Consider the following 144179-nt stretch of genomic DNA (forward strand, 5'->3'; position numbering starts at 1 on the left):
AATCTGTTTATCCGAAGTCATCGTCCACAGCGCCAACCTCCAAAATAGTGCATGTGTCCCGTCTGAAGCTCTATTATGCACGTTCTATTTAGCAAAGGTAGAACGCACTGGGACTGTGCTTTTCACGAGGGGGGTAGTGTTACGTAGCGGTATTCGCTGCTGGTGCTGAAGATGATGAAGTGAGACAGACTCGAAGACGACGACGCTGACGGAGGTGAGATTGGTGCTGCCTTTAACATTAGTTGGGTGGACAGCTATCAGGCTGAATATCTTCCCGTAACAATATGTTCCATAAAACCTGACCCGCTTATGATGGAACACTATGCAATCGGCGATGCTATGGAGGCCATAAATAAAATAAATTCCATAACAGGAGCCCACATCTATAGAGACTCTTAGCCGCCATAAAAAACCTGAAGAAAGTGACAAAGACACTATGTGTAACACAGGAAACCAACGCATTCAATAGAAAAAAATTGGCTGGGGCTTAGCTCGGTTAAGCCCGGATATCAGAAGCGAAAAGCTTCGGCGATGCCATGTTACGCGCATGGCATTACTTACCGGTCTTAAATCTTGTAGATGCCACAGTCCTTCGCAGACGTCACATACATGACCGAACGGATTGTCCTCAAACTCAGTCTTAAACATCTTTGTAGTACCAGCGCTTTCACACACTTTCAATGTGTAGTCTCTACACCGGCGCCTGTTCAGTTCGTCGTCGGTCACTTTCACTCTGCTCGCTGCTAAAACTGGTGGTAGTTGAAAGCCGTCTTTGAGCATCTTGTGGTCGTCGTTTCGCCAGGCGCTCGCCTCTTTGCTTAGGGGTCTCCACTGCTCGTTTGTCTCGACGCCTCTCATTATATTGTCACGTGGTGGTGACCAGGGTCGATGGCACAAATGAAGAGTCGGTGATGGCACTGAAGAAAGTCTTTATTGTGCTGCCTTGCGCCCGCAAAAGAACTAAGCAACTCGGCGGCGGCGATAGCAACAAACGTGCTCGTCGATCGTCGAAAAAAGAATGCCCGTGACACTCGTCAACGCTCAATTTAAAGGCTGCTCAGAACAATCTAGATAACGTCGCAAACAGCTACCAGCACAGGCTGGAACATTGTAGAAAGACACACGAGTGGCCGGAATCTTCGGGATAGATCTCGGTGCATCTTGCGCTACAACGAAAACTGATAAAGATGTGACACGCGACATTGAGCCTTAACAAACAAAGGATACGAAACTGCTACGTGATCCAGAATCAGAGTGATCAGGCCGTGTGCCGGCGGCTGTTAAAAACAACAAATACAGTTTTGAAGGTTTCGCGGCAACATCGTTCTTTTCTGCGTTCGGAATTTTCGTTAGTTGTCGTGCTCGCCACACTCAAACGAAGCTCAGCGTCTCTTTGTCTCCGTGTAACAAGGCGAGTCTCCCGCTCTTCCGGCGTTTCAGCAGGTTATTGAGCCCTACGTCTGGCATTTCTCCGCTCCTTCTCGGCCAATTTCCACGCCACCACTTCAGCATCGTCTTCCTCCATGGCAGCCTATGCTCCCCTTAGAAAGCTCCTACATATATATCGACCGCTCCGATCATAGCTGCGAATCTGCAGCAGCTTAAGGTTAACCGGCACAGCCAGCATGCGCCTCTCATCTGACGTTACGCGGTTCTCGAAAAGCTGCAGCAATGGCGGCTCAACCACGTGCGCCTGTCATGTGACGTCACGCAGTTTCGCGCATGCGCAGCTGTGGCTTTTTCTGACGACGATGCCACGCTTACCCCGGCGTTGACTAGTCTAGTGAAGCTTTTTGCTTCAAAACTAAGATATGCAGCCAGGTACATTGCACATATGAACACCGACACTGAGAACGCTGAGCAGAGAAAAGTTGAACACCTCACACACGATGTTACAAACACTAATGCGCCCCCCACCAGGCTCCTTTTTGATGCCCGCTCCGCTTTTCCTACCTTAGCATCCTCTTAAAAGAAAAGTACGCGTGCCTCCATTCCCCCGTGTACTTTCCCCCTCCCTAATACCTTAACGAGATCGGAGAAGGTTTCCCTTAGACGAATAAGGGCTGCAGAGACCCTTACCCCGTCGGTAACATGCCGATGGCAATCTCAAGCAGACATTGAACCAACCACGTGCCCGAAGTGTTCCAGTGGATATTCGCCACCTGCTGTGAACTTGTGCAGGGACAAAGGCATCAAGGACAGATTCTGTGGGAGGTGGGACTAACCACAACAAGGGAAGAGGACTTGTCCAAATGGCTCACCGACAACGAGAAGAGCTGGAGCCTGCTCCGGTTCCTTAGGGAAAATAATTGACATGAGCTTTTTAATATGCTCTATGGCAAGCTTGTGTAATAATAAATGCTTAGGCGTGAGCAGCAGCGTCATGTATTCAAGAATTGAATTCATCTTTCACTTGTTAAACGAAATCTAGTAGTAGACTACCACTGACAGAGATAAATCTTTGTCGCCGTAGTTAACACAGGCTATTCGTCGAGCGGCCGCTTGAAAGCTTTTGATGCCTGTTAATTTCAAAAAATGTTTTATCAGAGAATACTTACCAGGCCCTATGCCATTCTTCAAACTTTCTTAATGAACTTGACTGCCTAAAGAAACAAAATATATTTAGTGAATCCAATTATTACCTTTATCCTCTCATTCCACATTTCTGCCCATCAGTTTCAGTGCCTCTGTGAAATGGTCGAGCTTGTAGCTTAAGGTCATACATGGTTCCATCAAGCCGCCACACCTTTCCCAGCCAGCGCCGCTGTGCACACCAATATCTGTGCCTGCATTAAAACCAGCGCTTGTAGCAGCTCAACGATAACCAGCGTCGCGAATGACGTGTTCTTTGGCGCGTCAATACCTGATGGCAGCCCGGTGACTATGGCAGCCCGGTGACTATGGCAGCCCTGTTGTCTTCTGGGCTGCATTCTGCGTCGCGTCGTCGCAAGTTGTATTGTCGGGCGTCGGTGCATTGCTGGTCTTTGATGCGCAGCCTCGCAGCTGCAGGCATACGGCGATGCCGAGGTTGTTTTCTGTCACGTGCGGCAGCATTACGACGAGCGTTGTCGTCGGCTCTCTGCCGTACATAAGGCTGAACAGGGTCACTCTGGTTGTCACCGACTGCCGTGTCATACGCAAAATCCTGCAAGGCAAGAAGGCGTCCCAGGTCTTGTGTTAAGCGTTGACGTACATGGCGATCATGTCCGCGATCGTTTTGTTTAAGTGCGTTGGTATGGGAATGGTACACAGTGGTTTGTCGATGGCCTGTATGACTCTGTCCTGCGCAGGTAGTTGTTGATTTCTGGCGATCGTTCAGTTCTTCCGGGAGATTCGAGGGGCGTCGATGGTGAAGCCGCGTAGGCCGGTTCGTCTATACGGGTAGTGGCGTAGAAGTGGCCGCCCTCACCGGCGTGGAGGCATGATGGGCTTTTCTTTGCGGTGCGCCAGACTTCGCACTTCCGGGGGCTTGGGCATCGTTCGTAAGCTTGGCGGGCGGGGGCCAAGGGCGAATCAAGGGGCGTTTTGAAGAAGGCAGCAGCCCCGAACGCCGCTGATTGGAAAGCCGTCAACAGCCTGGACGATGCTCTGAAGTTCCTGAACACCCTCTTCGCGCTTTATGGTACCAGCCGTACTAGTCTTCCCTAACACGGGAAACATTCCAGAAGGCGCTGTTGAAGGAAATCGGGAGCGTCGTGAGGAGGGAATGAGCATAACTCCTCCTTCAGCCAACGCTCCAGCTGCCTAATGAATCCGTCCTGGCATACGTTGAAGAAATGTCGCGCCTTTTTCGTCGGGCCGATCCGGAGATGAGCTTTCCGGAGGTGAGATTTAGGATGCGAGGTGTAAAAGTCTCTTTTTTTCCTGCCTCGTTAGGAACCCGCCGAAAACCTTTGACGAATTCGTCACAGAAGCTTTCAACATCGATGCGACCCTCGACACCCGCACTCGGCAAAACAACCCTCCTGTGCAAGCCTGCGCACTTTGCCCGCACACTAAGTCCAATCTGATAACGACTGACGGGAGCTTATTCGTGAAGTGACCAGGGAGGAACTGCGGCGGCTCCTGCCGTCACCCATGCAACCCGGATTAGCGTTGCTCGCGGACGTTGTCCGTGAAGGAGTTGAGCGATCAACGTCCCCGACGGCTGCAACGCATGAAGTCACTACAATGAACTATGCGAGCGCGTTACGCCATCCTGCAATCTGACGAGACCAACCAGCACCCCTCCCCCTCGTCACGAACAAATCGCTACCAAACGACATCCCTTGGCCCCCGCCCGCCAAGCTTACGAACGACGCCCAAGTACCCGGAAGTGCGACGCCTGGGGGTAAGGAAGTTTTGAAGGTCGGAAAAAACAAGGAAAAAAAACAGTTGTTTTCCTAAAAAATTTGAAAACTTTGAAATATATCGATCATTTTTATTAATCAGTAGGTGTAGCTAGATTAAAAAAGCAAACATTCATTTTTTTTCCAGCAAAGTGGTGCTCGTGCAAATGTCGCGCAGCTTTTATGTGGTTATAAAGAGTCAAGTGACACCTTGGTTGGTTGTAAAATATTACTGCCATGTGTGTTGCAGCCTCCACTATTTCGTGTTAGAAGAAGTGGTCAAATTAGTCTGTGTGCACATCTAGTGCTAGTGCGGGAAGCTGGTTCCATTCTTGATTTGCAGCTGGCAGAAAAGACTTAATAAAGACATTAGTAGATCCATGTAAGCGCTGGATACTCATGAAGTTGAACAGACGAGATGATGTGCGCAATGGTGGAACTAGTAGAGAATCACGCAGATGGTGAAAGGTGTTGTACAGGTTATGCCATGCGTAAATCAGTATCGGACATTTTTGCATTTTAAGCTATACTCTACTCCTTTAGTAACAACGGCTTCTTCTTTCCTTTATCATATCTTGGTAATTTAACATTTACCGCATTTCTCGTTAGTACAGTAAGCCATCTGACAAAAAAATGCTGTTTTGCGAGTGTTCTCAGTTTGTTCTATTGAATACAATACAAGCACGTGAACTGTAAGCTCTACTCACTTTCTTATACTGTTTGGTAGACATATTAAAGTTCATCGGATATTTTATTAGATCACTGGCATACCAAGGCGCTCAAATACTGGCTATGTGTTTGTGCTCGCTTCTTCCTAGATTGTTCTAATCTCTTCATGTTGAGTCTCAGACCTTTTTCTTACAGTTAATTTTATGCATAAAACTTTATCATATTGCTCTTAAAGGGGTTCGGACACAACGTTTTGAGGATATATAAGCATATTATAGGATTTCTCTGCATGTGAAGTCACCAACAGCCAAAGCTTTGACACAACAAACCTTTTACTATATCTTAATTCAGCCCCAAAAAGCTCTTAAATGTTCTTTGGCCCGATCGAGACGTATCGTCAGCACCATTTAATTTAACTTATTTGAGTATGAAGCTCATAAGTGTGTTAGTGAATACTAATGACGTCACATCACAGCAACGTGACGTAGTATCGACGGCGAACGACTGCGACAAATACCGGCCTCTGTATTGGTGATCCATGGGCTGATCGGCAGACGTCTCCGCTGGTGGATCGGCATCGGCGCCCGAACGAAACCTTCTCACCCATGAGACTATACCCGGACTAGATTTTATTTGCAATTGACTGGAAATACAAATAACCAAATCAAGACTACATTTTATATGGTCGTGTTTCGACACTGAGCGGAAGAGGAAAAAACAGAAAAATGCTGCAATTCGGCATCTGAAATTGTTTACAGTAGGCTAAGCATTTATCACGAACGTTCTGAAATAAGCCTAATTTGTTTACAGCCAAAATTAAATTACAGCAAATATATTCTTTCTGTAGCATTTTCATTGCTGCAGAAAGAATACTTCCTACTTAGAAGCAGCCATCTATAAATTAGCACAAATTTTATTGTTTCCTGAAGGGAACCATACTTTATGTGGTTTTGTTTTTTGGTTTTTCCATGCATCGGAAAAAAAACGAGAAAAAATGTTCTTTTTTTTCCAATTTTTTTTTGTTCCGAGCCCTCCTATCCAATGACGGCTCATGTTAGCAAGTAATCCGCACGAGTGACCCCGCAAATCGCTTTAACAGTCCAAAGGGTGCAAAGACGACCTTGACTATATCGAAGTTTTATGGTTTAGTGATTGCCAACGCGCTAGATCCGGCTCTTGCTTTCAAGCAAGAAAAATGCGTGTGTCACTGACATGATGCGAGTGATCATGAAATACGTCAGCGCAGAACTTTATAAAAGCAATTAGATAGACAAAAAGCTATTTTGCGTATATAAAACTATTCCTCTACCGAGAAATATTGCCGCGAAAACAGTATTTGTTGTTTTTTAACAGCCGCCGGCATACAGGCTTATCACTCTGATTCTGGACCGCTTGCGATGTTATCTAGATTGTTCTGTGCAGCCTTTAAATTGAGCGTTGCCGAGTGTGACGGGCATTCTTTGTTCGACGATCGACGAGCACGTTTGTTTCTTTCGCCGCCGCCGAGTTGCTTATTTCTTTTGCGGGCGCAAGTCAGCCCAAATAAAGAGTTTCTTTAGTGCAATCATCGACCCCTTCATCTGTTTCGTCGACCTCGTCACCACTACGTGACATCTGGTGGAGGTGCTGCCTTTGATCCTTCAAGCGAAGACCCAAGCCGTGTTCCTGTAGCCCTGGAAGACCAGCCTACAGATCACCACGCCAGCCGCCGACTTCAAGGCCTACAACCCGAACACGGTCTGCTGCCTGACCCCATTCGATCTCGGAAGGCATCGACGCTGACAATGGCCCAGCCTACAGCACCGGTTGTTTTCGTCCAACCCCGTGAGCCCCCTGCTTCCATGGACTACCAGATGAAGATGCAGGAGATTGGATGGACCTTTTCGACCGTGTGGCAGATTTCAACGGCTGGAACGACGCTGCGAAACTCAGGCAGGTCTACTTTGTTCTTCAAGGACATGCCCGAATTTGGTTTGAAAATCACGAGACTTCTTTCAAGGATTGGGAGACATTCAAAGCACAGTTCTTGACGGCCTTTACAAGTTCTGTCCGAAAAGAAAGAGCTCAGGTCCTCCTCCAATCAAGAATTCAACTACCAAACGAGCCCGTCCTGGTCTACGTAGAGGAGAGGAAACACCTGTTTCGCCGCGCCGACCCTAGCATGACCGAAGGTGAGAGAGTGAAATTCCTAATGCGAGGAGTTAAAGAGTCGCTTTTTGCGGGGCTTGTCCGGAACCCGCCGAAAACTGTGGAAGAATTTGAAAGTGAAGCATCGACCATCGAGAAGACAATGGACACCCAGATGCGCCACTTCGAGCGACCACTTCAACCAGACTACTCATGCCACTACCCCAGCGCATCTGCAAGCAGAGACAACCTTCGGGACATAATCCGGGAGATCGTGCGAGAGGAGCTCCGCCGAATGCTGCCATCATCGCAACAACCCCAGGTAGCGACGCTCGCGGAGGTCGTCCGTGAAGAAGTTCAGCAGGCGCTGGGCGTTCCTCAAGCGACGGCTGCTACTGTTCCAGCTCAAGAGGCATCAGCAATAAACTACGCTGGTGCATTACGTAGCCCTCCGCCCCGACGTGATGACTTTCCCAGCCCTCGCCGCTACCGTCCTGTTCCTGAAAACCGCCCCTTGGCCCCCGCCCGCCAAGCCTACCAACGACCCCCAAGCCCCAGAAAGTGCGATGCCTGGAGGACAGCAAACAACCGACCGCTCTGCTTTCATTGTGGTGAGGCAGGACACATCCTCCGCCACTGCCCGTACAGGCGGATCGGCCTCCGTGGTTTCGCTGTCGACGCCCCACGTCCCCGTCTTGGCGAGCGACCACAGGAAATCAACGACTTCCTGCGCAACGGAGAGCACTCGTCGCCAAGGCGTCTATCACGCTCCCCATCGCCGTACAATGCCCGCTTTGCGTCGCCAGGCCGTAACTATGATGAGAGTATGCGCGGAAGGTCCCCAAGCCCGCGCAGGGGAAACTAAAGGCAGCAACCTTTGGAGGTGAGGTTGCTCAACGGCGAAAAGACGAAGATCCTCCGCCGCCGACGACCACTAACGACGACGCAATCATTTCATCGCCGCTCCACACGACGACATCGACAACACGACCAGAGTTCACGCAGACACCGCCGCCCAGCGAAGTAACAACGGTATGCCCCGGCCATGACCTGAAGAAACGACGGAGCCGAGATCGGACACTAAGGCCAACGTGCAATGCGAGGACGCGAACAAGTGACCTTGAAGTTGATATCGACGGTCGCAGAGTCACTGCCCTAGTAGACACCGGAGCTTACTATTCAGTCATTAGTGGACCGTTAGCCTCTCAGCTCAGAAAAGTCACCACCGCTTGGGATGGCCCGCTGATTCGCACCGCAGGTGGCAATCTGATTACTCCATCGGGACGATGCACTGCAAGAATAACCGTAAATGGGCGTACTTTCCCCACCAGCTTTGTGGTCTTGCAGCAATGCTCCCGCGACGTGATTTTAGGCATGGACTTCCTAAATGAACATAGGGCTATCATCGACCTGCGATCCAAGCTCATCAAGCTCTCTGCAGACAAAGCCATTAATGCTACGACGACGTCGATGCAATACATCCCTCTAAACGTCCTCGACGAAGAATTGAACGTCCCGCCCCGATCAGTATCGCGGTCTGCGTAGGTAGCGCCAACATCGAAACCGCTGAAGGCATCGTCGAAGGAAATATCCAATTGCTCTTAGAACGAGGTGTCGGCATTGCAAGAGGCATCACGAAATTCCGGAGAGGTCAAGCTCAGGTTCTGGTAACAAACTTCACCGAAGAATACCGGCATCTCAACAAGGGCATGACGATCGCCTTTCTCGACGAATTAGTGGACCTCAGAGATGTATTCACCCTCCACAACCAAACGCTGAAAGACGCACAGGACCTATTCCGTCAGCCCACATTTGACAAACACGACTGGCCAAGCATCGCATAATAACGGACGAACACGCCCGACCTCTGCGCCAAAGCCCTTATCGTGTATCACCGCGAGAACGCCAGGCCATTCGCGATCAAGTTGAGGAAATGCTCCGTGATGACGTAATACAGCCATCGAACAGCCCCTGGGCAGCACCAGTCGTTTTGTTCAAGAAGAAAGACAGCACACTTCGCTTCTGCGTTGATTACTGCCGCTTGAATAGCATAACGAAGAAGGATGTCTACCCGCTTCCCCGCATCGACGACACTCTCGACAGGCTTTGCAATGCAAGGTACTTCTCATCGATGGACCTGAAGAGCGGATATTGGCAAATTGAGGTCGACGAAAGAGATCGCGAGAAGACCGCATTCATCACACCGGATGGCCTTTATGAATTTAAGGTGATGCCATTTGGCCTCTGCTCCGCACCAGCCACGTTTCAACGAGTAATGGACACAGTCCTGGCAGGCTTGAAGTGGCAAATTTGTTCGGTATATTTGGACGACGTTGTTGTCTTCTCGTCAAACTTTGAAGACCACCTAAAACGACTACAGACAGTGCTGGAAGCAATCAAGTCATCGGGGCTAACGCTAAAAGCAGAGAAGTGTCACTTCGCCTACGAAGAACTCCGATTCCTAGGTCACATCGTTAGCAAGGACGGTATTCGCCCAGGCCCGGAGAAAACAGCTGCAATCGCACAATTCCCACCGCCTGCCGGCAAGAAAGCTGTGCGCTGATTCCTTGGGCTGTGCGCTTATTATCGACGATTTGTCAGAAACCTTTCGCGGATCGCCGAACCGTTGACGCAGCTTACAAAGGCTGACGTACCTTTTAAATGGGAAGCGCCGCAAGGAGAAGCCTTCGACGAACTGAAGCGCCGCCTGCAATGCCCTCCTGTACGTGGCCACTTTGATGAAAACGCCGACACCGAAATTCACACCGACGCGAGCAGTGTAGGCCTAGGAGCCGTTCTCGTCCAGACTGCCAGACAGGAAAAAGTAATCGCCTACGCTAGCAGGTCTCTCACAAAAGCCGAAGTCAATTACTCGACGACCGAGAAGGAGTGCCTTGCGATCATCTGGGCTACTTCTAATTTTCGTCCATACCTATACGGCCGACCATTCAAGGTGGTAAGCGACCATCACGCGCTCTGCTGGCTGGCTAATTTGAAAGATCTCTCCGGCCGCCTTGCCAGATGGAACCTACGACTTCAAGAATTTGACATGACTGTAGTGTATAAGTCGGGCCGAAAGCATTCCGACGCTGACTGCTTATCCCGCGCTCCCGTCGATTCTACCCCGAAGGACGATGACGATGACGCCTTTTTGGGACCGGTAAGCGCCAGCCGATTACTTGGAAGGAAAGACCGCTTCCCCTCCTGGTGTGTTCAGGCGACAGTTATCATCCTTCACGTTAAACAATGGCCTCCTCGTGAAGAAGAACTTCGCACCCAACAAGGCCGCGCAGCTTCTCATAGTGCCTAAAACCCTTCGGCAAGAAATTCTGCAGGCGTTGCACGTTGAGCCCACAGCAGGCCACCTCGGATTTGCGCGCACGTTGCGTCGAATCCAGGAGAAGTATTACTGGCCGCGACTGCCTGCCGAAGTTGCCCACTACGTGAAGACGTGTCGTAAGTGCCAACGACGCAAGACGCCGCCGATCAAACCAGCAGGACTACTAAACCCGATTCCGCCCCCAATCCTGCCCTTTCAAGAAATTGGGATGGATCTCCTCGGCCCCTTTCCGTCTTCGTCTATGGGTAACAAGTGGATCATCGTGGCCACTGACTATCTTACCCGTTACGCCGAAGCAAGAGCACTACCAAATGGTACCGCGGCAGAAGTCGCCAAATTTTTTGTCGAACAAATTCTCTTGCGACACGGCGCCCCAGAAGTGCTCATCCCGGACAGGGGAACGGCGTTTACTGCCGAGTTGACGCAAGCCATCCTGGAATACAGTCACACAAGCCATCGACGAACAACTGCGTACCATCCCCAGACCAATGGCCTTACGGAGCGCCTGAACAAAACGATCACTGACATGATCGCTATGTACGTCGACGCTGAACACAAGACCTGGGACGCCATCTTGCCGTACGTAATCTTCGCGTATAACACGGCAGTCCAGAAGACGACCAGAGCGACTCCGTTCAAGCTTGTGTACGGTAGGGAGCCCACGACGACGCTCGACGCAATGCTACCGCACGTAACCAACGAGGACAACCTCGACGTCGCCGCCTACCTGCAGCGTATAGAGGAAGCCCGACGACTCGCACGGCTGCGTATTAAAGGCAACAAGCGCACCGACAGCCGACGCTACAACTTACGACGACACCACGCAGAGTACAATCCAGGAGACCAAGTGTGGGTTTGGACACCTGTTCGCCGTCGCGGAATAATTGAAAAGTTGTTGCGTCGATACTTTGGGCCATACAAAATCATTCGCCGCGTCGGCCCACTAGACTATGAAGTCATTCCCGACGGAATGTCAGCATCACAACGGCAACGCGCACGCCCAGAAACTACATGTTGTACGAATGAAGCCATATTACGCGCGTTAAAGAATGTGTGGTGTTTAAAATTTGCAGTGCTTATGTTTAAGTTCCTTTGTTTTGGAACATCGAGGCGATGTTTTTTTTAAGGGGGGAGTAATGCCGCGAAAACAGTATTTGTTGTTTTTTAACAGCCGCCGGCATACAGGCTTATCACTCTGATTCTGGACCGCTTGCGATGTTATCTAGATTGTTCTGTGCAGCCTTTAAATTGAGCGTTGCCGAGTGTGACGGGCATTCTTTGTTCGACGATCGACGAGCACGTTTGTTTCTTTCGCCGCCGCCGAGTTGCTTATTTCTTTTGCGGGCGCAAGTCAGCCCAAATAAAGAGTTTCTTTAGTGCAATCATCGACCCCTTCATCTGTTTCGTCGACCTCGTCACCACTACGTGACAATATCTTCGGACATGCGAGTAGTGCACGTTGAACTATAGTGTTAATTTTACATGTCATCCCCATTTAGCGCCAGCTCAACGAAAGAAAAGTTGTATCTGTCATATGCTGCGCATTCGGAAGGCTCAATCTCTTCGCGGCATCAGCCAAGAGTGCACGTCTGTGGACTTTATTTGTCACATTTTTGGGGTTGTCAACAAATCCTGTTGATTCTCACGCAAGAATGTTTTCACTAAGGATTTGAGTTTTAAAAAACATTCTTCTATGGGATTGAAACATGGGCTGTTGGAGGCAGCATTCTCATAGCATGGCATTCTAAGGCGAGGATTGCGCTTTCGGCGCAGCTATGGCTGCCGCGATGTCAAATGTGAAACTGCTTGCTAATCAAGGTCTTGTTCCCATATTTTCTGTGAAGCTTCAGTAAAGAATTCATTAAATACGGCGCAGTGAATTTTTTCAACTACCCTGTAGTCAAGCAGTCCATCTAGGGAGATACAGGCCAATATGTTCACATTTGCACTTTTCGTGCTAGGCAAGAGTCAAACCTCTGGCCCACCGCGCCTAGATCTGGCGAAGCTTCGAGAACATCACACACTGTAGTTTGGTTCGTCCATGTAGTAGCGGGCTACAGTGGTTCCGTAGTCCTCCAGCCATTGGGCGTATCCTCGGTGGTAGCGCTTCACATCACAACGGTTCCTTTCCATTGGCATTGGCGTGGCAAGCTTGAGAGTGCAGCCATGCCCGTCGAGAAGGCGGTCGATAGTGGATTTACTGATCTCAATTTCCGGAAACGGTTTTATGAGACCACTCCGGATTTCAACCAGGGTTGATGACGGATTACTGCCAACAATATCACACAATGCACCGTTGATGTTTAGGCCAAACGCCTGGACCGAGCCACCGCACTTCTTTGTTTGTTTTCTATCAGTGGCTGCAATAGACCAAACAGTCTTTATGTTTATGCCAAATGCAGCAGCAAGCTGATTCAGGTCTCCACCGCGCCTAGCTACACCGATCATTCTTTTGCAGTCGGCTGGGGACACATGCCGGTAAGTTTTTTTGCTCGTTCCAGGTAATTTTCCTGGCCGCCCTCATTTCTTGGAGTTCTCCATCTTTGTCAGCTGTTCAATACGTGCCATTATTCACTCCCGAAAAAGCATAATCGCCGATACATTTCACGAAAGAAGAAGGAAGGACCGAACAGACGTTGTGTGCCGCGCGCGATGCTTAATGCTTTCGGACGTCTGCTCTCTCGGCTGGGAAACGCTCGTGCTGCCGTCTGCATCTACTGAAAAAAAAAAAAAAAAACGCTCTTCGAAATATACGTACATTAAGTAAAAACATTTATTTCTCTGTCTCCACATGATAGCTCTACGTAAACACATTTTGCTTTCGCTGTCTCATTCATGCTGTGCCTTGGCGGCAACCACTCCGCGCTAGAGTACCTCGTCTCTAAGCGAGAAAGCAACAAAGCATTTTGCAGACACCCTTAGCAGACGGTAATATTATTGTGTACAGGCAGTATTGTATACACTTCTCTTCTTTTTATTTCAGAAACTTCAGAAAATTTTGGCGTTTCTCTACTGAAATAATATATGAATATATTGGCTTCAGCATGATTGCAAGCAGACGACAGTATAGGGTCGTCTGCTAACCCCATATTCTTTCCCAGCAGCAGCTGGCTGATAGGGTGGCTCCATGGTGGTAGCTAAGGTGTCTTTATTTTTTATTCAGGCTTAAGAGTCCATTTTTGGCATCGTGCAGCGGTAGCCACACGTACAACACAACTTCAGAAGCCTGCTTGTGAACACGAAGAAATAATTCCTCTTAGTATCCCAATATCGCCATTTAGGAACACGCATGTGTGCATCTTCCGCAGGAGTAGAAGTGTGATAGAATCCCACAGATTCATTTTTACAATAGTTCCGCTATATTTCACCAGGTTACGCGGCTCAGAGGATCCTAAAGGCCAGTTGCCAGCCGTGTAGCGTGGACGCGTATTCCATCGCTCCTCCGATTGCACGTGGCTACCGGAAACGGACGGACTGGCGGCAGCGGGAGCTTCCGAAGCGTCAAACAGATGAGTTCTTTCTTTTATTAACTTTATTTCTCTTTCAGCTAGTTAGGTTAGGTGCAGCCTAAAGAATAGATTCTAGCTCTTTGTCCTAGCAGCCTGGTTTTTCGTGCCGGCAGCTAGGTTTTCTCGGCGTTCATGTTTTAACTATTGTGTTTAGATAAATTATTTTTTTGCTGGGCTATTGGCTTTCGCAGAATTGATTTTGACGTGTGTTTGCTAGTCGTTTATAGTGTCTTCGTTTGGCAATTTGTATATTCTGAGAATTCGTAATACATATAGTTCAGTCGATATATGCTTAAGATGTGCAATCAAAAGAAGGTAAAGTGTGCTCAGTGTGAGGCGCAGGTTAATCTCAAGGAAACGCGTTTTGACTGTAGGTGAAGCGGAAGGCAGCGACTTTTTGTGTCGGTGTTTCGTGGTGAGTGCGCGCTTAGATAGATTTGATCAAGAAACGGGCAATTTAGTGTTTCGTGTGGATGATTTAGAAAATGAAGTACGTTTGTTAAGGGCACAAAATCAGAAACTGCTTGGACAACTTCCTCAAATGAAAAAAAAAAGGCCGACTTTATTCTTGGAACCAACGAGGACGAACATTCAAGTGCGGGCCACGTGGCTGGGACCAGCACTGGCATTGAAGGCGTAAGCAAAGTAGGTCAGGCAGATTTTGTCCTTGGAAACAACGAGGACGAACATTCCAGTGCGGGCCGCGTGGATGGGACCAGCACTGGCATGGAAGGCATAAACAAAGTAGGTCAGGCGGATCCGAACCGACAGAGCTATATAGAAGCAGCTACTAAGAAGCCGGAAAAAAAGAAAGAAGTAAGGAAGAATGAAAATCCCAGAGAGAAGGACACAGATAACCGAAAGCAGGAGCCAACAGTTAGGAGAGGGAGAGAGAAGGCCCAGGTGCTTATCGCCGGAGATTCTAACATGAGCAGGTGCAAGCGAGATATCTTGGAACGTGTAAAGGGTGATAAGCGAGTGTTAGTTGGAGCCTTCCCAGGGAGCACAATGAGGGCAGTGCTGAAACAGAGTAACAATAGGCTGTTGAAAAATTCCGCAGAGCGCAGTATGGTGATAGTAGCCGCGGGGCTAAACGATGTCCTAAATGGTGACGCTGCAGCAGTGGTGGAAAGTTTAGCTGAGGGAGTTGATGATTTCAGGGAGATAGCACAGCAAGCGCAGATAGGTGTATGCACATTACCGGAGGTGCTGGGATCGAACGGAAAGCTGGAAAAGGACGTGGTGACAGTCAATCAGGACATAAGGAAGTTAAGCCTGGAGAAGCGTTTCGAAGTGGTTGAGGTAAACAGGGAGGTGCTTAAAGCTGGTTTTGGTAGGGCTTTTCAGCGAGACGGCATTCATTTTAACAGAAGGGTGGGAGCAGAGATCGGCTGGCACCTGGCAGGTAGGGCTGTAGCTTTTTTAGGAGGTCCGCGAGGACTCCGTGCACAAAGGTACTTAGAAGTGAAGCAGAAAAAAGTATAATAACGGAAGCTGAGCCCCCAAAAATGGCAAGGAGGAGGTCGAGAAAGAAAAGTACAAAAAAGAAATTTAACACTAGGATTAGCTACATAAACATGTAAGGAGGTAGAAAAAGACCGAAATGGCTAGATAGAACAGCAGTTGAAGGATGACAAAATAGGTGTGTATGCTCTTTGCGAGACTCATCTCAGGATCCGCCGCTTATAGAAGGCTACATCTGGGAAAGGTGCAACAGAACGAGAACGGAAAAAAAAGAGTAGAGGGGTAGATATGTTGATACACCAGGGAACAAATTGGCAAAGAAATTAATCATCTTATAAAGAACATATCTGGGTATCAGGAACAATTTCCGGCATAAGGACATGGCTAGGGGTAGTTTATTTAGGAACAGGACACCAATGCAGGCAAGAAAACAAGGATCTTGTTGAATGTCCCAGTGACGATATAACCCAGTTTGGAGACGGGGCCAATGTTATTCTTCTGAGGGACATGAACGGCCACATCGACGATCTGGATGGATACACGGATTGTAACGGGAAGCTAATGCTAGATTTCTGTGAGCGACACGATCTAGTTATAGTAAATAGAGAAACAAAATGTGAAGGCCAAATCACGTGGGAATTCCGCAACAGGCAGACGACCATTGACTATTGTCTAATGTCGCAGAAAATTTATAGCAAGGTCACAAAAATGGAAATAGACGAAGAAGGGGAGTGTAGTCTGGGAAGTCATCATAAACGTATTAGTTTGCAGATGGGACCCTTGATGAAAAGAGAAATGAAACTTAGACAAAAAGTAAACGCAAAATTAAACAACGATCAAATAGCGCAGATAGCAGTAGACATAGAGAAAGCAATAGAGAAAAGCCCCATGAAAGACTGGGATTATGAACAGGTAGAACTACTCATAAGGAGGGAAATTCAGGAGGTTAAAGTAGCAAACCGCTGGAATGGAAAGAGGAAGCCACGGAGCTGGTGGAATAAGGAAATCAGGGAAGCTATTGAACAACGACGGCCTGCTTCAAGGGAACACCGAGTGGCAAAGAAAGCGCAGGTATCTCCGGAGGAAATCGACCAAAAATGGGAATCATATGGACGAAAGAAACTTGAGGTATAGGTCCTCGTCCAAAGTAAAATAAAACCGTCTACTGATCGCTGGATGGCTGACATACACGATGCCTCTAGAGGCGGAGCAAGAAAATTCTGGAACCTTATAAGCTCTCTAGGGAAAAAGAATCAAAGAAAGCGGGATCGGATTCAAGATAACGAGGGAAATTGTTATAAGGGAGACAACGCAGTGAACTACATTACATCAGTTATAGCCGAGTCATTTAAGAGCGACGATAGGGTAATCTCCGCAAATCAGAAAGCAACACAAGGTAGCAGAATACAAAGCAGCTTAGAACTGACCAATCTAAACTGGAAAAGGGCAGAAAAAAAATATTCCTAAAAACACATCTACAGGGATAGTTGGACTTCCGATCAAGCTGATTAATGAACTTTCTCCAAAAAGTAAGGAAACGTTGCTAAAAGCTCTGGAAAGAGTCATAACGAATAAGCAGATTCCGGACAGCTGGCGGCAGAGTAAAATGAATTCGATTTATAAAGGAAAAGGAGAAACGATGCACATAAAATCCTAGAGGCCGATTACCATAACTTCTGTTATGTACAGGTTGGCCATGCAGGCGGTGTAATTAAAGGCGCAAGCATGGGTAGAAAGTACCAAGATACTCGGAGAACTTCAGAACGGCTTTAGAAATGGCAGGCGCTTAGAGGATAGCCTGTTCGTGCTTACCCAGTGCATCGAAATATCTAGAGTGGAAAATAGACCTTTATATTTGGCCTTCATGGACATAAACGGGGCGTACGACAATGTAACCAGGGAACTCCTGTGGAACATATTAAAAGAAGAAGGTATCGGATATGAGATAATAGAGTTCCTACAGGAAATATACCGGGATATAACATAGTAGAAATTACATGGGAACGGATAAAAAGTACGGAAGGTGTCAAAGTATGCAAAGGATTAAGACAAGGTTGTCCTCTATCAGCGCTGCTTTTCATGCTTTATATGATAAACCTGGAACGGAGGATACAAGAGAGTAACCTAGGTTTTAACCTGTCATATAGAATAGCTGGAAAGGCGGTAGACCAGCGCCTGCCCGGTTTGATGTATGCAGACGATATTGTGCTGCTAGCTGAGAATCTGGAAGAATTGCAAACTCTCGTTAAGTATTGCGGAGACAAAGGGGACGCTCTAGGCTTCAGTTTTAGCGAAGTTAGGTCGGGTCTGACGATTTTCAACGACTTAACTGATCAGGGTCTTAAAATACAAGGCCATGAAATACCCAGAGTAGCAGAATATAAATATCTGCGGGTATGTGTAAACGAAGGATTGGCATACATTGGAAAGCATGAGCAATCACTTAAGGCCAAAGGGCGAAGGAATGCCGGGATAATAAAGCATAGGGAATTGTGGAGATACAACAGGTATGAGGTTTTGAGGGGTATTTGGAAAGGAATTACGGTGCCCAGACGTACTTTCGGAAATGCGGTTTTGTGCCTAAAGTCAGAGCTACAGTCGACATTAGAAATAAATCAGAGAGCCGTTTGACGATTACCACTAGGTGCCCACGGCAAAACCACAAATGAGGCTGTACAGGGAGATATGGGCTGGGCATCTGTCGAAGTACGGGAAGCTCAGAGTAAAATATTATATGAGGAAACCTTAGGAAATTGGACAGTAACAGATTGACAGCTAAAGTAATTAAATACTTGTACTTAAAAAGCGTTTACTCACAATGGAGGAAAAGAACTAGGAAACTAACTAGTAAGTATGCTAGTCACAAGGACGGAGAAATAAAGAGCATTAAGCAACAGGTGAAAAACACACAAGGTGAAAATTGGATAAATTCGATGGAGAAGAAACAGAGTGTGGAATTATACCGAAACTGGAAAATGCAGATCAGGAAGGAAGCTTTCATTGATAACTCAACAGGCAGTGTCCTACTTTGTGAAGCTAGATCAGGGTGCCTTAGAGCACGTAGCTACAAAAAGAGATTTAACAATGAAGATGACGCATGTGCTGTATGTGGTAACTCCAGTGAAACTATTGACCATATTATACTCGAATGTAATGGTATCCATGCGGAAGTTGATGCAGGCGCAATCACTGTTCCTGAAGTTCTGGGGATTAGAGATACCAGTGGCCGGGTGAATAAACCGGCGGTGGAAGCTAGCAAAAAACGGCTGGAAGATTGGTGGCTTAAAAGCAGAGAAGTGACATAATGTTAGTAATGTAGAAACAAAAATTTTATAAATAAAATGATGGTATAGTTAAACAACCTAAAACAATAATTAAGATATAGGGAGAAAAATGAGCATGATAGCTACTGCTGCCACCCCGTTTCAAAGGGGACGCTCCTATATTCCATCCATCCCATACATACTGTTGAGAGAACGGAATCACGTGGAGTAGGATATGGGCGTTCGAAATAGCGGAGGGGAGCGCGTGGTTTGGAAACATTTGCACCTTCAGACGCTCGTTTGTGCACACGTAACAGCTTTGCTGTCGCTTACTAACCAACTATCTTGTTGACCTAGCGCGTTGAACGTGACAAAAAAGAGCGCGTAGCAAAGAGAGAAGACACGCTGAACGCGCCGTCTGCCAGAAAAGCCTGCGCGCCCTACTCTTGTTTTTTTTTTTTTTTTTTTTTTTTTTACGAAAGCTTGCCATAACGCATATTATAGAATGTCTGCTTGATATTCCCACCGGCATGTTACCGACCGCCCCAGCTCTTATCCTTCTAGGGGAAAAAAAAAACTGATTTATTTACAGGAAGGGAAAGGCGCAGTAACTGTCTCACTTGTTTTCTGTGGACACCTCAACCGCGCCGTAAGGGAAGGGAGGAAGATGGGAGTGAAAGTGGATAGAGAGAAAGAGGAGCCGTAGTGGAGGACTACGGAGTAATTTCGACCACCTGGGGATCTTTAACGTGCGCTGACATCGCACAGCACACGACGCCTCTTCGTTTCGCCTCCATCGAAACGCAGCCGCCGAGGTCGGGTTCGAACCCGGGTACTCCGGCACAGTAGTCGGGCGTCTTACCACTGCACCACCCCGGCGGGGCACCTTCTAGGGGAAACCTTCTCCAATCTCGCTAAGTTATGAGGGAGGGGGAATGCAAACGGGGGAATGAGGGCACGTGTACTTTTCCTTAAAGAAGATGCTAAGATGGGAACTGCAGAGCGGGCATCAAAAGGGCTCGAGCCTGGTGCGGGGCGCATTAGTGTTTGGAACTTCGTGTGTGAGGTGGACAACTTTTCTCTGCTCAGCGTTCTCAGCATCGTCTTGTGTCCAATGTATCTGGAGGTGTATCTTTGTTTTTTTTTATTGGGTGCGTCGATTTCCTAGGTTACACCTAGCGTCTTCGTCACTTTCTTCAGTTGTTCTATGGCGCTAAGGAGTCTGTATAGATGTGGGCTTCTGTTATGGAACCTAATTTATTTATGGCCTCCATAGCATCGCGGATTTCATAGAGTTCCATCACAAGCGGGTCTGGGTATTCTGAAACATATTCTTTATGTACCTTTAGTTCACTGTGTGTTGGACTAGTAGCTGCTGTTCTGCCGCCATTTTCTATAATTGATGCGTTCGTATATGCAATGCAGGTGCCTGGAAGTGCATCAACCAGAGGTCTAGATGTCAGCTTTTCTTTGTGACGAAGCCGAGTGGTCTTGTTTGTCGTAATAGCTGTGAATTCCCACGGAGGGTGGTCAGCCACTGGTGGTGTTTGAACGGCCACTTCGTTGTACATGAATGGCATGGGCATAACGTACTTTCGCTTCATATCCCTTGTTGCCTCTCGTTGTTTAATTCTGTCAACGTATTTATCTGTGAAAACTCTTGGAGAATAGGGATAGGAGTAAGTTTTGGTAAGGCCGTGATAGTGCGCATAGCGTTTCTATTTATTGTTTCCAATTTCGTCCACTGCCGCCTCGTGAGGCTTTAGTTGTTGTGGCTGCAGGAAGAAGGAACAGGAAATGCACGGGCCTGCTACTGGCTCTGTAGCTGAGCCACCTCCGCTGCCTCGTGCGGACAGAAGAGAAACTAGAGAAGAAATAAAAAGAAGAGGGAGAGAAAGACGCGCGCCGCAACAGCCGTCGTCCACCACCTAAGCGGTGGCGGGTGCGATGACGGTCTACAACAGATAAAAATTCGGTGGCAGGCTAGCCCCCGCCGCAAGCGACGCTGACCTACCTACACTCTAACAGAAACACTGGCTCATATGAGGAGTAACTCACAATTTGGTCCTCAAATCCGGCCGTTAGTCCGAAAAAGGACCAAGTGCGGCGACCTGAGTGCCGTAGAGGCGAAAGTTGAGTACTGGCTTGAAAACAGGAGAAACGGGAAGACGAACGGCTCACTTTATCCCCGTTTGCTTTCTCGCGTGTGCACATGCAGCATCAAGCGAAGTCTCGCGGCACAAAAATAAATTTCGCGAAACTGGGCATGGCCGCCCTGAATGCAGCGGCACGCGCTGGTGCGCGCCTGTCTTGCGACCGGCCGTGAACTGTGCTCCTATCGTTATATTCAGTGGCCTTATCATGCATACCACATATGCCGCGCTTGGCGAAGCGTCCGTGAAGCGTACGGGAAGCTTGTGGTCGAACAGAAACAGCTCGGCAGTCGATCTTGTGTTCCATGCATGGTTAGTACATACATGAAGGCAGCTACGTCCAACGTATCCATTCGGTTCTCGTAAAGATACGGCGGAGATGTATAGGATAATGGCTATATACACGTCGAACATAGTACTTATATCCACATTCCACTTGCTACGCGTGAATGAATCATGATATTAGCTAGACTTGACGACTCTCGATTAGATTCTATGAAGGGTTTGCCCATTCTAACATAGTTGCAGATCCCGGCCTTCCTTCAGGGTTTTGTGTGACGAGCACACACAGCCAAAGGCGACGCGACGTACTGCAACAGCTAGCATCGAGATACGCACATTCACGAGCTGCTTTCGCTTCGCACTAATCTATCACCTCGATCAACCCGTAATGTAAGCGAGCTATTCCTAGTATTTACGCCTGCAACTTTCTCTCGTCATTTAATTTTGCGCAAATAGAGTTCAAACCCCCGCACGCTCGAGGTTAGCGTGAACCGATAGAATTGGCTCCGCTTTCACATGAGCGGAATATTTGCAACGCCGGCCTTCGATAGGCGGTAGAAAATGTGCGCTGCACATTTAGTTGCAGAATCTGACTCTTGGGATTTTGCAGAGGGTGCCACGCAGCGATCGTTGCTACAACCACCCATTAATATGTTCCCACGGCTGTCCTACTCTGTGGCGCATGAATGCAGTCGAGTACGCTCCCTCCTCAGTGCGTTGACCGGCAGTTCGGAGCTCGCAATACCGCCCCCGATCGCATTGTCGTTTTATTTTCTTGCCTATTGGGCGCTTCCATATCGAGTTTTGATGTGTGCAAAATAAACGTGAGTTGTCGCCAAGCACTTGCCCTGTGAATATCGTTCCTTTCGCGTTTTTATGCATATATATGCAGCGTCGAACGTACTACGTCCGCGGGCTCTAGAATAAAACATGCAGTTTCACGATATTGTCACGCTACTTTCGCTTCGAGGGGCTGCAAGCATTTGTACAGCAGTACGGGAAGGAGAAGTTTCATCATTTCTCCTTGATCATGCACAACTCAGTGTTTCAGGTGTGGAGAGTAGCTAGTTCGAACAGTTCGCCTTTCAAGTCCGCGGCCAGCGCTGGACCGGCGGAGAGATTTTTTATGCTACACCGCTGTCTTGATAGAAAACAAACTTAGGTGGCGTTTGATGTTCAGCTGGTTTTTCTGTGCCCCGTAATGAAAAATAGCGCCTTCAAAAACGCGCTAAATGTTCAAAAATATTCAAAAAATGTTTTAGAAAATCAAGCAGGCATCAAAACACAGCATAGAGGATATTTTAGATCACCGTCGCCGAATACACACTCACACTTCACACAGAGCTTCACACTTATGAAAGAGGATAAACTAATATGCAAAGAGTGGAGATGAACTAGCAATAAACCATTTGGGAGGAATTCTTTATTTAGCACTTTCACTCCAGGTTGTCTTTAACAAAAAAAAAAAAGCGGCTGACGCTGACAAACAGTTCAGCACTGCAGTCGAAACCAAACACCTGCACGTCTTTAGAGATCGGTAGAATTGCCTTCACTGTTTTCAAATTTATGCTAGAATTTAGAAAAGGTCTATTTCTGATTGCTAGGACATTAGAGCCCTATGACAGTGCTCTCATGTGAATAAGGACCACACCAGACCAAAGGCTTCTCTTATAGTATCGCTAAGCAAGGAGATGCTCCATGAAATTAGGAGACGCCTGCTTTTGGGAAAGAGAGCCATGGCTAGCCTAGACCACCTAGTAAAGAGCAGAGATATCAGACTGCCAACCAAGATCCGTATAACTCGTGCTATGGTCTTTCCAGTTGCGATGTACGGATGCGAGAGTTGGACTATGAAGAAGGCTGAACGCCGAAAAACTGACGCTTTTGAATTGTGCTGCTGGCAGATACTCTTGAGAGTACCTTGGACGGCCAGAAGATCAACTCAGTCGATATTGTCGGCCATAAACCCTGACCACTCATTGGAGGGTCAAATTCCAAAGTTAAAGCTCAGCTACTTTGGTCATCTGATGAGACGAGAGGAGTCGCTGGAGAAAACTTTGATGCCGGGAAAGATTGAGGGTCAAAGGAGAAAGGGTAGGCAGCGAACGCGATGGTTAGATGGCATCTTTGAGGCGCTGCAGATGAAGCTATGTATTATTAGGAAGACAGTGGGGGACCGGAAAGCTTGGCGTGATATGATCCATAGGGTCACGAAGAGTCGGACACGGCTTAACGACTTAAATGAACTGAACCAAGGTATACCTAACAGTGTTGTGTTGATTTTTATGGATCATAAGTGACTAATGCTGCCATGCGCCAAGAACAAGGTAATGTTTTAGAGCGCAGCTCTTTGGCATCCGTTCCTGGGTTTCGCGGCGGCGTCGTCGGCCTCGTAACCAGTTCCGCCCCCCTTTCAGCCCCCCAGTTCAAGCCGGCGCTTCGGCTACCTGAGCCTCGCAGGAAGAGGGGCGAGGGGGATACACTCAGCGGCGAACGATGGGGACAGGAGCGAACGCAGTAACCAGAGAACACGAGGAAAGAAGGGAAGGGGGGTCGCCGGAGGCAGCGCTAGCAACGACTGACTGATGCCGCCGCTAGCGAGTCCAAGGTGTATATACTCCGCCATGGCGAGTCAAGACAACGTGCTGCGTAGAACACCGTCGCCGCCATGCAGAAAGAGGAGCCCCCCCCTCTCTCCTAAGTGGCAGCGAGAGTGCTCTCCGGTTACCGAAACGCCGGCTCGCGGATCACGGTGTGTGCATCCCGTTCTCACTCGCTTCACTCGCTAGCGCCGTCAGCTAATCGGCATTAGACAGTCGCTGCTATCTGTTCGTCGCGCAAGTTCCTACGGAACCACGCGCTGCTTCCCGCAGCCTCCCGATAGCTCAATTGCTCTCTTCATTTCTCCGACCACAAAGCTTCTTTCATGGCAGCCAGTAACTGTTAGTTGAGTGCTTCGTGAAGGAATGCGTGTGAAAAATAAAAAAAAAAGTTGTCTGTAATTATACATACGTGTCTTGTTCGAAATCTTTGCATAAATTTGTCGAAAAAATGAAACAGCTCATGAGCTGCGCTCCAATTTCGCATTAGGAAGTAACGTAATCGTGGGCAATTTTTTGTTTTGCATAATGACTAAAATGTTCTTTAGGATGCAGCTTGTTTAGGAACATTGCTTCCTTTAGGAAACCAAAAATGCAGGGAATTTGGACTAGTGCAGTCTGTCCTAGGATCATGCTGGGATGGAAGGGGATCTTTTGCGAAATTGTACAAAATGTTTTCATCTTATTTTCTCGCGTCTGGTACATATGAAAGTACGATATGATTACTGCTAGTTGACCTCCCCTCTTTGCATATCGGTTTGTCATTTTTCATACCTATGCTCTGTGTCTCTGTGTGAAGCTCTGTGTCAGGTGTGGGCGTGTCTTTTGCGAAGACTGTATAAAATGTCCTCCATGATGTGTTTTTGATGACTGCATGATTTCCATTCCTCAATGACAAGTTTGAGAAACTGCAGTTTTTTGTTTATTTCAATCTTCCAAGCATTCTGCACTTTCATTCTCAAATTTCTTTCAGGAAGCTTCTTGGTATCTTTATGCAGTATATTCACCCTCTATAATTTACCTTTGCGGCTAGGTAGCCTGGTTATTTTTCTTCAGCACCTTTCAAGACAGCTGTCCCACGTTCATAAGTGTAGGGCTTCTGACGACTGGAACTCCTTGCAAGTCATAGAAATAAGACTCACAATCATGAGCTATCTAAGGTATGCATATACATGTGCATCGCTCAGTGGAATGGTGTTAGCACACTGTTAGACCAGGTCTTGTAACAACAACCGCTGCCAGAGGTGGTTCTTTAATGGGGTGTCATGTAACTGCAGGCACTGACAGAACTCATGATCATAATATGTGATGATGCTGCCCTTGCATAAATGTAGGAATACATTTCAGAATATCCAGTACACCACTTGACCATTTGCCACCAATGTTTGTGCGAAAATGTCTTTTTCGTGCATGTTAACCAGCATGATTAACAGACGGACCCTGTGCACAAGCCAAAAGTGCCACGAGTCAAATGTCATGAGGCCATAGGACATGGCAGGAGCTGCTAACTCAAACTTGCAAAGTTACATTTTGAAATATGTTCTGGGACGTTTCAGCTCCAAGTACGAAAGGTTAATTATAGGTCATATAGGCACATTTGTACAGTTCGGTTAACACAAGCCTTACAGAGGTATACGTCAAGTTGTCTTTGACATAACACGGCAGCCTATGACTGCATGCTAATGAGTATGTGTGAGATAACAGATGAATTAAGGAATTAGTGATTAAGTGTGTAGCAAAGGACATGTGCAGACATGAGAAAAAGTGGTAAACTCCACGCGCAGCAAGAAAACGCCCTCCAGATTTTTCTGACAAAGGAGTTATTTCTGAGATATGCATTACGTGTCCTCCGCGATATAGTTGCAATCTTGGTCAAGCAGTTTTGTGTGGCACATTCTTTTATACTGAAAAAAAATGCAATCGTTGCGGTTCACGTGGAGTATACCACTTTTGCTCACGGGTGTACATTTACGGGAATCTACACTGGTACCCGCAGACAAGAGCCGTTAGCACTGGCACATCATACTCTTACAGGCGGAGGTTAGGTGTCTCCTTAGTTTTTGTCTACTCAAGGCTTAGGTCATTTTATTCGTTCTTCCAGATGAGGAGGATAGAATATGATAGCATCAAGAATGCCCAAGACCATCTTTAACGAGGATGCTGGTCTCAACAGCATAAAAAATATTTCACAGAATATGGGTGACTAGCAGTGCTAGAAAACGTTGAAGATAAGCGGAAAGGCATGAAATCGAAATGCAATGAATGCAGAGATGTGTTGCGAGGCGATAAATTTTCATGTGCGACATCTGTCTCCATTAGTTTGATCAAGTGATTGGCCAAAGTAAATGAGCCTTGTGGTTTTGTGAGAAGTGCAGTGTAGTAGCATAAATGCAACCTTGCCCATTAACATCTTGAGTGCAGTAAGTGCATCGTTTTGCTTTTGTAAGATGTTCATGGTTTCCATGCAAACATTGTGAGGACTTTCTTTCTGGTGAATGCTGAAATGTGAATATAATGTGCAATAAAACTAGTGTTTTTTGCTATTCACTTTTTCTTACATGAACTCTGTCATGGACTCCACAGGCCAGAAGGAAATTTAATGGCATGCTTTTTGTTACTTGACCCCATCTTGTTGGCTCAGTAAAGAGTGCCCGGCTGCAGCAGAGGCATTTCAATAGAAACAAAACAATAGACTGTCATGCACCGTGCGGTGCCAGTGCTTGTAAATGAACCCAGATGGTTCAAATTATGCCGGAACCCTCAAATATTGCGTCCTCCATAGCCATAGTTGCTTTGGGATTCTAAACCATATATTATTTATCACATCATAGTCTGAGTAATACCCTTGTTACACGGGCAGAGTTAACCGCGGTTAGCGTAAGCGCGGTTACGCGAAACCGTGGTTAGCCCATGTTACACGGCGGACCATATATATGGTCACGCTTGGCAGTAGCGGTGGCGGCAACAGCGATCAACCGGCACCTGTATAAACCTACGTTCATGTTACAGTGTCACCGGAGAGCCAGGCTTCTCGAGGGCTGCTGACGTCACCGGACAATCTGTGGAAATCATCTTCGTTGAGGCAGCTAGTAAACAACACCCCCTGTCCAAGCGGACTACGCCCCCTGTTCTATCTACAAAAGCCTGATGCATCGCAGCAGTTCTTCACACGCTTGGCAGTAGCGGTGGCGGCAACAGCGATCAACCGGCACCTGTATAAACCTACGTTCATGTTACAGGTTAGTCTCGCTCTAGTTACTGCATTATTTTCACGTAATTGCCGCTGCCGTTGCTGCCACTGCGTCGCGGAAGCCTCTGTGTGTTCTCTTTCTTATAGCCATGACAGCCTTGCCTGATGATACATGCCTTGCTTGCTATCAGTTTTTTCAAGATGGAGATGAGATGATGGAATGTGCAAAGTGCCGTCAGTACTACCACCTAGGGAAGTGTGCGGGCATCAGTGAGCATGCGTATAAAAAGAAAAACATTGAAGCAAGACAAACCTTGAGATGCCCAACATGTCGTTTATCGCAAACCCGCACTGATGAAGGACAGCACTCAAGTCCTCACTCTCCTGTCCTAACTCAGCAACTTGCTGAGATAAGTAAAGCCCTTGCTGCTCTCACAGTAAAGGTGGATGACCTCTCATCCTTAAAACAAAGTGTAACTAGCATTGAAATCTCTGTCAAATACATGTCGGACACATATGATCAGCTACTTTAAACATCAGAGAGGCATGAAAAAGAGATCGATGCTATTCGCAATAGGGTCGATGAAATTGAAAAGGATCACAGCACAGAAGAAATCGGAAAGTTGAAGCTTGAACTGAACGATATGGAACGGTACAGTCGCTGCCAGAACACGGAAATTCGCGGATTACCCCTATCAGTAAGTGAAAACCTGTTCGTAAAAGTGAATGAAATTGCGAATCAGCTCGATGTACCATGCCTCACAGAGAACGACATCGAAGGCCTACATCGTCTGCCCGCTCGATCAGACACGGTTCCAGCTGTGCTTATCAGGTTTGCGAAGCGGGCGACGAAAACAAATTGGATGGCTAAGCGTTCAGACCTTAGGGACGGTATCTACTTTGTTGACAACTTGACTGCTTTAAATAAGAAGCTTTTGTGGCTTGCGAAATCCGCAGCCAAAGAAAAGGGATATGAATTTGTCTGGACAAAGGAAGGGAAAGTGTTTGTTCGAAAGGAAGCAGGTGCCAGTGTCATCAGGATTGGGCGTGAAGAAGATTTGAACAAGCTTGTGTAGTCCGGCCTCGTATAAAAGTTTCATACGAGGATCCCCCCCTTTTTTTTCTTACCATGTCTTATTTCAATACCACAACATTTAACGACTTCCTCAGAAATTCTAGCTGCTCTTTAGACAAGTCTTTACCTATTTATCATTTAAATGCTCAAAGTTTGAAAAATAAAATCGAGCGCATTGAAGGCGAAATTAAATCACTGGTGCACGAATTTGATTTTTTGGCATTTACGGAAACTTGGTTCAGCTGTCCGGAAGATGTTATGCCAATCGTAGGATATGAAGAGGTATCACAGTTCGGGGCAAACAAACGCGGAGGGGGAGTATCTCTTTTCATAAAGAACCACCTACGTTTTGACACAATGAACATATATTCACTTGTGACTGGCCGTTTTGAAGTTGTTACTATCCTGTATCATAATATAGCTATCATGGTAGTGTATCGTCCTCCTCATAGCGACGTGTCTGTGTTTTTAAAGGTTGTTGAGTCTTTTTTGGAATATACCAGTCAACACAAAATGTATGTAGTACTACTTGGTGACCTGAATATCGATATTATGAGTGTTAGCCAAACACAAATCAGATTATTGGAAATAATGTTATCTTTTGGTTGCGAAAATATTGTTGATATGCCTACACGAATAGGCTATCAGACAGAAACCCTACTCGATGTATGTTTTACAAACTTTTTACCTAACAACACCATGCCTGGTGTTTTCTCTTCGGGAATAAGCGATCATCTTCCATTTTTTGCACTTTTTTCGAATGTGAAGGCAGCGGATGCTCCTGTTTACATACGTAAAACCTATGACCAAAAGAACATCGCTAAATTTTGTTTACTTATGTCTGAAATTAGCTGGGTCGATGTATTCAAAGCGGAGAACTCATCTGCCGCTTACAACGTATTCATAGAGAAAACACTAGATGCGTTTAACAAGGCGTTTCCAATTGAAGAATTTAAGAAATGCAGGAAGGCAAAAAAAGAGTGGATCTCACGGGACCTTCTAAAACGTATTAAACAAAAAAAATAAGTTGTTTAGACGATTTCTTGGAACACGTAATCAAGAACATTTGTTAGAGTTTAAGACGTTTCGGAACAAATTAAATCAGGATCTAAAAAAGGCAAAATCGCTTTTTTATCGCCGAAAGTTTTCATCCATGCATAATGCTAGATCCCTATGGGAAGGAATCAATAAACTTATTGGAAGAAAGCGACATGCTCTTCCTTCGGAAATGCAAATCGATGGAGTTCTTTATAGCGGTGCCTCACTCGCTAATAAACTTAACGACTATTTTTAAATGCAGGAAATCCCACTTCATATACTCTTCTCTCAGCTGTAACATCTGTCGATTCTTTTTTGTTTCCGGCATGTCAGAGTTCAATATTCTTATCTCCGGCATCAGAAGATGAAATTCTCTCAATTATAAACTCAATGCGTAATACATGCTCTCCTGGACCAGACGGCATTACTGCACTAGCCGTAAAAGCTGCTGCTACATTTATTACCTTTCCTCTCATACATATCTGTAATCTAATGCTTCTTACAGGTGAATTCCCAGAAAAACTGAAATCCACCCGTGTTACAGTAATTTTCAAAGGAGGCAATAAAAATTACCCCCGTAACTATCGTCCTATTTTCGTACTACCTTTGTTTTCGAAAGTTGCAGAGCGAGTTATCTTTACGAGGGTATACAAATTCCTGGATTCTAATAATATAATTTGTAAGGAGCAGTATGGATTTCAGCCTGGAAAATCCACGCAGGCAGCACTGCTCGAAATCAAAAATAGTTTGATTAATAATATTGAACTTAAGCTTTTCACTGTCGGTGCATTTCTTGACTTTTCCAAAGCCTTTGATTCGGTCAAGCACGACATTCTGCTTCATAAATTGCAGAGATATGGTACTCGTGGAACGCCTCACAGGTTACTGCAAAGCTACTTATCCAATCGCACTCAGTACACACGACTGAACAATGCCGTATCTGAATCAGAAATAATAAACTTCGGTGTTCCGCAGGGATCCATACTGGGGCCCCTTCTTTTTATATTATATACCAATGACATAGTAAATATTTCAAATATTCTAACATTGTTTTATACGCAGATGACGCAAACATTTTTTTTTCTGGTTGTGATCTCCGCGAACTAGAGCGTCGCACCAACTCCTGGCTACATGAACTGATGCTTTGGCTTGCTGTAAATAAATAGAAATTGAATGTTAAGAAAACTAAATTCATATTATTCCGACCTAAAAATAAGCCTATAGATTATCCCATTCAACTCCGGTTTAACGATACCCTGATTGAATCTGTAACCTCCTGTAAATTCCTGGGCGTATTTTTCCGTAGTGAACTAGGCTGGGGAGACCATGTAAATTATGTTCGCCTGCCGGTAGCTCGGTCAATTGGTGTGATCAATCGTATCTGACACCTAGCTGTTGCCCTTGCAGATAAAAAAAAAAAAAGTTGTATTTTGCCCTAATCCATTCTCAACTGGTGTACTGTAATCTCATCTGGGGGACTTGCAACAAAACTTGTTCAGACAGACTATTTTCTTTGCAAAAAAGAGCTTTACGCGCTTGTTCCACAAACCCTTCAAACGGCGGCCACTCATTTCACGCCCTACATATTCTTCCAATCCCTGTGTGCCATAAGTATTCTGTTGCTGTGCATATCTTTCATAAAATTAAGCAAGACATCACATCATTTAGAAATACATATCTGAACAGAAATACCGGCTACAGTCTGCGTGTTACCTCTCTTGTTTCCACTCGCGCCCGGACTAACTACGGCACCCAACATACAGATACCCAAATTAGTATAGTATGCAATGCCCATCCTTCAATAATTGATGATGCTATAAACACTAAAACTATTTTTCAATTTAAAAAGAAAATGAAGTTGCTTTTTTCCACTTCTTAGGAATGCACCAAATCTATCTGATTTGTAGTGCTTGTCGTATATTATTTTGTTTACAATTTGTGTCGCGAATTGTAGCGTTACTGATGTACTTACCTTGTTTACGATGCCATGGTTCTTATATACTTTCTTATAATGCCAAATATAATCTATGAGATTTTTTTTTCCTTCATTGGTTATGTTTTGTTTTGTTTTGTTTTCTTGGTGAAACTTACCTTGACCTTGTCCATCCTTCTGCCATTGATGTGTGACCCGGGGTGAGGCCTCGTCAGAAAGAATACCATCAGCTTCTTCCTTTTGCCTCTTCCCGTGGGCATGTTCTGTGTACATGTTTCATGTCCGAATAAACTTATTATTATTATTATTATTATTATTATTATTATTATTATTATTATTATTATTATTATTATTATTATTATTATTATTATTATTATTATTATTAAGGATGTGCGATGCAAGGGTGTGCGATGCGAGGGCGTGCGACGTGTGCACGGCACGAAGGCGTGCACACTGTGAGGACTTTTGTACCCGTGTGTGTGTACGGCAAAATTTGTGCATAGCTATCAACATTCAGAGTGCATGGATGTGGGCACTCAGTGCAAGGAATGAGTGCACTCTGGAGGTGCAAGACATTACTTTGATCTCAGACGAGAGACATTCGGCATGGGAATGCTACCATGCTATGGTGACTCTGCATGGTTGCAAGGCTCCTACATCAGACCTCATATTTGTGTTGCGCATAATACTAATATGCCAGCTTTAGGCCTTGTGCAAGACCTCAATCAGTGTCTGCTACAGTTATGACACAAAATGTTTTGCAGAACTGATGCTCTCCATGAGATGAGTCTCAAGTGCAAAGAATGCAAGCTTCCAAAAGATACATGTGGTCACCTGGATTGGCTTTATTGGCTGATACACCGTGGTCACAAAACATCTGCTTTCGGTCCACAAGGTTCAAGCTTGAATACAGGTTTCCTTCTTCAGCTGCTCTTGGCCTGTTGGATTCGAGCTTGGATACAGGTTTTCACTGTGCGACGTCTGCAAAATGCAAAAAAGGGCAGGACACTATTTCAAAATCCGAAAATTCAGCTCATGTCTTTACAAAACAATCTGAAAAAGGGGTAAGTAGGTGCTCTATTATTAATTGATAACAATTCAAAAAGTTTTGATTCTGAACTACAGAAATCTGAGGAACTGACACGAGAATACAGGCTGTTCAGCATCAGTCCATTATAAAATCTAATACCTTAGTCGAACAGATATTTCAAGGATCTTTGAACCATATCCTATCAATCAAAGACATTTGAGCACTGCTTCATGGAAATCTACAATAACTAGAGTGAACAGAGCAGTGCAAAACTGGAGATTCAAATGGCCTTTGAGAAATAGAAGTGTGAATTCTAGGATATGGCTTAGCACACAGGGCTAAGGAATAAAACCAAACCTGAAAGAATACGCAATCCTACATATAGATCATAGAAGGAAAACAAAATTGCACACAGAACAGTGCGGAAAGTATATCATCATTGCAACTTGTACAAAAACAGTTGATAACACATATCCAAAAGTGCACGAGTATTACTTGAGCCCTGCAGCGAATTATCGATTGCAACAGCGGGGGTACAAGAGCTTACAGTGAGATGATGGAATCTTTCAATGGTGATCGAGAATGCCATGTAGAAGTCACACAACTCCCCCAATGTTTACTAAAGGCTTGGTTAGGATTCATGACGGCCCCTCAGCCTTCCTTCCAATAAGGTCTTGAGAAATACCCTAACCACCCGAGGCAGTGGAAACAGTGCATAGGGATCAGGTTAACTGATATTCACAAACATGCCTTGACTAACCCCTTTACTCCAAGCGGTCATCGAGACCCCTTTTTTTAAATGAAGCTCCACTTGAATTGCTCCTCGAGTGCATGAGAAAACCGAGAAACCGAGAATCTATAAGTGGCAATGACACTATTACAGGGATACCTAGACTTCCACTTGCAAACATGGGGCATCGCAGCTTTCAAACACTGTGCAGACTTCGTTCTACTGCATACCAAGCCTTTCATGAAAGTGGATACAATAAGGATTCACAGACCCACTCTCTGAAGCATTGGCTCTGAGAACCTCAATTTGACTCGAAAATACTGAAACATCGATCCAAGTACGACCAAGACAAGCCTCCTAAGTTCCTGCGGCTGACGTTCAGCATGGATAACTATCGCCAGTTGCAGATTTCAATGCTGTAGTTGATCATCGCATTACGCAACTGTGGTGTAGGCACATTTAAAGTCATCACCAGATACCTTAGCAACATTTCAGAGCATGCCGAGTGCCAAGTTACAGAAAGCATTTGATGGCTAACAGCAAATGAAGCATGTGGAGTGACCACTGTAGACAGTGGTGCAATTGCGGGGAATGTCATATTATAAATAGGAAGACAGCGACGTACCGGAGGTGCAGTTGTGCCATGGAACATCTGTGCTGCACACATCAATGGCTTTCTGATTGCCTCAAATATACCTGCATGTCTAGATGTAGTGCTGAAGGGAGGGGGGGGGGGTCGCTTCTGTCGTTTTAGCTGTGGAGAGACATTTGCAGTTGGTGAAAGGTATGGCTTTGCAAGTGCGCTTACAATTATAGCTCCTAGCTTGCTTGGAAACAGAAGCGGCATTTGATTCTGGAACGTCAAATTTGTTGGCTCGGGTGCATGCGTTATAACATGCTTCTTTGCACCTCACATGTGCTCAACGCTATCCGCTGAGCACTCAGAGGTCAAATATCCAACTAGATCACTAGAGTTCGCAACAGTTCGAGCAGTTCTCAATGCCTATAATCCTGTTCTATATGAGCCATATGTCACTGGCAGTGAATGTTGATAGACGTGAATTGTTTTCAGCCATTTTTCACAGCTGCCTTGTTCGTGCAGTCTGCGAAATATGTTTTACTAGACTGTGACTTTTTTTAACGTCCAAATGCGACTCAGGCTATGAGAAATGCTGCTGTGGGGGACTTCAGAAATTTCAACCACCTGGGGTTCTTTAACGCGCACTGATGTCGCACCGCACACGGGCGTCTTGCTTTTAGTCTCCATCGAAAAGCGGCCGCCACAGCCTACTAGCCTGTGACTCTTGAGGCAGCTTGTGGATGCTGTTCACAAGGACTTGACATTAAATGAGCTTGTTACATATAGTGGCATGCACTTTCCGGGCCAAATTTTGGCCTTATGGCCCATTCGGTTGGGGGGACGAGAGCAGAGGCGCCGAGCAGTACAGAGAAGTACAGGAGCATGCCGAGCGAGGGTGTAAATGTCCTCCCACGGGAGTGCTCTCTGCTTGTCGAGAGCAGTGCGCCACGACCATTGTGACTACGCTTCCCTCCCCAGCATTCTCCGCCTGCCCGCAGTAGCAGCAGTTGCAACCCAAGGAGAAGCAAACACTCCGTGTAGAACTGCTTGCTTTGCACGCCTTTGTTCTCACAGTGCGGCGATCTGCCTCCTTTGGCCCTTTCGACGCCAGCAGTGACTCCCAAACCTGAGCAATGCTTTGCAGACGCCATTTTGAGCGTCACCGACCGAGAAAAAAAAAGATGGCGCGGATATAACGCTTTATGTCATGCGACGTCCTCTACACTCGCTTTACACGAGGGAGCAGCCGGGAGTGCATTCAGGTGCTCTCAGCGAAGGAAAAGACCTCCTCCTCTACCACTGGAAGCCAGTGATTCTACTCCTGCTCTATCACTGGAGGGCACCCGCTTGTCTGAGAGCACTTTCGAAGTGCTCTCGAGGGCGCCTGCTCTCCCACTCAAATTCGCCATTAGTCTTGTCCCCGTATGCCACTTGTGCTGCCTGGAGGGGAGAAATATTTCTAAAGGGTATGTCAGAGGAAATGCTGAAAAGCATTCAAGACTCTAAACTTAACCTTAAGTAGAGAAAAGACTGTTTTCTTCACTTTATGGAGCTGAGGTAGCGTCGAGTGGAGACATGTTTTTGAATTCGGCCACAAGGGTAAAATTGTAATTACTATTCCACACGCAAAACACTCATGTCCTAATGTCAAGTCCTCTGAACATTAGAGAAGCAAACTTGATATTCACAGGCTAACAGAACATGTTTCCCAGGCTGCATAAAAAGGCAGCTGTGAAAAACAGCTGAAAACGCTTAATGTCAGGCAAAATGTCGCTGCCACTGTGATACTATTCATGTAGAACATGGCATATGCATTGAGAAATGGTGTGAAATTTATTTACCAAATTTGTTTATTAAGGTTTAGTTTGAAGTTGCTGATACACTTGGTATTTGACCTTGCAGGGTTCAGGGGCGAGGGAAGAAAATATGCGTGCTTCTTCGCTATATATACACCCAAACCAACAAATTCAACTCGCTGATTTCAGTTTCCAAAGCTGGGAGCCACAATGGTCACTGCACATGAAAAGCGATGCCTTCTGCCTACCGTGAATATCTCTCCACAGAACAAGTGAATCAACCGCTTTGACAGCATCGTGTGTCCAAAGATGTACATAGTACCCTGATGTGACAAGCAAGCCATTGATGTTGACATTGTTCACAAGGCTCAATCGCACTACTAGTGGCGCCAGCTTCCTTTATACGTACTTGCTAAGACCAAAAATGGGAAGACTGCAAAAATGGGGGGAGACTGCGTTTGTGTGCAAAAAGGGGATGGGAGATGCTACTTTCAGGCAGTGTCTGCTGCGTCCTAATCTAAACATCCTAAGCATAAACACATGCAGCAGCAAGCATGCAATGCATGTCTGAAGGTGTGCGTCCATCGAGATCTCTGCAGGCCGCCACCGAGTGTTCTCACTACGTCTCTATAGCTAACGCAAAACTGATCTCCATGCCCACCACCAGTTTTCTCTCAGCACCATCGGAGCGCTGTTTAAGTTTTTTAATGCAAAACCATAACTAGCCCTTTTACACATAAGTTCGTCCGTGACCATTGTTGGCTGCGTTGGTTCCGAAAGAGAGCAATAATGCCATTGTTGAGCATAGAATAAGGCATGCGGCTGAGCTCAATAAGAAGGATCAGATAAAATGACATTTGGGCAAAGCCTTTAACCTCAAGTGCACTGTGTGGCTGCCCTTAGCTGAGATCTAAAGCGAAGCCAGCAGAGCATCTATATCTACTGTGGCTGCATTAGCTGTGCACCGCTGTCTACAATAAACGTAGTACACCAACTGTTTTCGCAGCCAGCGACACCACCTCTTGCTCGGCTAAAGTCTGCTTTGATTGATTTCTTGCTTAGCCAATGATGCTAGTGTGGCCTCTGATGGAGAAGCTCGAAATTATAATGCGGCTGCTGATTCCTTGGTGCCGGTTCCGCAAAAGCCATTCTTTTGCAGGCAGAAGCCCCTTATCGGAAGATTTAGGGCAGTGATCGTGCAATCAGAAAGTTTGGTCAAAAATCTGAAGTCTTCTAGAAAATCGGAAGGGTTGGCTGCAGGTATGTACGCAACATGCCTTCCCCACAAGTGTGTCCTTGTCTGTGGAAGCCACCAAGCAGAGTAAACTTGCTATTAGTCCTCAAATGTGTACCGTAGCTCAGCACTAAGTAGGTTCTGAAACATTGCTCATACACAGTGACAACTTAAAATGTGCAGCACGACATATGTATGTGATGAATAATTACAGCACTGGAGTTAGTGATAGCCCATGATTATGCATACTTGTTGTCAAAAGCTGGGATGTCAAGAGGGATGCCAAAGCCATACCCAGAAACAATAATGTGCCAGAAGTTCTAGCTTAACCAGGGTTGACCTGGGCTGTCACTCAGCCAATGCTACAGAGAACCGATCTGTGCATACCCACTGTATCCACTTTAGTAAAAAGCTTGCGAACCCACAGAACGAAGCCCACAAAGAGATCAAATGATAAGATGTGAAGTGTTTACAAATTGAGTGCCAGTCTATGAGCCCTCAAGGTCACATAACTGCCAATAAATTAAAAGCAGGCATTCAGGGCTTCGTGGAGTTGAAGTGAATGTATTCTTATGAACTGAAGATTTCCTGTCACTATACTCAATCTCACAAGCTGTCTGCTGCACCTGGCCCATTCGAGATCATATAGATTATTGTAAGTAATTGTGCTCTTAAGTGCCTCTCACCCCTTAAATTGGCCAGGGTGAAAGTAGGAGCTCAATGACCTTCTTGGACCCTTTGCAAAACTCAATGCGTCACCTATCTTATATAGAAAAATCCTTGTGGGAGAATATTTTGCACGTCCTGAGTGCACAGTCACGTGACACATGGGTGACGTAGCCTATATGTCACATACACATATCTCCTACATTTTTTTTCTTTTACAGAGGCATGCTGCTCAGTCAAAAGACGCGATCGCGGGAATGTAGTGCGCACCGATTCTGTGCGTTTGCAGTTTTTTGTTTTCGTTCTGTTTCTTCCGATAGTTTGGTGGGACGGCTGGTATGCAATGCGATGCGGGGATTCTGGAGTCGTGAGTCTGCTTTTTCGCAGCATGCCGCAGGGATAGTGCGTTTGCTTTCTGCAGTCTAAAAAATGTGCAAGAGTACTTGCCGTGTGCGGGGCTGCATATATATCGAGTACCCGTGTGTGTTATTTGCGCACACGCACGCCCATACGCGCCCATACGCATACAGTTTTGTAGTGGCGCAAACAAAAGTAATTCTGTCAAGACGGAGCATCTTCTAAAGGACACGTAAACTGACGTTTGGATTAAGCAATGGAATTATACGAGATGTTTCACATATTGTTTGCTTTATGTGGTTTAACACCCCAAAGCGACTCAGGCTTGTACCACATGAGGGGCTTAACTCAAGGTACAAAACCGACTCATGTGCGGACACAGAAGCATTCAAACCTTCGGTGCTACAAAAAAAGCAAGCGTGCATACGGCTCTGTGCTTTGCCGAGGCAGCTCCAAGCCATCACTCACTTGAAACCGTGCTGTCTGCATTGGCCAGCCACTCCCCCCCCCCCGATTCTTTCATCCTTTCCGCACTGCTCAGTAAAAAAAAAGCAAGCTTGCATAATACTCTGTGTTTTGCCGAGGCAGCTCCAAGCCATCACTCACCTGAAACCGTGCGCGTTGGACAGCCTGCCCCCCGATTCTTTCATCCTTTCCGCACTGCTAAGTGAAAAAAAAACGAACTTTCATACTGCTCTGTCCTTTGCCGAGGCAGCTCCAAGCTATCACTCACTTGAAACCGTGCCCGTTGGACAGCCTGCCCCCCCCCCCCCCCAATTCTTTCATCCTTTCCGCACTGCTAAGTGAAAAAAAAAACAAGCTTGCATACTGCTCTGTGCTTTGCCGAGGTTGCTCCAAGCCATCACTCACTTGAAACCGTGCCACATGCGTTGGCCAGCCTGCCCCTCCCCCCCCTTCGATTCTTTCATCCTTTCCGCACTGATAAATAAAAGAAAACAGAAAGATTGCATGCTGCTGTGCGCATAGCTCGTAGGACAGCTAGACTCCTCTCCCATTACCTCCACTCCCCCTTCCCACCCACCACTCGTTTTAAAGAACGGCCAACATCCCAGCACCCTTGGATCCTTGCCGCGCAGACAAGGCAGCCCTTTCCTCATTCCATTCCAGTAAAATGAAAAAAAAAAAGCTGTGGAGGACATGCAGAAGTGACATAGTCACGTCACTTTTGTTTCAATGAGGTTTGGGTTGCTTTGGCCTGAGCAGCATTATAGTGAGTACTCAAGATTTGATTGCTTCTGTGCGCAGCGCGTTAGAGCACAGGGCTCGATCGGCCACCTTTGTACCTTAAGTTAAACCCGTTGTATGAAACGATAGTGCCGGAAAATTGTTGGTTCATAAGCTAAGCCACATCTTTTATGAATTTACAGCCTAATTTCAAACACCAACGTTTATGTGCCCTTAGAAGATGCTCTCAGTTTAGACAGTTATTGCTTTTCTGCCACTGTAAAACAGCATATGTGTGGCATGCATGTGTGCACGTAACTCATGCACTAGCCTTGCATGTTTTCATTACAATGAGGAAAACAAATGCACAATCCCTGCAGCGCACTGCGAAGAAGCAGACACTTGACTCCGTCTCCTTACATTGCTCGAATACCAGCACCCCGCTAAACCACCGGAAGAAAAAGGATGAAAGCTATGCAAAAGATTGCAAACAGACAGAATCGGCGCTAGCTCTACATTCCCCTGCATCATGCCTTTTGACTGAGCAGCGCTTCGCTCTCAAGAAAAAAAGAATACAAACTCCACAAGATATGTGTATGTAACATATAGGCTATGTCACTGATGTATCACGGGATTATGCACTGAAGACATGCAAAAATATCCTCCTAATTCCCTTTGGGGCAGAAGTTGGGTGCAATGCTGAATATTTCTGTGTCAAACCTCATGTTATGCACGAATCTGACGAGGAGCATGCCTTGACTATTCAAAACCAGAAGGGGCGGGAGTGGGGGGGTTTAGAATTTTGTTACTGAGTGGAGCAGGTAATGGATGTGGTCATTGTCACAAGAAATGTCTCCTGGCAGCCGCCTATTTTTACCCCCAAAATAGGTTTGGCTGCCACAGTGAAGGGGTTTTCGCTGAGCAGAGAAGCATTGCCGAAATATTCTGCCAGAAAAACCCCATACTTCATTCATGGTCTATGATTAGATATGGCACAGGATTATCAATAACACTCCCCTCTATTTTCTTTTCACGGTACATACAAAATGTATTCGCACTAAATTTAGCTACCAAAAAAGTGCAGGAGGGCCTTTTAGAGAGGAAATTTGTCAGAGCTGATATATAAGCAGCCATCAACAGTTCTAGTTGAAGACAGGAAGACCAGAAAAATCCCCTCCAGAAAGGTCTTCAAGGAGTTTCGATTTGAGAAAAATTTATTCACAGCAGTTTTGCATAAACGTTGTGTGAAATTTAGAAAAACAAAGACAGACATGCTGAAAAAAGAAAAAATTTAATAGGGACAAGAGAGGTGGCAACTGCGGAAAAGTGGACCACCTGTAACCCTGGTCTGGACGCATGCCAGGCAGTCACTTTGGATTTATATTATATAGGCTCATGCTCTCTTCGATTGTTCCCTCTGAAGTGTACTATTAGTTTTCATGTAGGCTCACTTTTAGAGAAAAACCATGCAATTTTTTGAGAATTTTAAGAAGTAAATAATTTCAGGAGATCGAAAGCTCCTTGAAATAGTTCCTGAAAACCAAGGGTAGTCAATGATATCAAAGGCTTGTGTAAAGCACGCTCCATGATCATCATATTGAAGGGAACGGCTTACCAGCCCAGCCTCTGGGGCCTGTGCCCAATCAAGTATGGATGCATCATGTAAAACGTATGAAATCAGCTGGTAATGACATCTGTTTCAAAACTTCTGGCTTTTCCTATCTTAAAGTAAGCTCGCATTTTAAGTAAATAGCACTTAGTGAATAGAATGCAGTAATTTATATAAAAGCCAGCTTCAGCTTGTCCTCAATGTCCTTTTATTACCCTAAAGCTGAACATAAGCTATGAGAGACATCATGAAGGAGGGCTCTGGGTTAGTTTCCAGAGCCCTATTCCTCAAAAGCTCTTCAAGCTATTCACTGGCACCAAATGTGGGAAAATTTGCATTTTGCCTCTATCAACAGGCCACAGGCACCATTCCACTCGTCATTCTCGCACTCAACAGCCAAATGTCATAGCCAGTAAGCAACGGCAGCAAGCAAAGAAAACACTGAAGAAACCTAAATGTCAAAATAAACATGAGGGGTCACAAATGCAGTAGTGGGTTAGGCAAATAAAGACCTACACACGCTGAAAGATGTCTTCAGTGCTTACATCAATGTCCTGCTTCTTGCCCACGACAGCAGAGCGCAATTCCGGCAAATGGTATAGAGCTTGAAGGAGCCATTGCTTATGAAGCCACATGGAGCTTGCTGTAAGGTAAAAAGTACCATGACCAAACAAATTAGTGAAAACGTAATATAGTGCAACACGTACATGCAGAGGCTTTGTGAGCAAGAAATAAAGGCACAGAGTAGGAACACCACAATACTGTTTTTTTTCTTGAAGTGATGCAAGATATGCTGGTGCAGGTCACTGCATGAAATTTACCTCTGCCTGCTAAATAATCCTATTTTATTATTGTTTAATTCAAAATTTCGCTTTGGCATTCAATTAGTTGAAGGGCGATTGCCTACAATGCCAGAGAAGAAACAATGTTGACATCACCCGGGACATACCAACAGTGAAATAAAATAACTCCGTTCACTCCATGTCGTCGCCAGCCTGGCAAAAGAGCAAGTCAGGCATCACAGTGCCCCTAGTTACAAATAAAAAGCATTTACTTGACTTTAACTGCAAGTGCATTTTAACAGCCTATCCATAATCCACCAGTTCCCACTAGGTTCGAGATCAGAAAAGCACTCCCTTTCTTGATGCTTTACATCAAGCGAGCACCTTAATTGGTACTGCAGGGCCTAATACATACCTGCAACTACAATACTACTTTTCTAAGAGATGTGGAACTTCATTAAAATTCATTTTATGACCGAAGTAGCAAAGATTGTATTCTATCTTGAAAGAAGCAGCAAGGAAAAAGAAGGGTATGAAAGGAGACAATACGGGCACTAACTTACAATCATGTTTATTGAAGCACCCATGAAATATATAAAGAAGTCGAGCAACAACGCAAACCACTCAATCACTGATAAGCAAAAAGTAAGACATGAATCACTAAAATTTAAGAACGGTTCCCTATCTATATAACCCAACTCACTGCATGGTAACATAATGGATGTCTCACTAACACATTCATTACCTAGTTATAAAATGTATCTAGTTTCAATGATTTCCCAGCTGATTTGCAATGGATGACAGCCAGAATGTGTGCGGCAGAAAGAAACTGAAAGCAACCAGTGCATTCTTTACAATGCACAGCCAAGTTGACCTCTACCTATATCTACTCACATGGAACCGTACGGATGTTTTAGTGATTCATGTTTTGCTGTCTGCTTATTGGTGATTGAGCAGTTTGCGGTGTTGCTTGGCATTATATATTTCTTGTTTGCACAATAAACTTTAGTTGCGAGTTAGCATCTGCTTGCTTCTTTTCACGTCTTTGTTTTTTCGTGCTGCTACTTTCAAGATGCTCTCAGTCTTGACAGTTATTTCTTTTCTGCCACTGCAAAACAGCATATGTGTGGCGTGCGTGTGTGCAAGTAACTCATGCACTAGCCTTGCATCTTTTCATTACAATGAGGAAAACAAATGCACAATCCCTGCAGCGCACTGTGAAGAAACAGACTCTTGACTCCGTGTCCTTGCATTGCTCGAATACCAGCAACCCCGCTAAACCACCGGAAGAAAAAGAATGATCCAACATTTTGGTTCACGGCCCCTTTTCCCAAGCATTTCACCCCAGAACAGCCGAGCACCAGGCCGGGGGAAATCTTGTACCCATTGGAAACCGGTGGGTACCCGTCGGCACTGGGGATCGAATCCGTACCTCCCGAATGCGAGGCGATGCTCTACCACAAGGCCACCGCTTACCAACTCACCTAAATTGCCATCCTTATGATTGTACTTTAGTCAGTGAAATTTTACTTCATGTGACACTAATCAACACACATGACCACGTTTCATGAATCGTAAAGCCATTCAATGAGAGCATCATCATAAAGCATGAAAGTTGCCTCAGAAATGCAGCTGTCCATGCCAACACAGCTTGCACGGACATGATTTTCTGTGGTAAACAAAAACTGGGCTGCTGCAAGGGTGGTACAGAGCAAGCAGAGGGTGCTCTGACACTGAGGAGAAATGTGGCATTGAATCTTGCTGTACATGGGGACAATGTTTTGGGGCTATGCAGCCTAGTCTAGGTACGAAAGGAAAGGAGAAAAGTTTCTGTCCCCTTGCCGTGAAGAGTGATTTGCTCACTATTTGGGCTAGGGGTGTACAGGGTTCAAGTGAAGGGAGGAAGTTGGAGAGTTAATCCCACGTCACTAGGGCTGAAGTAACCCACTCTACATGGCAAGGGGAAAAAGGTATGTTGGCTCCTCCTGGCGAAGAACAAATCGCTGCAAAATGAAGGAAGCTACTTCTGACGCTGTGGCAGATGGAAGTGCGGCGGTTTCTGCATACCTCGTCAGATGATCAACGGCTACAATAGCCCAGCGGTTGCCGGCTGCAGTGTAGGGAAGCGGCCCATACAAATCAATGCCGACGCGGTCGGAAGGGCGTGGTGGGTTGGGTAACAGTAGCAACTCTCCAGCGGAACGTTGAGGAGATGGCTTGCGACGTTGACAGGTGAGGCATGAGCGAACGTACTTGAGTACGAAGGTGTACATGCCCCGCCCGTAGTAACGCAGCCGGAGACGAGCGTATGTCTTGAAGACACCCGCTTGACTGGATTGTGGGTCAGCGTGGAAATAGTCACAGATTTGCGAACGTAGCTGCCGGGGAGTAACTAGCAACCACTTGAGGCCATCTGCGCAGTAGTTGCGGCGGTAGAGGAGGTTATCACGAATGGCGAAGTGGGAAGCATGACGGCGGAGAGCACGCGATGGAGAAGCAGCTGTAGGATTGGAGATAAAATCTAGGAGAGAATTTATCCAAGGATCTTGCATCCTAATATTGTATACATCTTGGTTTCCAGTGGTCAATATTGTCTAATGAGCTTTAATGGATACCCATCATTGCACATATCATGGCATAGGTTGGGCAATGTTGTTCTGCCAACATGAACGGCTTGTCAACATTGCCATCCATTGGCATCCATTGGTCAATATTGTCCCACCAGGTTTGGTGGCATCCTAATATTGTATACATCTTGGTTTCTAGCGGTCGATATTGTCTAATGAACTTTGATGGCTGTCCAGAATTGCACAATTCAGGCTGCGGCGGTACTCAGAAAAACAGCAAAAGCAGCTCTGACTGATACAAGGATGTTTTTCAATGTGCATTTATCCCAATCTGACAGTCGTTTTGGGATAATTGCCCCCCAACAAAACGTTTCACAGGCCCGGACACGCAGTTTATGTTCAACTGTTGAAGATATTCATCCGCCATACATAATTTGGGTCGGGTGTCACAGCTATGATATACCTGCTGGTGTCCTAGCTAACTTGAACCATGGGTTACAAAATAATATAATTGAGGTAGTTCATTGAAAGCTATAGCATACCACTGCAGCCTCCTTGCGCACTACATGTAATTTTTGTTTTGCAATCACTTATATTGGCTAATTACGTTAATTTTTCTAATTTATTTATCAATTTTAGACCAAAAATGTGAATGGGGAAGTTGGAGTCCGCTTTCAGAAACCCTCATTCCAGTAATAGTGACAACGAAAATATCACGTATATCTTTTTTTTTCCGGGCTCAGAAGAAAGCCCGCGAAATACAAATAAAACCACGTGACTATAGCCCAATTCGCGCGCCACGATTGTGGTGCTCTCAGTCGTGGTTTGAGTGAACAAAATCAGCTGCAGCGGTGTCTCCTCGGCCCCGTGTTCGCCCGCGTCTGACCACGTGACGGTGCAAGTAGCAGCGAGCGCGGCGAGCCGACACATCCGAGATTCTAACAAGGCCTTTACATCACCTTCGCTCCCATCAGCGAACGTCACTACAAGCGGACGAGCGATAAGGTATCAGAATCTGCGCGTACAGGCTCGGGTAAAAGATGACATTATATTGATTATATGTGGCTAGGGTAAGATTCGCGCTCACACCTTCATTTGCTGGCACTTTATCGCCATCCGGCTGTCGTGACGTAGGCTGCTGAGGCGCGCAGGCCTTGCCGAGATCTCGTGAGCTCGAGCTCGCTCCAATTAACCGTCGGCAACATTTCAGCCTGCCGCTGCAACGGGACCATATCGGATCACGGCCGCAGCTGATTTCGCTCGCTCGAACAACGACTAAGAGCGCCACAATCGTGGCGCTCAAATGCGCTGATCACTTGGTATTATTTGTATTCCGCGGGCTTTTTGTTTTGAGCTTGGAAAAAAAGATACACGTACTTGAGACTTTCTTTGTCACAATTAAAATAATGGAGGTTTCTGAATTAGGTGTTCTACGACTTTCGAATTCACATTTTTGCTTTAAGCTGAATATTTAGTAAGTTAGAAAAATAAAGTAATTAGTTAACAAGTAATTGCAAAACAAAAATTCCCTCTGGTGAAAAAGGAGGCTGGCAGTTGTATGCAACTGCATGACTTCACTGACCTAGCTCAAATATATTATTTTGTAATCCTTGGTTCAAGTAGCTGGGACGCCCGGTATAATGTTTATGGGGATTATTGCACGCATGCATTGTCCTAAAAATTTGGCTTAGCTGACCGCACAAATAAAATGCACAGAAGCGCCACCACAGAAATGTAGAATGTTTTTTCTGAATAAATTTTCCGTGATTCGCTATGTATTGTGGACGATCTGCGATTATATTTGACAATTTTGGTCAACATTAGTCTCTTCTATTTATAACGAGGCACGAATAATTATGTAAAATTCTGCAATATCTTCGAGGCGCAATTCCTACACACAACATAGGGCCGGGTGTCGATAGCGTGGATAGCTAACAAAGCTATATATTGTTCGAAACTTAAGAAAAGGGTTGAAAAACTTCCGACATCACGTGGAATATACACTGCAGAAATTTGCGAAAGCGGGATTAATGCTGCTGCAGACGGCGCATCACGTACGTATCGTGATCATTATCAACAAATATAGCGTCATTATCATTAATTCATCATTTTCGTTATCACTAAATTCAGCATCATTCTCGTCGCTATATCATATCCTCACGGTAGATAAGGAAAATTATATATGATGCGAGGCCAGGGAGACCAGCTCCATATAGATGCTGCCGGCCATCTTGCGGAACACGATATTCTTTGTAATTAATCAGTTTATAATTAAGATACGTGTTGCCCGAAATACTAAATATTGTACAATAGAAAATAAGTGTAATTAATGTTTCAAAGTTTGAGAGCACCATCGGAAATCATTTTCGATAAAGAGTGCCTCACGTATACTCCTCGATCTACAAAGAAAAGCCCGCGAAATACAAAACCATATACCTGACTAGCGCGTTACTGCGCCACAATTGTGCTGCTCTCATTCACAGTTTGAGTGAACAAAATCGATCATGCTGAGACCGTGGCTTCACATTGCCTTTGCTGGGGCGGGCCGTTATGCGCACGATGACTCCGCGTCAGAAAGCACGCGACGGTGCGCATGGTGCAGCTACCGCAGATGAGATCGGTGCAGTCATATATATACTGTCACGGACAACAGGGCTAGACGTGACTAAAACGACGGGACGAAGCTGTACCAGCAGGCACCGTTCGGCACACAGCACGCGAGTCAACTTCAGTGTCCTCTTCTTCCAGGCGCAGCAAGAACATGGGGACACCAGGTGGCATTACTCCCCCTCTTAAAAAAAGAAATAAGGGACGGAGCGCGAGCGATGGCAATGTAAGCGAAAAGAAAGATCAGCACATGGACAGCATAGATAACGGAGGCTGGGTAAGGTGTCCTACGCGACAACGAAACAAGCGCATAGCGCACTACCGCGTGAAATAGGGCTTCATGCGGACAACGTGCACGACCTCGGAGCGTGGTGCCGACGCGAGGGCTGCACAGTACCCACTGGAAGAACTTCGTAAGTCACTTCCGTGACTCGGCGCAGAACTTCGTAAGGTCCGAAGTAACGGGAAATTAGTTTATCACACAAGCCGGGCCGACGCACCGGGGTCCACACCCAAACTTTCTCTCCAGGATGGTATTCGACGTATCGATTACGGAGATTGTAGCGGCGTGCATCCGTGCCCTGCTGTTGTTGAATGTGAATGCGGGCAAGTTGACGTGCTTCCTCAGCGCGCTGAGAAAACTGCTCGGCGTCTGGCGTGAGTGGATCATCATCTGTGCAGCTCGGAAGCATGGCATCCAACATCGTCTGAACGTCACGTCCGTAGACTAGGCGAAATGGTGTAAAACGCGTCGCCTGTTGGGTGGCCGTGTTGTAGGCATTTGTGATGTAGGAGAGAATTTCATGCCAGTTTTTGTGCTGCGAGTCTATGTACATTGCGATCATGTCGGCGATGGTTTTGTTGGGTCTCTCCTTAAGGCAATTCGTCTGCGGGTGATATGCAGTAGTTTTTCGGTGGCTGGTACGACTAAGCTCGAGCACGTCGTGCATGAGCTGTGCCGTAAACGCGGTGCCTCGATCGGTTACGACTAGGGACGGTGCGCCACGACGCAACACGATTTGTTGCATAAAACATTGAGCGATCTCAATTGATGTGCCCCGCTGCACTGCCTTGTTTTCCGCATAACGCGTGAGATAGTCTGTCGCGACTATAATCCATTTGTTACCCATCGATGACAGCGGAAATGGGCCCAGTAGGTCGATGCCGACTTGGTCAAACGGCGTCCGAGGTGGAATAATAGGTTGGAGCAAACCCGCGGGCTTGAGAGGAGGCACCATTTGACGTTGACACTCGCGGCAGCCTCTGACGTAGCGATGGACGACGTCAGAAATGTTAGGACAATAATAGGCTTGACGAACTCGAGAGAGCGTGCGTGCAAAGCCCAAGTGGCCGGAGGTGGGCTCATCGTGGCAAGCAAAAAGGATATCGTCGCGAAGGTCGGCCGGCACGACAAGGAGGTGCGCTCGATCAACAGCGCTGGTGTTTTTCTTGAATAAAACGCCATTCCGAAGACAGAATGCAGACAGGTGCCTTCCAAACTGGCGGGGGACGTCAGCAGCGCGACCCTCCAGGTGGTCAATGACAGGTCGAAGGTCTGGGTCAGCTCACTGTCGGGTCATTATGTCTGAGGCATTCACTAGTCCAAGAAAACCTCTGTCGTCCGTGACGTTATCGGCAAATCCGACGGGTGCCCGGAGAGCGCGTCAGCATCTTCGTGCTTCTGACCAGATTTGTACACAATGAAGTAATCAAATTATTGGAGGCGAAGGCTCCATCGTGCTAGGCGCCCCGATGGGTCATGGAGAGTGGCCAGCCAGCACAATGAATGGTGTTCAGTAACGACTTTAAACGCACGGCCATAGAGGTAAGGCCTAAATTTCATAGTTGCCCACACAACCGCGAGACATTCCTTTCCCGTAGTGGAATACTTTGTTTCAGCGCGGGAGAGCGTGCGGCTGGCATACGCAATGACCCATTCCGGGCCAGCTTGGTGTTGAACGAGTACAGCGCCAAGGCCGATGTTGCTGGCGTCGGTGTGGACTTCGGTGGCAGCGTCTTCATCAAAGTGCCCGAGAACAGGGGTAGTTTGCAGTCGTCTACGCAGCTCCGCAAAAACCTCCTGTTGCTCGGCGGCCCACACGAACTGTGTATCATCCCGCGTGAGGCGGGTGAGAAGTGCAGCTATCTTGGAAAAGTCGGCGATGAAGCGGCGGTAGCACGAACACAAACCCAGGAAACGTTTTAAACTCCTCTTCGTGGCAGGAACGGGAAATTTGGCGACAGCGGCAGTTTTGCCGGGGTCTGGCCTAACGCCTGCGGCACTCACAAGATGACCGAGAAACTTCAACTCTTTGTAGCCAAACTGGCACTTCTCGGGCTTGAGCATCAAGTCAGCTGACCGGAGGGCATCTAATACTGCGCGAAGGCGTTCGAGGTGTTCTCCAAAGGTTTCAGAGAACACGACAACGTCGTCGAGATAAACTAAACAGATTTGCCATTTGAGGCCGGCGAGAACGGTGTCCATCATGCGCTGAAAAGTAGCCGGCGCTGAACATAGGCCGAATGGCAGCACTTTAAACTCACACAGTCCATCTGGGGTGACAAAAGCTGTTTTTTCGCGGTCCCGTTCATCGACCTCAATCTTCCAGTACCCGCTCTTCAATTCAATGGAGGAGAAGTACTGGGCGCGATGAAGCTTGTCGAGCGAATCGTCGATACGGGGAAGCGGGTAGACGTCTTTTTTAGTGATGTGGTTCAACTTTTGATAATCAACACAGAAGCGAAGGGTGCCATCTTTTTTTTTTTTCACCAGCACGACAGGGGACGCCCACAGACTGTTGGAGGGTTGCATGACACCATCACGAAGCATCTCCTGAACCTGTGTCTGAATCGCTTCACGTTCCGTCGTTGAGATGCGATACGGCTGCCGGCGTATAGGGCGGGCATCGTCGGGAGTAATTATACGGTGCTTCACAAGAGGCGTTTGCCAAATTTTCGATGACGTCGCGAAACAAGCACTGTATTTTAGAAGGAGAGAACGCAGGTCGTGTTACTGTGTTTCCGAGAGATCTGTACTAATATCCAGACGATTAAGGGATGGGCACACATTTTCAACTTCTTCAAACGTAAAACATTCAGAACCTACCGCTAAGGCGTCGGCAAATACGATTGCGGTAGCGCGGAAAAGATGGCGGGGTTCGTTCGTGAAGTTAGTCACCAGGAGCTCAGATCGGCCGTTACGGAGATGGATGAGACTCCGCGCCCAGGTGATGCCGTGGGTGAGCAAATGGGACTGGTTGCCCTCAGTGACCGCAGTTCCGCCACGTAGTTCATCGCAGTTAACAGTCACAAAAACCCTGGAACGTGGCGGAATAGAAACGTCTCGGCAGAAATTCGAAGGGCATGGCTTTGGCGGTCTGCGGTGTCAGTATCATCAGCTTTCTCGGTCGAAAAGGTCACGGTACGCTTCCGGAGATCGATAATGGCCCCATACTCCCGGAGAAAATCGACACCAAGGATACAGTCGCTCGGAGCAGTCAGGTATCACAAGGCAGTTGACAACAAACGTGGAGTTGCGAATTTGGACTCTCGCTGTGCACTGACCGCTCGGAGTTACGACATGTCCGCCAGCGGTTCGATCTGCGTGCCAGACCATGACGTCATCACGTTTTTTTAGAAGCGCCGCTAGCTTCCCGCTTAAAATCGAAAAATCAGCACCAGTGTCTACCAATGCGCTAACCTTGTAGCCGTCGAGGAGCACGGGTATATTCAGCGAGAGTATCTTCACGTGTACGAACTGTCGTCGGGGCCGTCAAGTCGCAGTCGCTCACAGGTCGCGCAGGGTATTGATCCCAGTATACACCCCGCACCTCCACCAAAATATGTCACGGACAACAGGGCTAGACGTGACTAAAACGACGGGACGAAGCTGTACTAGCAAGCAACGTTCGGCGCACAGCACGCGAGTCAACTTCAGTGTCCTCTTCCATGCGCAGCAAGAACATGGGGACACCAGGTGGCAATATGTTGTACCAAATATATCTGACTATTGCTTGAACTCGGCCGTCGCGTTACGGCCGCTGCTAATATATAGTTCACTCGAACCACGATTAGGAACACCGCGCGCAGTCGCGGCGCATGAATATGCTGTATATCGTGTGTAAGCCCGTTATACCTAGTGGCACGGGCAGAGGCACATTATTTTATGTTTTTTTTGGGGGGGTAGCCTCACCATAATATATATGTATATCGTGTGTGAGCTTTTGTATTTCGCGGGCTTTCTTTGGAGATGAAAAAAAAATGTACGCGTGAGGCTTTCTTTGCCACGAATAATTGGAATGACAGTTTCTTATGTACTTAAGGATTTATTGCAAACAAATAATTCCCTGTGGTGCTCACGACGGCTGGCTGCGGCCAAGTGTTGCCTACCTCAAAACGCTTTTAAAAACAGAGCATATGCTGGAGAAGATGGGACACCCATATATGTTTGATGGTCGTGGTACCAGCGATTATATATATATATATATATATATAAATATATATATATATATATATATATATATATATATATATATATATATATATATATATATATATTTATCTTTATCTTTATCTGAAAACACATCTGCATGTGTGCTTTAGCCAAGATTTAAAAATTGAGTTTTTATAAGCGCCTTTTAAGACACGTATTAAACGGGCTGGATGCATGCATTGGCACCATGACCTTTTATTTTTTATAGCGTAAGTGTAGGCTACAGGCTTATTTTTAAAATTTTCTTATTTGTGATTGATGAAGATAGAAATAACGGGGTTGCAGGCAATTAAGCGCCATAAATAGATGTGCAACTTATAGCATGGCTTCCAGGACCGAACTGCTCGTGTCCGACTTGCGCACCGAGCACGCGCCGCATGACTTTATTTTCGTCTTCTATACGTACAGTCGTGAGCAAAAGTGGTGTACAACACTCAGCCGGTGGCAGTTCTCGAGAAAACTGCCTCTCAAATTTATCTAGCAACAGCTATCTAAGATCGAGACAATAGTGGTGGTGCCCCATTTTATCCACATGCATGTGTCGATGTCGCTGTCTCTCACGCTATCGCTATATGGCATTTCGATGCAGTTTTCCCGAGCTCTGTCACTGGCTGAGTGTTGTATACCACTTTTGCTCACGACTGTACAATCATCCAGCAGTCACCGATTGGCGGCGGTGTGGCATCACGTTGAGACGCCGGTGGACTTTACAAAGTAACTTGCTTGCTGCGATTCGTTATTTCTTCGCCCGCGCCAATGGGCGAACAACCTCGCGTACTCTGTTGTGGTCAGGTACGTGTCATATGCCCGTCCTTGAAGTGAAGTGAATTCGCCGCACAAAATAAACGTATAGATACCGGCATGAGAACAAACACAAATGCATGCATGTGTTACACTTGAATTTTTTTACAGGTTTGACTCTCATATACCTTTAGTATTCGTCTGCTAGCACGATTCCCTAGGAGCGGCGTACTGTAGAGAGGGCGAGGAGATAGGCGCATGGCGTAGCCCAGCTAGCGACCGGTTTTGCTGGTTGGTGGCGGCGCGGGAGCAGAAAGGATAGAGAGCGCAGAGCGAGCGAACGCTATTACTGAGGATGCGAGAGCATTGGGATTCCTGAGTAGGTATACTTTTCGCTCCCGAGATAGCAGCCCAGCGTTTGGCTGGGGGAGCAGCAGCTTTTTAATTTTCTTAAAGAGATACGTACACCACCTAACACGAAATTGTTTCCTACTCGATATTTCACTTAAGAAGTCCTTGAGAATAAATCTCCAAAAGCGTCTCTAGTAACCTGAGTCGCTTTGGGAAGTTAAACCCCAATAACAAAACTTAAATCCACAAAACATGAAAAGCCATATATAACAAAGCGCTTGTGGACTGCGTGCGGCTGCTAATGATAAGCCTGCGATGGATGAAATGGAGTGATATAAGAGAGAGGGTATAGTTTTGCCAGTTAAAGTTATACCGAGCTCCTAGTTACTCACCCCGCGAAGGCGTTAATGAATGAAACAGAATTAAAAGCCTGCCTTATCTTCTTTCACAGTCATATAGCGCTTTAAAGCTTCTGAAATGAATGCTGTCAGCACCTGTCATTTGTGTATTGTGGCGTACGAGATGCGGAGGCCTATATATACCTAAAACTTGTATAATGCGCCCTAGCATAGTGGATTCTTTCGCTGTGGCCGCTGCATGCTACACCGCGCAGCTATGTACTGTGGTCAGACATATATGTCGCATATATATGCTTGTGCCAACATCATAACATCATATATGCTTGTGCTAACATCATATCACGCGCCTTCGTAGATGAAACGCTCCGTGGTCGCTACCCAGCACCTCCACCAAGATGTTAAGTGCTTTGTTCGCACGGGGGGTTTATTTACAGGGATCGGTACAAACAAGACTGCGGCGAAGCGTACTAACGTTCCTCTGCCCTTGCTCTTCTTCCTTCTTCACCGATCTACCCGACTGTTCTTCTTCATCTTCCGTCGACGTTCTAAGAAGGCGCGTGACAATATATATATATATATATATATATATATATATATATATATATATATATATATATATATATATATATATATATATATATATATATATATATATATTGTTACGGACGACAAGGAAGAAGAAGCGGGCAGTGGTGCGGGCAGGAGCGCTCGCGCTAGGCCCGCGAACATTAAACGTCATCTACCATCGTCATCGGTCAAGTTCTGTCTCCTGTCTTCATCGGCTTGCCGCTTCGTAACAATATATATTATATATATATATATATATATATATATATATATATATATATATATATATATATATATATATATATATATATATATATATATATATATATATATATATATGTCAACAACGGCTCAGAGACAGGTCCTACCTTGGCCTCCTTGGAAGAGCCCTTCTTTCCTTCCGCCGTCTTGTCCCCTTTCTTCTCCCCCTTAAGTTCCTGCTTCTCCTTTTTCATGGCCGCGGTGACCTTCTCCTTGGACGGAACCTTTATGATATCTGGCTTGACTTCCAACACTTCGTAAGGCTTGGGCGGGAGCAAGTTCGCCTGCTGCTCCAGGCTCAGTACCACGGGAGCTGTTGACTGCTGCTGCTGTTGCTGCTGCGGTGGCGGCAGCGGTGGGAGTGGTGCGGCGTGGACAACCGGCGCGCTCTCGCGTCCAACGACCACCGGCTCGGAAGGCGCCACAGGTTTCTACGCGACCGCATCGTAGCGCGGTGGTGCAGCGGCAGCAGGTACGGGTGGCATTTGCGCGACAGCCTGTCCCGTAGCCGGCACCATTGACGGTTCGCCGGCCTCGCCTGTCTCCAGCTTTTGCAGCCCGGCATAATCCCTGCCCTTCTCCGACTTTTTCTGGCCCGGTTGAGGTATGCGCTGGCTCACGTCGAAGGACTTCTGCACCTCGGGGCAGATCTTGAATGCCTCGAAGCCCTCCACTTGCGCGGGCGTCATGTCGTGGAAGCGGATAGCCTCCACCAGCGTGCTGGCGTACTTGCTGCGTGCCTTGCAGTCGTAGTGGATCCAGTTCATCAAGGCCTTGTACAGTGACAACTCGTCTTCAGCTCTGATGACGTCAGCGCGCAGTATCTCCTTAAGCTGCGTGGCATCCAGCTCGTAGAAGCTGTCCGTCTTGGCGATTTCCTCGAAGTTGTGCGTGATGAATCGGAACAGCTGCTTCTCTTCATCCGGCATGTTGAGCTTCTTGGCGGCGATCCAGGCCGGAAGGCTGCGTTCTATGGGCTCCTTGTCGAACACCCGGTTCCAGCAACTGGCCTCCAGCGGCTTCATCTGGAGGCTGTTCGCGGCGTGGTAGACATCGATCACGTTCTGCACGTTCACAGCGGCGTCACCTGTGCGCATGTATTCCATGACGACAGTGAAGGTCTTGTCGTCGAGGCCCTTGATGTGGATCCTGGGTATGGTGTCTCCACGTTGCGTGGACACGATATCTCTGAGAGCTGGGCTAGCCTCGCATAGCACGGCTGTGGGCATCAGGTAGTCACTCTCCCTCAGCTGGATCACGGCGACGCAGTTCAGAGAGCCGTAGTCCACGAGGTTGCCGATCTCCTTGCTGAATCCGGCGCTTCCGCTGAGGGCCGCGCTGCCGCGGCGTTGTTCTTCCTCAGCCTGGCGGTGGCGGCGGCCGCGGTGGCGCCGTGCGGCCGGCTGTACCGACCACGCTGCCGATACTTACAGCCTAGGGACGCCGCCCAAGCGCAGTCGGCCCATCGGTATATATATATATATATATATATATATATATATATATATATATATATATATATATATATATATATATATATATATCGCGATTTTAGTAAGGACCAAAACGAAACACGTGAGAAAATAGGAACAGTAATAAATAATAGTGTTCTCTGTGCGAGCAATACATTAGGAATACAGTGCGTGTGGTAATACAGTTTTCATAAGTTCTTTAATTCTTCTTGATTATTAATGCTTTCATGGTTTTTTGCATTAAAACCCACTTATTGAGCACAGCTAGGACCTTTCCATTATATGGGATTAAGCCGGCCGAGAGCATCGATATTGAGCGTACGTGTGATCCTGTAAAAATTATATGTATAACGTTGCTTTTCATCAACATCATCATAATCAGCCTGATTATACCCACTGCAGGGCGAAGGACTCTCCCATATTTCTCCACTTAACCCGGTTCTGTGCTAGCTGCATCCACTTGACTCCTACGAATTTCTTAATCTCATCCGCCCACCTAACTTTTTGCCGCCCCCTGCTACGCTTTCCTTCCCTTGGAATCCAGTTTGTTACCCTCAGCGACCATCGGTTATCCTCTCTTCGCACTACATGTCCTGCCCATGTTCATTTCTTCTTCTTAATTTCTACTAGAATGTCGGTAACTTGAGTTATTTCTCTCACTCACTCTGCACGCCTTCTATCTCTTAATGTTACCCCTACCATTTTTCGTTCCATAGCCCTCTGGGTTGTCCTCAACTTAAGTAGAACTTTCTTGGTTAGCCTCCACGTTTCAGCTCCATAGGTTACGTTGCTTTTAGCTGACGGTGATGCCGTGGGTGAGCAAAAGGAACTGGTTGCCCTCAGCGACCGCCGTTCCGTCACGTAGTTCATCGCAGTTAACAGTCACAAAAACACTGGAACGTGGCGGAATATAAACGCTCTCAGTAGAAATTCGAAGAGGGGCACGGCTTTGGTGGTCTGCGTTGTCAGTATCATCAGCTTTCTCGGTCGAAAAGGTCACGGTACGCTTCCGGAGATCGATAATGGCCCCATACTCTCGGAGAACATCGACACCAAGGATACAGTCGCGGGAGCAGTCAGGTATCACAAGGCAGCTGACAACAAACGTGGAGTTGCGAATTTGGACTCTCGCCGTGCACTGACCGCTCGGAGTTACGACATGTCCGCCAGCGGTTCGAATTTGCGTGCCAGACCATGGCGTCATCACTTTTTTTAGAAGCACCGCTAGCTTCCCGCTTAAAATCGAAAAATCAGCACCAGTGTCTACCAATGCGCTAACCTTATAGCCGTCGAGGAGCATGGGTATATCGAGCGAGAGTCTATCTTCACGTGTACGAACTATCGTCGGGGCCGTCAAGTCGCGGTCGCTCACAGGTCGCGTTGTCGGGGGGTCTTCGTCGAGTCGATTTGAAGCGGCCTCGCCCCCTGAGGTCGCTGTCTTTAGTTTTCCCGGCCCGGACTAGGCGACCGTCGCTGCGCCATCCCGGAGGAGCTGGGCTGCGAGGATGGTCGGCGTGGAGACGGAGATCGTGACTGTCGTCTAAAAGGTGGCGCCATGCGCTGCTGGGCTACGTAGTCCTCAATATCTCGGGGTCGTTGGCCTAAAGGAGGTCTACGCATGTCGATGGGGAAACCCTTCAGTCCCAGTTGACGATATGGGCACAGTCGATACAGGTGACCAGGTTCTCCGCTGTGGAAGCACAGGCACTGCCGATTTGGGGCACGCCACAGGTCTGCCTTTCGCTGGGGTGGTCGGCGGTTGTCGATGTACGGCTCGGGGTAGGCTGAATACAGTGAGCCTTGGTCGGGTGGCAGTAATTGTGTGGAATCAGTTGGGGGACGTCGCAAGATGTAAATATAACGTGTAAATATATCTGGCTCCGAATGCAGTTCTGATTCTTGGCTTAACTCCTTCACCGAAGTGCTTTTCTTTCTTACGATGGGAGGCTTTTCCCCTGAGAACATTTGCTGAAAACTGGAATTGCTATCTTCTGGCTTATGCATATATATATGCTGCTGTATGAGCCTTCAGTATATCCTTGCAATTTTCTTGTAGATCGGGCCCTTTTGTAGGTATTTTGTAGATCCCTTTTCCTAAAGAAAATTTACATTCCTTAGGATATATTATTTGCAGTTGTAAACATTTACAAGTGTACGAGTTTTTGCTTTACATTTCTCATATATATTCCGTACTTGAGCTATACTTAATATTTAGTTGCCTTTTCTAAAGCACGCAGTAAGTTTGAGAGGGAACGCGGATTCGGTAAATGGCGCCACCAGGCCCCTGCCAGCATATTTGGGTGGCTCTGAAGAGAGCCGTTATATCTTCAATGTTGAAGCCTTTTGCAGACGAAGATGTGTGGCTCGATGTAGGAGGTTTCACCGTCTACGACAATCAATGCACAGATCATGAAGTTGTAGAACTGAGTATGCGGCTTAAGTGGACGTTTTTCGATGGGGCGGAAATGCAAGATTCACACGCACGCACTGCGTTGAAAGCTCGCTAAAAGAATTCCAGCTGTCCCGAAATTAGCGTATAGATCGAGCTCCTTCACTCGGGATCCGTTGCGTTTCACTGCATTGCTGCAGATTTGAGGCAAGGAAATTGATATATGCGAATGCTAGACCCACGTCTTCCAATCTGTACCAACCATTATCTATTCAGTTGAGGTGGATAATAGGTACTACTACCCAAGCTTGATATAGTGCAGCTTCAAGCACTGAACTTTGTCCCTGAGGGTGAGAAGAGGCCGTGCCTTCGTTTCTGACCCAACTGCATCACATCGCCAGATGTTAAGAGATGACGACGGAAGTGGCACTTTGTAGAGACTTCTCTGCGCGTTCAGTAAGCCCCCCTTGAAGGAATCACCGAATATATTTATGATTGCTACAATGCTTCCATCAAGCAAGAAACAATCGCCAGGCTTCACACGGTGTTTCAGCTCTGTAGGCCTGGTTTTTGTTGAATGTTTCACTTCGACAGTTTTTTGCTTATTTGGAAAAGAGACTTGGAGGAAGTACGGAGTTTTCGTTTTAGCTTCCTAAGGAAGCTCTCGAATGCGAAGGCACTGAAATCGTCCAAGGGTCCATGGTCCTGACACTGCTCCGCAAGATGTATAAGCGTGTGTACATTGTACACAAGCTGGTGTGGGCCATACAGTCTTGCAAATTCATTCACAAAGTACTTCAAAAGGTCTCCTGCATACTCATTGTAAGCCAGGTAATGGTCACGTGACACTAGTAGTCTAGCTGCCACATGAAACACTAAAAAATGTTCATAGTGTTCTTTGCTGAGGACGCGCTTCAAGGCCACTGGTCCCACGTACAGAAGAAAGGAGCGAAATTCAGTGGCCTTCCAGCGATCAAGCTCTTCAATACCTCTTGGTTTACGTTGAAAAGGGCTCGGGAAATCTTTGGAACACTGACGTAAGACTGGTGCTGAGCTGGTGCGGCTGCTGCCTGCTAAATCTCGTCTTGTGGCCTGGGCACACCCAATTCCGCAGCAGCCGTCGCATAACACCAAGGCACACAAGGTACATATATTCGGTAGGGAAAAGTGTCAAGATGCCAACATCGAGAAGTACAAACGGCGACATACCATTGTGATGACGCTTGTCTTGTTGTTGCCTGAATAACGTGTCTGTGCGCTTTGGTGCGTCCATGTCAAGAAATGTCATTCTTCCATCTAAGTGTCGACCTTGATGGCTGCATCGTTCGCAGGCATAATAGCCTGTGTGTCCTATTATAGCCTTCACGTAGCTCCTTGCAGGCGCATCACAGATCATTGCAGCAAGCTTCACCCCAATGTGGGCGCCTTTAAAAATGATGCCATTTGCAATAAGTTTGCTGAGTTCCTCAACAAATGGCTTCAGGAAGTCCTGCAGGCTAGGAGGCTTGCCTGAACCGCAGTAACAACTCACTACAAATGGGCAAGAGTTCTTGAAGTTGACAATTCGGCAGAGTATGGGCCAAAAGCACACCTGGCTACTTTTGTACAATGGCACTTCATCAATATTGCCCTGCAATATTACCTCCAGAGGGAGTGTTTCTGCCCTTACGGCCTGCCGGATGCCCTCCTCCAGGCCAAAGTGAACGAAGGATCCGTTTTGTTCAAGATGCGCTTTGAGCTCTGTTCGCATCAGTGTGCGCGCATCTTTGGGCAATTCACTTAAGCCTCGTCGCCTGCAAAAGTCTAACAGGTCATTTGTACCTGAATGAGGGAAATTATTCTTGCTGGAAATGACGGCTAGATCTTCGGCAACAGAAAATTTGCAGGGGTAAAAGCTTGATGTTTCCACAAGCGCAGCTTCTACTTGCGGAGCTTCCCCAATGTGCAGCGAAGAAACGGACGTGTCACCGCTTTCGGTGGAGCTGGAATTTCCGCTGCTTGAGGAACATGCAGAATCATCGTCGTCGCGTACGTCCACACGTTGGCCACTTGTTGTAGGTGAGTCCATGACGCATTCCTTGCTTCCAGCAAACGTCGAATTAGCAGCACCGGCGTTGCCACGGTCACGACATTCACTGGCTACAGCAGTGAGTCTTACGCGCTTCCTGTCCTGAATCCTGCGCCTCGCTCTCGTCAATCGAGTGAACTTCCCTGCCTTCCGATGTTTCTCTGGGCACGGACTTCGATGACGTTGGCCGAGTTCCTCGAGTATTTCACCTAACTCTTCGCGGCACGGTATGTGCTCCATCTTGAAGCCATGACTGCGCACGAGATGAGAAAATTAAGGCACGAAAAAGAGTTCCGAGGGCCGAGACCACGACGTGGCAAGAGGCTGAGAGGAGTCCGCCGCGCAAACCGGTTGGAGAAGCTTCTTTCTTATCTCCTCCTTTCTCTTCAGCGCGCGCCCCGCTCCGGCCTCCGCAAGCACACACACACACACACACACACACACACACACACACACACACACACACACACACACACACACACACACACACACACACACACACACACACACACACACACACACACACACACACACACACACACACACACACACACACACACACACACACACACACACACACACACACACACACACACACACACACACACACACACACACACACACACACTATATATATATATATATATATATATATATAAAGTAACATCCCCTACGCTTTCCTTGGCCTCGCCGACTGTTGGCTTCTTTCCTGCATGTATTATAACGAGCACCCTCATTTCCCCTTAATTGATCTGCTTGTAGCTTACGGGGGTCTCGGTTCTGGCAGTCTTGAAGCCGTAGGTAGCGTAAGAGGGTTCTAGCACAGCTTTCGTCCTCGCTCTTGATCACGTTCTACGTGACGCTGGCGGTAACAAAGGACGTTCTACGTCCGCCGCTATGGTTGAGGGTGGCGCTGATGAACACTCTCAAGGTTAGTATACAGACAACATAAAATACCCAAGCAAGTAGCAGGGGTGACAGCGGCCGATGTAGCTCTGTTGGAAGAGCACCGGACGCGATATTCGGAGGTCGTGGGTTCGGATCCCACCATCGGCACGTTGTTTTTTCTGCTACTTTTGTTTAATTATCTTCCCCTAAACAAGATTACATTACTAATTTCTTTGATTATCCAAGTAAAACATAAAAAAAGACGTAAAGTAACATCCCCTACGCCTTCCTCGGCCTCGCCGACTGTTGGCTTCTTTCCTTCATATATATATATATATATATATATATATATATATATATATATATATATATATATATATATATATGTGCTTGCGAAAAAGACGTTCTTGGCTGCAGAAGAAATAAATAGTGAAGATCATTAACACTTCATTTATTCTTCGTCGACGTTTCGACCGGGGTCCGGTCTTTTTCAAGACTGTGGTTACATTGCTTGTGTTTCAGTTTTAAACGTTTAAAAACTGTACAGACGTATTTTTTACAGACGCACTCGCATTGGGGGGGGGGTACAGACGCATCCGGGATATTCGGAGGTCGTGGGTCCGGTCCCCACCATCGGCACGTTGTTTTTCTTCTACTTTGTGTTTATCTTTCCCCTAAACAGATTACATTACTAATTTATGTGATTACTGAAATAAATAATTAAAAAAAATATATAAAGTACAATTCCCAATGCTCTCCTTAGCCTTGCCGACTGTTGGCTTCTTTCCTTCACACACATATATATATATATATATATATATATATATATATATATATATATATATATATATATATATATATATAATGAAATAAAACAGCGCAACCAACGGGACGAAGCACGAAGAAAGGGAGACAAAGACAGGCGCTGACTAACAACTGAAATTTTATTCCGAAGCAGGACACATATATAAGGTACAAAAAGAGGGGTGTGGCCAAATGCGATCCTGCACAATCACCGAAACAGTGTAGTCATGTCCAAGAGTAAAATACGATAGAAAGGTGAAAAGCCGAAAAGACTAAAAGCGATAAAAACCACGGTGTAGGAGGCCGGGACGGAAAGTAAAACCGGTAAAACAGATATATACATTGCCAAAAAGGCATGTAAAAGCATTAAAATATAACGGTAAAAAACAAAAACCGTTATATTTTAATGCTTTCACTTGCCTTTTTGGCGCCTGAACAAAATTACCCCCAAGGACAATTACCCCCTGCCGCGTATAGACGACGCTCTTGATTGCCTCCAAGGTGCCGAGTACTTTTCGTCTCTTGATTTACGTTCCGGTTACTGGTAAGTACCAATGGCCGCCTGTGACAGAGAGAAGACCGCATTTGTGACCCCGGATGGCCTTTATGAACTTAATGTAATGCCCTTCGGTTTGTGCAACGCGCCCGCCACATTCTAGAGGATGATGGCTAACATCTTGCGTAAGTTCAAGTGGCACATCTGCCTCTGATACCTGGACGACATTGTTGTCTTTTCCACCGACTTCGCCACGCACCTAGAGCGCCTGCGGCAAGTTTTGGTATGTCTTACTGACGCCGGCCTACAACTGAATCTCAAGAAGTGTCACTTCGGTGCCCGGGAGTTGACCATTTTGGGGCACATCGTCTCTAATGAAGGTGTTCGCCCTGATCCGGCCAAGCTGCGCGCAGTGACGGAGTTTCCTAAGCCGGTCTCGCTCAAGCAACTTCGAAGCTTCATTGGTCTATGTTGCTATTTTCGGCGCTTCGTGCGGAATTTCGCTTCTATAATTGTACCCCTTAAGAAGCTACTCGGGGGAAACAGTGACTTAACTGCGTGGTCGGTCGAGTGCGACGAAGCGTTCACCGCATTGCGCAGTCTTTTGATTTCGCCACCAATCCTTCGCCACTACAACCCCACAGCACCTACCGAGGTCCATACTGATGCGAGTTGCGTTGGCCTCGGAGCGGTTTTGGCTCAACGGAAAAATGGCTTTCAAGAATACGTCGTCGCGTACGCGACTCGCGTCCTCTCCAAAGCTGAATGCAGCTGCTCAGTTACGGAAAAGGAGTGTTTGGCCATTGTGTGGGCAGTAACGAAATTCCGACCCTACCTGTACGGTCGCCAGTTTGACGTCGTCACGGACCACCACGCGTTATGTTGGCTGTCCTCTCTTAAAGACCCGTCCGGCCGCCTCGCACGATGGGCGCTCCGCCTTCAGGAATTTGACATCCGCGTTATATATCGCTCTGGCCGTAAACACATGGACGCCGACGCTCTGTCTCGTTCTCCCCTATCCATCGAACCTGCTTGCTCCTCGGCGGCTGATCCCGTCCTCTCGTCTCTGACAATCGCTGATATGCCTGCGGAGCAGCGAAAAGACCCGTGGCTCGCATCTCTTGTCGATATCGTGTCCACTTCTCCAAACGCTGCGCCTTCTCGGACTTTACGCCGTCAAGCACCACAGTTCGCCCTACGAGACGGTCTTCTCTACCGCCGCAATTATATGCCTGATGGTCGACGGTGGCTTCTCGTCATTCCCCGCCATTTACGACAAGAAATTTGCGCCCGTTTCCATGCCGACCCTCAGTGTGCCCATCCTGGTGTAGTCAAGACGTTTCAGAGAATTTTTCAGCGCTACTATTGGCGCAGCATGTACGGCTACATTCGCAAATACGTCCGCAAATACGTGAGTAGAAGAAAGCATCTTTTTACAGTCAAGAAAGTTGCAAGATGCTGGCTACCCATTGCACATGCTGGTGTCTGTTGCAGGAGGACTTGTGAAAACAAACAAAAAGAAAGCTAGCTCACAGCAAGAGTCGGGTAAGACAAAAGATAAAAAGAAAGTTTGCAGTCATCCCGTATAAGCACAGGTTGTCACACAACCTAAGAAAAATTGGTAACCGAGTAAATGTAAATGTTTTGTTGTCTGCCTCAAGTAAACTGAGTGCGCTAAGTAAGCAGGGCACGTCAAAAAACAGGATGAAGTCAGGTTGCATGATCAAGCACCAAAAGCCATTTGTAAAATGCACAGAAGGGGTTGTGTACAAGGTGCCATTGACTTGCGGTAAATACTACATAGGCCAAACTGGTAGATGCCTAAATGAGAGATTAGGTGAACATAATTACGCAGTGAAGAAAAAAATGGTGCGCATTTTAGCATTCATTGCCTCAAGTGCAAATGAAAGAAGAATTGTCGTCCTCTCTTTCCTCAACGTGAAGTTCTTTATAAAAGCAAGTGTAAAACAACGCGCGAATTTGTTGAGGCAATTGAGATAGCACGAACTGGTGATGATTGTGTAAGTGGTGCGTCGATTTTGCTGTCTGAGAAAGAGATTGCATATATTTCATATTTTACATGTGCAGCCAGATAATATTTTTTCCTGTTTGAGTTTTTTCCTTCTCGTGCGCATGGGATCTCAAGTGTACATATATTCTGCTTCTCGCATGAAATTAAAATCATTTGGAAGTAAGCGCTCGTGTGTCTGTCTCTTGCTGTTGTCCGTGTGTTTTTAATGCGCTTTCCAGGTTTAACTTCCCCAACCTCCTTTCCCTGTTACCAGATTCTCCGACTTCCAGTCGTCACGCTACACGTTGCGACGGCTACGAGTGAGCCTTCCTAGCCTCCTTTCCCCATGCTCCTCTCTCCCAATCACTGCTAGCCGTATACTGACTCCAACCGCTGTCGACTCAGATCGTGAACTGGAAGACCCGCCAACGTTCCGACCTGAACTTTCCTCCCTTTTCTACAAGGCCATCTTCTTGACGCGTGAGTAAATTTTTTTCGTATGCTTTGCTACATGTAGTCACGGACAAAACTTTGGCGGATGCGAAATCATGGAAAATTCTTCTTTGCCTTGGTAGGCGGCGAGGTAATAATTAATATTGATCCAGCAGATCTAGGTGCCTACGAAGAGGTCATTTCGTTTACCCAGAATGTGTGTCCTGCAAAATTTTGCCCATGACTGCATCATAGATTCGCATAATTTCCGGTCGCGGTTTTCTAACCCGCTCTGCTTCCTCGTCCAGGTTACCGCATGGGCTCACTTCGGCGCCGTACCGCTATCTTCACCCACCACTGACGCCAGCAAGCCCTGTCATTTCAACAACGGAATTGGATCCACCTGGCCTCACGACACCCGGATTTTCACGGTCATCCCTCCATCATTTCAAAGATCCGGATCGACGGCAACATCACCCTCTGCTGCCTATATGAAGAGCTGGCGGGATCACGGCGCCTTTAGTGGGCGTGTGAACAGCACGACGATGCGGTTTTCTAACCCGCTCTGCTTCCTCGTCCAGGTTACCGCATGGGCTCACTTCGGCGCCGTACCGCTATCTTCACCCACCACTGACGCCAGCAAGCCCTGTCATTTCAACAACGGAATTGGATCCACCTGGCCTCACGACACCCGGATTTTCACGGTCATCCCTCCATCATTTCAAAGATCCGGATCGACGGCAACATCACCCTCTGCTGCCTATATGAAGAGCTGGCGGGATCACGGCGCCTTTAGTGGGCGTGTGAACAGCACGACGATGCGGTTTTCTAACCCGCTCTGCTTCCTCGTCCAGGTTACCGCATGGGCTCACTTCGGCGCCGTACCGCTATCTTCACCCACCACTGACGCCAGCAAGCCCTGTCATTTCAACAACGGAATTGGATCCACCTGGCCTCACGACACCCGGATTTTCACGGTCATCCCTCCATCATTTCAAAGATCCGGATCGACGGCAACATCACCCTCTGCTGCCTATATGAAGAGCTGGCGGGATCACGGCGCCTTTAGTGGGCGTGTGAACAGCACGACGATGCGGTTTTCTAACCCGCTCTGCTTCCTCGTCCAGGTTAGTCCTGTTACACCTCTATACGCTAAGAAATCGAATAACGTTTGTCTGCAGCTGTTCCCACGCCCGGGAGTTTTGCTTTCCGTGCTCAGTGAATGCTTTGATGTTACAACCCATCTGCTTATGTTGTCCGGTGATGTTGAGCTCAACCCTGGGCCTCCGCCGAACACGAGATCGAGGGCGCAGGACTCTCCGTCAGATTCTGGTTCTACGCAAATGGACGATATACTTGCAATATTGCAAACTGTGAACACGCGGACTGAAAAAATGGAAAGGGATCAGAATGATTTAATCAAGTCTGTTGACGATCTTAAAAAAACACAGGCTAAATTTCAAGAAAATCTGGCAGATATAGAAAGAAGGCTAACAGGGGTTGAATGCAAAACCGTCACCCTTGAGGCAGTTGAGGAGGAGCTACAGCGTCTTCGCCAGTCGATTGATCGTCTTTCAACTGAAAACTCTCAACTGCACTCTAAGCAGGCTGAGTTTGAAGACAGGCAGCGGCGAGACAACCTTATTTTCTACGGCCTATCAGACACACAATCCGAATCCTGGGCTCAGTCAGAGGAAAAACTGGTTAGCATGCTTTCGTCCTGTTTGAAAATTCCACCCACCGAAATTCTGGTTGAAAGAGCACACAGGCTCGGCGTGTATACTCCGAATAAATGCAGGCCACTTATTGCTAAATTTTCGTCTTACAAGCTTAAACAGAAAATCCTCGTCGCTAGTTCTAAGCTGAAGGAAGAAAAAATTGGAGTTAGTGAAGACTATTCCGTCGCTACTCGTCTTGCTAGGAAGAAACTGGTTGAATTTGGCAAAACCCAACCATTAACCTTCAAACTTCGCTTCAATAAATTGTACATAAATAAAACGTGTTACACCTACAATCCCTTTGATGATTGCGTGCATGTACTTTCCAGTGTCTCTACACCACTGGTCGAATCTTCTGATGACATGCATGCACTATCTATTCCTTCCACCTCATCCGCTCAGCCCATCACTGATTAGCATTACGCGAGGGGCAGTGGAATAAAGTTACCCGTCAGTAACCAACTTTCATTTTTATTCACAAATATACGGAGCATACTTCCAAAACGCGACGATCTTTGCTCTGTTATCAATGCTTGTGATGCCGGCATAGTATGCCTTACTGAAACCTGGCTGTCTGCGAAGGTTGATAGCAGTGAACTCTTTGACTGTCAAAAGCGCTACAACATTTATCGATGTGACAGGGGTGCTCGGTGTGGTGGAGGCGTGCTTATTGCCGTCTGTGATGCTATTTTGTCTTTTCCTATCCATTGTACAACCGATTTAGAACTAGTCTTGGTTGAAATTCGCACGTGCACCAAGAAATTGATATTGGGTACTTGCTATCGTCCGCCTTCCAGTTCACCAACCTTTGCCGACGACCTTCATGGTGTCATCCATATGATTACTGTGCGGTATCCAAACAGTCCCTTCATTTTACTAGGCGACTTCAATTTACCTAACATTGTGTGGTGTGATGTAAATTCTTATTGTAATCCTTTTTCCAGTGAAGGCGATAGATTTTTGAGTTTGTGCAGTGACTTCAACTTGTCCCAGCTTGTGATGCAGCCAACTCGGATCATGTCGACTACTTCTAACATCCTTGATTTAATTCTTACTACTTCGCCCGACCTTTTTCAGCCTTTATCGTTCTTACCAGGGCTAAGTGATCACTTGCTGCTTCATTTTTCTTAATCTTGCACCGTACCTCATCAGAGTAACCACAAAAAATGTATCCACGACTATAAAAGCGCTAATTTTGATGCCATTAACCATGAACTCTCTGTTTTTCTAGATGATTACTTACCAAGCTCTCACGATCGTTGCGTGAATACAAACTGGAGCTTGTTTAAAGAAAAAGTTGCTGCGCTCACTGAAAAATATGTTCCACGTTTAGTCATCACCTCTAATCGACAATCACCATGGTTCACTCAATCGTTAAAACGGCTTTGCAATAAGAAAAAAACGCATTTTCCGCTCTGCAAAACTAACCGGTTCCCAAGAACGTTGGACTGCTTATCAGACCGCGGCCCTTGAATATAAAGCTGCACTCAAGCACACCAAGGATGTATTTTTCAATGACACATTACCTTCCCTTTTAATCAATAACCCTAGACAATTTTGGAGCTTAGTTAACAAAAACGACACTTCATCCATCAGCCTTAAAGACTCTAGTGACGAGCTAATCCACCCAAATGAGTGTGCAAATGTCCTTAACAGTGTATTCGTTTCATCGTTTTCTAAATATGTGCGTTCTGAAACCCCTGCATATACCAGTGCTGACTTTTTGCCAATGGATTCTATTGTCTTTGATTCTGTTAGTGTGGAAAAAATAATCGAAAAACAAAACATTTCTTCATCATGTGGTGTTGATAATATTAATTCCAAGTTCTTGATTAAAACCAAAGTGTACAGCGCAATAATACTATCTAACCTATTTCAGCAATCGCTTCAAACAGCCTGCATACCGGCGGACTGGAAGGTCGGGAAGGTGATTCCGTTGCATAAGTCCGGAGATAAACATTCCCCACATAATTATCGACCAATCTCACTAACAAGCATTCCGTGTAAAATCATGGAGCATGTTATTTACTCTCACCTTGCATCATTCCTTGATTCTAATAATTTTTTTACTGACAGTCAACATGGGTTTCGAAAGTTGTTTTCTTGTGAAACGCAGCTTTTAACTTTCACGCATGATCTAAATTCATTCCTTGACAGGGGTTCCGTTGTCGACTGCATATTTCTTGATTTTTCAAAAGCTTTTGACAAGGTCTCTCATCAACTGCTTTTTCTGAAACTAAGTAAACTTAACCTTGACCCTAACGTTCTCAGGTGGCTGCATTCTTTTCTTACAGACCGTTCACAGTTTGTCACCGCTAATAACACATCATCCTTCATTTCTCCAGTTGGATCAGGCGTGCCACAAGGCTCTGTGCTAGGGCCTCTTCTTTTTCTTATATATATCAATGACTTACCTGATAACTTATGCTCAACAATAAATCTTTTCGCGGATGACTGTGTCATATACCGGGAAATTAACAGTGATTCTGACGTTGCTCTCCTTCAATCCGATATTAATCATGCCCTTGAATGGACTAACAGGTGGAACATGGAACTAAATATTAACAAATGCAAGTATATGCGTGTCTCTCGTCGTAACACTTTATTGCCCTCATACCTTCTTAATAATAGTAGCCTTGAGTCTGTGCCTTGTTATAAATATTTAAGTGTATTTATTTCCCATAATCTTAACTGGAAGGCTCATATAGATCACATAACCAACAACGCTAATCGCATGCTAGGCTACATACGTCGTAACTTTAGTCTTTCCTCCAGTTCCGTAAAATTGCTCCTTTACAAATCGTTGGTTCGTAGTAAACTGGAGTATGCTTCATCCATCTGGGACCCTTATCAAGAGACACTAATCTATGAACTCGAATCTATTCAGAACCGTGCGGCCCGTTTCATTCTATCTAACTATCATCGTAATTCTAGTGTCACTGCTATGAAATCAAGCTTATCACTGCCACTACTGTCTCAACGTAGAAATATATTCCGTCTTTGTCTATTTCATAAGATCTACTATAATAACCCCATCCTTAAGAGAAAATTCATTACGCCTCCTTGCTACATGTCTGCTCGGATCGATCACCGTCATAAGGTTGGTATTCCTTCATGCCAAACAAATCACTTCTACAACTCATTCATCCCCAGCACATCGGCACAATGGAATCGCCTTCCCCCATCGGTTGTTAAAGTGAGTGACCATTCTGCGTTTAAATCTGCTTTAGCTAATCTGATGTTAACATAGAACATTGAATTCTCCCACACTGCCATTTGTTTATTGTTTTTAGTTCATCTGCTGTTTTTATAAACTTTTTTTCTCTTTTTGCCCCCGAATCGTGCTGCTGATTACGTGTATGATGGTATATTTCAGCAACTTTGTTTCCTGCCTGCTAGTAAAATTGTTTGTTTTGCTCACGTGGTATATTTTATGTGCTTATACAATTCGCTCATACGTCTATGTCAATAGCTAATAATTTGTGTTCTTATTTTGCTGTAACTTGCTTATGTGTTTCAACCATACTACTGTTCAAATTTGTTTTTGATTGCTGTTCTTTTCCTTTTTTTTTTCTTTCTTTTATTGTACCCCACTCCCCTCTGTAATGCCCTCGGGCCCTGAGGGTACTGAAATAAATAAATAAATAAATAAATAAATAAATAAATAAATAAATACGCACATGCACATATTGCTCGAGACCGGCAATTTTCCGAATTTTCGCCCATTTTTTTTTCCTGTTGTCACGAAATCGGCGCATATTTTTATCAAGCCGGTGCGGCGCGAGGCCCCCGCGGCGCCGCATGGACGGTTCCACAAAGTTCGAGATCAAGCCTCCTTCCCCGCGCGAGAGCGCGTAGCTTTGTAGGCGTCGCCGTCACCCTCTTTTCCATTGCCCGGGGATGACGGTGACTCATCAGACAGGAATATGCCAGAGATACTTTGTTGGGCGAGTTGGTACTTATTCATTATTAATATAAACAGCGCGAACACGAAAACAAGGGACAAGAAACAAGAAAGCCACAGTACATGCGCTGACTCACAACTAAGCCTAAGCCGTTTACTCCAAGGCCCAAAAAAACAAACATAAAGAAAACGAAACAGTCACGTGAAAAACCCCTGGGTTCACCTGCTGCATAAAAATTACTTTAAAAAATCACTTAAAAAAGACACCTCTTTGCTTGAAAGAGCCAGAGACGTCTTGCTGACACATTTATTGTCTGTTGAAATAAAATACGCTTCCACACAAAGAGAAAATAACGAGAGAGATAGTGGAAGCGTATTTTATTTCAACGGACAATAAGTGTGTCAGCAAGACGTCTCTGGCTCTTTCAAGCAAAGAGGTGTCTTTTTTAAGTGATTTTTAAAAGTAATTTTTATGCAGCAGGTGAACCCAGGGGTTGTTTCACGTGACTGTTTCGTTTTCTTTATGTTTGTTTTTCTGGGCCTTGGAGTAAATGGCTTAGGCTTAGTTGTGAGTCAGCGCATGTACTGTGGCTTTCTTGTTTCTTGTCCCTTGTTTTCGTGTTCGCGCTGTTTATATTAATAATGAATATGCCAGAGATCTCCAGAATTTTCTACGGGTCGTGGCCAATGACGACGCGCGGCTCGACGGGAGGAAGAGAGAGCGCTCTAATCAGCGAAGCTAAGTGTGTGTGCGCGCTAGCTTTGGCGCGTGTTAACAGACAGACGCGGCGCGCCCTATTTAAACAGACCGCGCCGCTTGTGTAGCCAGTCAGTCAGTGGTTGCGGCGTGTTCGCCAGTGCTTCGGCTGGACTCCCGGGGTTCACCCGCTGCTGGCAAGCCCACGGACCTGCAAGGGAGCGGCGCTCGTCTCGTATGGCGGCCACATCGTGACTCTTGAGGCGTCGGACTGCAACAGTGCCCGGTGAACAATTTGGTGTTTGTTTATGTAACTCTCTCGTGCTTCATCTGTGTTGTAAAGCCTATATATTACTGAATACCTCTGTAGTTGCATGCTTAGCGTTTGTTATTCTGTGAACCTCTCGTCGGTGCAATTTTAGTGTTTGTGTATTCCTCTGTATCGTCTCTTGCTGTGTATAAAGTTTGTTTCCTTTGTTACTTCTCACTCCGAACCTTACTCTGGCTTGAACCGGCAACCGCTGGGCACCAAACGGCCACTACAAGGTAGTTGAATTTCGGCTGAGCTTGCCCCGCAAGTCGAGGGCATCTCCTTTGCGACCGGAACAGCTACCCCCACTCACTCTAAGGGTGTCTGGGAGTGTGCGCACCGTTAAGTGCGCATCGTTAATAATACCTCCATAATTATTAACGGGTGAAACATGTCTGTGACCGATATATACGCAGCGTAACATTTTCCATGATTGCATCACAGGTACTTTCAAGTCGCGTAAAAATGTCGGTTATGGACATTAAAAAAAATGGGCGAAAATTCGGGAAATTGCCGTTATGTGCATGTACGTATATGTCGCGACCATTTAAGCCGCATTGAGTCTGCTTTTGGTAAAACTGAGTTTCAGCGCGGTATGCAGGAGATCTTTAAACGAGATTAACCAAGTCTAACAATTGAAGTTAATCAGCAAAGGCGATATATAGTGTTAAATCCTGTCCTTAATGTCAAGAGGGTCTCGGGGGATCCGAGACCCCCCAGTAAGGGGTCCGAGACCCCCCAAGCATGAAAGTATAATGACTGTATGAATACAAAGCAGGCACCCATATTTTGTTCTTGTCAGTGGTGTAATCAGAAGATTTCTTCTTAGTTTCGCAGTGGGTATTAAAAAGAACAAGTAACACGATTTCGAAAACCAGAGATGGAGAAAAATAATCTCCCCTTCCCCCATCTACTTTCACTTTCTCCTCTTTGTATAAAACGATTTGCTAAACAGGCAACCTGCCGATTTTTCGGTTACCCTCTTTATTTCCCTTTTCACCGGTGCTCGAATCACTACAGAACCGCCTCCGATGGAGCCAGATTTTAAGCACTGGAAATACTTCATCCTCGTGCTGTATTGTCAAACTGAATATGGTTCGGTGAACTGATGCTTATCAAGGAATGCTTCCTTGAGTATTATATATTTCGGTTCCCATAGAATAACGGTTTGTTCCACTTACATTTTATCGTTTTTTTTTTTTATAATTTTACCTTTATGGCCACCAAACTTATTTATTACGCACTTGTATACCCTGCATATGATGTATGAGAAGAGATATTTTTGGACAATGTCCTGCATTGAGCATCGCTGGCTGGGCAGCGGACATCTTGAGTAGAGATTTTGTGCAGGGTGGAGGATGTGGTTTCTAACGATTTATTGCGTTTGCACCTGGTGGAATGCGCGCAGTATTATAACGCCGCGTATACGTATCGTCTAAATGACGACTGCTACAGATGCGCACATAAGTCTGCAGCAGCGCATTACCTATCTCAACAGCCTGAAAGAAGTTGACGATGGTGGATTTTTCAAGGAATAATTTTCTGCGAAAAGAATTAATTCAGAGCCAGTGTGAATTACTGGCGTAGTGAACGCTTGCAAAGCCTAGATGTCCACCCCATGCATTTTAAAGCTTTCGGAATGGGCTCTCACCGACTGCTCAGAATAGTACGCTCTCGACTGCATATTTCGCTCCTTTTTCTGCGCAGGATGGATCGGTAATTTGCGGTAGTCCGATTCCCTCAAGAAAATGACAGCCTGGCAGCGGTTCCAGTGTCCTGGCTCTCCGAGGACGGGAGCCAGTGCTTTTGGCCCACCTCGGTAAAGGGCTCAGAAGTGCTGGCTCTTGCCGAGCAAAAAGCGGAGCCGGACAGTGGTTGGGAGCAATTCCCAGTGGTAGTGATGACTACGTGCCGTAAGTAATGCCCTCGATACTCCCGACCTTAATGTTTCATATGTAACGATGTTGACATTGTTACTTGCGTACTGTGACGTTAATTAAGACACTCAGGTCTATTCACATATGTGTATAGAGTGTATTCAACAACTGGACTGTTTATCTGAGCTGCATCAAATAACTCATGTCAGCATATAAAAGAAAGTTGCACAATAAGTAGTCTTACGTAGTCTTCTATAAGCTATGCGTGGTGCTGTGCTATCATTTCTATGTTCACAGAATATCATTCTAACCACGGATGCGAGGCAGAATGATACGGTTTATCTCCTAAAAAAATTAAGAAATGCATTAATTTTTTGGCCTTCAAGAACTGGCTGATGAAAGCAGTGTTTAGAAAAGCTAGTTAATGATCAGTGCCCATTATACACATTGGCTTCTTGGATTTTGTTTCTGTCATTTATAAACTACAGCCCCGCAAATTTAAAGTATGATCCTGTCCAGGGGCATTGCTCCAATTCAAGGTTGGTGCATATGGCGAGTAGCTTTAAGGAAAGTAGTAAGAGTTTTTCATTTCAAAGCCTAAAAATATTGAAGTACCTGTATTTTCTACAGCCCTCCTTTCTCACTAAGTATATGCTGGTTTGTTGTCCTTGATTCTTAGAGAAAATCTTGCTGTATGCTATAGTACATGTAAACAGAAACCACACAAATCAAAGGTGCTTATATGTGCAGCACTCTATCAGAAAGTGAGACCTAAATATACTGAGCAACAATGGAGAGCAAAGCAGCAATAATTTAATCCATTTAGAGGTACCAGCACCATGCTGGAAAGTCGACTATTTTAGTAAGCGCAACTCTATATAGATATATATATATATATATATAGTGAGTGAACATGCCTGGGGTTTACCCATTAGTTGCATTTCAAGAGTTTTGAGTGTGTCAGGACTCAATAACAGACAGCTGATATATGCATTTTTTATCAGCAGCTATCAACTCTTTAGCTTTATGCACCTAATTTCAAGTGTACGTCTTCATGACGCAATCATACTATTATAACTAATTTACCTCACTATGCGTAGTTATCCTGTGTCTGGTCAAATATATCTAAAAGAAGTTAGGCAAATAGCATTGGACTCCGTAATGGTGTCTGGAAGGAAACATGTTCTGTCCAGTACTACATGCCGTGTATTTACAGTAGCTATTCAGAAAACCTGATTTCAGAAAATGGGGGATAGAATTGCACGTCCAAACATTGATGTTCCCCAATTCAAAGATGGCGGCGCACGATACTAAGTGCGGCCCTGTTAATAAACTTCAAACAATGGTTCAACATCTAAACAATCAAAACACATCGTGCAGAAGAGGTAGTGTGTGCAGTTATAATCGTATTTAGCTTCTTTTGTTTGCTACCATGATGACGAAAAATGTATTTACAATTATTTTTTTCATACGTACACACAGAAAGGCGGAAAAGAAAGCTGCCATAGAGACTGACAAATCTGGTAATTCAAAATAAGTGCTTTATGTTTCAATATGCTGAAGTTATTGCATAGGATAAACAGGCGTGCGTTTTCCTTTTATGCATAGGCACTGATGCAGAAGTGGCAAGGCTGCCCACACCTCGTAAGCCAATTTTTTATTTTACGGTAGACAAGGTTGAGAACCGTTGCTGCAGTTTCCGATTATTATACTGTTTTCACTTGAACAAAAATTTCTGGGGTGGCTATTATGGCATTATCTATGGTGTAGTCTTTAATGGTTGCTATGACGCTACGTGATAATATTATGTAGCGTTATATTTTTCCTAAAAGCATAACTATGTAATGTCGCAAAGGCATACGCGTGCTAAAAGCACTTGATTATGTGTTCACCTAAATATATGCCTTGTATTCATAGGGACCTTAAGAATGGCTTGATAAATTAAGGAACTCTCAAATGAAGGCAATATTGGTTAGGAGATTCTCGCAATATAAATAAAGATGAGTATCCTAATTGAAGTATGGTTAATTAGGTTGGATATTACTGGGTCGAGTCCGGGCGTTTTAGTATGAGACGAGCATGAATGAGACGTATGCAACAAGGCGCTCGTTAATGCGCTTTCATTTTTCACTCGGGGACGTGTCTCGAATACATATATACTTATGCTGCAATTAAGAGTTCGAGAGTGAGGAGTTCGAGAATGATTAATTAATTGCATACGGAGTTGTGTTGCTTCTCAAAGCAATGCAGGACCGATTTAGACCAAATCGGTCCTGTGAGACAACCTCCGGACAAGGAGCTGGTAGCGAATGGCAAGCAGACAATGCGAAAATGTGGTCCATTAATGCTGCATACAATTAATATACTATTATGACCTCATCGCTAAGGCTGGGATTATGCGTCGCCGAAGTTTTTGCTCATCCGTAGATGACTTGAATAAAACCTGTGTGAGAGGTTAATGAAACGTGACTGTGACAATGATCATGCATTTTTAATGCAACTTATGCTAGCTTTTATGCTGAGTGCATATTTGCCAAGTCTATAACTATAAAACATAGGGCAGTAATTGCTTATTCAGGTTGCGACAGCTGTTGATAAGGTAATAAATGGACTGACTGTTTCTAATCTTGTCAAATCGAATTGTTTTATTTGTGCTGCGCAGGTGCTGAGCCCCATTTACCTTGGCAGGGGCACTGAGCCACCTCTGCAGAACGAAGCTGAGGATATTAGGGTGAGTTTGATCTTCAGGTTCTATGTATATTACGTATAACTTACTTAATACGCAAATATTAAATACAAATCGTGCAGAGCTACTCAATATATATGTAACTGCAGATATACATTTTTACCACAACACAATTATAAGCTTCTGAACCCACTTTTCCACAGTAAGGCTCAAATACTACCTTTCTTAATCCGGTCTTCACCGCAATCACATAATGAGCGATCCGCGAGTTTGGCTGCTAAGAATATATATCTAAAAGAAAATAACTTTCTTAGCGGTTAGCACGTCCCTCTTTTTCGTACCCTCTCAGTCCCATACCACAGCACATTTCTTGGCAGCGCGCCAAGATGCTGTCCAGCGATAACATCACCACGTGTTCATTTTTTTGACATTAGCTCTAGGGGGGCAAGAACTTGAAAAGAGTTCTAGCGACTTGAAAGAGTGCGAGCGGCTTTGGCAGGAGTGCGAGCGCGAGCTTGCTCGGCCCCCGTCTGGTTGTGCAAGCCTAGTGTTTATTACATTCTCTTTACCGTGCCGCGATTGGGGAGGGCGCTGTCCACTGCCACAAACCATTGAAACGTGTGATAGCAGCAAACGCTACTTGAAGCGAACGAGGCTTAAAGTCGGCCTCATGATCTAGGTTGCCCGCGTTCTTTCGTTGATGAGTGATAGTTTGAAAGACAGACCCATTTCGAAAAATAATAAAAATGAAGATCTCAAGTTTGTTTTCCCCGCGTAATCACCCCTTCTCCCTAACTGACGTCAATTTTTCTTGAAAACCAAAAGCGAATTAATCATTACTAGAGTAAATACGGTAATTGTTATATGCTTCCTGCCGTTAGTGCATACAAATGTTCTAAGGAAAACCGCCCATAATGTAAAGAAAGAAATAGTACATCTAAATTATCAGTGCTCAGTGTCGACTAAGGGCTAAATTTAATCTTCAGTAATGATGGCTTCCGACGGTACAGGCCACAGATGGAATGTGTCGAATGTATATTCTGACCACCCATGTTGAATGCAGGATTTATAGTTTTTTGGTCTTCACCATTCTCTTCATGAGCTGGTTTGTTAAAAATTGGAAGGTATATTTCACCGCACAATTATTCAACTATTATGTGGGTACGCATGCATTACTAAGATGGTGTTTCAGCAAACATTTAAAAAATTCCGGCATATAGTGAGTTGACAAGAGGAAAAGCATCTCCAGGAACGAATTCCCAGCTGCAGCAGACACAGTATGCTTCAAAACATTTATAATTTTCTAAACAATGAACTAAAACCTACAAATAATTTTTTTTATTGCCCGATGTTGGTTTTTTTAGTACTAGTGAGAGGACATGTAAGCTGTGAAAATGATGATTGCATGTTTGTTTTTGAAGCACATAAATTTTCTCAAATCCTGGCAGCATGAGGAAATCAGAAGCTTTTCCCTTACCAAACTGAATTTGAGCGCGAGACGCGCAGGAAGCTCTTCATAGAACCGACGTCCGCTGATGATGTCAGTGTGCGGTGGCTACGGCATTCAGTTCAACCTGTAAGCTCTATTGCACCACGTCATGGTACAAACAAAAAGCCAGTCACTTTTCAGAAACGAGGGAGCGAGAAAAGTTCATGAGAAGTCGCAGCAGAAGAGGCACTTCGAATCTGTCGCCCTTTCCTCTGCGTCCGGTCATCTCCAGACGTCGTGTCTGCTCTTGCGCTTTTTTTGGACTAAGTTTCGGTTTCGTACGGATAAAAGCCTCGAATTTCTTCTCGCTGCAGAACTTTAGAAAATGTGTTTTTCTCAATTTTAAAAACTGATATGGCATCGCCTTATTCGCAGCTTCAAACGTCCCATTCAGACTACACGAACTAACTTCGATAATTTAAAGAGGTAATATTGTGTTTTAATAAATAGTTCGCTAATTAGAGGAGTTCTGAAGCATATTAGGTCTTCCACGGCAGGGTTTGTTCGCACAGATACTTTTCATTTTTCAAGCCACTGTTTGTAGGAATCTTTTAATATTCGCTGAAGCACCCTGTATGTTCTCCGCAGAACATCATGCTGCCACCAATCTCAGTTGTTTTTGGCCCTTTTATCTTTGTACTCCAAATATTATGATGCTAAAACTAAAGCGAGGGAATTAAAACTGGTGTCAGTGATTGCTTTGAGGCACAAATAAACAGATCATGTTTTGAGTTATCTTTTTTTTGTTCAGTCACCATATCCTAATGCTTAGTTGTTTGTTAGTTACGTTTCATAAAGCTTAAAAGAAATTCTCTGTGTTTCAGCTCTGCTTCTGCGAATCACGCAAGTGGTGCTTGAAGTGAGGCAGCAGAATCGAGAGGGCCAGAGAAGGCTGGAAGACAAAGCAGACTTGCTACTCGACCGCTTAGAAGCTATTGAAGCTGGAGCAGCAGCTTCAACTTCTGGCTCCGTGCGGCCCCCCGAGCTGCCGAGGCTGCCTGCCGACACAATTGAAAGTTTGAAGCAACTGAGGTAGCAGTGCAGGATGATACTGTTGCTGCTGCCTTGGTAATATTTCATTATAAACTTTCAAATGGTAAAAGTATTGAGAAGTGCATTAGTTTTGCAGCTCTTTATATGCATTTTGCCATTGTACGTATCTGAAGCAAAACTACTTGCTGGAGCAAACAATTATGGTGCCACGTCTTGCTACTTTATTCACTTGATGCGCCAAAGGAAATAAATGGCTTTATTATGGTGTTCTTAAATAAGAGCGCGTGAAAAGTCTGAAAAAGTAGAATGAACGCATAATGGTGACTATAGCGACTGGAGTTCCTACATAAAGTGCAACCTGAATATAATGTGATAAGTCAATGTATCTGCTCTGTCAGTGTCGGTCATTTTCTGAAGGGTCAAAAGCGTAAAATTCAAACCAAGTGTCAACCTTTGAGATATGAGAAAACATCGATGAAAATGTGTTAGCATGCCACCTGCTGGATTATTAAGAAATTCTTGATAAACGCTTTCCAGCTCTAAACTTATTGCCAGAACCTGCTGAATAAGAACAGAATGGCAAAGCGGGCGAGTTGGTGATACATGGTTTAAAAATAAAACAGCGCAAAACACACAGACGAAAGAATAGAAACAGACACCACAGCACTCGTGGTGTCTGTTTCTATTCTTTCGTCTGTGTGTTTTGCGCTGTTGTATTTTTAAACCACAGCGCTCGTGGTGTCTGTTTCTATTCTTTCGTCTGTGTGTTTTGTGCTGTTTTATTTTTAAACCCTGCTAAATAAGGTTGTTCGCTTTCACACTGCACCTAGGAAAGTTTCATTGCAAATTGGAAACCAATGGCATTTTAATTAAAAAAATGTCTCACGTCATCTAAAAGTTTTCCCACTTCTGTCCTTCACTATCTGGATTATATTTTTCTCTCGTTGTCCAATAGTCTTGTCAATTTTTAGAACATGACAACTCTTTCGAGTTTTATGTAGCTTTTCTTGCCCCTTCACGTCTTGACCGGCACTGACACAGCTGCTGTGTTCACGCAGGACTATACTGTGTGAGCATCTTTCGAATATCTAGTTGACAGTAAATAGTGTATACTCATTGTCCCCCCTTAAAGGTGTCGCATGCCTTTAAGTGCTATAACAGTCAACCGCATGACCAGAATTTCGACCAGACTTTTGTTTTTGTGATTTTCAAATTGCAATTCCCCATTATTTGCCTCGTGTTTCAGCGTCGGCGGTTGGTGCATCTTGGGGGCCGTACGCTGCCAGAAGTGGCAGCTCTAGTTATGAAGTCAATCATGGGCCTTGCCGTGCAGCTGAAGTTCAGCATGCATGGCAAGAAAGGCAAGAGGGCCTTCATACTAACGAAGCTCTGCAGAGTGGCCACAGGTGATGGCTTATTTCTAATCCTTGGCGCATGCGTAGTAGATGTGTTCCTACTGCTCATCATACATTTAATAAATAATGATACCTTATTCTGATTTGTATGCGCAGATGCAATCTGCGAAAAGCAGAACATCGATATCCAAGGGGCCCAGGCCTACATCGCTAAATGGCTGCCCGGAGCTTGCGACAGCAGAGGTGGCCGCAAAAAGCGTATGGCGGAGTTACTGGCATCGACTTCATCCGCACCTGATAGAAGTGCAGCTCCTGCCCTCCCATTTGGACAAGTACCAGCAGAAGCTAATATGGACCCAAGCCTAGAGGGCGACCGGACTTAAGCACGCAAATTCCATACTTGCCCACTCTGTGGCCGTGTGTATATATGTCTGTATGTAAATAGGTGTTTAATAAATGTTTGGCAACAAACGTTTTTGTTTACTTATTGCATTTGCATGTGCCTGAAACATGTTAAATAGAAATTCCTCCCAGAAATTTACTTTCAAATATCAATATTTGGCAAACATTACCACGGCAATGCCAATAACTGATTGCAAATATTAATTAAAAACCCCGAGGAAAAATTAAAGCAATACAAAAATAAGGTGTCCCATGCTTATGGTAAACCAGTGAACAAGACTGGTTTGGAGATATTGGCAACAAGTGAAAGGGGCTGAAAGCCTATAACGCAAAACCAGTGGGTGAGCTTGGGTGGAAAATATTGTTAAGCCAATCAGTGATGGCCTAATTCCATGATGTACGACCAGTGGGAAAGCCCGGCTTAAAAATATTGGACATCCAATGAATGTGGCTGGATGCGTATAGTGAACTACCAGCGGGCAATCTTGGATGTGAAGTATTGTGCAGCCAGTGAGTGTCGCTGGATGCCTGTGCTGTACAGCCAGTGGGCAAGCTTGGATGCGAAATAATGGCTGGCCAACGAGCCTGGTTGGATACCTGTGGTGAAGAACCAGCGATTAAGCTTGGGTGAGAAATATTGGGAAGCCAATAAGCTTGGTTGGATACATGTGGTGAACAACCGGTTGGCAAGATTGGGCAAGAAATATTGGACTGCCAGTCAACATGATTGGATCCTTGTGGTGACAATAAATGGGGAAGCTTGGGCGGGAAATATCGGGCAGCCATGAAATGTGGCTGGGCGCCAGTGAACCCCGTGGATAAGCTTGGAAGCCATTAATGGCTGGTGAATGGACGACCAATGGAGTTCAGTGGCATATATATTGGCTCGACTTGCGCGTCAATGATACGCCATTATAGACCAATATTGGTGCCATTGTTTCACAATATTGGACCGCTGGCGGCCCATTGCTGGTGTGCTGCCTGGGATTGGAGACAACGTGGAGACAACGTGGCCAAGAATGGTGACCTGGCGGGCGGCAAAATGATATTTTTTTTTCAAATTCAGCTGCAGTCCGGCATCAGATTGGCAGGTCAAAACGTGCTTCAGACGGTAGAGGTGTGTGTCAAAGTCAGGAGAAACGACGACAATGTCGTCGAGGTAGCAGAGGCACGTCTTTCACTTTAGGCCACGAAAAATAGTCTCCATCATCCGCTCAAGTGTTGCCGGAGCATTACAAAAGCCAAACGGCAAAACTAAATTCGTACAAGCCGTCGGGAGTTACAAGGGCAGTTTTGGGGTGATCAGCCGCTTCCAGGGGAACTTCCTAGTAGCCGGAACGTAAATCTAGGGAAGAGCTCGGCGCCTTGCAAACAATCGAGAGCGTCGTCGATGCGTGGGAGAGGGTAGACGTCCTTTCGCGTACGCGTAATCTTATTCAGGTGGCGATAATCGACACAGAAGCGAATAGCACCATCTTTTTTACGAGGACAACAGGTGACGCCCAAGGGCTGCTTGAGGGCTGAATCATGCCATTCTGAATCATTAGGTCGACTTGCTCTTCGGTAGCCTGGCGTTTGGTTGCAGAGACACGATAGAGGTGCTGTCGCAGTGGTGCATGGGTGCCGGTGTCGATGCGATGAGTGACTGTAAAAGTTTGACCTAAAGAACTTTGATGAGAGTCGAAGGAGGAGCGAAATTGATGTAGTAGGTTCAAAAGCTGAGTGCGCTGCGCTGGAGGAAGATCGGCGTCGAAGGAGCGGAGGAACAAGTCTGTAGAGGGAGGAGCGGGCGCAGGGGAAGGGGGCCTGAGCGCAGTCACGGCAAAGTGCGATCAGAAGAGATCAGAGTGCAATCAGAGATCAGAAGAGATGCGATTGGCTGGATACTGCCGAGGCATTCACCGTGGCCGCAAAGTAGTAGGGGAGTTGAATGGGTTAGAGACCCATAACATGGAAAGGCCAGCGGAAATAGCGAGCACAGCAAAGGGCAATAGAAGATACTTGCGGCGCAGGAAAGTATTGGCTGGTGTGAAGAGAAAGGTCTCATCGCTAACAGAGGCACAAGCGACACGAACAAGCACAGAAGAGCAGGGAGGAAGGTCAATATATTCGGCGACGAGGGCTTTAGCACAGGAATTTCGTGGATCAGCGTCAGGTAAGGCATGGGGCAAAGTCGAGAATCCCACTTCAGCTCGAGCACAATCGATAATAGCAGCGTGACGCGACAAGAAATCCCAGCCTAAACTAAAAGCATGTGAGCAACTTGGTAGCACGACGAACTCAATGGTATAAAGGCAATTCTGGATAACTACCCGAGCGGGGCACGCTGCTAAGGGCTTGATATGCTGAGCGCTGGCCGTTCGCAGCGAAAGTCCCGCAATTGGCGTCTTCACTTTCTTTAAACAGCTACGTAGTTTTGCGTCCATAACCAAAATCGCAGCACCAGTGTCAATTAGAGCCATGACAGCAACACCCTCGACGAAAACTTCAATAAGGTTGGCCAACGACCGATGAGAACTTTAAAAGTTCGACGGCGTCGCAGTTCTCGCCTCAGGAACTGCGGCCTCTAGTTTTCATCACATGAAGCGTTCTGTCGACCTCGCATCGGAGAGATGGAGCGGCGTCGCGGCGACGGTGAACGGCGGTCGGTCATGGCTGAGCGGTCTGGGGAGAAATGACGGCTGGCTGGAGGCTCAGTACGCGCGGAATACTGAGGCGTCGAAGACCAGTACCCAGAACCATGAGTAGGTGGTGCGGACACTGGGAGACGGTTTCGACAATAACGAGAAATATGTCCAGCCAGTCCGCAAGTATTGGCCTCGAGATCGAGCAGAGTCGCCACCTTGCGGCTCAGCGGCGAAACCTACTCAGTGTGGATGCGTTTTCGCGTCGCGTGCCAGCCCGCAGTGATTTACGCGCGCTCATGTGGCGTGTGTAGGAGTGTTTCTGTTTGTTTCGCGGTTCCTCTGAACTTTTGCTTACCTATATGCCTCTTGCAAAATAAATATGAATGGTCTATAACCCCACGCTTCATTAAGAAATATATATACTTGTCCGCGTCGAGTATGTCATGCTTGGAAAGGACATCATCCATCGCAGTCTTCGGTGCTTGAGATCCTTTGAGACGCAATGTCTCATACGAAGTGGTAATGGCGTTAGCGCCGTGTCAAAGCAAAACAGGTCGCTGCCGTCAATAAAAGTTAATGCAAACGCTCAGAAATCGCATATTCCCATTTCTGTTTGGAATACCACAGCTACTAAAACATATGCCACCGCAGACAGCTTCATATAGAGGAATGCAGTTTGAACAGACCACTCTATGCCTGCTATGCCTTCTGTATGCATGATAGCGTTGTGTCAGTACTTTTCTTTTTTTTTTTTTTGCTTTTAAACCTCTGTCGCGGTGTCTCAGTGGTAAGGGCGCTCGACTGCTGATTTCGAGAACGGGGGATTCAATCACAACCGTTTCAAAAGGCGCTCTTCTGCTGTGGGATTTGACTGCACAATAAACAATCCCACGTGGCAAATGAGGTGTTAATAATGAAAACAAAAAAAAAACACCAAACCCAGCCACTGCAATCATCCGTCATAGCCGATGCCGCTTTCATACGTTAAACCCGAGCCAATATGTATCTTTTTTCTTTTCTTTTTTTTTTGTTGTTGAAGGCTTCTTTGCATCCGTAAAAGTGGTAGTGAGCAAATTTTGCTTTAGAGAAATGCTCGAATGTTTGGGAAACATCTTCCCTGCCCCTAACTGTTACACTAAATATTACATAATACACCTAGATTAATATACTTTACTCGTAGCCAATTATAATCATTATAATCCCTTTTCGTCCAAGTGCTGTCTTCCGAGCAAACTCGTCGTTTCTGACAAGGGGAGTAACACAGCTTCATGCGGGCTTAAATATCAGTGATTAGTTCGGGAATAAATACATTTTTAGAGTCGCATGATAAGATGCCCTCCATTTCTTTCGGAATATTTTTATATCCAGCACCTGTTTTGGAAGCAACCTTAATATTTTACTTCGCATAAGATTTAGTCGCTGCTAAATAATTAGTGATAAAGGAATTTTCAGCCTGTAAAATTGCTTCCCAGAACATGACAGTGCCCATGCGCAGTTTATAACGATGTCTTCGCAGCGAGTAATTCGTAGCTTGCACTTTAACCTTACTGAAAATTAATTGCTGATTATTGTAAATTCTGTTAAGTGTGTAAAAGTTCTCTCACACGGTGCAATTTAGTGGCATTGCAAAACAAAATAATTACACTACTAATTTACCATTAAATATTAACCTCACACACATCAGAAATCCCTTATACTTTCCTTGGTTTCAGGAAATCGTTTACAGTTAGTGGCGAATGCAGTAATACACTAGCACCTTCTATTACAGTGGCCGCAAAAAGCATCTCGGCAAATTTAATCCACTCAGCGCTGTATACGTGAACAATCAGCTTTCCTGTGCGGCGAGGTTTCCTGTATAGTGTCGGCGTGATCTCATTTTTGGGGAATACTTGTGCGTAGTTGTCCGGGCCAGAGTTGCTGTGCACTCAGTCTAAATCAAGTCGCCATGCAGTAAGCTGCCAGTTCTATACATTTAACCTGCTTAATCATCGAGTCAAGTACGATATAATGAATCAGGCTTTCTCGGTTCAATCTAAAGTCCTACAGGTCAGAGGACGAACCTTGTATCGGCGTGAGCTTGACAGTAAATTCGCCTGTCTCACCCGCATGTGACACGCGCAAACTGATTAAATGTCGATAAGAAAAATAAAGCTGTCTAGGCAGGCTTAAGTATTAGGCGCGTGAGCGCGGTACAGCGCAAGAAACGTGCAAAGTATATCTAGAATACTGGTGGTTGCGTGCTTTGTTTTCCTAAAATCCGCGCTTCTTCTGCTGCATTGGCGAAATACTTGGACTTTTTTCCGGCAATATTGCAGAAATACTGCAGAAGACACGTTTTCGTCGCCAACAAACCCTCCGTAATCTCGGAAGCAGACCTATGCAGCGTGCGTTTCCGCGAGCGCTGCCGGCTGCCGATCCACACTACCGGAGCGACGGTGGCGCCACCTATAGGTCGATCTCGCGGAGAATAACAAATTGGGCGGTTATCTGTCGTGCGCCAGGGATTGCGCAGTCTTGGGGCCGGTCGAATAAACTGCGCAGGTCCTCGAGCAGGACCGGGAGGCGGCTGAACGTAGGCAGTTTGCGGCGGAGCATACGTAGGTGGTGGCCGGCAGCAACAGCCGAATATGTCAATGGGGCTGCGACAGACATAGATTGAGGGGCTGGAGGAAGAGATCCAGCTACTTGTTTCTGAGTAATCTGGCGCAAACTGGGAGCTAGGTGTGAGGAAGGCTCTTCATGGCAGGACATAAGGGAGAGCTGTTGAGCAACTTCTCGAATGAAGCTCTTGATTTGTGGCAGCAGCGCAGAATGTTCAGCTGCATCTGTCAGGCCAGCAAGCGACTCAGAGTGCATGGTGTTCGTGCGAGTTATGGCCCTTTGTTTGCGCAGTTCATCATAACGTTGACACAGTGTGACCACTTCTGCGACGGTGCGGATATCTCGAGCATTCAGCATCTGGAAGGCGTCGTCATTAATGCCTTGCAGAATGTACTTAATCTTGTCGGCCTCTGAAATCTCTGCGTTCACGCGCTTGCGCAAGTCGACGACGTCCTCGATATAACTTGTGAAATTCTCACCAACCTGCTGAGACCGCGCACGCAAGCGCTGTTCAGCGCGGAGTTTCCTCACGGCCGGACGGCCGAAAACTTCAAGAAAGCTAGCTTTGAACATGGACCATGATGGAATGTCCGCTTCATGGTAGCGAGACCATAGATTTGCTACGGCGGTAAGATAGAATATCACGTTGCTTAACTTCGTTTCCGCGTCCCATTTGTTATAAGCGCTCACTCGCTCATATGATGTGAGCCAGTCCTCGATGTCATGGTCATCAGTGCCGCTGAAGGTGGCGGGGTCTCGCTGGTGAAGGAGCCGGGGCAGATAATGGCCGAGCAAACTTGTACGGCTTGATGGTTAACGTCCTCAGGCATCGCAGGAGGTGGTAATGTGCGGCTGCGGAGTTCCAGGGCGAGAGGATAGATCTTACCCAGCACCTCCACCAAATGTAAGATGGAGGTTTATTGACCAGAGCAGCAGGACTGGGCAGATCAGCGGCGAGCACAGCAACAGCGAACACCGTCAGGTCAAACACGCGCAGCGATCCCGATGCCACTGCCTAGAATGTTCCACGTGTACTTCTTCCTCTTCACAATATATATATATATACAAGTGAAAAATTGCTTCATACTGTTTCCAAGTTTATTTGGAGTCGACGTTTCGGCAGGAGCCCTGCCGGAACGTCGACTCCAAATAAACTTGGAAGCAGTATGAAGCAATTTTTCACTTGTATGCAACCTCTAGCAACCAAGTACGTCTATTTACCTACACATATATATATATATAATAGAGCGAAGGGTACGCTTCATTTAAAGAAACATTTTATTAGACTCGATGTTTCGATCGGAGACCGATCTTTCTCAAGAGTGAATCTTCTTGGATAGTGTTGCGGCTTTTTAAGCATTTGGACATAGACCACACCTGGGTAGGAAAACAAAACGTGGGAGACAGAGGAAAGAGACAGATACAGTAGGGAAGGATGATGTCCAGGTGTGCCATCGCAGGTGCATCGCAGGTGCTGGACAGGCTTGTCGAACTGCGCTGACACAGGTGCCTGGATGCATAGTCTCTGCTGCGAAAGAATGCGGGCTATTTTCACTCTTCCTGGCCACGACGGCCGAAGAGTGGGAGTAGGGAAAAAATATATATATAAATGAATAAATAAATAAAAAAAAATAATAAAAAAAATAAATAAAAAAAGGGGGGGATGGAGGTGGATAAGGAAAGGTGTTAGCTTAGGGAAAAAAAAAGTGTCGGAAGCAAGCGAAAGAAAACAGAAAGGGGGGAGGGCGGTAGGAGGTAAGTGGCTCTGACAAGACCAGAACACACCAACACTTTGGTATTCAAAAAAGGTGATGACCTCAGACGACTTGGCCAGGTGTGCACATTTCCTGTGTTCGTGACATCGGAAGAGAGGACAGGACCCCGTAGTTTTCGTTTAAGCCCTGTTGTAGAGTATTAAATTTAAAAATGAAATATGATTCTCGTTGTTCGCGCTCACGAGTGTTTTTGAAGCCACTCTGTAATATTGTGACTTTAAGATTATCGAACTCATGTCCCTCCTTGCGAACGTGCTTCGAAAGGGGGAGGTTGGGAAGGGTTTGAGCGTGCGAGCGGTGGTTATTAAATCTCAATCGGAAGGAATTATCTGTTTGGCCAATGTACTGCATACCACAGTCACCACACTCGAGCATGTAAACAACATTGCTAGAATCGCAATTTAAATCTTCTCGTATAAAATGTTTGAAATTTGAGTGGGTGCTTTTAGCTAGTGCTGTGGATTGCATGTGTTTACAGATTTGACATCGACTTTTTCCGCATGACGTGCAACCCAAAGGTCTCGGTTTATTGACAGTTGAGTGGACAACGTGGTTTTGTAAATTCTTTGGTCTTCTGTATGTTACCTGAGGAGCAGTCGAGAATATTTTGGAAAGTCGTTGACTTTGTTCTATGATATTGAAATGTTTTTTAAGGATTTTGTTAATATTTCGGATATTGTCTGCGAAGGTTAGAATGAGATTACAGTGTTGTGGTGTTGGCTGTGATTCCGCAAGGGTGTGATGACGATTACTTATTTCAGCCTTTTTTGGCATCTTCGATGATAGAGGGCGGGTAGTGTTGTTTCTCTAGTGTTACTCGCATGTGATTAGCATTTTCTTGAAAATCTATGGATTTTGAGCAAATACGTTTGAATCTGATAGCTTGCGAGTATGGGATTGAAGTCTTGCAGTGGCGTGGATGGCAGCTTTTGAAGTGAAGGTATTGTTGTCTGCCTGTGGGTTTTTTGTAAACGCTAGTGATTAATGCGCCCCCTTCAACTCGAACCAGAACATCTAAGAAGTGGATTTTACTAGTTGAGTAGGTGTGTGTGAAAGAGATGCTAGGGTGTATGTTGTTGAATGAGGCGATAAACTTTACGAGTTCGTCCTCTGTTTCGGTCCAAATCATGAATATGTCATCCAGAAAGCGTTTGTAAAAAATTGGTTTGATTGCACATGAGGACAGAAAGTCGGACTCAATATTGCTCATAAATATGTTTGCGTAATTTGGAGCCATTTTGGTGCCCATAGCTGTACCACTAGTTTGAAGATAGTATGAGTTGTTGAATTCAAAAGTGTTAAGTTTAAGGACCAGATTGGCTAGTGTGTCGATGGTACTTGGACTAGGAGAGTCTAAAATTTTATATTTCTCGTATGCTCCGATCATGGCCTGGATTCCGTCGTCATGTGGGATGTTAGTGTAAAGTGACACCACGTCAAGGGTGACTAGAAAAGCGCCATGAGGGAAGGTAATATTGGATAATTCTCTCAGGAAATGATTGGTGTCGCGTATGTAAGATGGATGTTTCGGAGGTATGTGTTTGATTAGGGAATCGATATAATCTGAAATTGGCTCTGTGAGTGTGCCGATACCGGAAACAATAGGTCGCCCTGGATAATTCTCTTTGTGTATTCATGTTGCTTTCATAATTCATGTTGCTTTCAACATCACAGGTAACCGAGCTTGAGGTCTTCCAGTCTTGCAAAATTGAGCAAATTTGGACAAAGAAACTTAAAAAGTTCTCCCGGGATAACATAATTGTTGATGCAAACATAGACCCTACAAAAGAAATACAACCAGGGAGCCACATACACCCATCCAACGAGAACCTCAAAACCGTAACCGAACACCTAACCACATTAGACCAAACACCCGAGGAACCACACCTTCCAGAAATTATGATTAACCTCTCAAACTCTCAACTCACCTCCGATGAAAAGTCCCTTTTGTCACGCGGCCTAAAATTCTGTCCAAGTAATAGAAAGTATAATGAATTTCAATTATTCAAAGATCTGGATAACTTTTCTCGAAATCTTAGACTACGTGAATATTTTTTCGATAAACCAAACTCGAGTAATCCGCACTTCCCCCGACCTCAGGAACCGTGGACGCCCAAACCTGGTAGGGAAAAATATCTTGACATGTATATAAAAGCAATACAAGGGGATATTCTTCAGGCCTTTGGGACACGCAGATCTGGCCCACCTAACCTCACAAGGAAAGAACGTAATGCATTAGGCTCACTCGGCAAACGAACTGACATTGTTATTAAACCCGCCGACAAAGGTGGAGGTATAGTCATTTTAGACAAAGACGATTACATTCAGGAGGGCAACCGTCAACTCAATAACCCAAAATTCTATAAGAAACTCTCATCGAACCCCACCGCTGAACACCGGAGCATCATAGGAAAAACTCTGACTAAACTAACCGATGAAGGTGAATTACCCCTACGTGTAAGTAAGGCACTGACGCCAAAAAATGCCTCAGCGGGGCGCTTCTATATGCTCCCGAAAATACACAAAGAGAATTATCCAGGGCGACCTATTGTTTCCGGTATCGGCACACTCACAGAGCCAATTTCAGATTATATCGATTCCCTAATCAAACACATACCTCCGAAACATCCATCTTACATACGCGACACCAATCATTTCCTGAGAGAATTATCCAATATTACCTTCCCTCATGGCGCTTTTCTAGTCACCCTTGACGTGGTGTCACTTTACACTAACATCCCACATGACGACGGAATCCAGGCCATGATCGGAGCATACGAGAAATATAGAATTTTAGACTCTCCTAGTCCAAGTACCATCGAGACACTAGCCAATATGGTCCTTAAACTTAACACTTTTGAATTCAACAACTCATACTATCTTCAAACTAGTGGTACAGCTATGGGCACCAAAATGGCTCCAAATTACGCAAACATATTTATGAGCAAAATTGAGTTCGACTTTCTGTCCTCATGTGCAATCAAACCAATTTTTTACAAACGCTTTCTGGATGACATATTCATGATTTGGACCGAAACAGAGGACGAACTCGTAAAGTTTATCGCCTCATTCAACAACACACACCCTAGCATCTCTTTCACACACACCTACTCAACTAGTAAAATCAACTTCTTAGATGTTCTGGTTCGAGTTGAAGGGGGCGCATTAATCACTAGCGTTTACAAAAAACCCACAGACAGACAACAATACCTTCACTTCAAAAGCTGCAGTCCACGCCACTGCAAGACTTCAATCCCATACTCGCAAGCTATCAGATTCAAACGTATTTGCTCAAAATCCATAGATTTTCAAGAAAATGCTAATCGCATGCGAGTAACACTAGAGAAACAACACTACCCGCCCTCTATCATCGAAGATGCCAAAAAAGGCTGAAATAAGTAATCGTCATCACACCCTTGCGGAATCACAGCCAACACCACAACACTGTAATCTCATTCTAACCTTCGCAGACAATATCCCAAATATTAACAAAATCCTTAAAAAACATTTCAATATCATAGAACAAAGTCAACGACTTTCCAAAATATTCTCGACTGCTCCTCAGGTAACATACAGAAGACCAAAGAATTTACAAAACCACGTTGTCCACTCAACTGTCAATAAACCGAGACCTTTGGGTTGCACGTCATGCGGAAAAAGTCGATGTCAAATCTGTAAACACATGCAATCCACAGCACTAGCTAAAAGCACCCACTCAAATTTCAAACATTTTATACGAGAAGATTTAAATTGCGATTCTAGCAATGTTGTTTACATGCTCGAGTGTGGTGACTGTGGTATGCAGTACATTGGCCAAACAGATAATTCCTTCCGATTGAGATTTAATAACCACCGCTCGCACGCTCAAACCCTTCCCAACCTCCCCCTTTCGAAGCACGTTCGCAAGGAGGGACATGAGTTCGATAATCTTAAAGTCACAATATTACAGAGTGGCTTCAAAAACACTCGCGAGCGCGAACGAGAATCATATTTCATTTTTAAATTTAATACTCTACAACAGGGCTTAAACGAAAACCACGGGGTCCTGTCCTCTCTTCCGATGTCACGAACACAGGAAATGTGCACACCTGGCCAAGTCGTCTGAGGTCATCACCTTTTTTGAATACCAAAGTGTTGGTGTGTTCTGGTCTTGTCAGAGCCACTTACCTCCTACCGCCCTCCCCCCTTTCTGTTTTCTTTCGCTTGCTTCCGACACTTTTTTTTTTTCCTAAGCTAACACCTTTCCTTATCCACCTCCATCCCCCCCTTTTTTTCTTTATTTTTTTTATTTTTTTTTATTTATTTATTCATTTATATTTTTTTTCCTACTCCCACTCTTCGGCCGACGTGGCCAGGAAGAGTGAAAATAGCCCGCATTCTTTCGCAGCAGAGACTATGCATCCAGGCACCTGTGTCAGCGCAGTTCGACAGGCCTGTCCAGCACCTGCGATGCACCTGCGATGGCACACCTGGACATCATCCTTCCCTACTGTATCTGTCTCTTTCCTCTGTCTCCCACGTTTTGTTTTCCTACCCAGGTGTGGTCTATGTCCAAATGCTTAAAAAGCCGCAACACTATCCAAGAAGATTCACTCTTGAGAAAGATCGGTCTCCGATCGAAACGTCGAGTCTAATAAAATGTTTCTTTAAATGAAGCGTACCCTTCGCTCTATTATTTTTTAAGCGGCCAAGTACGTTAAATGTCCTCGCATCCTATATATATATATATATATATATATATATATATATATATATATATATATATATATATATATATATATATACAAACAATTGAAGGGAAATGAGGGGCATACATTGGGGACATATGAAGATATATATGGGGTAGGAAGAATGCGCCTTCCCTAACTAAAATGACGAGTTATATCATGGAACGAGAACAAGCCCTCACTCGCGCCCGCGGGAAACGAGGTACTCACCGCTCGGCCGACGAAACCTCGGGCATATCGTGAGCCTTCTCGTTCCCGGGATTGCCCGAGTGGCCGGAACCCATACCAGTTCTTCCTACCAGGGACTGGAAAGTAGCTTTTAAGGATATTACTAGCGGCAGTCGACAGACGGCCCATTCCGAAGTTCCGTATGGCTGTTTTGGAGTCACTCTAACAATATCTGCTTCGGGCCAGCGCAAAACCCGTGACGCGAGCGGCTTAACCCGCCGCGAGTATACTACTTTTTGTCGGCGGCAATGAAGTTCGTACTTGAAAACCCTATGATCAGTGCACGTTGAAGATCAGGTGACCGAAATTGGCCCGGAGCCCTCCACTATCTCTTTCCGCTTTCACTCCCACCATCCAACCTTCCCTTCGGTGCGGGTCAGCTGTCCACAGAACAAGCAAGCGTGACAATGCGCGCGCTTGAATTTCTTTCCTATGAAGAAATTAAAATTGATGCCTTAATACTTAATTTAATTTATAAATACTTAATTATTACTTAATAAAAATTAAATTGACAACTTATTAATTTTGTATTCTGTATGAGTTAATACCTATTTTATATTATTATTACTAGTAGTAGTATTAGTAGTAGTAGTAGTAGTAGTAGTAGTAGTAGCAGCAGTACAGCGGCGCTGGCTACTTTTTTACAGCCAAGAAACACCTCGCATCATATTGACACGCTGCATTCTTTATCTTCCCTCTGTGCTGATCGCGAGCGTGTGCCTCCTCGAGGCGAAGAAACCGACGTTCGTCTCCTCGAGGGCGAAGAAACTGAAGTTCTTCTGTCGAAGCGGGCCTGCTAGTTTCCTGCCGCACTGTGACTTCTGTTACTCCTGTGTCCCGCGGTGACTTCTGATCAGAGACTTCACACCGTGACATCTGGTGGAGGTGCTGGGTAATGCAACCCATGCTCCTAACACCTCCAACCAGCCGAGGCTCCAGGCCTCAAGGATCTCCTACCACCGAGATTGCGCCTACCCATCAGAGTAGCCGACGGCTTCGAGGGCTTGATCCTGAATTCGCGCCTCTACAATTTTCTCGTACTGCGAGGCCGCCACCATCTTCTCCAGCTCCACCTTCGGAGGCAACACAACCACCCGTAATGACGCAGGTAGACACCACTGCCCCTTCCTTCGTGTTGCAGCAGCCGCGGGAGATACCCATCTTCCAAGCCTTTCCCGGCGACGACCCGGAAGACTGGCTAGATAAATTTGAGCGAGTAGCCAAGTACAATCGCTGGGGCGACGACCAGAAACTGCAGCATGTATTTTTTTCGCTCGACGGTGCAGCTCGTACATGGTTTGAAAATCATGAGACTACTATCACAACGTGGAGTTCCTTCAAGGACCAGTTCCTGCAAGCTTTCACCACCGTTTTTCGGAAAGAACGCGCCGAGCTGCTCCTACAGACGAGAGTTCACCTCCCTAACGAGAGCGTCCTCGTTTATTTCGAGGACATGACGAGGCTATTCCGTCGCGCTGATCCAAACATGTCCGAAGAAAAAAAACTTCGCTATCTCATGATGGGAATTAAGGAACAGATCTTCGTTGGATTAGTGCGATGTCCCCCCAAGACCATCGGGGAATTGGTATCCGAGGCCACTACCATTGAGAGGGCTCTAGAGATGCGATCTAAGCACTACGAGCGGCCGTCCATCCCTATTGCTGCCGCCATCGCGGACACTGGTAGCACTGACGTGCTCCGTGAGACCATACGGGCCATCGTACGCGAGGAGCTGCAAAAACTATTTTCGACGGCAGCACCCCCTCAAGTATCCAGCCTTTCTCAGATGGTTCGGGAAGAGGTCAACCAGGCACTCAACCCACCCGAGCCACTCCCGACAATGCCACCACACCAGGCCATGACCTACGCCGCAGTCACTGATCGTGCCTGTCCACCTGCCAGTCAGCATCCACCTCCCAGTCAGCACCAAGCAGCCCCTGCATACACTCGTCAAGCACCTCCCGCTCGAATTTCTCAGGTGCGTCCACGCAAAAGCGACGTCTGGCGCACTCGCGATAATCGCCCGCTGTGCTTCCACTGTGGCGAAGCTGGTCACCTGTTCCGCGATTGCTATTACCGACGAATGGGTCTGCCGGGATTTAGCGCCGACGCGCGAAAGCCGCAGCGTGGTGAACGACCCCCTGCCATTGACGCGTACTTGGCTGAATCATCCGGAACGCCCTATGACTACTCGCGGTCGCCTTCACCGCGCCAATACTCCTCGCAGACACGTGGTAATGCCCGCCTGACGCGGGTCCGCTCCCCTAGCCCCCATCGGGAAAACTAGACGCGGCAACCTTTGGAGGGAAGGTTGCTCATCGACGAAATTCTCAAGCTCCTCCACCGCTGCAACCGGATGGCCACTCCGTTTCACGACGACACGACGCGCCCCACAATGATCCGCTGCCTCGGCGCTCCAGTTCTCCGACGACACGAAATCAGCTAGTACCACACCGCAGCCGTGAGCGGACCCCGCGATGTTCCGGCAACACCACAGCCGTAACCGCCGACCTGAACATTTCAGTGGACGGAACCGACGTGACAGCGCTTGTGGATACCGGCGCCGATTATTCTGTGATGAGTGGGCCTTTCGCCGCCACTCTGAAAAAGGTGACTACACCCTGGACAGGCCCACAAATTCCTACCGCCGGAGGCCACTTGATAACGCCGACCGGTACCTGCACTTCTAGGGTAACTGTGCAAGAAGAAACGTACTTAGCAACCTTCGTCGTACTTGTCCAGTGTTCCCGCGACGTCATCCTTGGCATGGATTTCTTAGCAGAGAATGGAGCCGTTATCGACCTGCAGACTAAGTCAGTGACCTTATCGACTGAGATCGCAATACACAGTGCTTCAGAGCGACCGACAGCACTACACATCCTTGATGATTACGTCACTATTCCGCCCCGTTCCAGCGTGATGACGTCTGTGGCTGCGAATACACTGCGAAACTTTGAAGATGTCGTGGAGAGTAAACAGATCTTACTTTTCGAACGCAGTCTTGCTGTAGCCAGAGGAGTCGTTCGACTTGAAGACGGCAAAGCAGACGTCCTGCTCACAAATTTTGGCGGTGAGCACCAGCATTTAAGCACTGGGACTGTAGTGGCCCATATCTGCGGTATCACGCATGTTCGAAAAGCCTCTGGACTTGCGACGCTGTCATCGACCGAAATGGAGAGGCCTACCACCGATTTACACTTCGACATTAACCCTGCTCTTTCTCAACTGCAGCATCGCCAAGTGAACCAGCTCCTCCAGCGCTATCGGGCGACCTTCTCCAACTCTTCACGTGTTGGCAGAACCGATCTCGCCAAGCATCGCATTATTACGGATGATACCGTGCCACCTCCCAGACAGTCACCTTACCGAGTGTCTCCGACTGAACGCGCCGCTATCAACCGCCAAGTGAAAGAGATGCTTCGCGACGATGTCATCCAGCCCTCGCGAAGTCCATGGGTGCACCTGTCGTTCTTGTGAAGAAAAAAAATGGTACGCTGAGGTTTTGTGTGGATTATCGCCGGCTAAACAAAGTTACAAAGAAAGACGTCTATCCCCTGCCACGCATCGACGATGCTCTGGATCGTCTCTGCTCCGCGAAATATTTCTCTTCAATGGACTTGAAATCCAGATACTGACAAATAGAGGTAGATAAGAGGGACCGCGAGAAAACGGCGTTTATTACTCCGGATGGGCTCTACAAGTTCAAGGCTATGCCCTTTGGTCTCTGCTCTGCTCCGGCTACTTTCCAACGGCTTATGGACACCGTACTTGCAGATCTCAAGTGGCAGACATCTCTCGTTTACCTTGACGACGTTGTGGTCTTCGCTCCAACGTTCGAGGAGCACCTTCGGCGCCTTGAAACTGTTTTGCAAGCCATAACATCCTCCGGCCTTACGTTAAAGAACGAGAAATGTCATTTTGCTTATACGGAGCTCAAGTTCTTGGGGCACGTCGTAAGCCACGCTGGTGTCCTGCCGGATCCAGAGAAAACGACAGCTATTGCCAACTTCCCTCCGCCCAAAGACCAGAAAGCTGTTCGAAGATTTCTTGGCTTATGTTCCTACTACCGGCGCTACGTCAAAGATTTCGCTCGACTCGCCGAGCCCCTAACACGTCTGACAAAGACAGACACGCCTTTCACTTGGGACGCACCACAGGAACAAGCATTCAAAGAGCTTCAACGCCGCCTACAAACACCTCTCATATTGGCTCACTTCGACGAAAACGCCGACACGGAGCTTCACACCGATGCAAGCAACATAGGCCTGGGCGCCGTTCTAGTTCAAATCCAGGGCGGCCAAGAACGTGTAATCGCTTACGCCAGTCGCTGTCTATCTAAAGCGGAATCGAACTATTCCGCAACAGAGAAAGAATGTCTAGCCATTGTGTGGGCGACGTCAAAGTTCCGGCCATACCTTTACGGGAAACCATACAAGTTAGTAACTGACCACCATGCCCTATGCTGGCTTGCAACCCTAAAGGACCCTTCAACCCGTCTTGTAAGATGGAGTCTACGATTACAGGAATTCGGCATAACTGTCACGTACAAATCTGGCCGTCAGCAATCGGACGCAGACTGCCTCTCACGGGCCCCTGTAGATCCCCCCGCAGATGAAATTCCTGATGAGGCTATACTGCTAAATGCCATCAGCACAGAGTGCCTCGCTGAAAGACAATCTGCAGATTCCGAACTTCGTCACATCATGGACTATCTAAACGGTGCATGTACAACCGCTCCGAGAGCTTTCAAGCGTGCTCTGTCATCGTTATGTGTGCGCAATGGTGTCCTCATGAAGAAAAACTTTTCCTCCAGCAAAACGCCGTACCTGATTGTTGTACCTATGTGTCTACGTGATTAAATCTTACAAGCTTGCCACGATGAACCAACTTCTGGACATTTGGGAGTCACCCGCACGCTTGCAAGGCTCAAGGAAACGTACTACTGGCCTCGACTTCACTCAGACGTTTCACACTATGTGAAAACGTGTCGCAACTGTCAGCGTCGTAAGGTGCCGCCGACTAAGCCCACCGGACTCTTGAAGCCAATAGACCCACCGTCGAGGCCTTTCCAGCAGATTGGCATGGACATGCTGGGACCATTTCCCCTTTCACACTCCGGTAACCGGTGGGTCATTATTGCCACGGATTACCTTACACGATACGCGGAAACCTCCGCTCTACCCAACGGTACTGCCTTAGAGGTTGCAAAGTTTTTCATCAATTGCGTTGTCCTGCGCCATGGCGCACGGGAGATTTTGATTATTGACAGAGGAGCCGCATTTACAGTCGAATTGCTGCAGCAGATTTTAATTCACAGTCATACTGAACACAGGAAAGCAACACCTTACCATCCTCAAACGAACGGCTTGACCGAACGCTTGAACAAAACACTCGCTGACATGCTCTCAATGTACGTCGATGTAGAGCACAAAACGTGGGATCAAGTGCTCCCGTACGTTACCTTTGCATACAATACAGCGGACCAGGAAAGAACGAACATGACACCTTTCCGTCTGGTCCAAGGCCGCGAAGTGACCACAATGCTTGATGCCATGTTACCACATCTAGACGACGGCAACCAACAACCAGATGTTCACACCTTTCTGCACCTCGCCGAAGAGGCCCGTCAGCTGGCCAGGCTGCGAATTCAGAATCAGCAACGCCGCGATGCCCAACGATACAACCTCCGACACCATGACGCCCGGTACACAGCTGGAGACCGTGTCTGGGTTTGGTTTCCTGTACGTCGACGAGGCCTCAGCGAGAAACTGCTGTGTCGTTACTTTGGCCCGTACAAAGTGGTAAGCCAAGTTGGGGACCTAAACTATGAGGTTGTTCCTGATGGATTTAAAAAGTCCCGACGCTCCACGCTCCCGGACGTGGTCCACGTGGTCCGCCTGCAACCGTATTACGACCGATAGTGTTGACTCTTTCTGTGCGCGAGCAACTGCCCTTCGTGCAATGGTTTTTTTTTATCTCTATCCACACTCCCAGCATCGGGACGATGCTCCTTGTACCCGGGGCGGCAATGACACGCTGCATTTTTTATCTTCCCTCTGTGCTGATCGCGAGCGTGTGCCTCCTCGAGGCGAAGAAACCGACGTTCGTCTCCTCGAGGGCGAAGAAACTGAAGTTCTTCTGTCGAAGCGGGCCTGCTAGTTTCCTGCCGCACTGTGACTTCTGTTACTCCTGTGTCCCGCGGTGACTTCTGATCAGAGACTTCACACCGTGACAATATGTCTCTACCATGGGAGGGGCGCGAATAATCCAGCGTGTCTGCCAGTGATCTGCCATATACCTTGTGTCTGCTCACTTTTATATATCCTCCTTGTGTCTGCTTTGTGGCTTGCAAACAGTCCAAAACATTTTTGTGGCACTGGTCATTCTGCAGATAGTAGCCGGTACGGGAGGCACTGCCATACATTATGGCAAGCGTTCGAAAGAAACGACGCAAAGAATATTTGCATCGCAGTAAAGACGGCGAACGGTTCTGTGTGCCAAAAACAACGTTTTACAGGCGTGAAAGGAAAGCCGATGTGCCAACAGCGCAGACTACGCAGCAAGGTCAGACCGCTACATTGCCCAGACTTTATCGTGATAGCGCTCCATCGGTTACGAGTAGTCATACCCCTACTGACTGCAATTACCAAGTCAACCAGGCCACTGACTCAGTAGGTGACGACGATGAAGCGAATCGATCTTCGGATGTCGCAGCAAACAGCTCCGTGGGTGAAGGTGATCCGCGTATGGACAGCTTCAGCGAAGAATTGTTGGGAGCAGCGTTCGCTGAATTTAGCTCCGAAAAGGTGCCCAACCTCGGCACATCGAAGGCAGGGGCAATTGCAATTGCCATGTCATTTGCAGTGGCTCATTGCCTTACTTGAGTGGCATTGGGCGACCTCTGCGTGCTTATTAACAATATCGCAGGAACCGACGTTTTGCCCGGCAACAAATACGAATTTAGGAAGCTGTGGTTGCCAAGAAAAAACGACCTGGTTCAGTCGTGGTATATTTACAGTATGCAAAGTTTTTATGACTACATGCGGTGGCGAAACGAAGGGGTCGTCCTCCCAGAGGACGACCCCTCCATGAGAGGTGGGACATTGCTTTTGACATAATCTGGCCAATTCTTCGCGAAGGCTGTCCTCTGCCTTCCGCCAGGGGTCACACGCAACCAGATCAGCCGCCGGCGATGAAGCCTCTCTCACGGGTCCCACTGTTCTCCCAGCATCCATCATGCTCCCTCACTCCATGAGTGCCTGCAAGTCCTGACTGCGTCCGTAATGGCTGATCGGCATTCTTCTGCTGTGACAAACCCAAGCTTGTCTGCCGGGGCGGGCTCAGCTCCGAGCCTTCATGCCCACATTCCGTGGCTGCTGACTGTTCGGTATTGATGTTAATTCTCGATCTTGTCTGCCGGGGTGGGCTCAGCTCCGAGCCATCTTGCCCATCTTCCCTCGTTGCGTCTTCCTCAGTAATATTCACAAATCTCGATCTTGTCTGCTGGGGCGGGCTTAGCTCCGAGCCCCACTGACCATCCTCCATGGCAGCCTCTTCCTCGGCAATGCTGTTAAAACTCGACCTCGTCTGCCGGGGCGGCCTCCATTCCAAACAATCAGCTGGATCATTCCTCCTTGATCTTGTTCCCCTTGCCCTCGTCTGCCTGGACGAGACCTGGGATCCGACTCCACTGGGCATTGGTTGGCATCAATATTTTGAGCAGAAGTTGAGGATACCAGATCCTCCCTCACCACGGGCTGCGATTGAAGCAGGCCGTTCACCAAAGCCTGGTAGACCGTTTGGCGCCTGTGCGATTTTACGGAGTCAAAGGAACGATGCGGCATCTTTTCCGCCAACCGCTCGTTTAGATTGTACACAACCTCTCTTCTGAGAGTCATCTCTTGTCTCGCCATGATCTCGTTTCTTCCCGAGACCATCGGGGTTTCACCCGGGAGATATCAATCTCCACATTGTAGGAGGCCGAATGTTTCGCCCACAACAAGTGACGCACATCACAGACCTCAGGTGCAGTGTCACAGTGAGGGCAACTGTTATTCACTGGCAGATCTTTATCACGCCAACGATGTCGTACAGATGGGGTCAGAGCCGCCCCTGCCCGAATCCGGCGCACTGTTACCTCCTGCCGAGTACGACTATGGGGGAGATGGTGCGAACACGGAGGAATGAGAGCGCGTGTTCGCTGGCGCAGAACTTGTGAATCGGAAACGTGGGACAGGAACGGATCTGGGGGAAGAGGGGAACGTGGTGGATCGCCTGATGTGTTTATGTTCGTCATAACATCCGCTTGAATATTATGTGGATAGCGAGCATGGCCGCGAATCCAGTGTATGCGCACAGGACATGGGTACTTTGAACAGAGCAAATGATTGGACTCTGTTATTTGGAATGTGCGTCGAACGGCCTTAAGCTGTTTAAGGGCAGTGAGAGAGTTTGTGTAAAGATGAACTGCATTGAATGTAGGAACTGGCGGAAGGGAATAAAAGGCATTGTAAATGGCTTGAAGTTCTATTGCCAGAGGGGTGCACGTCTCCGCGGTATATGTCACGTGAGTGTTGAGATGCGGATGAGAGGGACTATACACAAAAGTAACTCTTCGCTCTGCAGTATGTGATGCATCGGTATACAATATGCACCCATCAGGCATAGATGTGCGGATGATACCAACGGGGAAGCAGTGGGGCGATTGTCCGTGAGCTGGCAGTACGACCATGGAGGTAGTGTCTTTAAACGATGGAGTTGTAAAGACTGCGAGCTCTGTTTGCCATCCGCTCATCAATGAGTTCACTGAGCGAATTCAGCTGGGCATACTCCTGAAGTACTGGTATGGATGTTAGGCGGGGAAGACATGTTATTGCACGAATAGCCTCACTATTGATGGCCTCAAGGGAGTCAAGTCCCACTATCTGCGGGTGAGACGTTGAAACTGTGCCTGGTAGATTATATGCGGCTGGCGGGCCACGTGAGCACGCGCGCCGCCAGAGCGCATAGCTATGCGACGAATCAGACCTAGAATAACGTGAGCGGACTTACGGATGGCTGTCAGCCACGGGGTGCCAGTCTCAGAAGAATCAAGAAGACCAAGAATGCGAACGGTTTGTGCATGAGGAATCGGGGTATTATCTATCATAAAATTTATAGTGGGAGCTTTCTGTAAGCCAGCTTTATTTCCTATGCGAATGAAATAGGATTTTGTATGCGAAAGAGTTAGACCTAAAGGAGGGAGGCGAAATGTCAATACATCCAGCGCATGCTGGAGGGCCGCCTGATGGACAGACGTATCTGGGTGACAGCACCATAAGGTTATATCATCGGCATACGCAAGCACGCGTATAGAAGGGATGGTCTCTATTGCTCGAACAAGTAGAATGAAGGCCACATTAAATTATGTAGGGGCGAGAACGGAGCCCTGGGGCACTCCTCCTTTTGAGGGGAAGTGACCAAAGGGCTTTTTATGAACACGCACACTGAACATTGTATTTGTTAGAAAGGCGTGAATGGGGAGGAGAAACCTGTGAGGAAGACCAATAGTTTGTAGGGAGGCAAGAATGGCTGAGTGAAGGATGTTATCATATGCCTTTGTTATATCTGTAGCGATCACGGTTCTAACAAGATGTCTGTGTGGAGAGTGGTGAAGCACGTCAGCAGCAAGACTGTCTTCCGTTCCTATTTGCGGGCGGAAGCCAATTTGGGATTCTGTATAACAATCATGGAATTCCAACCACCACAATGAGCGAGTGGCGATTGGATTGGATTGGAAAACATTTATTTCGTGGCTCAAGCAGGTCTAAGGAGAAACGTACTAGATGGCCGCTAGTCCATGGCTGGCGGTGACATTATAAGCCCGCTCGATGGCTTGTAGTTGAATCTTCGGGTCCGAGCTGACCAACACGGCTTCCCACTGCTCGGGAGAAGGGAGCTGTATTAATTCCACCGCAGGTGGATCATTTGCGCAGTTCCAGAGAATGTGATCGTATGTTGCTCTTTCGCCGCATTTACTGCAGTTTGGGTTGTACTGGCCTGGGTACATCAGCGCAAGCACCGCCGGATTTAGGAGAGAACATGTTTGTAGTCGGCGCCAGGTAACTTCCTGCGCCTTTGTTAAAGATTTGTGTGTGTGGGGGGGGGGATATGTGCGCCTTTCCAGCCTGAAGTGATGGGTAATGTCATGAAAAGAAATTAACCCGTCCTTCGTGAAATTCGAGTCGGAGGGAGCGCTCACTGCCCGGTAGACGAAACCTCGGGCTTGCGCGTGAGCCGCCTCGCTCTCCGGATTAGACGAGTGGGCCGGGACCCAGATTAGTTCGATTTCCCTTAACCGGAGCAGGGGTGCCTTGGAGGATGCGGAGGGAGGTAGACGTGATGCGGCCCCTCGCGAAATTACGAATGGCTGTTTTAGAATCACTGAATATAATATCGGCGGACGTGTTTGCAATAGCTAAGGCTATGGCGAGAATATTATTGTAAAGCTTGCAGACTGTTGGCGTCAGGGAAATTGGACAAAGGGCCGAGAGAGATACTCGAGGATGACCTGACTTCGGTATTGGAACAATAATAGAATGCTTCCACTCGTCCGGCATGAAACCAGAATGCCACACGTCATTGAATGCATCAAGCAGGGCCTGCAAAGCAGTCCCTTCCATGTTGCGGAATAAGGAGTTAGGTATCACGTCGTGCCCGGGAGCAGAGTTAGATTTGAGGCGTTCAATGGAAGCCAGCAGCTCTGCCATGATTAGGTCAGAAGTAATTTATCGGGGGGTTCGGTAACCGGTAAGCAAGGTGGAGAAGTCGAGGTGGAATCATAGTGTGGAAAAAACTGCCTGGCCGCCTGTTTTGCAAATGTGTCCTCATCCACGTTCATCGCAAGGCGAATGCTGTCTGTGTAATCAGAACCTTGAAAAGAGCGCTCCGTGGCGTGAAACACTCGCCAAAGTTGTCGATTACCCTGCTTGGAGGACAGGCGCTCACACCATGAAGCCCAACGTTGCCTTCCTAGACACTTTTTATACCGCCTCGTACGTGCGGTAGCCCGGTGAATAGCGGGGATAGCTGATGGGTCATCGGGATTACGAGCGGCATAATGATCCGCCTGGCGACGCAGAGCACACAGATTCAGGAGGTGGATGTCCGGGTTTGGCTTGTCTTCATTTACAGTGGTAGTAATCGTGTGGGACGCAAGAACAGCACAGAGAGTAGACAATGCTGACGATGGGGTGCAATCAGATAAGCGATTGTCTGCGCGTACAGAGTCTCATGATGTTATTCGTACGCTACAGGGTATTTTACGTATGCACGAATTAGTGAGAGAGATAAAGATAGAACTGTGATCACTACCACAAGTATCTTGTTCAACAGCCCAACGAGGGCTACCAGGGCCTAACCACCAAGTCAAATCAGGTGAATAAGGCCCACCTCATAGACGGGTAGATGTATGCGGGTGGTTTAAAAGATGAAATTATCTGAAAAGCTGCCCTTGATGTGCGCACCCCTGGGAGTATCCGATAGGTAACCCCACGAGGTGTGTCCGCCGTTGAAGTCTCCACCGACTAGATTAGGGATACCCGAGTAGGTAGAACGCAGAAAACGAACCCATCCAAGATTAGGAGATGCGGAACCAGGATGGCCATAAAAGGAAACTAGAATAAGTGGCGTGCGTACAGGCTTAACTAGGAGTGCTACAACCTCTTGGCGTGTGTTACGCCTTCGTGAAAGGTCGATCGGTGTGTGGGGAACTGAAGTGTGAATAGAAATTGCAGATTTACCTGGGCTGAGGGAAGAGGTGATACAACGGCGATCAGGAATGGAAGGTGAATGGTAAGCGCAGAATCCTGAAAGGCGAGGAAGTGAGTTATGCTCTTGAAGTAGGAAGGCCCACTCCTTTAGCTTTTTGTAGCAAAGACGAATGTTCACTTCAGAGGCCTTATTCGCAAAGCCTCGACAAATCCACTGCAACACCAGAGACAGTGCATTATCCATTGCGAAGCCGAAGAGCTTCTACGATGAGGGAGGTCACCTGCTTCATAAGGGCTAATATTTTATCCACTGTCGGGGTAGTCGGGGTTAACGGGTTGTCGGCACGTGATTGGGGTTTGATGCTTATTGAAGGTGATTCATCTGAAATCTCATCACGAGAAATTATATTTCTTCGAGAGGGGTGAGAGCGACGCTGTTCTTGGAGCTGGGTGAGTTCGTCTAGACGTTGGCGAGCCTCTGCAATGGCATTGTCTAAAACAGCGTCTTCATCTGCGGCATCGACATGTGAATGGTGCACTGGCCGTTTTGGTGTACCATTTGATCCACGAGGGTGAGTCGCTTGTGCGTATGAACGCTGCTAAGAAGATGTATGATGAGCAGGTGGGTCAAGTAAAGAAAGTGCAGGGAAGTCGGTTTCGTCACATGTAACAGCAGATAAGCGATTACTTGTAGGAATACATCTGCTTTTCGAGGCGGCTTGCGCGACGGCCAGTGCGCATGTCGTGGTCCGCCGATTTGCATAGGGCACAAAGCGCTCTTGGTTCATTCATGTCGGCCACAGCTGCCGAAGTAGGGCAGGTATTTTGCATGTGCCCGTCTCTATGGCAGTGATAACAAAATATACGACGAGGTCGGAAGGGCTGTGGTTTGATAATCGCACCATAATAGGTTAAGTACTCAGGCAGTCAACGGGCCTTGTAGAGTGAGCAGGTATGAACCCCGGCGCCCCAGAGGCCGTGCTTGCAACACTGCGTGCGTTGAACAGCGAATGTTTGCTCGCATCTCCTCCGAACTTCTGCTGTTGACATGGTAAACGACGCAGCGGAGGGTATCAGGGCCAGAGGCAAAATATATTTGTGGGACATGCTCATTCGCGGCCAGGGGAATTCGAGTAACTGCACACATTTTTTGGGCGTCCACCAATGATGGCAAGCTCACCGTAACGGTGTTCGATGAGCGGTGGACGACAAATCCACAGTAGTTAGTAGAACCTAGAACTTGGTCAATAGTAGCTTGGACACACCGGGGAGGGATAGTCGTTATATCAAAGCGCAATGTAGGCTTGATGATGACGCGGAACGAGTTAGCAGCAAGTTGAAGCGAGGCTCGGCTCATGGGCGGCATCTGTGGTAGTGTCAGGGGCTGACACGCTGTAGCTGGCCTTGGAAGAAAAGACTGAACCGGTGCGACGGGCACAGTTCCTTGAGGGAGAGTTACAGGCACAGAGGCGGCGGAGCAATCCATGGGACAAGCCGAATTCGTTCCATCCGAAGACGAAGCAGACTTGGGGCATGTAGGCGTTGATGATTGCATGGACGTGGATGCTGCGTCAGGTTGTAACACAGCCGAAATCCGCACCGCTGTCGTCGGCGGAGCAGAATCCATGCAGGCGCGTAGTCCAGCCTCGCTCAGCAACGCCGAGCTAGGCCTAGCCTGCGCCTGAGGGATCCGGTTGGACTTTCTTATTTGAGAAAGGGCCCACCGAGCAGAAATTGGCTCCACAGTGGCGTCTTCGGCATTCGTTCTGACGGAGGGAACTGTCCTACCCACACAAAATGACAGGAAATAGACGAAACAAGATAAAAACACAGAGCTCTAAGCGGACACGTATCAGCTCAGGCGCTTCTTTCACGTCCCCAGGAGCGGGAGTTTGGCCGCGGTTGGCAGCTACCGCCTCGCGAGTTGACGGCGCGAATTCGGGCCCCTGTTTTTGCGCAGCTGTGCTTGGCGGCGCGCCAAAGGTTACGCTAAAGGTCAATGGTAGCTACCGTCTCGCTACGCGAAGGGCTGAAAAGTGAAAGTAGTATTGCTTTCGAGGGTCTTTAGCGAGGGTCTTTAGCGACTAAAGTAGTGAAAGGCGAAAGCCTGAGGTCTAATCTTGTCTAGCGTTCCTGCGATCTCCAAACCTACACTTGAGCGCGCCAAGGAATGCCACGCGACAGGAGCGATGGCGTACCATCCAAACGCACACTTATCAGAGAAAGTGAGGCAGATACTGCGCCTTTCCTCCAGAAGTCTCATCTTGTCTAGCGTTCCTGCCATCTGCGATCCCACACTTGAACGTGCGCCAAGGAACGCCACGCGACAGCCGCCGCAAAAGTGAGACACACTTTGTCCACGACAGTATGTTGTTGTTGTGGCTGTAGGAAGAAGGAAAAGAAAATGCACGGGCCTGCTACTGGCTCTGTCGCTGAGCCACCCCCGCTGCCTGATTGATTGATTTATAGGAAGGGAAAGGCGCGGTAACTGTCTCACTTGTTTTCTGTGGACACTTCAACCGCGCCGTAAGGGAAGGGAGGGAGGGAGTGAAAGTGGAAAGAGAGAAGGAGGAGCCGTAGTGGAGGGCTACGGTGTAATTTCGACCCCCTAGGGATCTTTAACGTGCGCTCGCATCGCACAGCACACGGACGCCTCTTCGTTTCGCCTCCATCAAAACGCAGCCGCCGAGGTCGGGTTCGAACCCGGGTACTCCGGCACAGTGGCCGGGCATCACCTCCGCTGCCTCGTGCAGACAGAAGAGAAGCAGTGATTTATTTATAGGAAGGGAAAAGCGCGGTAAATGTCTCACTTGTTTTCTGTGGACACCGCAACCGCGCCGTAAGAGAAGGGAGGAAGGTGGGAGTGAAAGTAGAAAGAGAGAAAGCGGAGCCGTAGTGGAGGGCTACGAAGTCATTTCGACCACCTGGGGATCTTTATCGTGCGCTGACATCGCACAGCACGGCCATCGGCCATACCATGCTGAATACGCCGGTTCTCGTCCGATCAGACAGAAGAGAAAATAGAGAAGAAAAGGAAGAGGGAAAGAAAGACGCGCGCCGCAACAGCAGCCACCGTCCACCACCGAAGCGGTGGCGGGTGCAATGACGGCCTACAACAGATAAAAATTCAGTGGCAGGCTAGCCCCCGCCGCAAGCGGCGGTGACCTACCTGCCCCTGAGCCATTAAAGGATTTCGCCTTAAAAACACACTGTATGTGACAACAAAGAATCGTTTAACGTTTAACTGAATATCATTATTTCACACACAAGGCAGTTTGAAAACCTCATTAGTTTACTACTGCTTCTAGCACTGCCTCTTTAGGTCACTTAGTCTACGCAGCAGTGCTTCTTCCTCACTAAGTCCCGTCCGAGTTATCGGTACATACGTGCTGCCACTGGACGTCTTTTATTGTCGCAGCATCGTCCGGCAGCAGGCAAGAATAAATTTCTCCCACCACTCCACAGACCGCAGTTCAAGGTAGATCAGCTGTCTGAAGCTTTTCTTAGGCTGCTAGAACTGTTTTCTATCAGCATACTTGTGGCTGACAATTTCCTGTTGAAATCGCTGTGGGCTTTCGATAATGCCCGATTATCCCTGAATGGTGTCCGAATATATGGCCTGAGGAGATAGGCTGCATTTCCAAGCAGGTGGTAGGTGTCTTCCTTGCATACTACGGAGAGGTTCCTTAAAAGCGACGACAGATTAAATATTCGAGAATCATTAATTTTGCTCTACCATCCAATGCACGTGTCGACAAAACGTCTTTTGCAGTCACAGACTGCTTGAAGGAATAATGACACATATTGGTGCCTGTCGCAATAGGTGGATTCCACCTTGTTTGGTGGCACTGTATTTTAACATGAACCATCTAGGCATCCAGCCACTCTCGGCATTCCAGACACCTTGTGGGAAGGGAAATAATGTTGAAGTCAGATACAAGCACAAATGCTGCGTAGTAGAAACGTACAGGGGAGGGGGGGTGAAAAGTTCCCAGGCCACAGGGTCTGCTTCTGAGCAGTATAGTCAGGCAGCTACGACGACCCCAAATCTCAAAATACATGTGGAGGGTAGAAGAAGCATTATTCTAACCTCTGAGATTATTTATAGCTTTATTGGGATCTCACGTGCCATAATATGCTGACCAGAAGCAAAACCTGAGGCCTAGGAACTTTTGACTCCCCTGTACATAACTGGGCTGCACAGTTTTATACAAATTCTGAATACCAATCTTCTCAATTTCACAAGATAGCTTCTTCATGTCAGAAGGAAACGTCACCCCAGATGGACCCATAGTGAGGATAAAGTCGGCCATCCTGATCAGGTTTTTGTGCACTGAGCTAGCTGATAGATCAAAACGGCTTGCAACTTCCCTTATACTTGTTTTGTTGGCCTCATACCTACAAATAGAACAAGACAATATTCTGCAGAAAAAAAATAAATGTCAGCCTATATTTCAGTTATTGTCTTTTTATGCTGCTTAGTATAGCCCAATAGAGTTTTGTTTTTATCTTTCAGCACTGTTTTGCAATTCTAAAAACATTGAAGTTTAATTTCCCAATTAGTAAAGCACGAGGCATCATTTTGCTTCTAAAAACACCATTGTGTACATTAAAAGAATGATAAACCTCTCAACAAACTTTATACACTGATTGAATGTACTCGATATTATGCCGCAGACCAGTAAAAACAAGACGAACGAAAAGTAGTCCGATAAATAAATTCCAAGCGGCATTCTTCAGGAATATGCAAATGGGACGGCAGGCATAAGCAGTTGATCAACCCAAGCTTTTCAGGTACATCGCGGTTTGGCTGCAGCTTATATCCCATAATAATTACACTCGTACCTTGGAACGTTAGATCCCTGCCTCCGAACAGCACAAGGAACATTCCAGACGGGATGCAGCCAGCGTATCGCTAATTTATCAAGTCCGCTGAACGGATGCTTCAGCGACGAGTCAATAAAAACAAATATTAAGCGTCACGATGATCGTGCACAGCCAGCAAAATGCATAAAAAAAAGTCTCAGCTCACCAGATGAAAGCCAGCAGGTGAGTTTCTGCAGACTTCGGAGGCACGGGCACGCAGGTGAAGCTGCAAACCTTGCGATCAGTTGCTGCGCCACAGCTCGCGACCGTCGAAAATGGTGCCTGCGAAGCTGGAGAACATGTGATTTCCCAAAAATGCCCTGCTTCTGGCGCACGAGCCCAACTGGAGCCGTACGATCCCAGGCAGCACACCAACATCGCACCAACCCCGGCCCAACATCGACAAAAATTGGTACCAACATTGGCGTAACACTGGTTTTTTGAGAAATTACTACAATTTTATATATTGGTCTGGCTTATATGCCAACATTGCACCTGTCTTGGCACTGCCAACATAGGCTATCAGCTGGCCGTGCCCCTAGTGTCAGGTATTGGCATGCCACTAGTATTCATTGGCACATTTTGCATTGGCAATAAACCGGCCGTGCCGTTAGTATCACATATTGGTATTTATTGGCACGCAACAAGTATTCATCGGCACACGTGGCACTGGCCCTGCCACTGTTAAGCCACCTTTAGCCATGCAGTTATTTCACCCTTGTCCTTACTGCTGCCATTTGCTTAACTGTCACTCTGACAATTGTGGCTTTCTTATGCAGTCATTTCCCAATACCACCTTGCATGTCATCTCCCTAGCCATAAAAACCATGCAATTAAATGAGGCACGCAAAATATTTTCCGAAAACGTTTTATTGAGAGCTCATATACATGTACATGCCACAAGGACATCAGAGGGCCAAAATGCAGTGCGGGAGGCATTCGGCACAGGGCTAATATGGGAGAGGCTAGTAGGTGTAATTGGAAACAGGGCACTAAACAGCACAAGACCAGGTAGTGCAGGTAGAGGTGATGGGGTGCAGTGTGCATTGCTCATGATGAAAGGGGCTGGACAAGTTGAGCAGGGTTGATGTACTATAGCCTTCGTAGTGCAAGAGGTGTTGCAGGAATAGCAGGCTGAGCATGGGTGCATTCCAGCGCAGTGTCCACCATGGATGGAAAATGGCAGTGGACTGTGTTGAGCATGATAGTTGGCAGTGAAGGGTCAATGGATCAAGTGATGAGGTTGAGAGGGCGGGGGAAGCGCATGGCCCAGGTAGTAAGCTGGGCACCCCGCAGGAAACAACCATTCAGGAACAGTTTGTTGAGGAGATTGGCCCGTGGGTGTTACAAATGGCATCTGCACAGGAGACAAGCATATATCACCATAAGATCTAAACTCACCTTCTCAACACTTATTCTAACACATATTTGAAGTCTGGGTGCTCTATACGATTGAGCACAAAATACAGAACCCCGCTATAGTAAAACCTGATATAGTAAAGTGAAACTGAAGTCCCAGTTCATCTTCCATAGGCAACTGTACATTTTCCCCCTTTATAGTGAAGATTTTTTGGTAAAAATAAGGTTAAAGTGGTTCTGGCCATGGCGACAACTACCGCGCACTACCTAGAGTCGCGAGGCCAAGACTTTTTGTATTTGAAAACAGAACAATAACCCCGAGTGTTCGTTTAGGCGGCTTTACTACTAGCCGTAGCAGCAGTCAGAAGAAGCCTACATTACAGAAGCCTTGGAGCCGTGAGGAAAAGCGCGTAGCGCGAAGAAGAAAAAAAAAAGTAAAGCTGTCTGCAAACATAGCAAGGAGGCGGCGTGTTCCATTCAGAAAGTAAAGGAGTAAAAGTGCAGCACGAAATAGGAAAGGGAAAGAAATGGGACAACATTCACTGCAATCTGCAGTACAAATCATGAGGCAGTGGTGACAGAAAGTGGAGGTGCAGCGAGTAAGGTCTTACAGCACTTGAGTGCCATGCGAATTTATCATTTATTGCCTTTTAAAAGACAGAAAGAGCAAAAAGAGACACCATGCTCATGCAAGGCTTTAGTTTTCACATGAAATCGAACTTGGTTGCATTCGTAATCACGTCTTCATGCTTCAGAGGCACTTCCACAAGATGTAGAGAAATTTTATAATGAAAAAATCACACGAAGAGATGATAAAAGCGAGATGGAAGGTATTTAGGTTTTTTTTTCATTAAGCAACAAGACGTGTTCAGTAAGTGCCTATTTACCTACTAGACAGCACTTTCAGGACCATGTCATCACAGGCCACTGATACAGTAAAGACCATAATATAGTAAATATTTTCGCTGGCCTCAGTGGCTTTACTATAAAGGGGTTCTACTGTATATATTGAACGCCTATTGCCACACATTCATCTTTTAGAGCACTTTGCGACAGGTTTCTGGGCCTGCAAGGGCATGCAGCATCTTATGACGTAGGGATAATAAACATATATGCAAAATAATATCCATTCCAGATACAAAAGAAAAGATATTTGGAAGAAAAAATCTGCTTCCGGCAAACCGATCACTTCAGGTGGATGCTTTGTGTTCATATAGAATTACAGTTCCTGAAAATATGACGGTTCAGGCTCCGAACGTTCTATGTTTAAAAACTTCTTAAACATTCCTGTAATAAAGAATATGGATTACTAAGCATGCAAAACTGGATATTAAAGAACACATTAAAGAATATTTTTCTGGAGTACACCAGTTACAGGCACGCATACATTACTGCGGCCAGAATGAAGAAATAATTGCCCTGACAGAATCAATCCAGTTATCTTCAATCAGCTAACTGTGTACATCGCAGATATTCTCTAGGCTGCGCACGCATATAATATTCTCAAGATAACTGTACCATTTCAAGTTCCAGCTTTTTAGTTTTTCACAGCTTTATTGCTTGCTGCATTCTACTATATACAATTGCCTTACTTGTAATGTACCAAGGAATAGTTTTCATACAGTGCTCATTATAAATTAAAGACACCAGAACAACATGTACACAAATAAGAAAAGAAGAACGGGACAGAGCGGCATTCACAACTGATTTATTGTGCAGAATAAAGTACATATATATCTCACTGCCGGCATATGCGCAAGGAACCCATTCAGCGTCATGTAGTTTAAGATAAGATATGTTCAAGAAGCCCATGCCTCATACCATAGCCTCTTTCTCTGAGAAATCATTTCTTGAACATAGCTTATCTTAAACTACAAGATGCTGAATGTGTTCCTTGCGCATGTGCCGGCAGTGAGATATATATGTACTTTGTTCTGCACAATAAATCAGTTGTGAGTGGAACTCTGTCCCGTTCTTTTCTTGTGTGCGTGCATTGTTTTGGCGCCTTCAGTTTATAATAAATAAACACGAACAAGCCCAACAAGAAGTTCTAGTAATCATACAGTGCATGCTTGTTCAGCTAAAATTATTACAGTCAGCCTGCAATGAGCAATTGAGCAAGTACTAGAAATTTACTTTGCATAGGCAGGAAAATGTTATGCTAGATCTGAGTACAATGATATCGTACTTCCTTATCAGCTAGCAGCCTACCAGGTATGTATTTTCCCTCATCACAGCTAATCATATGGCCATACCATCGGCAACCTTCCACGTGCAAGATTATATTCAGTTAGGCATACATGGGTGATTTTATATCCAGGTACCAGGTGTGGTGCTCGGGCATCTGATTTCTTCAAACCAATTCATAGTAGTTGTTGGTATAGAGAATAGTAAACTGCCTGAATATCTGAGGCCAAATATTATTTCATTGCTTAGGCACACCTTAAAATACAATGCATGATGTGACTATGGGATATCATAAAAAACGATACATCTAGCATGACAGTGATTTTTCACTTTCACCCTATCACAAGTTTCTTGAAAAACCAATTTATTCCTGAGCTGAAAAGTTGTTTCGCACACATTTTATATTTCAGTATCTATAAAATGTTGATATTTTGCGAATATATTTTAAAATCAAAATTTCTTAACAGCCTCACAAATTATTTTTTTTTCAAAAATGGACAATATTTTGTACTTAAATTAAAAATAAGATTGTGTCTGGAGAAATAGTATTGTTTGCAGAACAAAACAGCACATACGCAAAAAAACACCAATATCGCTCAAATTTAATGTGCAATACACGAACTGAGAGTTCACCTAAAATTACAAGTACAATAGCCTTGTGTACATGGACTCGACAGCACCGGGTTGACTCAGCGTTGAGTAAGCAAGGTCATCATTCTCGACACTGCTGATGTCTACATGAACTCGCTTTCTAGTGAGTAAGTATCGTAGCAGAGCGTAGCATCGAGATTCGAAGTTATTGTGCAAGTTCTTACCCGTATTTGATCCCATTGAATTTTACTATCGAGAGCTTCGATTATTTTTTATCGTTGATGAGCGCTAAAAAGCATTCATTTCGAGTGACGCTCGTCGCCGCTCCAGAGGCTTTTTCATATCCCAGAGTTCCCCACAACTATACTCCCTGACTGGACAGCGTCTACATGCATAACTAGACTCCCTGACTGGACAGCGTCTACATGCCTTTAGATAAGCGGGTCAAGCGAATTAACCTAACCCCTGAAATCGAGTTAACGCGACCCGCTCCGCCGCCTATTTTACTTGACCAGACTGTGTATACATGAACCCCACAACTGATTTTTCAGTCGACAGACGTACTCGACGCAATTATGCCGAGTTCATTTGTACAGGGGTGGAACGCACGTGTAACAAACAAGTAACAATGCTGCTAAGAATCCAATCTGCTTTCTTCTGGCTCATTCAGTTTTACAAAAAATAGCTTGTCTGACAAAGGAGGATATTTGGAGTTAAGCAGCTAAGCAACACAAGATCCATATGCTTGCTCTACCGCATGACCCCTCAGTGCACTTACAGTTGCAATTTGCTTGGTCATGTGGCAGTTCACTAAACCGTCTGACTAGATATGACAATAAAAAAAAATATCGGGGGATCATTTCTACTTTTATTAAGACATGCAAAAGCTTTTTTTGTTGTTGACATAGCATTCAGAGACTGCGGGAGTTTGGCAGTTTTATACGTCTTGTTTCGTTTGGCAGTTGCAAGGGGATGTAGAGAAAGAAATATGAGTAAGGAATATAATGGGTGACAACATCCCGAAATGAAACTAATGAACCAATGATGCACACTGCGTATCTTAAATGGCGTCACTGGTAACATCAAACACAGAAAAGCGTCCTTGAGTATGACAAATTTGAAGCCCAGGAGGTGAGTTGATTGTGAGCAGGTAGTTAGAAAAGGGCAGTCTCCCTGAGAGGTAGGCGGCAAGATCACTGTCATCCATTATGGGGAAAGCCCTGCAAGCATGCAGGCAAAGGTGCACATATATAAGAGCAATAAATGCACAAGGAATGCACGCCTGAATGAGCAGCTGCACTGATAATTTCCTTTTGTCTTTCAGCCCACCCCTCCTGCACTGTAAGCAAGTCTGCTCTGTTTTCCGAACACAGAAGCATATGCAAAAACAAACAGAATGTTCTCTAAAATTTACAAAATTTGAACGAGTATTGCATGATGATCTTTCTGCAAATGTCTTGCTCTAGGGTTACAGAATAAATTCATTGCAGCTGCGAATAAAGCGAGTTGGGAGCTAATGGCGAATCTCAATGGCTTGGGGAGAAAATTATTTAAAATTGTCACTTTGAGCAAAGTAAATAGCCTGGTGTAGATCAAAGTAATATTACATCTACATGGCTGAAGCCAGTGCAGGCAACCAGAAATGTACAAGCAGTCAGTAACTGCATGTCTGTATGAACAAATACATACAGTGCAGGCAGCAGTAATGAAGGGAGAGTGGAAGGCAAATAGCCTGAGCAATACTGAATGGCTTTCTTCTCTGCAACCTCAATACAGGCTTCCTGCAAATTCTTGAATTGCAAGCATAATCAAGTATGCTAAATATTCCATCACTTAAAGCACCTGCACTCCCGTGTTACGCAAATGACAACTGCTTCGTAAGTTCACAAGCTATGTCTGTTATTGTGCTATTACACCACAGGTTCACTCAATCATGCCTCAAATTGAAATAGTGACGTACTGTTGAAATAAAGCAATGAAATATAGCACCAGCTATTAAAGCACTGCCAGGGACATGAAGGATATTATTTTCTGCATACTGGTGGGCAAGACTTCTGAACAAGTAAGCCTTGAGCTAAAAAGCCAGAAAAAGTCATATAGCATGCAATCATATAGCAAAACGCCAGCAGAGCATTTGAAGCCATTATATAATTCAAAACAAAGGCAATGTTTCCTTACACACAGCATGTTTCATGGCAAGGCTCGCACAGTTGTTGACAGGTTTGCAGCACCAAAATGTTGACGATGTTGTCCGCCTCACATTCAAGCAGCACCCCTTTGATGGCAGATGATTGCTTGTGCAAAAGCAGTGCGATGTTACAAAGCAGCTGGACTGCGGGCGTTATAGAGCAAAGAGCCCTAAATGTAAGGAAAGAAAGTCTCCAATAAATCGATGCCTCTAAATCATGATAACAGCATACCACGGCTCTTCTCTGTTTAGTTAATCTATAATTTCAATTGAAAGCTGTCTCAAAAAACGGACTAATTGCAACTCTATGTTACACATGGTACAACATAGCTGTGCCAGGGCGGTGGGGCGATCAGTTAGCATAACGACCGGAAAATGCATACTGATGTTTCATGCAGTCTTGATGCTGCAGCAAAGTGTCATGGTACGAAGAACAAAATTCAAAGCAGGCACGGGCGCCAAACGTGTGCTACACAACCGACGCGACTAGAGGTGTGCAAGGGCATAAATTTTGAGACCGACCCGGGCCTCATGCTACAAACCCGAACCTGGCCTGGAACTGAAATTGCCTGAGCCCACCCAGCGCTCACACTTAAGGCTCCGGCCCTGCTGGAGATGCTATAACAGACCAGTTGCAAAACCTACAAGTCGGCTTCCCGGTGAGGCAGGAATTCGTGCACAGTGGCGACAGAACCTGATTCAGGGATAATAGGTGCAGTACATGCATCTACCACAGTCCGCGCTGCTTGGGATGCAGTTCCCCACGCACAGGCCATTGTCAGAGAAAGGTTTTTGGGCATTCTTAACGCTGGAATAAAGGGGGGCTCGGTGTCACCCTAGGGGTGAAGAAAGAAAATTTAGAAAAGGGACACTAACCGGAGAGGGTAATAGTGGGGCGACAATGCGCACGCGAATAATACTGTGACGAATGGGCAAGAGGTGCGGGAATTATCCTACCCGTCAGGCGGTGTACTAGCACTGTACCCAACTATTACCCCAAAGTCTATGCCGCCATTGTGCAGGAATGTCTGCCGCACCGGGAATCTGAGGTGTAGATTTTGCAACTGATCTATTGCAACTGAAGCAACGATACAGAAAGAAAAAAATAGGCGACAATTCCTGGCGATGCATCGCGCGACGACGACACCAACGCCTGTCGCTGCCGCTGGTGCACATCGCACAGAGCGAAGGACCTGAGCGACAGAGACGCGTTTTCAGCCTTGCTTTGTTAGCGCCGCCTCCTCGTTTGGTAAATGAGTACAGTTACGCTGTATCCAATTTCTTGCACTAAACAGCAACACTGATGAAATTTCTTGAAAAGCGTCGAGCCCCCCCTCCCCCCCCCAAAAAAAAATGGTCCCAGCGCAGCGGCGTGCTACTATACTGCGATGCAGACATGATTTAAAGCAGTGGCGTTTTTCTTCAACTTTAGAAAATTAGCAATATCTAGCCACACTAGCATTTTTTGTTTTGCAATACTACCCTACCAAGCTTTCACTAAACCGTCTCGATCTCGATGCGCTCATATATGCACGGATCAGACGAAATGAGCGTCTGCAGGATTTTCGCTCATACCGGACTAGGGAAACAAACTTTGCATGCAAAAAAAAAATGAAACAACTAAGGTGATTACCCCGAAGCCTTTTGCGATTGGCTGCTTCGCGAGCTGGTTCCAGCATCATGAGCGATTTTCTAAAAACCCAGAACCTGGGCGACAACGCCGAGCGGCAATGCTTTAGCGGTCCTCAGCACACTGCACATCGTGCTGCCGCGCGACTCATGCGGTTAGCGTTTTATTGCACCAGACACGAGAAAATATGTTTTTTGCCCGGACTTCGCCGACTCCGCCCGAAGTCACCCGAGGGAACCCGAGCGGCCGAGCCACGCAATGGCTATACGCCGTTCCAGCCACTGTAACGCCGTGAATATCCGTAGTTGTCTTTTAGGGCTACGATGCCACGCAGTTGATTACTTTAGAAAATCAGTACTCTGCAAAACAGTAACGGTTTAACTTGAAATAAGCTGCAAAATGACCGGCATCAAGTCGCGCACACTTGAGAACCACTTTTGAAAAGTTAACAACGTAAGAAATATGCTAAAAGAAGACAAATCTCCCTAGCACATGGCTTACGCAGCCTGCAGCAACAATGAAATGTAAGACAACGCTTGTAATTAAAAAAATGCTCAATCTAAGAGGCTAATATTTTGCTCCAATATACACAAACGCTTTATGAAATCTGAATGAAAAAATTTGAAAACTTACATGGAATATTTCTTGAAGAAAGAAGCATTTTCCGTGCGCGGTGCCACCGAACGTCGAGCCGAGCGAACGAGTGGCCGTTGGATGGACGAAAGAACGGAGCGCCCTCTTTGAAACAAATACAACTGTCGCCGTCATGCCGGCTAAGCGATTGTCGCGTCATCCTTCCAGCTTTTTAGTAATCGCCTTTTCAGCAGCAGCAGCATAGATGCGCTCTGCGGCTGATCATCTATGTAGGGCTCTGTGCCTGCAGCGAAGCGCGTCGTCGCCCTGGAGAGACGCCTAGCTGTTTTGTTTCTAACACCCAAACCTGTTCAAGTTGTATTTTGTGAATGCTGTGTTCTACTACGAATAGTTTGCTCACTTTTAGCATACCAACGAAAATTCTTTCATACAATAGTGCTCAATCGAGTGGAATATTTCAATCACCCTGAAATGAGGATTTGAAGCAAGTTTGTTGAAAATTATTGAGCTAAGCATCTCAGTACCACGACTTGCCACCTCTTTATAAGCTAGTTGCATACGATGCTTACATTTTTTCTCATATATCCGCTCCATCAGCATCATTCTATCTGCTCAATTAGTCGTTTGTTGGCCCGATTCATTAGGGGCTTGTTTCTTTCTCACAGTTTAGTTTATTGCGTATATTTTATTCGCCAAGAAAATGCGGTAAAAGCACATTTCTCTATGCAACCTGTTATGAGAGCCCGGAAATGTCTGAAAGAAGTCTCCAGTCTGTTAGCGCTCGTGTTTTTATTACTGCGCAATTCCTTCCCCTGGGCGGCGGCCGTCCGCCCCTTGGACCCTGAGTGGTGCGTCGACCCGTCCACCGCTTTGGCGCACCTGCGTGGATTTCAACGCGCGCATGCAACCTCGGACCTTGCTCGCATCGCATGCGGTGAGAGAGTGCGATCCGGGGAACGACAGGAGTGCGAAGTGCGCGAGGACGGGATTGAGCGGTGCGTCAGCACGGAGAGCAGGCGCTGGAAAACTATGCGAACGAGCGTGTGCGAAACAAAGATCTGTAATTGTAATCCAGTTGTTAATAGACCCATTGTACATTTTCGTATTTTATTTGTGTTTCCAGTCTTTTCTTTCACATTTTGTTTTCGTTCTAATGCGAACAACTCATTTTACATGTGGGTAATCTTCTCTCCATACACAATATTGGTTAAAAAGAAAAACTCCCTTCCCCGCGCACGCCTGTACCTGTTCTACCATGAAGGTAGTTAGAGAATAATAAGCTTTGATACCGTATTAAGCTTAATTGTAAAACAACGACTGCTTTATTTAGTTTTTGAACTCTACAGTTATTCCTCCTTGCCATTTGTAGGGAAAGCATTGTAATGCAGTGACCGACGACGGATTCGCGAAATTGGGGGTGTGAATAAAAGCGGAGAAACGTTACAGTCTTCTTTTTTTCGCACTTGTGCAAAAAAAAAATAATCCAGAAATTCAATAATTATGCTATCAATGCACTTGCATGGCGTCCAATCAAATGTTGCTCTGCTGAGCTGCCGTTCTTGTATACTGGCTGTTACACGAAGCTATTTTGATTTCCTATTAAATTCAGTGTGACAAAGCCCCACGCGGATATATTTCGCGTTTCAAGTTCTTGTGAAATGTGGAAGCCGGTCCGTCGCCGTGCCCCGGGCGACTCTAGCTGGCTCTGCGATCATTTTTGCCACGGCAGTGATTTGAATATTCGCGGCTTGTTTAGCAAATAACTGGCGTTCTCGTTTGCCGAATGAGTGTTTCAAGATAATCACAGAGCATTTACCAGTACCGTATGTGTGCGATATTCCATCAGTGATTAATGCGCCATGGTCATTGCAGTCGTATTTTTTATTATACACGTGTGGAATGGTCTATTCTCGCAAAGCCTAAGACGTAGGTTACGCTAGCTCTACGTATATCAAATAGGTATATGAAAGAAATAGAGCCTTAAAGTATAGCGGCTGACGCATTGCGTCGTAAATTCTTGCCCGGGCGGCGGCCGTGTGCACCTTGAACCACACGTGGAGCGTCAGGGCCTGCGTCTTGGATTGCATCGCGCAGCGTGTGACCCGACAACCCTACCTGCAGATCGCATCCACTCGGGCAAGTCGGCGCCGCTGTTGCTGGCGCCATGCCTCCATGTTTTTCTTCCTTTGTTTGTGATGTTTTCAATGCACCTAGCAAGCAGCGAACAGAGCGTTCATATTTCGGTGCGAGTGAGTGCCATCAGTGGACTGGAACAGAAGTGCGCGGTGTGTCGTCAACAAGGGCGGACGCTTGAGAAAAAACAAATGTGCGAACGAGTGCGATGAAGAAAAGTGAAACTGTAACCCAGTTATTTGTTTCAGTATAACCTTAATATTATTCATACTGAGATTGTACGTGCAGTGTTTTCTCTTCATTTTTTTTCTAATACTTCCCATCTTAGAGCGACAACGAAGCAGGAAGCGTCGATACGATTTGCCATATGTGGGAACGTCCATGCATGTGCGGACCGACGTTTAATTTACCGCTCAATAACCCAGCTTTAATTTAGATCACCATTGTTAAATCGTTTAAGAGAAAGTATGTGCTGCGATGCTTCGTATTTGTATAGCTTAAACGGCCTAGTGTATTTTTAAAGTTTATTTCGATGGAAGCGCGCTCGCCATAGTCGATCTGAGTCACGTACGAGCCTTAATATGCCGATGCTTATCGCTCATTTTTTGCATCGCACTGCATGCGTGTCCTGCGGTAATCGTCTGTTTGAAGCCGCTGTTGTTAAACCTAATACACTCGTGGGTAAAGAAATTTGCTACAACTTTTGGAATTCTCTTCACCCAGAGCAGCAGGAATCGGCACGGGAGCAGCTATGAAAGAACCTAGACCATTGCCGAAGAGAATACAAAAAATAGCAACCATTGCCTACGCACTATATATGACATGCCGTTTTGATTCTTTCTAATCTACCGGTCGGCGTGGAGCTATTTATCGCCGCCGCCGCCCTGACGGACCAGCAAACGGTGGTGAACTTATTGATATTTGATGCCGTTGACCGATTGTCGGTCTCATTCAAATTCGTCACAGTATACATTTGGATTGATTACAGTGCCAGCTTAAGTCAATGAAGATCTAGTGTAAAAGAACACGGTGTAATCCCAAGCAACATCAACACCAGCTAGGTGGGATTCAAGCAAACGCGACTGAAACTAGCACCGCGGAACTATTACTGTTTAGACACAAGATTTCCGAAGTATTTAAAATTGCAAAGGTAACTTGAAAACATCGATTATAACAGCACAGTTAACGACTCCAAGTATTAAACGAGCCTGCCAACCGCAAAAGCACGCTAATGCGGTTTCCCACGGAATATTTCCACCACATACTAATTTGCACATTATATTGACCAGTAGGTGAAATAGACAAGACAATGTTGACTGAAGTGTGTGCTAATGCATTTGGCGGGACATGGTAACAGAATTGACAGTATTGTCCAGCATATGCCATATATTAGCCAACGTCAGTGGAGTAATGGCTAACGCTGTTCGATATAGCCATCCTTATGAAAGGGCAATGCCAATACTGTTGATATGTAAGGTATGCCAGTGTATATCTGACATTGGCGGGCCATTGTAACAGAGCTCACATTATTGTCCAGCATCTGTCGAATATTGGCCAACATCAGTGGACTGACGGCTAATGCCGTCCGTAATAGCCATCCTTACCTCATGGCAGCGCCAACACCGGTGATACGCCGGATATCCAGGCCCATCATTGCCATCCTCGTATAATGGTACCACCGATATTGTCAGGGCGTCGGATATGACGGGCCAATGTTGTTATCAATATAAATAGGTACGAACAATATTGGTTACCAATGGAATCCTCAGGGCCAGTGTTGGATGTGTTATAGAATGGCACAACCAATACCAGCCATAAGATGGCAGCGCTGGGCCTACATAGGGCTGATCTCTGCCAACTCACTGACAATATTGGCGCGGGCTCTTGTGCTGCCTGGGATACCTTATTAATATAAACAGCGCGAACACGAAGACAAAGGACAAGATACAAGAAAGCCACAGTACAAGTGCTAATAATGAATAAGTACCAACTCGCCCAACAAAGTATCTTGGTACGATACCTTGTCGTCCAAGTACTGCCGAACGACGTCTTCGACGAAGCCTGCCACCTTAGGCCTCTTGACGGGCAGGCGAAACAACGCGTCGAATGTCCTCCTATACACCGCAGCTTCACACTCACTGTCTGTTTCGGATGAGTCGTCACTGCTTAACTCCGAACTTGCATCGTCTGTATCGGCACTGTCACTTCCATAGAGCAAAATTAGCGCCGCACGGCGAGACGCAGCGTCCATGTCGTCCATCGCTTTGCGAAGCACCGCGACGGTGTGAAGCGGAGCTGCCGCAGCCGGTCGTGACGTGAAACGGAAGCGGGTACAACATCACGCTGGCTTCCGGCCAAACCTTCCGATTCCGACAGAGCAAATATTGTCGCTCCAGGGAGCGATCCGGGATCGACGCGAGATCCCGATCTACCATTGGAACAGACAACTCGCACTCCCGTTGTCCTGGCCAGAGCAGAAAAACCCTGCTCCGTATCTGCCATTGGAATTCAACATTAAAAAACTGTGACACTGGAAGACATATAGCACATATAATATGGTGAGGCTACCAAAAAAAATATATAATATATTATGCCTCTGCCCGTGCCTTTAGGTATAACGGGCTTAAACCAATAGAAAAATGAATAGAGATTTCCCCAATAAAGAATTTGCATTAAAAAAAAGGAAAAACATATCTACTATCCAGCCCAGCCGCCGTCACGGGAACGGGCCAGCTCATAGCGGATTTATTTCGTTAGATGGTTTCACTGTGGTTGGGGCGCGTTCTACATGTATTTTGCCGGTAATATTTTGTTGAGATGGTTTTCAGGGTCGGAGAAGGGTCCGTCGAAAAGGCCAAGCTTTTGCCGTGTAGAGGGGGCTGGTGGTACTGGGCTTGTATTGTGTCCGGATGTTGTTCCTTGGGGAGATGGTCGGTGGATGGCTTGAGTACCTGTTAATTCTTAATGCAGAATAAATTAGAGGCCCCCCACCCCTTAATTTTGTTCCCAGGTGATTTTCCCCCTCCCTTCGTTTACCCTTTCCCTCCCTTTGAGTTCTCTTCCTTCCCTTTTTCTACCTGATTGGTTGGTGGTTCTGAGCCCCGGGGCTGCTGGGAAGACTCGTTTTGTTGGAGGAAATAGGGCAAGGCGAGGTGAGGGAAAGCCAGCTGCTAGGGGCCCCCCGTTGAAGGTGATGGAGATGTAGGAAGAGGGTGGGAAAGGGAGAGAGTTTGAGGATAATAAGACGGAAGGAGGGAATAGGGGGTAGACGAGCCGTACGTGAAAGTGCTGGAAGGTATATATAGTGGCTGCACAGCAACCATAATTCTGCATTAAGAAAGTATCACAATACCCATAAAGAAAGGTGTTAGGCAAGGAGACAGAATCTCCCCAGTACTATTCACAGCTTGCTTAGAGGAAGATTTCAGAGACTTGGAATGGGAGCAGTTAGGGATAAGGGTAGATGGAGAATACCTCAGTAATCTGCGATTTTCTGATAACATTGCCTTGCTAAGCAACTCGGGGATGAACTGCAAACAATTATTGATGACCTAGCCAGGAAAAGTAGAAAGGTAGGCTTGAAAATCAATGTGCAAAAGACTAAGGTAATGTTCAACAGCCTTGGGAAGGAAGAGTAGTTTACATTAGGTAGCGAAGTACTGGAAGTAGTAGGCGATTATGTCTACTTAGGACAGGTAGTAACCGCAGATCCGGACCATGAAAAGGAAATAACAAGAAGAATAAGATTGGGGTGGAGCGCATTTGGCAAGCACTCGCAGATTATGACTAGCAGCTTACCGATATCGCTCAAGAGGAAAGTATACAACTGTTGCATCTTACCTGTGCTCACCTATGGGGCTGAAATGTCGAGGCTAACCAAGAGAGTTCTACTTAAGTTGAGGACAACCCAGAGGACTATGGAACGAAAAATAGTAGGGGTAACATTAAGAGATAGGAAGCGTGCAGAGTGGGTCAGGGAAATAACTCAAGTTACCGTGGAAATTAAGAAAGCGAAATGGACATGGGCAGGACATGTAGTGCGAAGAGAGGATAACCGATGGTCGCTTAGGGTAACAAATTGGATTCCAAGAGAAGGAGAGCGTAGCAGGGGGCGGCATTTTAATCCAGTTGTATGTGCTTGTGTGTCTGCCTGTTATATGCCACTGAGTTGCCCATTCTTTGTGCATCTGTGTACGGAGTGGTTTTGACATATTGTTTTCTGATTGGGGTGTGGATTTGTGTGCCATGTTTGGCTGCCTCTTTAGCTGCTTCGTCTGCTAATGCGTTGCCAATTATTCCGGTGTGTGTTTGACACAGTGTATTGTGATATTGTGGTTTTGAGATGCTTGTGTGAAGGTTGTTTTGATATTGTGGATGAGTGGGTTAGTGTTTGTTGGGTTTTTTAGACGTTTGAGTATTGATTAGCTGCCTGTGAGAATAGCTATTGTTCTGTAATGGGTATTGTTTGCGTAGCATATTGCCTGTATGATGGCATTGGTTTAGGCTTCAAAGGTAGAATCTAATTCGGTAGCTTGAATTGTTTTGTTTCCGTTAGTTGGTGTTTGAAATTTAGATTTGCTATTGCTGATCCGGATCCGGACTGTGAGCCGTCCTAGTATATTTAAAGGTCGGCGGACGTTGGATTTGTGCGCTGTAGTTAATTGTGTATAATTTTACAGGATGTGTAAGCCGAATGTCTGTCTTGTGTGCTATGTTGTTAGAGATGAGGAGGCTTCGTGTTGGTATGATTTGTTATGTAGATTTTTGTAGAGTGTGTTCTCCCGTTCAATGGTGAGGTGTATGGAGTGCATGTTTGATAGGATTGGGAGGGCCGAATTTGTACTGTTCTGAATGCTTTTTTTTTTATTTTGGTGAGTGGAATTCTTTGAATTGTTTGTAGTTTTCTAAGAATTATTGAGCTAGGTGTGTAAAAAATTGGGGCGGAATAAACGATTAGTCTTTCTGTGGCGCGGATGTAGATGTCTCGAAGGTGTGATGGTTTCATGCTCCATGTATGTCCTGTGAATCTAGCAATAATTAAAGTGATTGTGAAGACCTTATGTTGTATGTCGTTTAGGTGTGGTAGAAATGATAGTTTGGATTCGAATGCTATGCCTAGTATTTTAACAGTTGTTTTATGGGCTAGTGTTTCAGAGGTTGTGCTTTGTGTCGAGAATGTGTGTTTTGGTCTATACCTGTGGTGGAGTGTTGTTTGTGTGTGTTAGGTTGCAGAGAGGAGCACAGGTTACTGGCCATAGCTTAGAGGTGGTTGTTCTTGGCTTACTGCCAGAGGGCTTCTTGCCTTGCGTGAAGTTGACGGAGGGTGGGGCAGGTTCTGCTGCCCATGGCCCAGGCAGCACAAGAGCCCGGGCCAATATTGTCAGTGAGTTGGCAGAGATCAGCTCTATCTAGGCCCAGCGCTGCCATCTTATGGCTGGTTTTGGTAGTGCCATTCTATAACACGTCCAACACCGGCCCTGAGGATTTCATTGGTAATTATTATTGTCCGTACCTATTTATAATGATAACCACATTGGCCCGTCATATCCGATGCTCTCATAATATCGGTGGTACCATTATACGAGGATGGCAATGATGGGCCTGGATATCCGGCGTATCACCGGTGTTGGCGCTGCCATGAGAGAAGGATGGCTATAACGGACAGCATTAGCCGTCCGTCCATTGATGTCGGCCAATATTCGACATATGCTGGACAATAACGTGAGCTCTGTTACAATGGCCCTTCAATGTCAGATATACACTGGCATACCTTACATATCAACGGTATTGGCATTGCCCTTTCATAAGGATGGCTACATCGAACAGCATTAGCCATTACTCCACTGACGTTGGCTAATATATGCCATATGCTGGACAATACTGTCAGTTCTCTTACCATGTCCCGCCAGATGCTTTGGCATACACTTTAGTCAACATTGTCTTGTCTATTTTCACCTACTGGTCAATATTAGATGCAAATTAGCATGTGGCTGGAAATATTCCGTGGGAAACCGCATTAGCGTGCTTTTGCGGTTGGCAGGATCATTTAATACTTGGAGTCGTTAACTGTGCTGTTATAATCGACGTTTTCAAGTTACCTTTCCAATTTTAAATACCTCGGAAATCTCGTGTCTATATATTTATAGTTCCGCTGCGCTGGTTTCCGTCGTGTTTGCTTTAATCCCACCTAGCTGTTGTTGATGTTGCTTGGGATTACACCATGTTCTTTTACACTAGATCTTCATTGACTTAAGCTGGCACAGTAATCAATCCGCATGTATACTGTGACGAATTTGGATGAGACCGACGATCGGTCAACGGCGTCAAATATCAGTAAGTTCACCACCGTTTGCTGGTCCGTCAGGGCGGCGGCAGCGATAAATAGCTCCACGCCGACCGGTAGATTAGAAAGAATCAAAACGGCATGTCATATATAGTGCACAGGCAATGGTTGCTATTTTTTGTATTCTATTCGGCAATGGTCTAGGTTATTCCATGGCTGCTCTCGTGGCGATTCCTGCTGCTCTGGGAGAAGAGAATTCCAAAAGTTTTAGCAAATTTCTTTGCCCCCGAGTGTATTATTTTTAACAACAGTGGCTTCAAACAGACGATTACCGCAGGACACGCATGCAGTGCGATGCAAAACATGAGCGATAAGCGTCGGCCTATTAAGGCTCGTACGTGACTCAGATCGACTATGGCGAGCGCGCTTCCATCGAAATGCACTTTAAAAATACACTAGGCCGTTTAAGCTATACGAATACGAAGCATCGCAGCACATACTTTTGCTTAAACGATTTAACAATGGTGATCTAAATTAAAGCTGGGTTATTGAGCGGTAAATTAAACGTCGGTCCGCACATGCACGGACGTTCCCACATGTGGCAAATCGTATCGACGCTTCCTGCTTCGTTGTCGCTCTAAGAAGTGAAGTATTAGAAAAAACATGGAGAGAAAACACTGCACGTACAATCTCAGTATGAATAATATTAAGGTTATGCTTAAACAAATAACTGGGTTACAGTTTCACGTTTCTTCATCGCACTCGTTCGCACATTTGTTTTTTCTCAAGCGTCCACCCTTGTTGACGACACACCGCACACTTCAGTTCCAGTCCACTGATGGCACTCACTCGCGCCGAAATATAGACGCCCTGTTCGTAGCTTGCTATGTGCATTGAAAACATCACAAACAAAGGAAGAAAAACTTGGAGGCATGGCGCCAGCAACAGCGGCGCCGACTTGCCCGAGTGGATGCGCTCTGCAGGTGGGGTTGTCGCGTTACACGCTGCGCGATGCAATCCAAGACCCAGGCCCTGACGCTCCACGTGTGGTTCAAGGTGCCCACGGCCGCCACCCGGGCGGGAATTTACGACGCAACGCGTCAGCCGCTATACTTTAAGGCTCTATTTCTTTCATATACCTATTTGACATACGCAGAGCTAGCGTAACGTACGTCTTAGGCTTTGCAAGACTAGACCATCGCGTACGTGTACAATCAAAAGTACGACTGCAATGACCGTGGCGCATTATTCACTGATGGAATATCGCACACATACGGTACTGGTAAATGCTCTATGATTATCTTGAAGCACTCCTTCGGCAAACGAGTGCGACAGTTATTTGCTAAACAAGTCGAGAATATTCAAATCACTGCAGTGGTAAAAATGATCGCAGAGCCAGCTAGAGTCACCCGCGGCAAGGCGACGGGCCGGCTTCCACATTTCACAAGAACTTGAAACGCGAAAGATATCCGTGTGAGGCTTTGTCACACTGAATTTCATAGGAAATCAAAATAGCTTCGTGTAGCAGCCAGTATACAAGAACGGCAGCTCAGCAGAACATTTGATTCGACGCTACGCAAGTGCATTGATAGCATAATTTTTGAATTTCTGGATTATTTTTTTTTCACAAGTGCGAAAAAAAGAAGTCTGTAACGTTTCTCCGCTTTAATTCACACCTCCAAATTCGCGATTCCGTCGTCGTTCACTGCAATACAATGCTTGCGCTGCATATGGCAAGAAGGAATAGCTGTAGAGTTCAAAAACTAAATAAAGCAGTCGTTGTTTTACAATTAAGCTTAATTCGTTATCAAAGCTTATTTATTCTATAACTACCTCCGTGGTGGAAGAGTTACAGGCGTGCGCGGGGAAGGTATCTTTGTTTTTTTTTTTACAAAGATTGTGTATGGAGAGAAGATAACCACATGTAAACTGACTTGTTCGCAATAGAACGAAAAAAAATTGTGAAAGAAAAGACTGGAAACACAAACAAAATACGAAAAGGTACAATGGGTATATTAACAACTGGATTACAATAACACATCTTTGTTTCGCACACGCTCGCTCGCACAGTTTTCCAGCGCCTGCTCTCCGTGCTGACGCACCGCTCAATGCCGTCCTCGCGCACTTCGCACTCCTGTCGTGCAGTCGCAAAATTCTGGCAGCAAATCGCAAAAGGCTTTTGGGGTACTCACCCTCATTTTTTTTGTTTTGTTTTTTTTCATGCAAAGTTTGTTTCCCTAGACCAGTGTGAGCGAAAATCCTGCAGACGCTCACTTCGTCTGATCCGTGCATATTTAAGCGCATCGAGACGGTTTAGTAGAAGCTTGGTAGGGTAGTATTGCAAAACAAAAATGGGCTAGTGTGGCTAGATATTGCTAATTTTCGAAAGTTGCAGGAAAACGCCACTGCTTTCAATCATGTCTGCATCGCAGTGCAGCAGCACGACGCAGAGCTGGGATCATTTTTTTTAGGGGGGGGGGGGGGGGGCTCGACGCTTTTCAAGAAATTTCATCAGTGTTGCTGTTTAGTGCAAGAAACTGGATATAGCGTAACTGTACTCATTTACCAAACGAAGAGGTGGCGCTAACAAAGCAAGGCTGGAAACGCGTCTCTGTCGCTGGGGTCCTTCGCTCTGTGCGATGTGCACCAGCAGCAGCGACAGGCGTTGGCGTCGTCACGCGATGCATCGCCAGGGATTGTCGCCAGTAATTTTATGCTGTCTTCGGCAGGTAGAGGAGAACTCGACAGGTTCCGCAAGTTGAGAAAGTAGGAGACGATGATCCAATGATGTTCAACGAGGATGTATATTTAGATGAGGAAAATAGTATACACTGACAAACTGTAAATCACAGTAACAAGAGTCACACAGAAAACTGTAACTTAAAACAAAATAGACTCTCACACAGAGAAGTCACTCTACAAGCCCTTACTTTTCTACCGAGCATTTCGGTTAAAGCCTAGGGACTGTACATACGTGCTAAGCACGGAGCCTCAATCTTGACTGCCAAACATGGTACGAGGACCGCGTTTTGATGACAAACATCAACAAAGACCCGAAAATAAAGCAGCCAATCAAATTATTGAAAATATGCCACAACCCCCGTGGGTTGGGAATAATCTTGGACCCAGGTCCCTAATTACGCCAAATAAAAAATTACCGACGATTACGTTACTTCCTAATGCGAAATTTGAGCGCACCAAATAAGCTGTTTCCCCTTTTCGATAGATTGAGGCAAAGAAATCGAGCAACACATGTATGCGCTATCACAGAATATATTTTTTATTTTTCACACATATTCCTTTAACAAAGACTCCCTTCTCGGCGGCGGCGATGAGCTTCTGCTTCAGCCTCGCTTACACCTGGTTGCTCTCGACGGTGGCGATGAGCCTCCGCTTCGGCGGTGCGAACGGCAGGGTCTTCTCGACGGCGGCGATGAGCTTCTGCTTCAGCCTCGCTTACTGCTATGGATTCTGGCGGCGACGGCGCTGGGCCTCTGCTCTGGCAGCTCGTTGAGCAGCAGCAGCAGCAGCAGCAGCAGCAGCAGCAGCAGCAGCAGCAGCAGCAGCAGCAGCAGCAGCAGCAGCAGCAGCAGCAGCAGCAGCAGCAGCAGCAGCAGCAGCAGCAGCAGCAGCAGCAGCAGCAGCAGCAGCAGCAGCAGCAGCAGCAGCAGCAGCAGCAGCAGCAGCAGCAGCAGCAGCAGCAGCAGCAGCAGCAGCAGCAGCAGCAGCAGCAGCAGCAGCAGCAGCAGCAGCAGCAGCAGCAGCAGCAGCAGCAGCAGCAGCAGCAGCAGCAGCAGCAGCAGCAGCAGCAGCAGCAGCAGCAGCAGCAGCAGCAGCAGCAGCAGCAGCAGCAGCAGCAGCAGCAGCAGCAGCAGCAGCAGCAGCAGCAGCAGCAGCAGCAGCAGCAGCAGCAGCAGCAGCAGCAGCAGCAGCAGCAGCAGCAGCAGCAGCAGCAGCAGCAGCAGCAGCAGCAGCAGCAGCAGCAGCAGCAGCAGCAGCAGCAGCAGCAGCAGCAGCAGCAGCAGCAGCAGCAGCAGCAGCAGCAGCAGCAGCAGCAGCAGCAGCAGCAGCAGCAGCAGCAGCAGCAGCAGCAGCAGCAGCAGCAGCAGCAGCAGCAGCAGCAGCAGCAGCAGCAGCAGCAGCAGCAGCAGCAGCAGCAGCAGCAGCAGCAGCAGCAGCAGCAGCAGCAGCAGCAGCAGCAGCAGCAGCAGCAGCAGCAGCAGCAGCAGCAGCAGCAGCAGCAGCAGCAGCAGCAGCAGCAGCAGCAGCAGCAGCAGCAGCAGCAGCAGCAGCAGCAGCAGCAGCAGCAGCAGCAGCAGCAGCAGCAGCAGCAGCAGCAGCAGCAGCAGCAGCAGCAGCAGCAGCAGCAGCAGCAGCAGCAGCAGCAGCAGCAGCAGCAGCAGCAGCAGCAGCAGCAGCAGCAGCAGCAGCAGCAGCAGCAGCAGCAGCAGCAGCAGCAGCAGCAGCAGCAGCAGCAGCAGCAGCAGCAGCAGCAGCAGCAGCAGCAGCAGCAGCAGCAGCAGCAGCAGCAGCAGCAGCAGCAGCAGCAGCAGCAGCAGCAGCAGCAGCAGCAGCAGCAGCAGCAGCAGCAGCAGCAGCAGCAGCAGCAGCAGCAGCAGCAGCAGCAGCAGCAGCAGCAGCAGCAGCAGCAGCAGCAGCAGCAGCAGCAGCAGCAGCAGCAGCAGCAGCAGCAGCAGCAGCAGCAGCAGCAGCAGCAGCAGCAGCAGCAGCAGCAGCAGCAGCAGCAGCAGCAGCAGCAGCAGCAGCAGCAGCAGCAGCAGCAGCAGCAGCAGCAGCAGCAGCAGCAGCAGCAGCAGCAGCAGCAGCAGCAGCAGCAGCAGCAGCAGCAGCAGCAGCAGCAGCAGCAGCAGCAGCAGCAGCAGCAGCAGCAGCAGCAGCAGCAGCAGCAGCAGCAGCAGCAGCAGCAGCAGCAGCAGCAGCAGCAGCAGCAGCAGCAGCAGCAGCAGCAGCAGCAGCAGCAGCAGCAGCAGCAGCAGCAGCAGCAGCAGCAGCAGCAGCAGCAGCAGCGGCAGCGGCAGCGGCGGCAGCAGCAGCAGCAGCAGACGGAGGACTTCCACCGGTCGTCTCGCTCATGGCTCAGAAAGAACTGGCAGATAATTTCGCAGTGGCGAACGGCAGCGGCAATTTCGGCTCGGGCGGTGCACATATACAGATCCGCCGCCACCGATCTGGCTCTCTGATTGCCACCGCACAGGGGTTGCATTGGAGGAGGAGCGAAGAAAGGAATTAAGTTCGAGCCGGCGCTTTGACAACCGGAGACTCGCAGGAAGAGGGGGGAAGGGGGCCGGCGTGTACACCCAGCGGCAAACAATGGGGGCCGGAGCGCGCGCAGCAAGCGGACAACGCGATAAAGGGAGGAGGGAAGAGATAGCAGCGACTGACTGATGCTGCTGACGCCGATAGTGAGTCAACCCCAGCTGCGGAGTTGGTCTCAGGGACAACGCCGCCGATGCCGACGCAAACAACATGATACCCTCGCTTCCGCAGCGCCAAGAACCAGGTCTAGCCGTGGGAAGGTGGTCACATATTCGTCGACGTGCCAGGGCCTATGTGAAATAACCGGCGCGTCGGCAACTGAAGAGCACCCTATCCGCCACACAGGAACAGGGGGGGGGGACCCTCCCTTCCTCTTTCTGCATGGCGGCGACGGTGTTCTATGCAGTCACGTTATCTTGACTCTCTAGCGGCGTCAGCGGCATCCAGCGGTATCAGTCGGTCGCTGCTAGCGCTGGGGGGTGAAAGGGGGGCGGAGCTGGTTACGAGGCCGACGCCGACGCGAAACCCAGGAACGGACGCCAAAGAGCTGCGCTCTAAAATACAACATTCAAAACACACTCTCTCCACTCGCTGGTCCCCAAATCCTCTCACACGGCCCCTGTCTTTCCTTCCTCTCCCCGGCGTGTTTGCGACGCGACCTTGCAGCTGACGCCTTTGTGAAAGAAATGCCGCGTGGGATCTGGAGACTAGGCCACCCAGCCGTCCCGTTCGAGGAAAGGGGGGGGGGGGGGGCACTGTCCCAGAGCAGTGTACAGTCGCCGTTGCTCGCATCCGATGTCTGGCGACACAGCGGGAGGCCGCTGGGCTGATTCCCTACTTGGGAGGGCCAAGGGTTGCGCCTATTGTTGCCTTCTGCAGGGCATTTAGTGAGCGTTTGTGGCAGTGCAAAAGGCTTCATTAACGGCGTCTCTCTGCACCCATGCTTGGCTCCACGGCGGGAGATCGCTGGACGAGCCGGCCGTAAAGTGGTTCGCAGAAGCGTGCCGCTGTTGTTCCCGGGTGATAAGGACGCGTCTGCCGTTCGCTTCTTGGCGACGCCTCGGGGCGAAGGGACGAAACAAACCAAGCCTCGCGCGCGCCCGCGCCCAAGAAGAGGGGAGAAAAGGAGAAAAAAACAACAGCGCTCGCTCCTTGGCCTCGGCGCGTGGGGGGTTCGACCGCCAGCTCGACTCCACGTGCGAGTGGCTTTTCACTGCGGCCTTACACGTCCCTCCTAAGAGGGTAAATGAGCTTGGAATCCGGTCATTTACACACACACACACACACACACACACACACACACACACACACACACACACACACACAAGAAAAACACAGGCCGCCACACTCTTCTTCAGGCGACCATTTCGCCAGGCTACAGCGCCCCTAAATCTGCCCCCACTGAGGAAACCCGTACACTCGAAGTCGGGAAATAAAACCAATACAATTCAACGACACTGAAAACACGAAATTTCTTCATGACAGCATGCCAAATCTTGCATTGCGTACAGCAGTGTGCCCTATATTTGCTTTGCATGAGGCACCCCCATGTAAAGACATACAAAAAAATTGCACTACAAGAGCACGTGTAGGCTATACAGAGTTCGCCCTAGCCCCAGTGTCAGCACAAAAGCACTCCTCCGTGGCGCACAGTTGTAGTACGCGTCACACATCACATAACACGGCGCGTGACGGGAACACTCACGCCACTGCACAGTTCCCGCTCCGTCATGCAACTGTCTTTACACCACTGCTTGGTGTTGCCAAACAGTTCCGTGCACGCCACCCGTTGGGTGACGTGCACGCTTTCGCGCCTGGTGAAGCTAGCATGGCTATGCCAAATAACCAGATCCGAAATTGGACAGTAAGTCTTTACTTCGTCCCGGTACTTTGCACAAGATTTGTACGAGGGCTCTAATGACGAGGCTAGCCCATGCAGTTTCCTGCGCTGGCGAAGTGAGTTTGGCACGCGTCTGCTGCTATACGCCGGAACACTATAGATCTCGTGCGCAACTCGGCGCCCGCGTTGTCGTGTAGCAGTGGCCTTTAGCGCCTGCGGCACATCGTTGCCGCCTCTCGCGGCGCCAGCACTAGAGATCCTTGCACTGACCGTTGATGGGAGACTGCTTCCCAAAACAGAAACGTCGTCGCGCCTTGCCTTCGGCGGCTTCGACTTTCTGAGGCCGCGTACTGCTGTCATGCCTACACAAATTTTGAGAGGCCCACCTGCGTACTCCTTGCTACTACTGTGCTGTCGTTTAGCGTTTTCGCTCTCTTAACCAGAGATATCAAACTGGCCAGAATCCGTTACTGCGCCCTCTGTATCAAATGGAGCGGGCGCCCTCACCGTAAGCTCAGCCTCGACACCTGTTGCGCGTAGATCCCCACACGGGGCGCACTCCGGCTCCGTCGGCTGATCAGCTCGCACTTCGGAAGCGAAATTTCTGTGCGCGGGATCCGCGCCGCTGCTGTCGGGCTCAGACGGCTGATCTTCGCTATCCCGCACCGAGCGATATGCTAAGCCTTCTTCAGATAGTAACTTCTGCTGGTTCCGTTCATTTGGATTAGCTCCGTGTCGAGGTCTTTGCGAACGGACTCACCAGACTTAGCCATAGCTGATACTGCCAAGGGGTCGTCAGTTTCTTCGCGAATTTCTACGTGCGCCACGACACTGCTCGTGCAGTTCGTCTCGCCCCCTAACGCAAGCTCCTCTGGCCGCGCCTGCGGGGCTGCACTATCAGTTTCCGCCGCTCCCTGCCCTGAACTAGCAACTTTTTGTTCATCCTGGCTATCCGCATTCGTCGAATGCCGGGAGGGGCAGCTCTCAACTGAACTAATGCTTTCTGCCACGGGGACGTCTAACTGTCGCTGCTCCAATCCTGCTAACGGCTCGTCTGTTTTTTCGCGAATTTCCAATCGCGCCACGACACTGCTCGTGCAGTTCGTCTCGCCCCCTAACGATAGCTCCTTTAGCTGCGCCTGCGGGGCTGCATTATCAGTTTCCTCCACTCCCTGCCCTGAATTAGCAACGCTTCGCTCGTCCAGGCTATCTGCATTCGTTGAATACCGGGAGGGCCAGCTCTCAACTGAACTAGTACTTTCTGCCACCGGTCCAACGTCTAACTGTCGCTGCTCCGTTGCTGCGAATGGCTCGTCCGTGTTTTCGCGAATTTCCAATCGCGCCACGGCACTGCTCGTGCAGTTCGTCTCGCCCCCTAACGCAAGCTCTCCTAGCTGCGCCTTTGGGGCTGCACTGGAAGTTTCCGCCGCTCCCTGCCCTGAGCTAGAAACGCTTCGCTCGTCCAGGCTATCTGCATTCGTCGAATACCGGGAGGGGCAGCCCTCAACTGCACTAGTGCTTTCTGCCACGGGGCCAAGGTCTAACTGTCGCTGCTCCGTTGCTTCGGACGCAGTTTTAGCTTTTCCGCCGCCGGCATGCTGACGCATCAGCGCTCTCATCAATCTCTCTTCCTCTCTCAGAATTTCCCGTTTTTTTCGCTCCAAATCCAATTCAAGTTGCCGAATTACCAGACGCTCTTCCTCCGTCAGGGGATATGCATAAGCCTTGCTTTCAATCATATCTGGCGTCCTTACTGCCTAGTACCTCACTTTCCCTTGCACAAGCCAAGTCAACCTCGACCAGACGCGAGAAATCCCACTCACTCGTCACCAGCGTCGCTGTGGGTAGTAGCACCAAGCCCGGGAGTCACGCCTTGGCTGGTCGTCCTCGGCAGGTGGCTTGCACAGTCGTCCTTTGGCTGCCGCTGCTGCTGCCCGAGGCCTTGTTGCTTGCTGCTTTGTGGTAGGGTGCCGAATCCTGTCGTACTGCGCCAGAAATATTATGCTGTCTTCGGCAGGTAGAGGAGAACTCGACAGGTTCCGCAAGTTGAGAAAGTAGGAGACGATGATCCAGTGATGTTCAACGAGGATGTATATTTACATGAGGAAAATAGTATACATTGGCAAACTGTAAATTACAGTAACAAGAGTCACGCAGACAAGTGTAACTTAAAACAAAATAGACTCTCACACAGAGAAGTCACTCTACAAGCCCTTACTTTTCTACCGAGCATTTCGGTTAAAGCCTAGGGACTGTACATACGTGCTAAGCACGGAGCCTCAATCTTGACTGCCAAACATGGTCCGAGGACCGCTTTTTGATCACAAATATCAACAAAGACCCGAGGGCGATCACCTTAGGTGATCCGCCCCGAAAATAAAGCAGCCAATCAAATTATTAAAAAACATGCCACAACCCCCGTGGGTTGAGAATAATCTTGGACCCAGGTCCTTAATTACGCCAAATAAAAATACAACATTCAACACACACACTCTATCCACTCGCTGGTTCCCAAATCGTCTCACACGGCCCCTGTCTTTCCTTCCTCTCCCCGGCGTGTTTGCGACGCGAGCTTGCAGCTGACGCCTTTGTGAAAGAAACGCCGCGGGGGATCTGGAGACTAGGCCACCCAGCCGTCCCGTTCGAGGAAAGGGGGGGGGGGCACTGTCCCAGAGCAGTGTACAGTCGCCGTTGCTCGCACCCGATGTCTGGCGACACACCGGGAGGCCGCTGGGCTGATTCCCTACTTGGGAGGGCCAAGGGTCGAGCCTATTGTCGCCTTCTGCAGGGCATTTAGTGAGCGCTTGTGGCAGTGCAAAAGGCTTCATTAACAGCGTCTCTCTGCACCCATGCTTGGCTCTATGGCGGCAGATCGCTGGACGAGCCGGCCGTAAAGTGGTTCGCAGAAGCGTGCCGCTGTTGTTCCCGGCTGATAAGGACGCGTCTGCGGTTCGCTTCTTGGCGACACCTCGGGGCGAAGGGACGAAACAAACCAAGCCTCGCGCGCGCCCGCGCCCAAGAAGAGGGGAGAAAAGGAGAAAAAAAAACAGCGCTCGCTCCTTGGCCTCGGCGCTTGGGGGGTTCGACCGTCAGCTCGACTCCACGTGCGAGTGGCTTTTCACTGCGGCCTTACATCGCCTAATTTTTTATTTCTGTATCGTTGCTTCAGTTGCAATAGATCAGTTGCAAAACCTACACGTCAGCTTCCCGGTGCGGCAGACATTCCTGCACAATGGCGGCATAGACTTTGGGGTAATAGTCGGGCACAGTGCTAGCACATCGCCTGACGGGTAGGGTAATTTCCGCACCTCTTGCCCATTCGTCACTGTATTATTCGCTTGCGCATTGTCGCCCACTGTTCCCCTCTCTGGTTAGTGTCCCTTTTCTAAATTTTCTTTCTTCCCCCCTAGGGTGACAGTGCTCCCTCCTTTATTCCAGTGTTAAGAATGCCCGCAAACCTTTCTCTGACAATGGCCTGTGCGTGGGGAACTGCATCCCAAGCAGCGTGGACTGTGGTAGATGCATGTCCTGCACCTATTATCCATGAATCAGGTTCTGTTGCCACTGTGCACGAATTCCTGCCTCACAGGGAAGCCGACTGGTAGGTTTTGCAACTGGTCTGTTATAGCATGTCCAGCAGGGCCGGAGCCTTAAGTGTGAGCGCTGGGTGGGCTCAGGCAATTTCAGTTCGGGCCGGGTTCGGATTTGTAGCATGAGGCCCAGGTCGGGCTCAAAATTTATGCCCGTGCACACCTCTAGTCGCGTCGGTTGTGTAGCACACGTTAGGCGCCCGTGCATGCTTTTAATTTTGTTCTTCGCACCATGACACTTTGCTTCAGCATCAAGACTGCATGAAACATCAGTATGCATTTTCCGGTCGTTATGCTAACTGATCGCCCCACCGCCCTCGCACGCCTATGTTATACCATGTGTAAAATAGAGTTGCAATTAGTCCATTTTTTGAGACAACTTTCAATTGAAATTATAGATTAACTAAACAGAGAAGAGCCGTGGTATGCTGTTATCAGGATTTAGAGGCATCGATTTAATGGAGACTTTCTTTCCTTGCATTTAGGACTGCTCTATAACGCCCGCAGTCCAGCTGGTCCACTTGTATCATCGCACTGCGTTTGCACAAGCAATTATCTGTCATCAAAGAGGTGCTGCCTGATGTGAGGCAGACAACATCGTCAAAATTTTGGTGCTGCAAAACCTGTCAACAACTGTGGCAGCCTTGCCATGAAAAATGCTGTGTGTAAGGAAACGTTGCCTCGGTAGGTATGACACGTTGCCTTTGTTTTGCATTATATAAAGGCTTTAAATGCTCGGCTGGCTTTTTGCTATATGATTGCATGCTATATGACTTTTTCTGGCTTTTAGCTCAAGGCTTACTTGTTCAGAAGTCTTGCCCACAGTATGTTGAAAATATCCTTCATGTCCCTGGCAGTGCTTTAATAGCTGGTGCTTTACTTCGTTGCTTTATTTCAACAGTATGTGACTATTTCATGTGGAGGCATGATTGAGTGGACCCGTGGTGTAATAGCACAATGACAGACTTTCCTTGTTGAACTGACGAAGTAGTTGTCATTTGCGTACCACGGGAGTGCAGGTGCTTTAAGTGATGGAATATTTAGCATACTTGATTATGCTTGCATTACAAGAAATCTCAGGAAGCCTGTATTGAGGTTGCAGAGAAGAAAGCCATTCAGTATTGCTCAGGTTATTTGCCTTCCACCCTCCCTTCATTATTGCTGCCTGCACTGTATGTATTTGTTCATACAGACATGCAGTTACTGACTGCTTGTACATTTCTGGTTGCCTACACTGGCTTCAGCCATGTAGATGTAATATTACTTTGATATAAAACAGGCTACTTACTTTGCTCAAAGTGACAATTATAAATAATTCTCTCCCCAAGCCATTGAGATTCGCCATTAGCTCCCAACTCGCTTTATTCGCAGCTGCAATGAATTTATTATGTAACCCTAGAGCAAGACATTTGCAGAAAGGAGATCATCATGCAATACTCGTTCAAATTTTGTAAATTTTTGAGAACATTCTGTTTGGTTTTGCATATGCTTCTGTGTTCGGAAAACAGAGCAGACTTGCTAACAGTGCAAGAGGGGTGGGCTGTAAGACAAAAGGAAATTATTAGTACAGCTGCTCATTCAGGGGTGCATTCCTTGTGCATTTATTGCTCTTATATATGTGCACCTTTGCCTGCATGCTTGCCAGGGCTTTCCCCATAATGGGTGGCAGTGATCTTGCCGCCTACCTCTCAGGGGGACTGCCCTTTTCCAACTACCTGCCCACAACCAACTCTCCTTCTGGGATTCAAATTTGTCATATTCAAGGCCGATTTTCTGTGTTTGATGTTGCCAGTGACGCCATTTAAGATATGCAGTGTGCATCATAGGTCCATTAGTTTCATTTCGGGATGTTGTCACCCCTTATATTCCTTACTCATATTTCTTTTTCTACATCCCCTTGCAACTGCCAAATGAAATAAGACGTATGAAACTGTCAAACTCCCGCAGTTTCTGAATGCTATGTCAACAACAAAAAAGCTTTTGCATGCTTAATAAAAGTAGAAATGATCCCCCGATTTTTTTATTGTTATGTCTAGTCAAACGGTTTAGTGAACCGCCACATGACCAAGCAAATTGCAACTGTAAGTGCACTGAGGAGTCATGCGTTAGAGCAAGCATATGGATCTTGTGTTGCTTAGCTGCTTAACTCCAAATATCCTCCTTTGTCAGAGAAGATATTTTTTTAGAAAACTGGATGAGCCAGAAGAGAGCAGATTGGAATCTTAGCAGCATTGTTACTTGTTACACGTGCGTTCCACCCCTGTATACATGAACTCGGCAGAATTGGGTTGAGTACGTCTGTCGAGTGAAAAATCAGTTGTGGGGTTCATGTATACACAGTCGGGTCGAGTAAAATAGGCGGCGGATCGGATCGCGTTAACTCGCTTGCAGGGCGTAGGTTAATTCGCTTGACCCGCTTATCTAAAGGCATGTAGACGCTGTCCAGTCGGGGAGTCTAGTTATGGGGAACTCTGGGATATGAAAAAGCCTCTGGAGCGGCGACGAGCGTCACTCGATATGAACGCTTTTTAGCGCTCATCAACGATAAAAAATAATCGAAGCTCTCGATAGTAAAAGGCAATGGGATCAAATACGAGTAAGAACTCGCACAATAACTTCGAATCTCGATGCTACGCTCTGCTACGATACTAACTCACTAGAAAGCGAGTTCATGTAGACAGCCGAGTCGAGAATTATGACCTTGCTTAGTCAACGCTGATTCAACCCGGAGCTGTCGAATCCATGTAAACAGGGCTATTGTACTTGTAATTTTGGGTGAACTCTCAGTTCGTGTATTGCACATTAAATTTGAGTGATATTGGTGCTTTTTTGCGTATGCGCTGTTTTGTTCTGCAAACAGTACTATTTCTCCAGACACAATCTTATTTTTAATTTGAGTACAAAATATTGTCCATTTTTGAAAAAAAAAATAATTTGTGAGGCTGTTAAGAAATTTTGATTTTGGAATATATTCACAAAATATCAACATTTTATAGATACTGAAATATAAAATGTGTGCGAAACAACTTTTCAGCTCAGGATTAAACTGGTTTTTCAAGGTACTTGTGATAGGGTGAAAGTAAACAATCCCTGTCATGCTAGATGTATCGTTTTTTTATGATCCCATAGGCACATCAAGCATTGTATATTAAGGTGTACTTAAGCAATGAAAATAATATTTGGCCTCAGATATTCAGGCAGATTACTATTCTCTATACCAATAACTACTATGAATAGGCTTGAAGAAATCAGATGCCCGAGCACCACACCTTGTACCTGGACATAAAATCACCCATGTATGCCCTATTGAAAAAAATCTGTATATAGGACCTATTCATATGGGGTTATTGGACATGGGAGTTGTGGGAGTTGAGGGAGTGGTAGGAGTAGTAGGAGTAGTAGGAGTCGCAGGCTATGTGCGTTGTCAAATGTGGTCAGCGCCCCTCGTTGTGGGGAAAATGAGGATGCAGGCTAAAAAGACGTTCAGGTAAATAAAAAATGCACGTAAATAAAAAAAATGAAAAAAAAAAATTGTGCCGCACCAGGAATCGAACCATGATCCCACGGATTACACCGTATACCAGCCCAGCACGCTAACCACTACACCACGGCGACTGATGGCTTGTATGCTTATATTCATCGTTTTCTATTGCGATTTTCTGTTTCGCTCTTTGCAACTTTTTATTCTGTGCGGTCGTCCTTCGACGATTGCCCTGTAAACACGCTGAACCTTTTTCTTTTCTATCAATACACATAGGCAATATCATCTATCATTCAAATGTATCAGTGTTTTGCACGTACACCTAAGAATATGCGAATATGTTACGTACTGGCTATTTTTTCGCCGTGTTAGAGCGCATTTTTCTTTCTACTACACAGATATCTCGTACGGATCCGCTTGTCATATATATGACCTTTTAACTTCCCATGCTGCCAGCGGAGCAGCGGCGGCGGTATTTTACTTCCCATCGCTCCCTTTGAGTATGCAAACCCTTAAATAAGCATCGCTGTTGATATGCAGCTATCAATGAATGGTTCGGTAAGCGGCGACGTGTGTTTTGAGTTATGCTGGAACATAATTATGTTCATGTGGAAAGGCGAATTTATTCCCTGCACTTCCGTATTGCAGACTCGTCATCAGTTACAGATATGAACGTGCGTCATAAGGTCGGAAGACGTGCAGCGATTGTTGATTGTAATTACCGCATGCGCTCACAGCAGCGCATGCAGAAATCGAAATGTAAAACAAACTTTCATGTTCATTTCATTCAAATTTGAATAAGGCTTTCTTGTTTTTAATTCTTGATTGAATTTAGCGGGGACACCGCATGCGTATATCAAACTTTGCCTTTTCAAACTTCCATAAACAAATCCTGATTAAGGAGCCCGTCCAACTCCTGTATCATGGTACACAGGACCTATTCACAACTCCGATAACTCCTAATATATATCCCACATGTGATACACAGGAGATAAAGGAGTCTGAAAAGGAGTAACAGGACCTATATGCATATCCTGCGCGTCCTCCTACTAGTCCTGAATGCGTCTTTATGGGTCCTTTATGCCCGATTTCGGCTCCTGCATACTCCCATATTATTTCATACAGGACCTATTAAAACCGCAAATAGGTTTTTTCAATAGGGTGCCTAACTGATTATAATCTTGCACGTGGAAGGTTGCCGATGGTGATGAGGGAAAATATATACCTGGTAGGCTGCTAGCTGATAAGGAAGTACGATATCATTGTACTCAGATCTAGCATAACATTTTCCTGCCTATGCAAAGTAAATTTCTAGTACTTGCTCAATTGCTTATTGCAGGCTGCCTGTAATAATTTTAGCTGAACAAGCATGCACAGTATGATTACTAGAACTTCTTGTTGGGCTTGTTCGTGTTTATTTATTATTAACTGAAGGTGCCAAAACAATGCACGCACACAAGAAAAGAACGGGACAGAGTTCCACTCACAACTGATTTATTGTGCTGAACAAAGTACATATATATCTCACTGCCGGCGCATGCGCAAGGAACACATTCAGCTACATCACATTCAGCATCATGTAGTTTAGGCTAAGCTATGTTCAAGAAATGCTTTCTCACAGAAAGAGGTTGTGGTATGAGGCATGGGCTTCTTGAACATATCTTAAACTACATGATGCTGAATGGGTTCCTTGCGCATATGCCGTTTACTCTGCACACTAAATCAGTCGTGAATGGCGCTCTGTCCCGTTCTTCTTTTCTTGTTTGTGTGCATGTTGGTCTGGTGTCTTTAATTTATAATGAGCACTGTATGAAAACTATTCCATGGTACATTACAAGTAAAGCAATTGTTTATAGTAGAATGCAACAAGCAATAAAGCTGTGAAAACTAAAAAGCTGGAACTTGAAATGGTACGGTTATCTTGAGAATATCTGCGATGTACACATCTCCCTCAATTAGCTGATTGAAGATAGCTTGATTGATTCTGTCAGGGCAATTATTTCTTTATTCTGGCCGCAGTAATGTATGCGTGCCTGTAACTGGTGTACTGCAGAAAAGTATTCTTTAATGTGTTCTTTAATATCCAGTTTTGTATGCTTAGTAATTCATATTTTCTATTGCAGGCAGGAATGTAAGAGTGTTTTAAAAATTGAGTTCTGGAGCCTGAACCATCATATTTTCAGGAACTGTAATTCTATATGAACACTAAGTATCCACCTGAAGTTATCGGTTTGCCGGAAGCAGGTTTTTCCTTCCAAATATCTGTCTTTTGTATCTCGAATGGATATTATTTTGCATATATGTCTATTATCCCTACGTCATAAGATGCTGCATGCCATTGCAGGCTAAAAAACCTGTCGCAATGTGCTCTAAAAGAAGAATGTGTGGTAATAGGCCTTCAATATATACAGTAGAACCCCTTTATAGTAAAGCCACTGACGCCAGCGAAAATATTTACTATATCATGGTCTTTACTGTATCAGTGGTCTGTGATGACATGGTCCTGAAAGTGCTGTCTAGTAGTTAAATAGGCACTTACTGAACACATCTTGTTGCTTAATAAAAAAAAATCCTAAATACCGTCCATCTCGATTTTATTATATCTTTGTGTGATTTTTTCATTATAAAATTTCTCTACATCTTGTGGAAGTACCTCTGAAATATGAAGACGTGATTACGAATGCAACCAAGTTCGATTTCATGTAAAACTAAAGCTTTCCATGAACATGGTGTCCCTTTTTGCTCTTTCTGTCTTTTAAAAGGCAATAAATGATAAATTCGCATGGCACTCAAGTGCTGTAAGACCTTATTTCGCTGCAACTCCACTTTCTGCCACCACTGCCTCATGATTTGTACTGCACATTGCAGTGAATGTTGACCCATTTCTTTCCCTTCCCTATTTCTTGCTGCACTTTTACTCCTTTCCTTTCTGAATGGAACATGCCGCCTCCTTGCTATGTTTGTAGACAACTTTACTTTTTTCTTCTTCGCGCTGCGCGCTTTCCCTCACGACTCCAAGGCTTCTGTAAAGTAGGCTTCTTCTGACTGCTACTACGGCTAGTAGTAAAGCCACCTAAACGAACACTCGGGGTTATTGTTCTGTTTTCAAATACGAAGTCTTGGCCTCGCAACTCTAGGTAGTGCGCGGGAGTCGTCGCCATGGCCAGAAGCACTTTACCCGATTTTTACCAAAATCATCTTTACTGTAAAGGGGGAAAATGTACAGTTGCCTATGGAAGATGAACTCGGACTTTAGTTTTACTTTACTATATCAGAGGTTTTACTATAGCGGGGTTCTGTATTTTGTACTCAATCATATAGAGCACCCAGACTTCAAATATGTGTGTGGATAAGTGTTGAGAAGGTGAGTTTAGATCTTATGGTGATATATGCTTGTCTTCTGTGCAGATGTCATTTGTAAGACCCACGGTCCAATCTCCTCAACAAACTGTTCCTGAATGGTTGTTTCCTGCGGGGCGCCCAGCTTACTACCTGGGCCATGCGCTTCCCCCGCCCCCTCAACCTCGTCACTTGATCCATTAACCCTTCAATGCCAACTATCATGCTGAACACAGTCCACTGCCATTTTCCATCCATGGTGGACACTGCCCTGGAATGCACCCATGCTCAGCCTCCTATTTCTGCAACTCCTCTCGCACTACAAAGCTATAGTGCATCAACCCTGCTCAACATGTCCAGCCCCTTCCATCATGACCAATGCACACTGCACCCCATCACCTCTACCTGCACTACCTGATCATGTGCTGCTTAGTGCCCTGTTTCCAATTACACCTACTAGCCTCTCCCATATTAACCCTGTACCCAATGCCTGCTGCACTGCATTTTGGCCCTCTGATGTCCTTGTGGCATGTACATGTATATGAGCTCTCAATAAAATGTTTTCGGAAAATATTTTGCTTGCCTCATTTAATTGCATGTTTTTAATGGCTCCTTAGGGAGATGACATGCAAGGTGGTATTGGGAAATGACTGCATAAGAAAACCACAATTGTCAGAGTGACAGTTAAGCAAATGGCAGCAGTAAGGACAAGAATGAAATAACTGCATGGCTAAAGGTGGCTTAACAGCGGCAGTGCCAATGCCACGTGTGCCAATGAATACTTGTTGCATGCCAATAAATACCAATATGTGTAACTAGCGGCTCGGCCGGTTTACTGCCAATGTCACATGTGCCAATGAATACTAGTGGCATTGCAGTACTGACACTAGGGGCACGGCCAGCTGATTGCCTATGTTGGCAGTGCCAAGACCGGTGCAATGTGGGCATATAAGCCGGACCAATATATAAAAATGTAGTAATTTCTCAAAAATCCAGTGTTACGCCAATGTTGGTACCAATTTTTGTCGACGTTGGGCCAGGGTTGGTGCGATGTTGGTGTGCTGCCTGGGGGGGGGGGGGTGCTCAGCAAAGTGGCAAACAGAGACCGCGCACTCTCTGCACCTGGCTGTGTCGCTGCGGCAGTCGTCTTCATGGTGGCGCTGCGCACATATGATGCATGCCCGGTCTCTGTTGCGGCAGTGCTTTGCTACGTGTCCGTAGGTGGCGCACTGCGTGCAAAGTGGGGTGTTATGGTTTATGTCTATAGGGAAGGAGGTCCATCCCACCCGAACCAGCTGTCTCCTTCAGGCGGTGGTATGTGTTCATGCTGGTGGCCAGGATGACAACCCTCCTTCCATTAGGATTGACTTCCTCCGCCTTTTCAGGCACAACCGGTTGTGCCTTTTCAGTTCTGGGATGATTTCCTCCCTCTCCATCTCCGTGGGGAGCAAAGCAGCAATGGGGGCTAGTTGGTTTGCCATTTTAAGAATTTTCGCGCTACGATATACACAGATACACAAGAAAGCAGGAACCATGTACACAGGACAAGCGCGCACTGACAACTAAGGTTTATTGATAACAGGGTTACATTTAAAACATTCCACACGCACTCTCTGATACAAGAAATCCCGCAAACTCACTGAACAGGCAGTGTCGCATCCCTACGCACCTACGCTCCTTTATTAACTGTATCTCATGATTAATTAGCATGTCTGATGGCGTGCTTACGCACTTGTCTTCTGCAGCTTCCCATATCTAAAACGCTTCTTTTATTTCTCTTTCTTTTCTGTCTTTTGAACGGCCTAAGATTGTGGTTCCTTCAAAGTCTGACTTGCATTTGTGTTTTGCGCAATGGGGTGCGAGATTTCCAGGGTTATTGATTTTACCTATATCATTACAGTGTTCCTTTAACCTCGTGCTCATCTGTTGCAGAAAAACACCTACAAATTTTGAGTGACAACAAAAGGATGCGGAAAAATAATTTATGGCAAGTTAGTAATGTGGCCGCCATTCTGTACGTAGTACATATTGTATCCCATGCTTTAAATAAAGTTGCTTGTAGGTATGATATCCAGCTCGTGTTCACCGCTCCGAAAACGTTAATAAGCCTGTGCCATAAAATGACTAATGATCAGGAAGATAGAGTCAACACATGCGGAATTGCGCACAAAAAAGGATTTGTTGAGTGTGATACAGGCATTGTGTATAGCATTCCCTTATCATGCGGAATGAGGTAC

General features: G+C 46.6%; 2 protein-coding genes and 1 pseudogene across 2 annotated transcripts; 1 reads left to right on the top strand and 2 right to left on the bottom strand.

Annotated features, from left to right (window-relative positions):
* Positions 1 to 12480: 12480 nt before the first annotated feature.
* Positions 12481 to 58814, bottom strand: LOC146200791 (uncharacterized). Its single transcript, XM_084592430.1, has 4 exons — positions 58779 to 58814; positions 53401 to 54288; positions 52973 to 53316; positions 12481 to 12589 (listed from the first exon to the last, which is right to left on the bottom strand). The coding sequence occupies exons 1-4, from the start codon at positions 58812 to 58814 to the stop codon at positions 12481 to 12483; spliced, it is 1377 nt and encodes a 458-aa protein (XP_084448556.1).
* A 5855-nt stretch (positions 58815 to 64669) lies between these two features.
* On the top strand, positions 64670 to 78857 carry LOC146200792 (uncharacterized). The gene is made up of 4 exons (XM_084592431.1): positions 64670 to 65481; positions 74614 to 74682; positions 78366 to 78525; positions 78631 to 78857. The coding sequence occupies exons 1-4, from the start codon at positions 64696 to 64698 to the stop codon at positions 78855 to 78857; spliced, it is 1242 nt and encodes a 413-aa protein (XP_084448557.1). The 5' UTR covers positions 64670 to 64695.
* Positions 78858 to 105888: 27031 nt separating this feature from the next.
* LOC146200793 (uncharacterized) lies at positions 105889 to 120392 on the bottom strand (annotated as a pseudogene).
* Positions 120393 to 144179: the final 23787 nt, after the last annotated feature.

Source organism: Amblyomma maculatum, chromosome 2 (assembly GCF_055883805.1).
Source record: "Amblyomma maculatum isolate TAMU_Amacu chromosome 2, ASM5588380v1, whole genome shotgun sequence".
Taxonomy (NCBI): Eukaryota; Metazoa; Arthropoda; class Arachnida; order Ixodida; family Ixodidae; genus Amblyomma; species Amblyomma maculatum.

Excerpts from the sequence above, each read along its gene's own strand:
- LOC146200791 (XM_084592430.1), bottom strand. The coding sequence starts at position 58,814 with ATGGACTCACCTACAACAAGTGGCCAACGTGTGGAC. Across the intron at positions 54,289-58,778 it reads CAAGTGGCCAACGTGTGGAC|CCGGCCGCACGGCGCCACCG; the intron begins GTACGCGACGAC and ends TGGTCGGTACAG. Across the intron at positions 12,590-52,972 it reads GTAGGACCTGTCTCTGAGCC|GAACCGTTGTGATGTGAAGC; the intron begins GTTGTTGACATA and ends GCCAATGGAAAG.
- LOC146200792 (XM_084592431.1), top strand. The coding sequence starts at position 64,696 with ATGTTGTCCGGTGATGTTGAGCTCAACCCTGGGCCTCCGCCGAACACG. Across the intron at positions 74,683-78,365 it reads ACGAAGCTGAGGATATTAGG|CGTCGGCGGTTGGTGCATCT; the intron begins GTGAGTTTGATC and ends CTCGTGTTTCAG. Across the intron at positions 78,526-78,630 it reads GCTCTGCAGAGTGGCCACAG|ATGCAATCTGCGAAAAGCAG; the intron begins GTGATGGCTTAT and ends TTGTATGCGCAG.